Here is a 144179-nt window from a genome sequence, read left to right on the forward strand (position 1 = left end):
ACTGAAACAAGGAACAAGGATGTTTTCAAAGACTGGTAGGATCTCTAAAACATTTTTAAAGTACATGTCATTGATAAAGCTAAATGGTCAAAGGTTGTGTAATACAACAGATTCATCATTGAGAAGAGTGAAATTATGCTGTTTTGAAAACTATGGCAGGTCAGATTTTCTGCCTAAATATATAAGAAGATTTCTCTAAAAAATACACATTATTTCAAAGACTTATTGGCTGTGAAATAAGTTAAGCGTATTTCAAATGGCTTGTCTGCAAAGAAAGGTGAGATGTAGGAAATCACAGAAAGTCGAGGGGAAAATAGGTCAGTATATACTTTGCTATATTGTGAACTAAGCCTTAGGCCAGCCACAATATAGAGGACCTGACCCTTAGAAACTTACAAGTAAGCTGAAATCTTGAAAAGTTGAAATCTTTATAAGTAAGAATATTTATTAAAATGAATAACCAAGTGTTTTAAATGACATCAGAAGATGAAAACAATAAACCCTGAGAACATAGAAAAAAGATAAATAAAGATATGAGCAGAACTTAATACCACAGAAAACGTATAAAATTCAGGTGAGGTAGTAAGTCCAAAGAATATTCTTTGAAAATATTTAAAAGACACACTTTGATTAAGGAAAACCAAAACATAAGTAAAGAATATACAGAAAGAATCAGGACAATGTTATAGCAGAGAATATATGAAATGCCAGTAAATTTGAACATTTCTGTAAAGTGGACCATTTCCTAGCTCCTAAAGTTTACCAAAATTGACACAAGAGGAAATCATTTAAGGTCATCCTGTCTGCCCTTGGCATTCTCGGAACGCCCTGGCCTCAGAATGCAGCATCTGTAGTCCATGGTAACCCGCGGAGAGGGGGCGGGGCTGAAGGAGGTGGGAACACTGCCCTCACTGTGGGAGTGGGTGTGGCCATCTCTGCTGTGACTGAACAAAGGGCAGGGGAGAAGAGGGCAAACGGCAGGGCCCTCAGAGCCCGGCAGACCCAGTCGTGTGTCACAAGCATTTAGGCCCAGGCCAAAGTGCGCCTTCTTTGTCTGCACAGCTGCCCAAACTCTCACCTTTCCACTCAGGCCGCCCTCTTACTTGAAGTGCGTGTGGAACCGGTCCGCGCAGTACACCGCGCTGCAAAGTTAACCATAGGTCTGGGCATCATAGCTTCCTACCAGGTGACCGAAGTTCGCAGGCAGATCGGTCGTGGGACACACGCGGGGAGCCTCCTGCCCAGGCCACAGGCCGCCCAAAGCCACTACCCCAGATCGGGGGAAGCAAAGCAGTCCTGTCTGAGTCCCAGCCTCTAGAGGGAGTAGTGGACCAACACTTGTAGAAAACGGGGTCCGCGCGGGTAACTCATTGGAGGGACACAAAAAAATCTTTGTGGACTTTCTGCTGAAGCTTATGAGCGTTCACACCTAAGCCTGTTACAAGGTCAGCTGTTCAGCTAAACATGAGCTCATGATCTAAATTTACACATTAATGAAGAAATCAGCTACAAGGGGAGACAAGCAGCAAAAACAATCAATACCAGAATTAGATTCCCTAGGTCATCCATCAGATGTTGGAATAATCAGGTGCAAGGCAGAATGTATACACAAAACTGGAACTGAAACAAGGAACAAGGATGTTTTCAAAGACTGGTAGGATCTCTAAAACATTTTTTAAGTACATGTCATTGATAAAGCTAAATACTCAAAGGTTGTGTCATACAACAGATTCATCATTGAGAAGAGTGAAATTATGCTGTTTTGAAAACGATGGCAGGTCAGATTTTCTGCCTAATTATATAAGAAGATTTCTCTAAAAAATACACATTATTTCAAAGACTTATTGGCTGTGAAAGAAGTTAAGTGTATTTCAAATGGCTTGTCTGCAAAGAAAGGTGAGATGTAGGGAATCACAGAAAGTCGAGGGGAAAATAGGTCAATATATACATTGCTATATGGTGAACTAAGCCTTAGGCCAGCAACAATGTAGAGGACCTGACCCTTAGAAACTTACAAGTAAGCTGAAATCTTGAAAAGTTGAAATCTCTATAAGAAAAACATTTATTAAAATGAATAACCAAGTGTTTTAATTGACATCAGAAGATCAAAACAATAAACCTGAGAACATAGAAAAAAGATAAATAAAGATATGAGGAGAACTTAATACAATAGAAAATGTATAAAATTCAGGTGATGTAGTAAGTCTAAGAATATTCTTTGACAAGATTTAAAAGACACACTTTGATTAAGGAAAACCAAAACATAAGTAAAGAATATACAGAAAAATCAGGACAATGTTATAGAAGAGAATATATGAAATGCCAGTAAATTTGAACATTTCTGTAAAGTGGACCATCTCCTAGCTCCTAAAGTTTACCAAAACTGACACAAGAGGAAATCATTTAAGGTCATCATGTCTGCCCTTGGCATTCTCGGAATGCCCTGCACTCAGAATGCAGCATCTGTAGTCCATGGTAACCTGCGGAGAGGGTGCGGGGCTGAGGGAGTTTGGAACACGGCCCTCACTGAGGGAGTGGGTGTGGCCAAATCTGCTGTAACTGAACAAAGGGAAGGGGAACAGTGGGCCCAGGGCAGGGCCCTCAGAGCCCGGCAGGCCCAGTGGGGTGTCACAAGCATTTAGGCCCAGGACAAAGGACGCCTTCTTTGTCTGCACAGCTGCCCAAACTTTAACCTTTCCACTCAGGCCGCCCTCTTACTTGAAGTGCGTGTGGACCCGGTCCGCGCAGTACACCTCGCTGCAAAGCTAACCATAGGTCTGGGCATCATAGCTTCCTGCCAGGTGACCGAAGTTCGCAGGCAGATGGGTCGTGGGACACACGTGGGGAGCTTCCTGCCCAGGCCACAGGCCGCCTTAAGCCACTATCCCAGATCGGGGGCAGCAAAGCAGTCCTGTCTGAGTCCCAGCCTCTAGAGGGAGTAGTGGACCAACACTTGTAGAAAACGGGGTCCTCGCGGGCAACTCATTGGAGGGACACAAATAAATCTTTGCGGACTTTCTGAGGAAGCTTACAAGTGTTCACAACTAAGCCTCTTACAAGGTCAGCTGTTGAGCTAAACATGAGCTCATGATCTAAATTTACACAATAATGAAGAAATCAGCTACAGGGGGAAACAATCAGCAAAAACAATCAATACCAGAATTAGATTCCCTAGGCCATCGATCAGACGTTGGAATAATCAGGTGCAAGGCAGAAAATATACATAAAACTGGAACTGAAACAAGGAACAAGGATGCTTTCAAAGACTGGTAGGATCTCTAAAACATTTTTAAAGTACATGTCATTGATAAAGCTAAATACTCAAAGGTTGTGTAATACAACAGATTCATCATTGAGAAGAGTGAAATTATGCTGTTTTGAAAACTAAGGCAGGTCAGATTTTATGCCTAAATATATAAGAAGATTTCTCTAAAAAATACACATTATTTCAAAGACTTATTGGCTGTGAATTAAGTTAAGGGTATTTCAAATGGCTTGTCTGCAAAGAAAGGTGAGATGTAGGAAATCACAGAAAGTCGAGGGGAAAATAGGTCAGTATATACTTTGCTATATTGTGAACTAAGCCGTAGGCCAGCCACAATATAGAGGACCTGACCCTTAGAAACTTACAAGTAAGCTGAAATCTTGAAAAGTTGAAATCTTTATAAGTAAGAATATTTATTAAAATGAATAACCAAGTGTTTTAAATGACATCAGAAGACCAAAACAATAAACCCTGAGAACATAGAAAAAATATAAATAAAGATATGAGCAGAACTTAATACCACAGAAAACGTACAAAATTCACGTGGTGTAGTAAGTCCAAAGAATATTCTTTGAAAAGATTTAAAAGACACACTTTGATTAAGGAAAACCAAAACATAAGTAAAGAATATACAGAAAGAATCAGGACAATGTTATAGCAGAGAATATATGAAATGCCAGTAAATTTGAACATTTCTGTAAAGTGGACCATTTCCTAGCTCCTAAAGTTTACCAAAATTGACACAAGAGGAAATCATTTAAGGTCATCCTGTCTGCCCTTGGCATTCTCGGAACGCCCTGGCCTCAGAATGCAGCATCTGTAGTCCATGGTAACCTGCGGAGAGGGTGCTGGGCTGAAGGAGGTGGGAACACTGCCCTCACTGTGGGAGTGGTTGTGGCCATCTCTGCAGGGATTCAACAAAGGGCAGGGGAGAAGGGGGCAAACGGCAGGGCCCTCAGAGCCCGGCAGACCCAGTCGTGTGTCACAAGCATTTAGGCCCAGGCCAAAGTGCGCCTTCTTTGTCTGCACAGCTGCCCAAACTCTCACCTTTCCACTCAGGCCGCCCTCTTACTTGAAGTGCGTGTGGAACCGGTCCGCGCAGTACACCTCGCTGCAAAGCTAACCATAGGTCTGGGCATCATAGCTTCCTACCAGGTGACCGAAGTTCGCAGGCAGATCGGTCGTGGGACACACGCGGGGAGCCTCCTGCCCAGGCCACAGGCCGCCCAAAGCCACTACCCCAGATCGGGGGAAGCAAAGCAGTCCTGTCTGAGTCCCAGCCTCTAGAGGGAGTAGTGGACCAACACTTGTAGAAAACGGGGTCCGCGCGGGTAACTCATTGGAGGGACACAAAAAAATCTTTGTGGACTTTCTGCTGAAGCTTACGAGCGTTCACACCTAAGCCTCTTACAAGGTCAGCTGTTTAGCTAAACATGAGCTCATGATCTAAATTTACACAATAATGAAGAAATCAGCTACAAGGGGAGACAAGCAGCAAAAACAATCAATACCAGAATTAGATTCCCTAGGTCATCCATCAGATGTTGGAATAATCAGGTGCAAGGCAGAATGTATACACAAAACTGGAACTGAAACAAGGAACAAGGATGTTTTCAAAGACTGGTAGGATCTCTAAAACATTTTTTAAGTACATGTCATTGATAAAGCTAAATACTCAAAGGTTGTGTCATACAACAGATTCATCATTGAGAAGAGTGAAATTATGCTGTTTTGAAAACGATGGCAGGTCAGATTTTCTGCCTAATTATATAAGAAGATTTCTCTAAAAAATACACATTATTTCAAAGACTTATTGGCTGTGAAAGAAGTTAAGTGTATTTCAAATGGCTTGTCTGCAAAGAAAGGTGAGATGTAGGGAATCACAGAAAGTCGAGGGGAAAATAGGTCAATATATACATTGCTATATGGTGAACTAAGCCTTAGGCCAGCAACAATGTAGAGGACCTGACCCTTAGAAACTTACAAGTAAGCTGAAATCTTGAAAAGTTGAAATCTTTATAAGAAAAACATTTATTAAAATGAATAACCAAGTGTTTTAATTGACATCAGAAGATCAAAACAATAAACCTGAGAACATAGAAAAAAGATAAATAAAGATATGAGGAGAACTTAATACAATAGAAAATGTATAAAATTCAGGTGATGTAGTAAGCCTAAGAATATTCTTTGACAAGATTTAAAAGACACACTTTGATTAAGGAAAACCAAAACATAAGTAAAGAATATACAGAAAAATCAGGACAATGTTATAGAAGAGAATATATGAAATGCCAGTAAATTTGAACATTTCTGTAAAGTGGACCATCTCCTAGCTCCTAAAGTTTACCAAAACTGACACAAGAGGAAATCATTTAAGGTCATCATGTCTGCCCTTGGCATTCTCGGAATGCCCTGCACTCAGAATGCAGCATCTGTAGTCCATGGTAACCTCCGGAGAGGGTGCGGGGCTGAGGGAGTTTGGAACACGGCCCTCACTGAGGGAGTGGGTGTGGCCAAATCTGCTGTAACTGAACAAAGGGAAGGGGAACAGTGGGCCCAGGGCAGGGCCCTCAGAGCCCGGCAGGCCCAGTGGGGTGTCACAAGCATTTAGGCCCAGGACAAAGGACGCCTTCTTTGTCTGCACAGCTGCCCAAACTTTAACCTTTCCACTCAGGCCGCCCTCTTACTTGAAGTGCGTGTGGACCCGGTCCGCGCAGTACACCTCGCTGCAAAGCTAAACATAGGTCTGGGCATCATAGCTTCCTGCCAGGTGACCGTAGTTCGCAGGCAGATGGGTCGTGGGACACACGTGGGGAGCTTCCTGCCCAGGCCACAGGCCGCCTTAAGCCACTATCCCAGATCGGGGGCAGCAAAGCAGTCCTGTCTGAGTCCCAGCCTCTAGAGGGAGTAGTGGACAAACACTTGTAGAAAACGGGGTCCTCGCGGGCAACTCATTGGAGGGACACAAATAAATCTTTGCGGACTTTCTGAGGAAGCTTACAAGTGTTCATATCTAAGCCTCTTACATGGTCAGCTGTTGAGCTAAACATGAGCTCATGATCTAAATTTACACAATAATGAATAAATCAGCTACAGGGGGAAACAATCAGCAAAAACAATCAATACCAGAATTAGATTCCCTAGGCCATCGATCAGACGTTGGAATAATCAGGTGCAAGGCAGAAAATATACATAAAACTGGAACTGAAACAAGGAACAAGGATGTTTTCAAAGACTGGTAGGATCTCTAAAACATTTTTAAAGTACATGTCATTGATAAAGCTAAATGGTCAAAGGTTGTGTAATACAACAGATTCATCATTGAGAAGAGTGAAATTATGCTGTTTTGAAAACTATGGCAGGTCAGATTTTCTGCCTAAATATATAAGAAGATTTCTCTAAAAAATACACATTATTTCAAAGACTTATTGGCTGTGAAATAAGTTAAGCGTATTTCAAATGGCTTGTCTGCAAAGAAAGGTGAGATGTAGGAAATCACAGAAAGTCGAGGGGAAAATAGGTCAGTATATACTTTGCTATATTGTGAACTAAGCCTTAGGCCAGCCACAATATAGAGGACCTGACCCTTAGAAACTTACAAGTAAGCTGAAATCTTGAAAAGTTGAAATCTTTATAAGTAAGAATATTTATTAAAATGAATAACCAAGTGTTTTAAATGACATCAGAAGATGAAAACAATAAACCCTGAGAACATAGAAAAAAGATAAATAAAGATATGAGCAGAACTTAATACCACAGAAAACGTATAAAATTCAGGTGAGGTAGTAAGTCCAAAGAATATTCTTTGAAAATATTTAAAAGACACACTTTGATTAAGGAAAACCAAAACATAAGTAAAGAATATACAGAAAGAATCAGGACAATGTTATAGCAGAGAATATATGAAATGCCAGTAAATTTGAACATTTCTGTAAAGTGGACCATTTCCTAGCTCCTAAAGTTTACCAAAATTGACACAAGAGGAAATCATTTAAGGTCATCCTGTCTGCCCTTGGCATTCTCGGAACGCCCTGGCCTCAGAATGCAGCATCTGTAGTCCATGGTAACCCGCGGAGAGGGGGCGGGGCTGAAGGAGGTGGGAACACTGCCCTCACTTTGGGAGTGGGTGTGGCCATCTCTGCTGTGACTGAACAAAGGGCAGGGGAGAAGGGGGCAAACGGCAGGGCCCTCAGAGCCCGGCAGACCCAGTCGAGTGTCACAAGCATTTAGGCCCAGGCCAAAGTGCGCCTTCTTTGTCTGCACAGCTGCCCAAACTCTCACCTTTCCACTCAGGCCGCCCTCTTACTTGAAGTGCGTGTGGAACCGGTCCGCGCAGTACACCGCGCTGCAAAGTTAACCATAGGTCTGGGCATCATAGCTTCCTACCAGGTGACCGAAGTTCGCAGGCAGATCGGTCGTGGGACACACGCGGGGAGCCTCCTGCCCAGGCCACAGGCCGCCCAAAGCCACTACCCCAGATCGGGGGAAGCAAAGCAGTCCTGTCTGAGTCCCAGCCTCTAGAGGGAGTAGTGGACCAACACTTGTAGAAAACGGGGTCCGCGCGGGTAACTCATTGGAGGGACACAAAAAAATCTTTGTGGACTTTCTGCTGAAGCTTACGAGCGTTCACACCTAAGCCTGTTACAAGGTCAGCTGTTTAGCTAAACATGAGCTCATGATCTAAATTTACACATTAATGAAGAAATCAGCTACAAGGGGAGACAAGCAGCAAAAACAATCAATACCAGAATTAGATTCCCTAGGTCATCCATCAGATGTTGGAATAATCAGGTGCAAGGCAGAATGTATACACAAAACTGGAACTGAAACAAGGAACAAGGATGTTTTCAAAGACTGGTAGGATCTCTAAAACATTTTTAAAGAACATGTCATTGATAAAGCTAAATACTCAAAGGTTGTGTCATACAACAGATTCATCATTGAGAAGAGTGAAATTATGCTGTTTTGAAAACGATGGCAGGTCAGATTTTCTGCCTAATTATATAAGAAGATTTCTCTAAAAAATACACATTATTTCAAAGACTTATTGGCTGTGAAAGAAGTTAAGGGTATTTCAAATGGCTTGTCTGCAAAGAAAGGTGAGATGTAGGGAATCACAGAAAGTCGAGGGGAAAATAGGTCAATATATACATTGCTATATGGTGAACTAAGCCTTAGGCCAGCAACAATGTAGAGGACCTGACCCTTAGAAACTTACAAGTAAGCTGAAATCTTGAAAAGTTGAAATCTCTATAAGAAAAACATTTATTAAAATGAATAACCAAGTGTTTTAATTGACATCAGAACATCAAAACAATAAACCTGAGAACATAGAAAAAAGATAAATAAAGATATGAGGAGAACTTAATACAATAGAAAATGTATAAAATTCAGGTGATGTAGTAATTCTAAGAATATTCTTTGACAAGATTTAAAAGACACACTTTGATTAAGGAAAACCAAAACATAAGTAAAGAATATACAGAAAAATCAGGACAATGTTATAGAAGAGAATATATGAAATGCCAGTAAATTTGAACATTTCTGTAAAGTGGACCATCTCCTAGCTCCTAAAGTTTACCAAAACTGACACAAAAGGAAATCATTTAAGGTCATCATGTCTGCCCTTGGCATTCTCGGAATGCCCTGCACTCAGAATGCAGCATCTGTAGTCCATGGTAACCTGCGGAGAGGGTGCGGGGCTGAGGGAGTTTGGAACACGGCCCTCACTGAGGGAGTGGGTGTGGCCAAATCTGCTGTAACTGAACAAAGGGAAGGGGAAGAGTGGGCCCAGGGCAGGGCCCTCAGAGCCCGGCAGGCCCAGAGGGGTGTCACAAGCATTTAGGCCCAGGATAAAGGACGCCTTCTTTGTCTGCACAGCTGCCCAAACTTTAACCTTTCCACTCAGGCCGCCCTCTTACTTGAAGTGCGTGTGGACCCGGTCCGCGCAGTACACCTCGCTGCAAAGCTAACCATAGGTCTGGGCATCATAGCTTCCTGCCAGGTGACCGAAGTTCGCAGGCAGATGGGTCGTGGGACACACGTGGGGAGCTTCCTGCCCAGGCCACAGACCGCCCAAAGCCACTATCCCAGATCGGGGGCAGCAAAGCAGTCCTGTCTGAGTCCCAGCCTCTAGAGGGAGTAGTGGACAAACACTTGTAGAAAACGGGGTCCTCGCGGGCAACTCATTGGAGGGACACAAATAAATCTTTGCGGACTTTCTGAGGAAGCTTACAAGTGTTCATATCTAAGCCTCTTACATGGTCAGCTGTTGAGCTAAACATGAGCTCATGATCTAAATTTACACAATAATGAATAAATCAGCTACAGGGGGAAACAATCAGCAAAAACAATCAATACCAGAATTAGATTCCCTAGGCCATCGATCAGACGTTGGAATAATCAGGTGCAAGGCAGAAAATATACATAAAACTGGAACTGAAACAAGGAACAAGGATGTTTTCAAAGACTGGTAGGATCTCTAAAACATTTTTAAAGTACATGTCATTGATAAAGCTAAATGCTCAAAGGTTGTGTAATACAACAGATTCATCATTGAGAAGAGTGAAATTATGCTGTTTTGAAAACTATGGCAGGTCAGATTTTCTGCCTAATTATATAAGAAGATTTCTCTAAAAAATACACATTATTTCAAAGACTTATTGGCTGTGAAAGAAGTTAAGGGTATTTCAAATGGCTTGTCTGCAAAGAAAGGTGAGATGTAGGGAATCACAGAAAGTCGAGGGGAAAATAGGTCAATATATACATTGCTATATGGTGAACTAAGCCTTAGGCCAGCAACAATGTAGAGGACCTGACCCTTAGAAACTTACAAGTAAGCTGAAATCTTGAAAAGTTGAAATCTTTATAAGAAAAACATTTATTAAAATGAATAACCAAGTGTTTTAATTGACATCAGAAGATCAAAACAATAAACATGAGAACATAGAAAAAAGATAAATAAAGATATGAGGAGAACTTAATACAATAGAAAATGTATAAAATTCAGGTGATGTAGTAAGTCTAAGAATATTCTTTGACAAGATTTAAAAGACACACTTTGATTAAGGAAAACCAAAACATAAGTAAAGAATATACAGAAAAATCAGGACAATGTTATAGAAGAGAATATATGAAATGCCAGTAAATTTGAACATTTCTGTAAAGTGGACCATCTCCTAGCTCCTAAAGTTTACCAAAACTGACACAAAAGGAAATCATTTAAGGTCATCATGTCTGCCCTTGGCATTCTCGGAATGCCCTGCACTCAGAATGCAGCATCTGTAGTCCATGGTAACCTGCGGAGAGGGTGCGGGGCTGAGGGAGTTTGGAACACGGCCCTCACTGAGGGAGTGGGTGTGGCCAAATCTGCTGTAACTGAACAAAGGGAAGGGGAAGAGTGGGCCCAGGGCAGGGCCCTCAGAGCCCGGCAGGCCCAGAGGGGTGTCACAAGCATTTAGGCCCAGGATAAAGGACGCCTTCTTTGTCTGCACAGCTGCCCAAACTTTAACCTTTCCACTCAGGCCGCCCTCTTACTTGAAGTGCGTGTGGACCCGGTCCGCGCAGTACACCTCGCTGCAAAGCTAACCATAGGTCTGGGCATCATAGCTTCCTGCCAGGTGACCGAAGTTCGCAGGCAGATGGGTCGTGGGAGACACGTGGGGAGCTTCCTGCCCAGGCCACAGGCCGCCCAAAGCCACTATCCCAGATCGGGGGCAGCAAAGCAGTCCTGTCTGAGTCCCAGCCTCTAGAGGGAGTAGTGGACAAACACTTGTAGAAAACGGGGTCCTCGAGGGCAACTCATTGGAGGGACACAAATAAATCTTTGCGGACTTTCTGAGGAAGCTTACAAGTGTTCATATTTAAGCCTCTTACATGGTCAGCTGTTGAGCTAAACATGAGCTCATGATCTAAATTTACACAATAATGAATTAATCAGCTACAGGGGGAAACAATCAGCAAAAACAATCAATACCAGAATTAGATTCCCTAGGCCATCGATCAGACGTTGGAATAATCAGGTGCAAGGCAGAAAATATACATAAAACTGGAACTGAAACAAGGAACAAGGATGTTTTCAAAGACTGGTAGGATCTCTAAAACATTTTTAAAGTACATGTCATTGATAAAGCTAAATGCTCAAAGGTTGTGTAATACAACAGATTCATCATTGAGAAGAGTGAAATTATGCTGTTTTGAAAACTATGGCAGGTCAGATTTTCTGCCTAAATATATAAGAAGATTTCTCTAAAAAATACACATTATTTCAAAGACTTATTGGCTGTGAAATAAGTTAAGCGTATTTCAAATGGCTTGTCTGCAAAGAAAGGTGAGATGTAGGAAATCACAGAAAGTCGAGGGGAAAATAGGTCAGTATATACTTTGCTATATTGTGAACTAAGCCTTAGGCCAGCCACAATATAGAGGACCTGACCCTTAGAAACTTACAAGTAAGCTGAAATCTTGAAAAGTTGAAATCTTTATAAGTAAGAATATTTATTAAAATGAATAACCAAGTGTTTTAAATGACATCAGAAGATGAAAACAATAAACCCTGAGAACATAGAAAAAAGATAAATAAAGATATGAGCAGAACTTAATACCACAGAAAACGTATAAAATTCAGGTGAGGTAGTAAGTCCAAAGAATATTCTTTGAAAAGATTTAAAAGACACACTTTGATTAAGGAAAACCAAAACATAAGTAAAGAATATACAGAAAGAATCAGGACAATGTTATAGCAGAGAATATATGAAATGACAGTAAATTTGAACATTTCTGTAAAGTGGACCATTTCCTAGCTCCTAAAGTTTACCAAAATTGACACAAGAGGAAATCATTTAAGGTCATCCTGTCTGCCCTTGGCATTCTCGGAACGCCCTGGCCTCAGAATGCAGCATCTGTAGTCCATGGTAACCTGCGGAGACGGGGCGGGGCTGAAGGAGGTGGGAACACTGCCCTCACTGTGGGAGTGGGTGTGGCCATCTCTGCTGTGACTGAACAAAGGGCAGGGGAGAAGGGGGCAAACGGCCGGGCCCTCAGAGCCCGGCAGACCCAGTCGTGTGTCACAAGCATTTAGGCCCAGGCCAAAGTGCGCCTTCTTTATCTGCACAGCTGCCCAAACTCTCACCTTTCCACTCAGGCCGCCCTCTTACTTGAAGTGCGTGTGGAACCGGTCCGCGCAGTACACCGCGCTGCAAAGCTAACCATAGGTCTGGGCATCATAGCTTCCTACCAGGTGACCGAAGTTCGCAGGCAGATCGGTCGTGGGACACACGCGGGGAGCCTCCTGCCCAGGCCACAGGCCGCCCAAAGCCACTACCCCAGATCGGGGGAAGCAAAGCAGTCCTGTCTGAGTCCCAGCCTCTAGAGGGAGTAGTGGACCAACACTTGTAGAAAACGGGGTCCGCGCGGGTAACTCATTGGAGGGACACAAAAAAATCTTTGTGGACTTTCTGCTGAAGCTTACGAGCGTTCACACCTAAGCCTCTTACAAGGTCAGCTGTTTAGCTAAACATGAGCTCATGATCTAAATTTACACAATAATGAAGAAATCAGCTACAAGGGGAGACAAGCAGCAAAAACAATCAATACCAGAATTAGATTCCCTAGCTCATCCATCAGATGTTGGAATAATCAGGTGCAAGGCAGAATGTATACACAAAACTGGAACTGAAACAAGGAACAAGGATGTTTTCAAAGACTGGTAGGATCTCTAAAACATTTTTAAAGTACATGTCATTGATAAAGCTAAATACTCAAAGGTTGTGTCATACAACAGATTCATCATTGAGAAGAGTGAAATTATGCTGTTTTGAAAACGATGGCAGGTCAGATTTTCTGCCTAATTATATAAGAAGATTTCTCTAAAAAATACACATTATTTCAAAGACTTATTGGCTGTGAAAGAAGTTAAGGGTATTTCAAATGGCTTGTCTGCAAAGAAAGGTGAGATGTAGGGAATCACAGAAAGTCGAGGGGAAAATAGGTCAATATATACATTGCTATATGGTGAACTAAGCCTTAGGCCAGCAACAATGTAGAGGACCTGACCCTTAGAAACTTACAAGTAAGCTGAAATCTTGAAAAGTTGAAATCTTATAAGTAAAACATTTATTAAAATGAATAACCAAGTGTTTTAATTGACATCAGAAGATCAAAACAATAAACCTGAGAACATAGAAAAAAGATAAATAAAGATATGAGGAGAACTTAATACAATAGAAAATGTATAAAATTCAGGTGATGTAGTAAGTCTAAGAATATTCTTTGACAAGATTTAAAAGACACACTTTGATTAAGGAAAACCAAAACATAAGTAAAGAATATACAGAAAGAATCAGGACAATGTTATAGCAGAGAATATATGAAATGCCAGTAAAATTGAACATTTCTGTAAAGTGGACCATTTCCTAGCTCCTAAAGTTTACCAAACCTGACACAAGAGGAAATCATTTAAGGTCATCATGTCTGTCCTTGGCATTCTCGGTATGCCCTGCACTCAGAATGCAGCATCTGTAGTCCATGGAAACCTGCGGAGAGGGTGCGGGGCTGAGGGAGTTTAGAACACGGCCCTCACTGAGGGAGTGGGTGTGGCCAATTCTGCTGTAACTGAACAAAGGGAAGGGGAACAGTGGGCCCAGGGCAGGGCCCTCAGAGCCCGGCAGGCCCAGTGGGGTGTCACAAGCATTTAGGCCCAGGACAAAGGACGCCTTCTTTGTCTGCACAGCTGCCCAAACTTTAACCTTTCCACTCAGGCCGCCCTCTTACTTGAAGTGCGTGTCGACCCGGTCCGCGCAGTACACCTCGCTGCAAAGCTAACCATAGGTCTGTGCATCATAGCTTCCTACCAGGTGACCGAAGTTCGCAGGCAGATCGGTCGTGGGACACACGTGGGGAGCTTCCTGCCCAGGCCACAGGCCGCCCAAAGCCACTATCCCAGATCGGGGGCAGCAAAGCAGTCCTGTCTGAGTCCCAGTCTCTAGAGGGAGCAGTGGACCAACACTTGTAGAAAACGGGGTCCTCGCGGGCAACTCATTGGAGGGACACAAATAAATCTTTGCGGACTTTCTGAGGAAGCTTACAAGTGTTCACAACTAAGCCTCTTACAAGGTCAGCTGTTGAGCTAAACATGAGCTCATGATCTAAATTTACACAATAATGAAGAAATCAGCTACAGGGGGAAACAATCAGCAAAAACAATCAATACCAGGATTAGATTCCCTAGCCCATCGATCAGACGTTGGAATAATCAGGTGCAAGGCAGAAAATATACATAAAACTGGAACTGAAACAAGGAACAAGGATGCTTTCAAAGACTGGTAGGATCTCTAAAACATTTTTAAAGTACATGTCATTGATAAAGCTAAATACTCAAAGGTTGTGTAATACAACAGATTCATCATTGAGAAGAGTGAAATTATGCTGTTTTGAAAACTAAGGCAGGTCAGATTTTATGCCTAAATATATAAGAAGAATTCTCTAAAAAATACACATTATTTCAAAGACTTATTGGCTGTGAAATAAGTTAAGGGTATTTCAAATGGCTTGTCTGCAAAGAAAGGTGAGATGTAGGAAATCACAGAAAGTCGAGGGGAAAATAGGTCAGTATATACTTTGCTATATTGTGAACTAAGCCGTAGGCCAGCCACAATATAGAGGACCTGACCCTTAGAAACTTACAAGTAAGCTGAAATCTTGAAAAGTTGAAATCTTTATAAGTAAGAATATTTATTAAAATGAATAACCAAGTGTTTTAAATGACATCAGAAGACCAAAACAATAAACCCTGAGAACATAGAAAAAAGATAAATAAAGATATGAGCAGAACTTAATACCACAGAAAACGTATAAAGTTCACGTGGGGTAGTAAGTCCAAAGAATATTCTTTGAAAAGATTTAAAAGACACACTTTGATTAAGGAAAACCAAAACATAAGTAAAGAATATACAGAAAGAATCAGGACAATGTTATAGCAGAGAATATATGAAATGCCAGTAAATTTGAACATTTCTGTAAAGTGGACCATTTCCTAGCTCCTAAAGTTTACCAAAATTGACACAAGAGGAAATCATTTAAGGTCATCCTGTCTGCCCTTGGCATTCTCGGAACGCCCTGGCCTCAGAATGCAGCATCTGTAGTCCATGGTAAACTGCGGAGAGGGTGCGGGGCTGAAGGAGGTGGGAACACTGCCCTCACTGTGGGAGTGGGTGTGGCCATCTCTGCTGTGATTGAACAAAGGGCAGGGGAGAAGGGGGCAAACGGCAGGGCCCTCAGAGCCCGGCAGACCCAGTCGTGTGTCACAAGCATTTAGGCCCAGGCCAAAGTGCGCCTTCTTTGTCTGCACAGCTGCCCAAACTCTCACCTTTCCACTCAGGCCGCCCTCTTACTTGAAGTGCGTGTGGAACCGGTCCGCGCAGTACACCTCGCTGCAAAGCTAACCATAGGTCTGGGCATCATAGCTTCCTACCAGGTGACCGAAGTTCGCAGGCAGATCGGTCGTGGGACACACGCGGGGAGCCTCCTGCCCAGGCCACAGGCCGCCCAAAGCCACTACCCCAGATCGGGGGAAGCAAAGCAGTCCTGTCTGAGTCCCAGCCTCTAGAGGGAGTAGTGGACCAACACTTGTAGAAAACGGGGTCCGCGCGGGTAACTCATTGGAGGGACACAAAAAAATCTTTGTGGACTTTCTGCTGAAGCTTACGAGCGTTCACACCTAAGCCTCTTACAAGGTCAGCTGTTTAGCTAAACATGAGCTCATGATCTAAATTTACACATTAATGAAGAAATCAGCTACAAGGGGAGACAAGCAGCAAAAACAATCAATACCAGAATTAGATTCCCTAGGTCATCCATCAGATGTTGGAATAATCAGGTGCAAGGCAGAATGTATACACAAAACTGGAACTGAAACAAGGAACAAGGATGTTTTCAAAGACTGGTAGGATCTCTAAAACATTTTTTAAGTACATGTCATTGATAAAGCTAAATACTCAAAGGTTGTGTCATACAACAGATTCATCATTGAGAAGAGTGAAATTATGCTGTTTTGAAAACGATGGCAGGTCAGATTTTCTGCCTAATTATATAAGAAGATTTCTCTAAAAAATACACATTATTTCAAAGACTTATTGGCTGTGAAAGAACTTAAGGGTATTTCAAATGGCTTGTCTGCAAAGAAAGGTGAGATGTAGGGAATCACAGAAAGTCGAGGGGAAAATAGGTCAATATATACATTGCTATATGGTGAACTAAGCCTTAGGCCAGCAACAATGTAGAGGACCTGACCCTTAGAAACTTACAAGTAAGCTGAAATCTTGAAAAGTTGAAATCTTTATAAGTAAAACATTTATTAAAATGAATAACCAAGTGTTTTAATTGACATCAGAAGATCAAAACAATAAACCTGAGAACATTGAAAAAAGATAAATAAAGATATGAGGAGAACTTAATACAATAGAAAATGTATAAAATTCAGGTGATGTAGTAAGTCTAAGAATATTCTTTGACAAGATTTAAAAGACACACTTTGATTAAGGAAAACCAAAACATAAGTAAAGAATATACAGAAAAATCAGGACAATGTTATAGAAGAGAATATATGAAATGCCAGTAAATTTGAACATTTCTGTAAAGTGGACCATCTCCTAGCTCCTAAAGTTTACCAAAACTGACACAAGAGGAAATCATTTAAGGTCATCATGTCTGCCCTTGGCATTCTCGGAATGCCCTGCACTCAGAATGCAGCATCTGTAGTCCATGGTAACCTGCGGAGAGGGTGCGGGGCTGAGGGAGTTTGGAACACGGCCCTCACTGAGGCAGTGGGTGTGGCCAAATCTGCTGTAACTGAACAAAGGGAAGGGGAACAGTGGGCCCAGGGCAGGGCCCTCAGAGCCCGGCAGGCCCAGTGGGGTGTCACAAGCATTTAGGCCCAGGACAAAGGACGCCTTCTTTGTCTGCACAGCTGCCCAAACTTTAACCTTTCCACTCAGGCCGCCCTCTTACTTGAAGTGCGTGTGGACCCGGTCCGCGCAGTACACCTCGCTGCAAAGCTAACCATAGGTCTGGGCATCATAGCTTCCTGCCAGGTGACCGAAGTTCGCAGGCAGATGGGTCGTGGGACACACGTGGGGAGCTTCCTGCCCAGGCCACAGGCCGCCTTAAGCCACTATCCCAGATCGGGGGCAGCAAAGCAGTCCTGTCTGAGTCCCAGCCTCTAGAGGGAGTAGTGGACCAACACTTGTAGAAAACGGGGTCCTCGCGGGCAACTCATTGGAGGGACACAAATAAATCTTTGCGGACTTTCTGAGGAAGCTTACAAGTGTTCACATCTAAGCCTCTTACATGGTCAGCTGTTGAGCTAAACATGAGCTCATCATCTAAATTTACACAATAATGAATAAATCAGCTACAGGGGGAAACAATCAGCAAAAACAATCAATACCAGAATTAGATTCCCTAGGCCATCGATCAGACGTTGGAATAATCAGGTGCAAGGCAGAAAATATACATAAAACTGGAACTGAAACAAGGAACAAGGATGTTTTCAAAGACTGGTAGGATCTCTAAAACATTTTTAAAGTACATGTCATTGATAAAGCTAAATGCTCAAAGGTTGTGTAATACAACAGATTCATCATTGAGAAGAGTGAAATTATGCTGTTTTGAAAACGATGGCAGGTCAGATTTTCTGCCTAAATATATAAGAAGATTTCTCTAAAAAATACACATTATTTCAAAGACTTATTGGCTGTGAAAGAACTTAAGGGTATTTCAAATGGCTTGTCTGCAAAGAAAGGTGAGATGTAGGGAATCACAGAAAGTCGAGGGGAAAATAGGTCAATATATACATTGCTATATGGTGAACTAAGCCTTAGGCCAGCAACAATGTAGAGGACCTGACCCTTAGAAACTTACAAGTAAGCTGAAATCTTGAAAAGTTGAAATCTTATAAGTAAAACATTTATTAAAATGAATAACCAAGTGTTTTAATTGACATCAGAAGATCAAAACAATAAACCTGAGAACATAGAAAAAAGATAAATAAAGATATGAGGAGAACTTAATACAATAGAAAATGTATAAAATTCAGGTGATGTAGTAAGTCTAAGAATATTCTTTGACAAGATTTAAAAGACACACTTTGATTAAGGAAAACCAAAACATAAGTAAAGAATATACAGAAAGAATCAGGACAATGTTATAGCAGAGAATATATGAAATGCCAGTAAATTTGAACATTTCTGTAAAGTGGACCATTTCCTAGCTCCTAAAGTTTACCAAACCTGACACAAGAGGAAATCATTTAAGGTCATCATGTCTGCCCTTGGCATTCTCGGTATGCCCTGCACTCAGAATGCAGCATCTGTAGTCCATGGAAACCTGCGGAGAGGGTGCGGGGCTGAGGGAGTTTAGAACACGGCCCTCACTGAGGGAGTGGGTGTGGCCAATTCTGCTGTAACTGAACAAAGGGAAGGGGAACAGTGGGCCCAGGTCAGGGCCCTCAGAGCCCGGCAGGCCCAGTGGGGTGTCACAAGCATTTAGGCCCAGGACAAAGGACGCCTTCTTTGTCTGCACAGCTGCCCAAACTTTAACCTTTCCACTCAGGCCGCCCTCTTACTTGAAGTGCGTGTGGACCCGGTCCGCGCAGTACACCTCGCTGCAAAGCTAACCATAGGTCTGTGCATCATAGCTTCCTACCAGGTGACCGAAGTTCGCAGGCAGATCGGTCGTGCGACACACGTGGGGAGCTTCCTGCCCAGGCCACAGGCCGCCCAAAGCCACTATCCCAGATCGGGGGCAGCAAAGCAGTCCTGTCTGAGTCCCAGCCTCTAGAGGGAGTAGTGGACCAACACTTGTAGAAAACGGGGTCCTCGCGGGCAACTCATTGGAGGGACACAAATAAATCTTTGCGGACTTTCTGAGGAAGCTTACAAGTGTTCACAACTAAGCCTCTTACAAGGTCAGCTGTTGAGCTAAACATGAGCTCATGATCTAAATTTACACAATAATGAAGAAATCAGCTACAGGGGGAAACAATCAGCAAAAATAATCAATACCAGGATTAGATTCCCTAGCCCATCGATCAGACGTTGGAATAATCAGGTGCAAGGCAGAAAATATACATAAAACTGGAACTGAAACAAGGAACAAGGATGCTTTCAAAGACTGGTAGGATCTCTAAAACATTTTTAAAGTACATGTCATTGATAAAGCTAAATACTCAAAGGTTGTGTAATACAACAGATTCATCATTGAGAAGAGTGAAATTATGCTGTTTTGAAAACTAAGGCAGGTCAGATTTTATGCCTAAATATATAAGAAGATTTCCCTAAAAAATACACATTATTTCAAAGACTTATTGGCTGTGAAATAAGTTAAGGGTATTTCAAATGGCTTGTCTGCAAAGAAAGGTGAGATGTAGGAAATCACAGAAAGTCGAGGGGAAAATAGGTCAGTATATACTTTGCTATATTGTGAACTAAGCCGTAGGCCAGCCACAATATAGAGGACCTGACCCTTAGAAACTTACAAGTAAGCTGAAATCTTGAAAAGTTGAAATCTTTATAAGTAAGAATATTTATTAAAATGAATAACCAAGTGTTTTAAATGACATCAGAAGACCAAAACAATAAACCCTGAGAACATAGAAAAAAGATAAATAAAGATATGAGCAGAACTTAATACCACAGAAAACGTATAAAGTTCACGTGGGGTAGTAAGTCCAAAGAATATTCTTTGAAAAGATTTAAAAGACACACTTTGATTAAGGAAAACCAAAACATAAGTAAAGAATATACAGAAAGAATCAGGACAATGTTATAGCAGAGAATATATGAAATGCCAGTAAATTTGAACATTTCTGTAAAGTGGACCATTTCCTAGCTCCTAAAGTTTACCAAAATTGACACAAGAGGAAATCATTTAAGGTCATCCTGTCTGCCCTTGGCATTCTCGGAACGCCCTGGCCTCAGAATGCAGCATCTGTAGTCCATGGTAAACTGCGGAGAGGGTGCGGGGCTGAAGGAGGTGGGAACACTGCCCTCACTGTGGGAGTGGGTGTGGCCATCTCTGCTGTGATTGAACAAAGGGCAGGGGAGAAGGGGGCAAACGGCAGGGCCCTCAGAGCCCGGCAGACCCAGTCGTGTGTCACAAGCATTTAGGCCCAGGCCAAAGTGCGCCTTCTTTGTCTGCACAGCTGCCCAAACTCTCACCTTTCCACTCAGGCCGCCCTCTTACTTGAAGTGCGTGTGGAACCGGTCCGCGCAGTACACCTCGCTGCAAAGCTAACCATAGGTCTGGGCATCATAGCTTCCTACCAGGTGACCGAAGTTCGCAGGCAGATCGGTCGTGGGACACACGCGGGGAGCCTCCTGCCCAGGCCACAGGCCGCACAAAGCCACTACCCCAGATCGGGGGAAGCAAAGCAGTCCTGTCTGAGTCCCAGCCTCTAGAGGGAGTAGTGGACCAACACTTGTAGAAAACGGGGTCCGCGCGGGTAACTCATTGGAGGGACACAAAAAAATCTTTGTGGACTTTCTGCTGAAGCTTACGAGCGTTCACACCTAAGCCTCTTACAAGGTCAGCTGTTTAGCTAAACATGAGCTCATGATCTAAATTTACACATTAATGAAGAAATCAGCTACAAGGGGAGACAAGCAGCAAAAACAATCAATACCAGAATTAGATTCCCTAGGTCATCCATCAGATGTTGGAATAATCAGGTGCAAGGCAGAATGTATACACAAAACTGGAACTGAAACAAGGAACAAGGATGTTTTCAAAGACTGGTAGGATCTCTAAAACATTTTTTAAGTACATGTCATTGATAAAGCTAAATACTCAAAGGTTGTGTCATACAACAGATTCATCATTGAGAAGAGTGAAATTATGCTGTTTTGAAAACGATGGCAGGTCAGATTTTCTGCCTAATTATATAAGAAGATTTCTCTAAAAAATACACATTATTTCAAAGACTTATTGGCTGTGAAAGAACTTAAGGGTATTTCAAATGGCTTGTCTGCAAAGAAAGGTGAGATGTAGGGAATCACAGAAAGTCGAGGGGAAAATAGGTCAATATATACATTGCTATATGGTGAACTAAGCCTTAGGCCAGCAACAATGTAGAGGACCTGACCCTTAGAAACTTACAAGTAAGCTGAAATCTTGAAAAGTTGAAATCTTTATAAGTAAAACATTTATTAAAATGAATAACCAAGTGTTTTAATTGACATCAGAAGATCAAAACAATAAACCTGAGAACATTGAAAAAAGATAAATAAAGATATGAGGAGAACTTAATACAATAGAAAATGTATAAAATTCAGGTGATGTAGTAAGTCTAAGAATATTCTTTGACAAGATTTAAAAGACACACTTTGATTAAGGAAAACCAAAACATAAGTAAAGAATATACAGAAAAATCAGGACAATGTTATAGAAGAGAATATATGAAATGCCAGTAAATTTGAACATTTCTGTAAAGTGGACCATCTCCTAGCTCCTAAAGTTTACCAAAACTGACACAAGAGGAAATCATTTAAGGTCATCATGTCTGCCCTTGGCATTCTCGGAATGCCCTGCACTCAGAATGCAGCATCTGTAGTCCATGGTAACCTGCGGAGAGGGTGCGGGGCTGAGGGAGTTTGGAACACGGCCCTCACTGAGGGAGTGGGTGTGGCCAAATCTGCTGTAACTGAACAAAGGGAAGGGGAACAGTGGGCCCAGGGCAGGGCCCTCAGAGCCCGGCAGGCCCAGTGGGGTGTCACAAGCATTTAGGCCCAGGACAAAGGACGCCTTCTTTGTCTGCACAGCTGCCCAAACTTTAACCTTTCCACTCAGGCCGCCCTCTTACTTGAAGTGCGTGTGGACCCGGTCCGCGCAGTACACCTCGCTGCAAAGCTAACCATAGGTCTGGGCATCATAGCTTCCTGCCAGGTGACCGAAGTTCGCAGGCAGATGGGTCGTGGGACACACGTGGGGAGCTTCCTGCACAGGCCACAGGCCGCCTTAAGCCACTATCCCAGATCGGGGGCAGCAAAGCAGTCCTGTCTGAGTCCCAGCCTCTAGAGGGAGTAGTGGACCAACACTTGTAGAAAACGGGGTCCTCGCGGGCAACTCATTGGAGGGACACAAATAAATCTTTGCGGACTTTCTGAGGAAGCTTACAAGTGTTCACATCTAAGCCTCTTACATGGTCAGCTGTTGAGCTAAACATGAGCTCATGATCTAAATTTACACAATAATGAATAAATCAGCTACAGGGGGAAACAATCAGCAAAAACAATCAATACCAGAATTAGATTCCCTAGGCCATCGATCAGACGTTGGAATAATCAGGTGCAAGGCAGAAAATATACATAAAACTGGAACTGAAACAAGGAACAAGGATGTTTTCAAAGACTGGTAGGATCTCTAAAACATTTTTAAAGTACATGTCATTGATAAAGCTAAATGCTCAAAGGTTGTGTCATACAACAGATTCATCATTGAGAAGAGTGAAATTATGCTGTTTTGAAAACTATGGCAGGTCAGATTTTCTGCCTAAATATATAAGAAGATTTCTCTAAAAAATACACATTATTTCAAAGACTTATTGGCTGTGAAATAAGTTAAGCGTATTTCAAATGGCTTGTCTGCAAAGAAAGGTGAGATGTAGGAAATCACAGAAAGTCGAGGGGAAAATAGGTCAGTATATACTTTGCTATATTGTGAACTAAGCCTTAGGCCAGCCACAATATAGAGGACCTGACCCTTAGAAACTTACAAGTAAGCTGAAATCTTGAAAAGTTGAAATCTTTATAAGTAAGAATATTTATTAAAATGAATAACCAAGTGTTTTAAATGACATCAGAAGATGAATACAATAAACCCTGAGAACATAGAAAAAAGATAAATAAAGATATGAGCAGAACTTAATACCACAGAAAACGTATAAAATTCAGGTGAGGTAGTAAGTCCAAAGAATATTCTTTGAAAAGATTTAAAAGACACACTTTGATTAAGGAAAACCAAAACATAAGTAAAGAATATACAGAAAGAATCAGGACAATGTCATAGCAGAGAATATATGAAGTGCCAGTAAATTTGAACCTTTGTGTAAAGTGGACCATTTCCTAGCTCCTAAAGTTTACCAAAACTGACACAAGAGGAAATCATTTAAGGTCATCATGTCTGCCCTTGGCATTCTCGGAACGCCCTGGCCTCAGAATGCAGCATCTGTAGTCCATGGTAACCTGCGGAGAGGGGTGGGGCTGAGGGAGGTGGGAACACGGCCCTCACTGAGGGAGTGGGTGTGGCCATCTCTGCTGTGACTGAACAAAGGGCAGGGGAGAAGGGGGCAGACGGCAGGGCCCTCAGAGCCCGGCAGACCCAGTCGTGTTTCACAAGCATTTAGGCCCAGGCCAAAGTGCGCCTTCTTTGTCTGCACAGCTGCCCAAACTCTCACCTTTCCACTCAGGCCGCCCTCTTACTTGAAGTGCGTGTGGAACCGGTCCGCGCAGTACACCTCGCTGCAAAGCTAACCATAGGTCTGGGCATCATAGCTTCCTACCAGGTGACCGAAGTTCGCAGGCAGATCGGTCGTGGGACACACGCGGGGAGCCTCCTGCCCAGGCCACAGGCCGCCCAAAGCCACTACCCCAGATCGGGGGAAGCAAAGCAGTCCTGTCTGAGTCCCAGCCTCTAGAGGGAGTAGTGGACCAACACTTGTAGAAAACGGGGTCCGCGCGGGTAACTCATTGGAGGGACACAAAAAAATCTTTGTGGACTTTCTGCTGAAGCTTACGAGCGTTCACACCTAAGCCTCTTACAAGGTCAGCTGTTTACCTAAACATGAGCTCATGATCTAAATTTACACATTAATGAAGAAATCAGCTACAAGGGGAGACAAGCAGCAAAAACAATCAATACCAGAATTAGATTCCCTAGGTCATCCATCAGATGTTGGAATAATCAGGTGCAAGGCAGAATGTATACACAAAACTGGAACTGAAACAAGGAACAAGGATGTTTTCAAAGACTGGTAGGATCTCTAAAACATTTTTTAAGTACATGTCATTGATAAAGCTAAATACTCAAAGGTTGTGTCATACAACAGATTCATCATTGAGAAGAGTGAAATTATGCTGTTTTGAAAACGATGGCAGGTCAGATTTTCTGCCTAATTATATAAGAAGATTTCTCTAAAAAATACACATTATTTCAAAGACTTATTGGCTGTGAAAGAACTTAAGGGTATTTCAAATGGCTTGTCTGCAAAGAAAGGTGAGATGTAGGGAATCACAGAAAGTCGAGGGGAAAATAGGTCAATATATACATTGCTATATGGTGAACTAAGCCTTAGGCCAGCAACAATGTAGAGGACCTGACCCTTAGAAACTTACAAGTAAGCTGAAATCTTGAAAAGTTGAAATCTTTATAAGTAAAACATTTATTAAAATGAATAACCAAGTGTTTTAATTGACATCAGAAGATCAAAACAATAAACCTGAGAACATTGAAAAAAGATAAATAAAGATATGAGGAGAACTTAATACAATAGAAAATGTATAAAATTCAGGTGATGTAGTAAGTCTAAGAATATTCTTTGACAAGATTTAAAAGACACACTTTGATTAAGGAAAACCAAAACATAAGTAAAGAATATACAGAAAAATCAGGACAATGTTATAGAAGAGAATATATGAAATGCCAGTAAATTTGAACATTTCTGTAAAGTGGACCATCTCCTAGCTCCTAAAGTTTACCAAAACTGACACAAGAGGAAATCATTTAAGGTCATCATGTCTGCCCTTGGCATTCTCGGAATGCCCTGCACTCAGAATGCAGCATCTGTAGTCCATGGTAACCTGCGGAGAGGGTGCGGGGCTGAGGGAGTTTGGAACACGGCCCTCACTGAGGGAGTGGGTGTGGCCAAATCTGCTGTAACTGAACAAAGGGAAGGGGAACAGTGGGCCCAGGGCAGGGCCCTCAGAGCCCGGCAGGCCCAGTGGGGTGTCACAAGCATTTAGGCCCAGGACAAAGGACGCCTTCTTTGTCTGCACAGCTGCCCAAACTTTAACCTTTCCACTCAGGCCGCCCTCTTACTTGAAGTGCGTGTGGACCCGGTCCGCGCAGTACACCTCGCTGCAAAGCTAACCATAGGTCTGGGCATCATAGCTTCCTGCCAGGTGACCGAAGTTCGCAGGCAGATGGGTCGTGGGACACACGTGGGGAGCTTCCTGCCCAGGGCACAGGCCGCCTTAAGCCACTATCCCAGATCGGGGGCAGCAAAGCAGTCCTGTCTGAGTCCCAGCCTCTAGAGGGAGTAGTGGACCAACACTTGTAGAAAACGGGGTCCTCGCGGGCAACTCATTGGAGGGACACAAATAAATCTTTGTGGACTTTCTGAGGAAGCTTACAAGTGTTCACATCTAAGCCTCTTACATGGTCAGCTGTTGAGCTAAACATGAGCTCATGATCTAAATTTACACAATAATGAATAAATCAGCTACAGGGGGAAACAATCAGCAAAAACAATCAATACCAGAATTAGATTCCCTAGGCCATCGATCAGATGTTGGAATAATCAGGTGCAAGGCAGAAAATATACATAAAACTGGAACTGACACAAGGAAGAAGGATGTTTTCAAAGACTGGTAGGATCTCTAAAACATTTTTAAAGTACATGTCATTGATAAAGCTAAATGCTCAAAGGTTGTGTCATACAACAGATTCATCATTGAGAAGAGTGAAATTATGCTGTTTTGAAAACTATGGCAGGTCAGATTTTCTGCCTAAATATATAAGAAGATTTCTCTAAAAAATACACATTATTTCAAAGACTTATTGGCTGTGAAATAAGTTAAGCGTATTTCAAATGGCTTGTCTGCAAAGAAAGGTGAGATGTAGGAAATCACAGAAAGTCGAGGGGAAAATAGGTCAGTATATACTTTGCTATATTGTGAACTAAGCCTTAGGCCAGCCACAATATAGAGGACCTGACCCTTAGAAACTTACAAGTAAGCTGAAATCTTGAAAAGTTGAAATCTTTATAAGTAAGAATATTTATTAAAATGAATAACCAAGTGTTTTAAATGACATCAGAAGATGAAAACAATAAACCCTGAGAACATAGAAAAAAGATAAATAAAGATATGAGCAGAACTTAATACCACAGAAAACGTATAAAATTCAGGTGAGGTAGTAAGTCCAAAGAATATTCTTTGAAAAGATTTAAAAGACACACTTTGATAAAGGAAAACCAAAACATAAGTAAAGAATATACAGAAAGAATCAGGACAATGTCATAGCAGAGAATATATGAAGTGCCAGTAAATTTGAACCTTTGTGTAAAGTGGACCATTTCCTAGCTCCTAAAGTTTACCAAAACTGACACAAGAGGAAATCATTTAAGGTCATCATGTCTGCCCTTGGCATTCTCGGAACGCCCTGGCCTCAGAATGCAGCATCTGTAGTCCATGGTAACCTGCGGAGAGGGGTGGGGCTGAGGGAGGTGGGAACACGGCCCTCACGAGGGAGTGGGTGTGGCCATCTCTGCTGTGACTGAACAAAGGGCAGGGGAGAAGGGGGCAGACGGCAGGGCCCTCAGAGCCCGGCAGACCCAGTCGTGTTTCACAAGCATTTAGGCCCAGGCCAAAGTGCGCCTTCTTTGTCTGCACAGCTGCCCAAACTCTCACCTTTCCACTCAGGCCGCCCTCTTACTTGAAGTGCGGGTGGAACCGGTCCGCGAAGTACACCTCGCTGCAAAGCTAACCATAGGTCTGGGCATCATAGCTTCCTACCAGGTGACCGAAGTTCGCAGGCTGATCGGTCGTGGGACACACGCGGGGAGCCTCCTGCCCAGGCCACAGGCCGCCCAAAGCCACTACCCCAGATCGGGGGAAGCAAAGCAGTCCTGTCTGAGTCCCAGCCTCTAGAGGGAGTAGTGGACCAACACTTGTAGAAAACGGGGTCCGCGCGGGTAACTCATTGGAGGGACACAAAAAAATCTTTGTGGACTTTCTGCTGAAGTTTACGAGCGTTCACACCTAAGCCTCTTACAAGGTCAGCTGTTTAGCTAAACATGAGCTCATGATCTAAAGTTACACATTAATGAAGAAATCAGCTACAAGGGGAGACAAGCAGCAAAAACAATCAATACCAGAATTAGATTCCCTAGGTCATCCATCAGATGTTGGAATAATCAGGTGCAAGGCAGAATGTATACACAAAACTGGAACTGAAACAAGGAACAAGGATGTTTTCAAAGACTGGTAGGATCTCTAAAACATTTTTTAAGTACATGTCATTGATAAAGCTAAATACTCAAAGGTTGTGTCATACAACAGATTCATCATTGAGAAGAGTGAAATTATGCTGTTTTGAAAACGATGGCAGGTCAGATTTTCTGCCTAATTATATAAGAAGATTTCTCTAAAAAATACACATTATTTCAAAGACTTATTGGCTGTGAAAGAAGTTAAGGGTATTTCAAATGGCTTGTCTGCAAAGAAAGGTGAGATGTAGGGAATCACAGAAAGTCGAGGGGAAAATAGGTCAATATATACATTGCTATATGGTGAACTAAGCCTTAGGCCAGCAACAATGTAGAGGACCTGACCTTTAGAAACTTACAAGTAAGCTGAAATCTTGAAAAGTTGAAATCTTTATAAGTAAAACATTTATTAAAATGAATAACCAAGTGTTTTAATTGACATCAGAAGATCAAAACAATAAACCTGAGAACATTGAAAAAAGATAAATAAAGATATGAGGAGAACTTAATACAATAGAAAATGTATAAAATTCAGGTGATGTAGTAAGTCTAAGAATATTCTTTGACAAGATTTAAAAGACACACTTTGATTAAGGAAAACCAAAACATAAGTAAAGAATATACAGAAAAATCAGGACAATGTTATAGAAGAGAATATATGAAATGCCAGTAAATTTGAACATTTCTGTAAAGTGGACCATCTCCTAGCTCCTAAAGTTTACCAAAACTGACACAAGAGGAAATCATTTAAGGTCATCATGTCTGCCCTTGGCATTCTCGGAATGCCCTGCACTCAGAATGCAGCATCTGTAGTCCATGGTAACCTGCGGAGAGGGTGCGGGGCTGAGGGAGTTTGGAACACGGCCCTCACTGAGGGAGTGGGTGTGGCCAAATCTGCTGTAACTGAACAAAGGGAAGGGGAACAGTGGGCCCAGGGCAGGGCCCTCAGAGCCCGGCAGGCCCAGTGGGGTGTCACAAGCATTTAGGCCCAGGACAAAGGACGCCTTCTTTGTCTGCACAGCTGCCCAAACTTTAACCTTTCCACTCAGGCCGCCCTCTTACTTGAAGTGCGTGTGGACCCGGTCCGCGCAGTACACCTCGCTGCAAAGCTAACCATAGGTCTGGGCATCATAGCTTCCTGCCAGGTGACCGAAGTTCGCAGGCAGATGGGTCGTGGGACACACGTGGGGAGCTTCCTGCCCAGGCCACAGGCCGCCTTAAGCCACTATCCCAGATCGGGGGCAGCAAAGCAGTCCTGTCTGAGTCCCAGCCTCTAGAGGGAGTAGTGGACCAACACTTGTAGAAAACGGGGTCCTCGCGGGCAACTCATTGGAGGGACACAAATAAATCTTTGCGGACTTTCTGAGGAAGCTTACAAGTGTTCACATCTAAGCCTCTTACATGGTCAGCTGTTGAGCTAAACATGAGCTCATGATCTAAATTTACACAATAATGAATAAATCAGCTACAGGGGGAAACAATCAGCAAAAACAATCAATACCAGAATTAGATTCCCTAGGCCATCGATCAGACGTTGGAATAATCAGGTGCAAGGCAGAAAATATACATAAAACTGGAACTGAAACAAGGAACAAGGATGTTTTCAAAGACTGGTAGGATCTCTAAAACATTTTTAAAGTACATGTCATTGATAAAGCTAAATGCTCAAAGGTTGTGTCATACAACAGATTCATCATTGAGAAGAGTGAAATTATGCTGTTTTGAAAACTATGGCAGGTCAGATTTTCTGCCTAAATATATAAGAAGATTTCTCTAAAAAATACACATTATTTCAAAGACTTATTGGCTGTGAAATAAGTTAAGCGTATTTCAAATGGCTTGTCTGCAAAGAAAGGTGAGATGTAGGAAATCACAGAAAGTCGAGGGGAAAATAGGTCAGTATATACTTTGCTATATTGTGAACTAAGCCTTAGGCCAGCCACAATATAGAGGACCTGACCCTTAGAAACTTACAAGTAAGCTGAAATCTTGAAAAGTTGAAATCTTTATAAGTAAGAATATTTATTAAAATGAATAACCAAGTGTTTTAAATGACATCAGAAGATGAAAACAATAAACCCTGAGAACATAGAAAAAAGATAAATAAAGATATGAGCAGAACTTAATACCACAGAAAACGTATAAAATTCAGGTGAGGTAGTAAGTCCAAAGAATATTCTTTGAAAAGATTTAAAAGACACACTTTGATTAAGGAAAACCAAAACATAAGTAAAGAATATACAGAAAGAATCAGGACAATGTTATAGCAGAGAATATATGAAATGCCAGTAAATTTGAACATTTCTGTAAAGTGGACCATTTCCTAGCTCCTAAAGTTTACCAAAATTGACACAAGAGGATATCATTTAAGGTCATCCTGTCTGCCCTTGGCATTCTCGGAACGCCCTGGCCTCAGAATGCAGCATCTGTAGTCCATGGTAACCTGCGGAGAGGGGGCGGGGCTGAAGGAGGTGGGAACACTGCCCTCACTGTGGGAGTGGGTGTGGCCATCTCTGCTGTGACTGAACAAAGGGCAGGGGAGAAGAGGGCAAACGGCAGGGCCCTCAGAGCCCGGCAGACCCAGTCGTGTGTCACAAGCATTTAGGCCCAGGCCAAAGTGCGCCTTCTTTGTCTGCACAGCTGCCCAAACTCTCACCTTTCCACTCAGGCCGCCCTCTTACTTGAAGTGCGTGTGGAACCGGTCCGCGCAGTACACCGCGCTGCAAAGTTAACCATCGGTCTGGGCATCATAGCTTCCTACCAGGTGACCGAAGTTCGCAGGCAGATGGGTCGTGGGACACACGCGGGGAGCCTCCTGCCCAGGCCACAGGCCGCCCAAAGCCACTACCCCAGATCGGGGGAAGCAAAGCAGTCCTGTCTGAGTCCCAGCCTCTAGAGGGAGTAGTGGACCAACACTTGTAGAAAACGGGGTCCGCGCGGGTAACTCATTGGAGGGACACAAAAAAATCTTTGTGGACTTTCTGCTGAAGCTTACGAGCGTTCACACCTAAGCCTCTTACAAGGTCAGCTGTTTAGCTAAACATGAGCTCATGATCTAAATTTACACATTAATGAAGAAATCTGCTACAAGGGGAGACAAGCAGCAAAAACAATCAATACCAGAATTAGATTCCCTAGGTCATCCATCAGATGTTGGAATAATCAGGTGCAAGGCAGAATGTATACACAAAACTGGAACTGAAACAAGGAACAAGGATGTTTTCAAAGACTGGTAGGATCTCTAAAACATTTTTTAAGTACATGTCATTGATAAAGCTAAATACTCAAAGGTTGTGTCATACAACAGATTCATCATTGAGAAGAGTGAAATTATGCTGTTTTGAAAACGATGGCAGGTCAGATTTTCTGCCTAATTATATAAGAAGATTTCTCTAAAAAATACACATTATTTCAAAGACTTATTGGCTGTGAAAGAACTTAAGGGTATTTCAAATGGCTTGTCTGCAAAGAAAGGTGAGATGTAGGGAATCACAGAAAGTCGAGGGGAAAATAGGTCAATATATACATTGCTATATGGTGAACTAAGCCTTAGGCCAGCAACAATGTAGAGGACCTGACCCTTAGAAACTTACAAGTAAGCTGAAATCTTGAAAAGTTGAAATCTTTATAAGAAAAACATTTATTAAAATAAATAACCAAGTGTTTTAATTGACATCAGAAGATCAAAACAATAAACCTGAGAACATAGAAAAAAGATAAATAAAGATATGAGGAGAACTTAATACAATAGAAAATGTATAAAATTCAGGTGATGTAGTAAGTCTAAGAATATTCTTTGACAAGATTTAAAAGACACACTTTGATTAAGGAAAACCAAAACATAAGTAAAGAATATACAGAAAAATCAAGACAATGTTATAGAAGAGAATATCTGAAATGCCAGTAAATTTGAACATTTCTGTAAAGTGGACCATCTCCTAGCTCCTAAAGTTTACCAAAACTGACACAAGAGGAAATCATTTAAGGTCATCATGTCTGCCCTTGGCATTCTCGGAACGCCCTGCACTCAGAATGCAGCATCTGTAGTCCTTGGTAACCTGCGGAGAGGTTGCGGGGCTGAGGGAGTTTGGAACACGGCCCTCACTGAGGGAGTGGGTGTGGCCAAATCTGCTGTAACTGAACAAAGGGAAGGGGAACAGTGGGCCCAGGGCAGGGACCTCAGAGCCCGGCAGGCCCAGTGGGGTGTCACAAGCATTTAGGCCCAGGACAAAGGACGCCTTCTTTGTCTGCACAGCTGCCCAAACTTTAACCTTTCCACTCAGGCCGCCCTCTTACTTGAAGTGCGTGTGGACCCGGTCCGCGCAGTACACCTCGCTGCAAAGCTAACCATAGGTCTGGGCATCATAGCTTCCTGCCAGGTGACCGAAGTTCGCAGGCAGATGGGTCGTGGGACACACGTGGGGAGCTTCCTGCCCAGGCCACAGGCCGCCTTAAGCCACTATCCCAGATCGGGGGCAGCAAAGCAGTCCTGTCTGAATCCCAGCCTCTAGAGGGAGTAGTGGACAAACACTTGTAGAAAACGGGGTCCTCGCGGGCAACTCATTGGAGGGACAAAAATAAATCTTTGCGGACTTTCTGAGGAAGCTTACAAGTGTTCACATCTAAGCCTCTTACATGGTCAGCTGTTGAGCTAAACATGAGCTCATGATCTAAATTTACACAATAATGAATAAATCAGCTACAGGGGGAAACAATCAGCAAAAACAATCAATACCAGAATTAGATTCCCTAGGCCATCGATCAGACGTTGGAATAATCAGGTGCAAGGCAGAAAATATACATAAAACTGGAACTGAAACAAGGAACAAGGATGTTTTCAAAGACTGGTAGGATCTCTAAAACATTTTTAAAGTACATGTCATTGATAAAGCTAAATGGTCAAAGGTTGTGTAATACAACAGATTCATCATTGAGAAGAGTGAAATTATGCTGTTTTGAAAACTATGGCAGGTCAGATTTTCTGCCTAAATATATAAGAAGATTTCTCTAAAAAATACACATTATTTCAAAGACTTATTGGCTGTGAAATAAGTTAAGCGTATTTCAAATGGCTTGTCTGCAAAGAAAGGTGAGATGTAGGAAATCACAGAAAGTCGAGGGGAAAATAGGTCAGTATATACTTTGCTATATTGTGAACTAAGCCTTAGGCCAGCCACAATATAGAGGACCTGACCCTTAGAAACTTACAAGTAAGCTGAAATCTTGAAAAGTTGAAATCTTTATAAGTAAGAATATTTATTAAAATGAATAACCAAGTGTTTTAAATGACATCAGAAGATGAAAACAATAAACCCTGAGAACATAGAAAAAAGATAAATAAAGATATGAGCAGAACTTAATACCACAGAAAACGTATAAAATTCAGGTGAGGTAGTAAGTCCAAAGAATATTCTTTGAAAAGATTTAAAAGACACACTTTGATTAAGGAAAACCAAAACATAAGTAAAGAATATACAGAAAGAATCAGGACAATGTTATAGCAGAGAATATATGAAATGCCAGTAAATTTGAACATTTCTGTAAAGTGGACCATTTCCTAGCTCCTAAAGTTTACCAAAATTGACACAAGAGGAAATCATTTAAGGTCATCATGTCTGCCCTTGGCATTCTCGGAACGCCCTGGCCTCAGAATGCAGCATCTGTAGTCCATGGTAACCTGCGGAGAGGGGGCGGGGCTGAAGGAGGTGGGAACACTGCCCTCACTGTGGGAGTGGGTGTGGCCATCTCTGCTGTGACTGAACAAAGGGCAGGGGAGAAGTGGGCAAACGGCAGGGCCCTCAGAGCCCGGCAGACCCATTCGTGTGTCACAAGCATTTAGGCCCAGGCCAAAGTGCGCCTTCTTTGTCTGCACAGCTGCCCAAACTCTCACCTTTCCACTCAGGCCGCCCTCTTACTTGAAGTGCGTGTGGAACCGGTCCGCGCAGTACACCGCGCTGCAAAGTTAACCATAGGTCTGGGCATCATAGCTTCCTACCAGGTGACCGAAGTTCGCAGGCAGATCGGTCGTGGGACACACGCGGGGAGCCTCCTGCCCAGGCCACAGGCCGCCCAAAGCCACTACCCCAGATCGGGTGAAGCAAAGCAGTCCTGTCTGAGTCCCAGCCTCTAGAGGGAGTAGTGGACCAACACTTGTAGAAAACGGGGTCCGCGCGGGTAACTCATTGGAGGGACACAAAAAAATCTTTGTGGACTTTCTGCTGAAGCTTACGAGCGTTCACACCTAAGCCTGTTACAAGGTCAGCTGTTTAGCTAAACATGAGCTCATGATCTAAATTTACACATTAATGAAGAAATCAGCTACAAGGGGAGACAAGCAGCAAAAACAATCAATACCAGAATTAGATTCCCTAGGTCATCCATCAGATGTTGGAATAATCAGGTGCAAGGCAGAATGTATACACAAAACTGGAACTGAAACAAGGAACAAGGATGTTTTCAAAGACTGGTAGGATCTCTAAAACATTTTTTAAGTACATGTCATTGATAAAGCTAAATACTCAAAGGTTGTGTCATACAACAGATTCATCATTGAGAAGAGTGAAATTATGCTGTTTTGAAAACGATGGCAGGTCAGATTTTCTGCCTAATTATATAAGAAGATTTCTCTAAAAAATACACATTATTTCAAAGACTTATTGGCTGTGAAAGAAGTTAAGGGTATTTTAAATGGCTTGTCTGCAAAGAAAGGTGAGATGTAGGGAATCACAGAAAGTCGAGGGGAAAATAGGTCAATATATACATTGCTATATGGTGAACTAAGCCTTAGGCCAGCAACAATGTAGAGGACCTGACCCTTAGAAACTTACAAGTAAGCTGAAATCTTGAAAAGTTGAAATCTCTATAAGAAAAACATTTATTAAAATGAATAACCAAGTGTTTTAATTGACATCAGAAGATCAAAACAATAAACCTGAGAACATAGAAAAAAGATAAATAAAGATATGAGGAGAACTTAATACAATAGAAAATGTATAAAATTCAGGTGATGTAGTAAGTCTAAGAATATTCTTTGACAAGATTTAAAAGACACACTTTGATTAAGGAAAACCAAAACATAAGTAAAGAATATACAGAAAAATCAGGACAATGTCATAGAAGAGAATATATGAAATGCCAGTAAATTTGAACATTTCTGTAAAGTGGACCATCTCCTAGCTCCTAAAGTTTACCAAAACTGACACAAAAGGAAATCATTTAAGGTCATCATGTCTGCCCTTGGCATTCTCGGAATGCCCTGCACTCAGAATGCAGCATCTGTAGTCCATGGTAACCTGCGGAGAGGGTGCGGGGCTGAGGGAGTTTGGAACACGGCCCTCACTGAGGGAGTGGGTGTGGCCAAATCTGCTGTAACTGAACAAAGGGAAGGGGAACAGTGGGCCCAGGGCAGGGCCCTCAGAGCCCGGCAGGCCCAGAGGGGTGTCACAAGCATTTAGGCCCAGGACAAAGGACGCCTTCTTTCTCTGCACAGCTGCCCAAACTTTAACCTTTCCACTCAGGCCGCCCTCTTACTTGAAGTGCGTGTGGACCCGGTCCGCGCAGTACACCTCGCTGCAAAGCTAACCATAGGTCTGGGCATCATAGCTTCCTGCCAGGTGACCGAAGTTCGCAGGCAGATGGGTCGTGGGACACACGTGGGGAGCTTCCTGCCCAGGCCACAGGCCGCCCAAAGCCACTATCCCAGATCGGGGGCAGCAAAGCAGTCCTGTCTGAGTCCCAGCCTCTACAGGGAGTAGTGGACAAACACTTGTAGAAAACCGGGTCCTCGCGGGCAACTCATTGGAGGGACACAAATAAATCTTTGCGGACTTTCTGAGGAAGCTTACAAGTGTTCATATCTAAGCCTCTTACATGGTCAGCTGTTGAGCTAAACATGAGCTCATGATCTAAATTTACACAATAATGAATAAATCAGCTACAGGGGGAAACAATCAGCAAAAACAATCAATACCAGAATTAGATTCCCTAGGCCATCGATCAGACGTTGGAATAATCAGGTGCAAGGCAGAAAATATACATAAAACTGGAACTGAAACAAGGAACAAGGATGTTTTCAAAGACTGGTAGGATCTCTAAAACATTTTTAAAGTACATGTCATTGATAAAGCTAAATGCTCAAAGGTTGTGTCATACAACAGATTCATCATTGAGAAGAGTGAAATTATGCTGTTTTGAAAACTATGGCAGGTCAGATTTTCTGCCTAATTATATAAGAAGATTTCTCTAAAAAATACACATTATTTCAAAGACTTATTGGCTGTGAAAGAAGTTAAGGGTATTTCAAATGGCTTGTCTGCAAAGAAAGGTGAGATGTAGGGAATCACAGAAAGTCGAGGGGAAAATAGGTCAATATAAACATTGCTATATGGTGAACTAAGCCTTAGGCCAGCAACAATGTAGAGGACCTGACCCTTAGAAACTTACAAGTAAGCTGAAATCTTGAAAAGTTGAAATCTTTATAAGTAAGAATATTTATTAAAATAAATATCCAAGTGTTTTAAATGACATCAGAAGACCAAAACCATAAACCCTGAGAACATAGAAAAAAGATAAATAAAGATATGAGCAGAACTTAATACCACAGAAAACGTATAAAGTTCACGTGGGGTAGTAAGTCCAAAGAATATTCTTTGAAAAGATTTAAAAGACACACTTTGATTAAGGAAAACCAAAACATAAGTAAAGAATATACAGAAAGAATCAGGACAATGTTATAGAAGAGAATATATGAAATGCAAGTAAATTTGAACATTTCTGTAAAGTGGACCATCTCCTAGCTCCTAAAGTTTACCAAAATTGACACAAGAGGAAATCATTTAAGGTCATCCTGTCTGCCCTTGGCATTCTCGGAACGCCCTGGCCTCAGAATGCAGCATCTGTAGTCCATGGTAAACTGCGGAGAGGGTGCAGGGCTGAAGGAGGTGGGAACACTGCCCTCACTGTGGGAGTGGGTGTGGCCATCTCTGCTGTGATTGAACAAAGGGCAGGGGAGAAGGGGGCAAACGGCAGGGCCCTCAGAGCCCGGCAGACCCAGTCGTGTGTCACAAGCATTTAGGCCCAGGCCAAAGTGCGCCTTCTTTGTCTGCACAGCTGCCCAAACTCTCACCTTTCCACTCAGGCCGCCCTCTTACTTGAAGTGCGTGTGGAACCGGTCCGCGCAGTACACCTCGCTGCAAAGCTAACCATAGGTCTGGGCATCATAGCTTCCTACCAGGTGACCGAAGTTCGCAGGCAGATCGGTCGTGGGACACACGCGGGGAGCCTCCTGCCCAGGCCACAGGCCGCCCAAAGCCACTACCCCAGATCGGGGGAAGCAAAGCAGTCCTGTCTGAGTCCCAGCCTCTAGAGGGAGTAGTGGACCAACACTTGTAGAAAACGGGGTCCGCGCGGGTAACTCATTGGAGGGACACAAAAAAATCTTTGTGGACTTTCTGCTGAAGCTTACAAGCGTTCACACCTAAGCCTCTTACAAGGTCAGCTGTTTAGCTAAACATAAGCTCATGATCTAAATTTACACATTAATGAAGAAATCAGCTACAAGGGGAGACAAGCAGCAAAAACAATCAATACCAGAATTAGATTCCCTAGGTCATCCATCAGATGTTGGAATAATCAGGTGCCAGGCAGAATGTATACACAAAACTGGAACTGAAACAAGGAACAAGGATGTTTTCAAAGACTGGTAGGATCTCTAAAACATTTTTTAAGTACATGTCATTGATAAAGCTAAATACTCAAAGGTTGTGTCATACAACAGATTCATCATTGAGAAGAGTGAAATTATGCTGTTTTGAAAACGATGGCAGGTCAGATTTTCTGCCTAATTATATAAGAAGATTTCTCTAAAAAATACACATTATTTCAAAGACTTATTGGCTGTGAAAGAACTTAAAGGTATTTCAAATGGCTTGTCTGCAAAGAAAGGTGAGATGTAGGGAATCACAGAAAGTCGAGGGGAAAATAGGTCAATATATACATTGCTATATGGTGAACTAAGCCTTAGGCCAGCAACAATGTAGAGGACCTGACCCTTAGAAACTTACAAGTAAGCTGAAATCTTGAAAAGTTGAAATCTTTATAAGTAAAACATTGATTAAAATGAATAACCAAGTGTTTTAATTGACATCAGAAGATCAAAACAATAAACCTGAGAACATTGAAAAAAGATAAATAAAGATATGAGGAGAACTTAATACAATAGAAAATGTATAAAATTCAGGTGATGTAGTAAGTCTAAGAATATTCTTTGACAAGATTTAAAAGACACACTTTGATTAAGGAAAACCAAAACATAAGTAAAGAATATACAGAAAAATCAGGACAATATTATAGAAGAGAATATATGAAATGCCAGTAAATTTGAACATTTCTGTAAAGTGGACCATCTCCTAGCTCCTAAAGTTTACCAAAACTGACACAAGAGGAAATCATTTAAGGTCATCATGTCTGCCCTTGGCATTCTCGGAATGCCCTGCACTCAGAATGCAGCATCTGTAGTCCATGGTAACCTGCGGAGAGGGTGCGGGGCTGAGGGAGTTTGGAACACGGCCCTCACTGAGGGAGTGGGTGTGGCCAAATCTGCTGTGACTGAACAAAGGGAAGGGGAACAGTGGGCCCAGGGCAGGGCCCTCAGAGCCTGGCAGGCCCAGTGGGGTGTCACAAGCATTTAGGCCCAGGACAAAGGACGCCTTCTTTGTCTGCACAGCTGCCCAAACTTTAACCTTTCCACTCAGGCCGCCCTCTTACTTGAAGTGCGTGTGGACCCGGTCCGCGCAGTACACCTCGCTGCAAAGCTAACCATAGGTCAGGGCATCATAGCTTCCTGCCAGGTGACCGAAGTTCGCAGGCAGATGGGTCGTGGGACACACGTGGGGAGCTTCCTGCCCAGGCCACAGGCCGCCCAAAGCCACTATCCCAGATCGGGGGCAGCAAAGCTGTCCTGTCTGAGTCCCAGCCTCTAGAGGGAGTAGTGGACCAACACTTGTAGAAAACGGGGTCCTCGCGGGCAACTCATTGGAGGGACACAAATAAATCTTTGCGGACATTCTGAGGAAGCTTACAAGTGTTCACAACTAAGCCTCTTACAAGGTCAGCTGTTGAGCTAAACATGAGCTCATGATCTAAATTAACACAATAATGAAGAAATCAGCTACAGGGGGAAACAATCAGCAAAAACAATCAATAGCAGAATTAGATTCCCTACGCCATCGATCAGACGTTGGAATAATCAGGTGCAAGGCAGAAAATATACATAAAACTGGAACTGAAACAAGGAACAAGGATGTTTTCAAAGACTGGAAGGATCTCTCAAACATTTTTAATGTACATGTCATTGATAAAGCTAAATACTCAAAGGTTGTGTAATACAACAGATTCATCATTGAGAAGAGTGAAATTATGCTGTTTTGAAAACTATGGCAGGTCAGATTTTCTGCCTAAATATATAAGAAGATTTGTCTAAAAATACACATTATTTCAAAGACTTATTGGCTGTGAAATAAGTTAAGGGTATTTCAAATGGCTTGTCTGCATAGAAAGGTGAGATGTAGGAAATCACAGAAATTCGAGGGGAAAATAGGTCTGTATATACTTTGCTATATTGTGAACTCTGCCTTAGGCCAGCCACAAGATAGAAGACCTGACCCTTAGAACCTTACAAGTTAGCTGAAATCTTGAAAAGTTGAAATATTTATAAGTAAGAATATTTATTAAAATGAATAACCAAGTGTTTTAATTGACATCAGAAGATCAAAACAATAAACCATGAGAACATAGAAAAAAAATAAATAAAGATATGAGCAGAACTTAATACCACAGAAAACGTATAAAATTCAGGTGAGGTAGTAAGTCCACAGAATATTCTTTGAAAAGATTTAAAAGACACACTTTGATTAAGGAAAACCAAAACATAAGTAAAGAATATACAGAAAGAATCAGGACAATGTCATAGCAGAGAATATATGAAGTGCCAGTAAATTTGAACCTTTGTGTAAAGTGGACCATTTCCTAGCTCCTAAAGTTTACCAAAACTGACACAAGAGGAAATCATTTAAGGTCATCGTGTCTGCCCTTGGCATTCTCGGAACGCCCTGGCCTCAGAATGCAGCATCTGTAGTCCATGGTAACCTGCGGAGAGGGGTGGGGCTGAGGGAGGTGGGAACACGGCCCTCACTGAGGGAGTGGGTGTGGCCATCTCTGCTGTGACTGAACAAAGGGCAGGGGAGAAGGGGGCAGACGGCAGGGCCCTCAGAGCCCGGCAGACCCAGTCGTGTTTCACAAGCATTTTGGCCCAGGCCAAAGTGCGCCTTCTTTGTCTGCACAGCTGCCCAAACTCTCACCTTTCCACTCAGGCCGCCCTCTTACTTGAAGTGCGTGTGGAACCGGTCCGCGCAGTACACCTTGCTGCAAAGCTAACCATAGGTCTGGGCATCATAGCTTCCTACCAGGTGACCGAAGTTCGCAGGCAGATCGGTCGTGGGACACACGCGGGGAGCCTCCTGCCCAGGCCACAGGCCGCCCAAATCCACTACTCCAGATCGGGGGAAGCAAAGCAGTCCTGTCTGAGTCCCAGCCTCTAGAGCGAGTAGTGGACCAACACTTGTAGAAAATGGGGTCCACGCGGGTAACTCATTGGAGGGACACAAAAAAATCTTTGTGGACTTTCTGCTGAAGCTTACCAGCGTTCACACCTAAGCCTCTTAAAAGGTCAGCTGTTTAGCTAAACATGAGCTCATGATCTAAATTTACACAATAATGAAGAAATCAGCTACAAGGGGAGACAAGCAGCAAAAACAATCAATACCAGAATTAGATTCCCTAGGCCATCCATCAGATGTTGGAATAAACAGGTGCAAGGCAGAAAGTATACACAAAACTGGAACTGAAACAAGGAACAAGGATGTTTTCAAAGACTGGTAGGATCTCTAAAACATTTTTAAAGTACATGTCATTGATAAAGCTAAATACTCAAAGGTTGTGTCATACAACAGATTCCTCATTGAGAAGAGTGAAATTATGCTGTTTTGAAAATGATGGCAGGTCAGATTTTCTGCTTAATTATATAAGAAGATTTCTCTAAAAAATACACATTATTTCAAAGACTTATTGGCTGTGAAAGAAGTTAAGTGTATTTCAAATGGCTTGTCTGCAAAGAAAGGTGAGATGTAGGGAATCAGAGAAGGTCGAGGGGAAAATAGCTCAATATATACATTGCTATATGGTGAACTAAGCCTTGGGCCAGCAACAATGTAGAGGACCTGACCCTTAGAAACTTACAAGTAAGCTGAAATCTTGAAAAGTTGAAATCTTTTTAAGTAAGAATATTTATTAAAATGAATAACCAAGTGTTTTAAATGACATCAGAAGATCAAAACAATAAACCCAGAGAACATAAAAAAAGATAAATAAAGATATGAGCAGAACTTAATACAACAGAAAACGTATAAAATTCAGGTGAGGTAGTAAGTCCAAAGAATATTATTTGAAAAGATTTAAAAGACACACTTTGATTAAGGAAAACCAAAACATAAGTAAAGAATATACAGAAAGAATCAGGACAATGTTATAGCAGAGAATATGTGAAATGCCAGTAAATTTGAACATTTGTGTAAAGTGGACAATTTCCTAGCTCCTAAAGTTTACCAAAATTGACACAAGAGGAAATCATTTAAGGTCATCATGTCTGCCCTTGGCATTCTCTGAACGGCCTGGCCTCAGAATGCAGCATCTGTAGTCCATGGTAACCTGCGGAGAGGGGGTGGGGCTGAGGGAGGTGGGAACACTGCCCTCACTGATGGAGTGGGAGTGGCCATCTCTGCTGTGACTGAACAAAGGGCAGGGGAGAAGGGGCAGACGGCAGGGCCCTCAGAGCCGGGCAGACCTAGTCGTGTGTCACAGGCATTTAGGCCCAGGCCAAAGTGCGCCTTCTTTGTCTGCACAGCTGCCCAAACTCTCACCTTTCCACTCAGGCCGCCCTCTTACTTGAAGTGCGTGTGGAACCGGTCCGCGCAGTACACCTTGCTGCAAAGCTAACCATAGGTCTGGGCATCATAGCTTCCTACCAGGTGACCGAAGTTCGCAGGCAGATCGGTCGTGGGACACACGCGTGGAGCCTCCTGCCCAGGCCACAGGCCTCCCAAAGCCACTACCCCAGATCGGGGGAAGCAAAGCAGTCCTGTCTGAGTCCCAGCCTCTAGAGGGAGTAGTGGACCAACACTTGTAGAAAACGGTGTCCGCGCGGGTAACTCATTGGAGGGACACAAAAAAATCTTTGTGGACTTTCTGTTGAAGCTTACGAGCGTTCACACAAAGCCTCTTACAAGGTCAGCTGTTTAGCTAAACATGAGCTCATGATCTAAATTTACACAATAATGAAGAAATCAGCTACAAGGGGAGACAAGCAGCAAAAACAATCAATACCAGAATTAGATTCCCTAGGCCATCCATCAGATGTTGGAATAATCAGGTGCAAGGCAGAATGTATACACAAAACTGGAACTGAAACAAGAAACGAGGATGTTTTCAAAGACTGGTAGGATCTCTAAAACATTTTTAGGTGTACATGTCATTGATAAAGCTAAATACTCAAAGGTTGTGTCATACAACAGATTCATCATTGAGAAGAGTGAAATTATGCTGTTTTGAAAACGATGGCAGGTCAGATTTTCTGCCTAATTATATAAGAAGATTTCTATAAAAAATACATATTATTTCAAAGACTTATTGGCTGTGAAATAACTTAAGGGTATTTCAAATGGCTTGTCTGCAAAGAAAGGTGAGATGTAGGGAATCACAGATATTCGAGGGGATAATAGGTCAATATATACATTGCTATATGGTGAACTAAGCCTTAGGCCAGCAACAATGTAGAGGACCTGACCCTTAGAAACTTACAGGTAAGCTGGAATCTTGAAAATTTCAAATCGTTATAAGTAAAAAGATTTATTAAAATGAATAACCAAGTGTTTTAATTGACATCAGATGATCAAAACAATAAACCCTGAGAGCATAGAACAAAGATAAATAAAGTTATGAGCAGAACTTAATACAACAGAAAACGTATAAAATTCAGGTGATGTAGTAAGTCCATAGAATATTCTTTGACAATATTTAAAATACACACTTTGATTAAAGAAAACCAAAACATAAGTAAAGAATATACAGAAAAAATCAGGAGAATGTTGTAGCACAGAATATATGAAATGCCAGTAAATTTGAATATTTCTGTAAAGTGGACCATTTCCTAGCTCCTAAAGTTTACCAAAATTGACATTAGAGGAAATCATGTAAGGTCATCATGTCTGCCCTTGGCATTCTCGGAACGCCGTGGCCTCAGAATGCAGCATCTGTTCTCCATGATAACCTGCAGAGAGCGAGCGGGGCTGAGGGAGTTTGGAACACTGCCCTCACTGAGGGAGTGGGTGTGGCCATCTCTGCGGTGACAGAACAAAGGCAGGGGAGAAGGGGGCCAAGGGCAGGGCCCTCACAGCCCGGTACGTCCAGTCGGGTGTCACAAGCATTTAGGCCTAGGCCAAAGGGCGCCTTATTTGTCTGCACAGCTGCCCCAACTCTCACCTTTCCACTGAAGCCGCCCTCTTACTTGAAGTGTGTGTGGAACCGGTTTGCACAGTACACCTCGCTGCACAGCTAACCATAGGTCTGGGCATCGTAGCTTCCTGCCAGGTGACCGAAGTTCGCAGGCACATGGGTCGTGGGACACACGCGGGGAGCCTCCTGCCCGGGCCACAGGCCGCCAAAAGCCACTACCCCAGATCGGTGGCAGCAAAGCAGTACTGTCTGAGTCCCTGCCTCTAGAGGGAGTATTGGACCAACACTTGTAGTAAACGTGGTCATCGGGGTAACTCATTGGAGGGACACAAGTAAATCTTTGCGGACTTTCTGATGAAGCTTACGAGCGTTCACACCTAAGCCTCTTACAAAGTCAGATGTTTACCTAAACATGAGCTCATGATCTAAATTTACACAATAATGAAGAAATCAAATACCTGGGGAGACAATCAGCAAAAACAATCAATACCAGAATTAGATTCCCTAGGCCATCCATCAGATGTTGGAATAATCAGGTGCAAGGCAGAAAATATACACAAAACTGGAACTGAAACAAGGAACAAGGATGTTTTCAAAGACTGGTAGGATCTCTAAAACATTTTTAAAGTACATGTCATTGATAAAGCTAAATACTGAAAGGTTGTATAATGCAACAGATTCATCCTTGAGAAGAGTGAAATTATGCTCTTTTGAAAACTATGGCAGGTGAGATTTTCTGCCTAATAATATAAGAAGATTTCTCTAAAAATACACATTATTTCAAAGACATATAAGCTGTGAAATAAGTTAAGGGTATTTCAAATGGCTTGTCTGCAAAGAAAGGGGAGATGTAGGGAATCACAGAAAGTCGAGGGGAAAATAGGTCAATATACACTTTACTATATTGTGAACAAAGCCTTAGGCCAGCAACAATGTAGAGGACCTGACCCTAGGAAATTTACAAGTAAGCTGGTATCTTCAAAATTTCAAATCTTTATAAGTAAAAAGATTTATTAAAATGAGTAACCAAGTGTTTTAATGGACATCAGAAGATCAAAACAATAAACCCTGAGAACATAGAAAAAAGAAAAATAAAGATATGAGCAGAACTTAATACAACGGAAATCGTATAAAATTCAGGTGATGTAGTAAGTCCAAAGAATATTCATTGACAAGATTTAAAAGACACACTTTGATTAAGGAAAACAAAAACATAAGGAAAGAATATACAGAAAGAATCAGGACAATGTTATAGCAGAGAATATCTGAAATGCCAGTAAATTTGAACATTTGTGTAAAGTGGACCATTTCCTAGCTCCTAAAGTTTACCAAAACTGACACAAGAGGAAATCCTTTAAGGTCATCATGTTTGCCCTTGGCATTCTCGGAATGCCATGGACTCAGAATTCAGCATCTGTAGTCCATGGTAACCTGCGGAGAGGGGGCCCGGGCTGAGGGAGGTTGGAACACTGCCCTCACTGAGGGAGTGGGTGTGGCCATCGCTGCTGTGACTGAACAAAGGGCAGGGGAGAAGGGGTCCCAGTACTGGGCCCTCAGAGCCCGGCATGCCCAGTGGGGTGTCACAAGAATTAAGGCCCTGGCCAAAGGGCGCCTTCTTTGTATGCACAGCTGCCCAAACTCTCACCTTTCCACTCGGGCCTCCCTCTTACTTGAAGTGTGTGTGGAACCTGTCCGGGCAGTACACCTCGCTACACAGCTAACCATAGGTCTGGGCATCGTAGCTTCCTGCCAGGTGACCGAAGTTCACAGGCAGATGGGACCATGGGACACACGCGGAGAGGCTCCTGCCCGGGCCACAGGCCGCCCAATGCCACTGCCCCAGATCGTGGGGCACAAAGCAGCACTGTCTGAGGCCGTGCCTCTAGAGGGAGTATGGGACCAACATTTGTAGAAAACGGGGTCCTCGCGGGTATCTCATTGGAGGGACACAAATAAATCTTTGCCGACTTTCTGATGAAGCTTAAGAGTGTTCACACCTAAGCCTCTTACAAGGTCAGATGTTTAGCTAAACATGAGCTCATGATCTAAATTTACACAATAATGAAGAAATCAGCTACAGGGGGAGACAATCAGCAAAAACAATCAATACCAGAATTAGATACCCTATGCCATACATAAGGCGTTGGAATAATCAGGTGCAAGGCAGAAAATATACATGAAACTGGAACTGAAACAAGGAACAATGATGTTATCAAAGACTGTTAGGATCTCTAAAACATTTTTAAAGTACATGTCATTGATGAAGCTAAATACTCAAAGGTTGTGTAATACAACAGATTCATCATTGAGAAGAGTGAAATTATGCTGTTTTGAAAATTATGGCAGGTCCGATTTTCTGCCTAAATATATAAGAAGATTTCTCTAAAAATACACATTATTTCAAAGGCTTATTGGCTGTGAAATAAGTTAAGGGTATTTCAAATGGCTTCTCTGCAAAGAAAGGTGAGATGTAGGAAATCACAGAAAGTCGAGGGGAAAATAGGTCAATGTATACTGTGCTATATTGTGAACTAAGCCTTAGGCCAGCAACAATGTAGAGGACCTGACCCTTAGAAACTTACAGGTAAGCTGGAATCTTGAAAATTTCAAATCGTTATAAGTAAAAAGATTTATTAAAATGAATAACCAAGTGTTTTAATTGACATCAGATGATCAAAACAATAAACCCTGAGAGCATAGAACAAAGATAAATAAAGTTATGAGCAGAACTTAATACAACAGAAAACGTATAAAATTCAGGTGATGTAGTAAGTCCATAGAATATTCTTTGACAATATTTAAAATACACACTTTGATTAAAGAAAACCAAAACATAAGTAAAGAATATACAGAAAAAATCAGGAGAATGTTGTAGCAGAGAATATATGAAATCCCAGTAAATTTGAATATTTCTGTAAAGTGGACCATTTCCTAGCTCCTAAAGTTTACAAAAATTGACATTAGAGGAAATCATTTAAGGTCATCATGTCTGCCCTTGGCATTCTCGGAACGCCCTGACCTCAGAATGCAGCATCTGTTTTCCATGGTAACCTGTGGAGAGGGAGCGGGGCTGAGGGAGGTTGGAACACTGCCCACACTGAGGGAGTGGGTGTGGACATCTCTGCGGTGACAGAACAAAGGCAGTGGAGAAGGGGGCCAAGGGCTAGGCCCTCACAGCCCGGCACGCCCTGTCGGGTGTCACAAGCATTTAGGCCTAGGCCAAAGGGCGCCTTCTTTGTCTGCACAGCTGCCCAAACTCTCACCTTTCCACTCAAGCAGCCCTCTAACTTGAAGTGTGTGTGGAACCGGTCCGCAAAGTACACCTCGCTGCACAGCTAACCATAGGTCTGGGCATCGTAGCTTCCTGCCAGGTGACCGAAGTTCGCACGCACATGGGTCGTGGGACACACGCGGGGAGCCTCCTGCCCGGGCCACAGGCCGCCAAAAGCCACTACACCAGATCGGTGGCAGCAAAGCAGTCCTGTCTGAGTCCCTGCCTCTAGAGAGAGTATTGGACCAACACTTGTAGTAAACGGGGTCATCGGGGTAACTCATTGGAGGGACACAAATAAATCTTTGCGGACTTTCTGATGAAGCTTAGGAGCGTTCACACCTAAGCCTCTTACAAAGTAAGATGTTTACCTAAACATGGGCTCATGATCTAAATTTACACAATAATGAAGAAATCAAATACCGGGGAAGACAATCAGCAAAAACAATCAATACCATAATTAGATTCCCTAGGTCATCCATCAGATGTTGGAATAATCAGGTGCAAGGCAGAAAATATACACAAAACTGGAACTGAAACAAGGAACAAGGATGTTTTCAAAGACTGGTAGGATCTCTAAACATTTTTAAAGTACATGGCATTGGTAAAGCTAAATACTCAAAGGCTGTGTAATACAACAGATTCATCATTGAGAAGAGTGAAATTATGCTGTTTTGAAAACTATGGCAGGTGAGATTTTCTGCCTAATAATATGAGAAGATTTCTCTAAAAATACACTTTATTTCAAAGACTTAATGGCTGTTTAATATGTTAAGGGTATTTTAAATGGCTTGTCTGCAAAGAAAGGTGAGATGTAGGAAATCACAGAAATTCGAGGGGTAAATCGGTCAATATATACTTTGCTATATTGTGAACTAAGCTTTAGGCGAGCAACAATGTAGAGGACATGACCCTTAGAACCTTACAAGTAAGCTGGAATATTAAAAAGTTCAAACCTTTATAAGTAAAAAGATTTATTAAAATGAATAACCAAGTGTTTTAATTGACATCAGAAGATCAAAACAATAAACCCTGAGAATATAGGAAAAAGATAAATAAAGATATGAGCAGAACTTAATACAACAGAAAACGTATAAAATTTAGGTGAGGTAGTAAGTCCAAAGAATTTTCTTTGACAAGATTTAAAAGACACACTTTGATTAAGGAAAACAAAACATAAGTAAAGAATATACAGAAAGAATCAGGACAATGTTACAGCAGAGAATATATGAAATGCCAGTAAATTTGAACATTTCTGTAAAGTGGACCATTTGCTAGCTCCTAAAGTTTACCAAAACTGACACAAGAGGAAATCATTTAAGGTCATCATGTCTGCCCTTGGCATTCTCGGAACGCCCTGGCCTCAGAATGGAGCATCTGTAGTCCATGGTAACCTGCGGAGTGGGGGCGGGGCTGAGGGAGGTTGGAACCCTGCCCTCACAGAAGGAGTGGATATGGCCATCTCTGCTGTGACTGAACAAAGGGCAGGGGCGAAGGGGGCCAATGGCAGGGCCCTCAGAGCCAGGCAGGCCCAGTCATGTGTCACAAGCATTTATGCCCAGGCCAAAGTGTGCCATCTTTATCTGCACAGCTGCCCATACTCTCACCTTTCCACTCAGGCCTCCCTCTTACTTGAAGTGTGTGTGGAACCTGTCCGCGAAGTACACCTCGCTGCACAGCCAACCATAGGTCTGGGCATCGTAGCTTCCTGCCAGGTGACTGAAGTTCGCAGTCAGATGGGTCCCTGGGACACACGCGGAGAGGCTCCTGCCTGGGCCACAGGCAGCCCAATGCCACTGCCACTGCTCGTGGGGCGCAAAGCAGCCCTGTCTGAGGCCGTGCCTCTAGAGGGAGTATTGGACCAACACTTGTAGAAAACGGGGTCCTCGCGGGCATCTCATTGCAGGGACACAAATAAATCATTGCGGACTTTCTGATGAAGCTTACGAGTGTTCACACCTAAGCGTCTTACAAGGTCAGACGTTTAGCTAAACATGAGCTCATGATCTAAATTTACACAATAATGAAGAAATCAGCTACAGGGGGAGACAATCAGCAAAAACAATCAATACCAGAATTAGATTCCCTTGGCCATCCATAAGACGTTTGAATAATGAGGTGCAAGGCAGAAAATATACATGAAACTGGAACTGAAACAAGGAACAAGGATGTTTTCAAAGACTGCTAGGATCTCTAAAACATTTTTAAAGTACATGTCATTGATAAAGCTAAATACTCAAAGGTTGTGTAATACAACAGATTCATCATTGAGAAGAGTGAAATTATGCTGTTTTGAAAACTATGGCAGGTGAGATTTTCTGCCTAAATATATAAGAAGATTTCTGTAAAAAATACACATTATTTCAAAGACTTATTGGCGGTGAAATAAGTTAAGGGTATTTCGAATGGCTTGTCTGCAAAGAAAGGGGAGATATAGGGAATCACAGAAAGTCGAGGGGAAAATAGGTCAATATACACTTTACTATATTGTGAACAAAGCCATAGGCCAGCAACAATGTAGAGGGCCTGACCGTTAGAAACTTACAAGTAAGCTGGAATCTTCAAAAGTTCAAATCTTTATAAGGAAAAATATTTATTAAAATGAGTAACCAAGTGTTTTAAATGACATCAAAATATCAAAGCAGTAAACCCTGAGAACATAGAAAAAAGAAAAATAAAGATATGAGCAGAACTTAATACAACGGAAAACTTATAAAATACAGGTGATGTAGTAAGTCCAAAGAATATTCTTTGACAAGATTTAAAAGACACACTTTGATTAAGGAAAACAAAAACATAAGTAAAGAATATACAGAAAGAATCAGGACAATGTTATAGGAGAGAATATATGAAATGACAGTAAATTTGAACATTAGTGTAAAGTGGACCATTTCCTAGCTCCTAAAGTTTACCAAAATTGAAACAAGAGGAAATCATTTAAGGTCATCATGTCGGCCGTTGGCATTCTCTGAACGCCCTGGCATCAGAATGCAGCATCTGTAGTCCATGGTAACCTGCGGAGAGGGGGCGGGGCTGAGGGAGGTTGGAACATTGCCCTCACTGAGGGAGTGGGTGTGGCCATCTCTGCCCTGACTGAACAAAGGGCAGGGGAGAAGGGGGCCAAGGGCAGGGCTCTCAGAGCCCGGCAGACCAGGTCGTGTGTCACAAGCATTTAGGCCCAGGCCAAAGGGCGCCTTCTTTGTCTGCACAGCTGCCCAATCTCTCACCTTTCCACTCAGGCCGCCCTCTTACTTGAAGTGTGTGTGGAATCGGTCCGCACATTACACCTCGATGCACAGCTGACCATAGGTCTGGGCATCGTAGATTCCTGCCAGTTGACCGAAGTTCGCAGACAGATGGGTCGTGGGAAACACGCGGGGAGCCTCCTGCCCGGGACACAGGCCGCCAAAAATCAATACCCCAGATCGGTGGCAGCAAAGCAGTCCAGTCTGAGTCCCTGCCTCTAGAGGGAATAGTGGACCAACACTTGTAGAAAATGGGGTCCTCGGGGTAACTCATTGGAGGGACACAAAAAATCTTTACCGACTTTCTGCTGATGCTTAGGAGCGTTCACACCTAAGCCTCTTACAAAGACAGCTGTTTAGCTAAACATGAGCTCATGATCTAAATTTACACAGTAATGAAGAAATCAGATACAAGGGGAGACAATCAGCAAAAACAATCAATACCAGAATTAGATTCCCTAGGCCATCCATCAGATGTAGGAATAATCAGGTGGAAGGCAGAAAATATACACAAAACTGGAACTGAAACAAGGAACAAGGATGTTTTCAAAGACTGGTAGGATCTCTAAAACATTTTTAAAGTACATGTCATTGATAAAGCTAAATACTCAAAGGTTGTGTAATACAACAGATTCGTCATAGAGAAGAGTGAATTTATGCTGTTTTGAAAACTATGGCAGGTCAGATTTTCTGGCTAAATATATAAGAAGATATCTGTAAAAAATACACATTATTTCAAAGACTTATAAGCTGTGAAATAATTTAAGGGTATTTCAAATGGCTTGTCTGCAAAGAAAGGGGAGATGTAGGGAACACAGAAAGTCGAGGGGTAAATAGGTCATTATACACTTTACTATATTGTGAACAAATCCTTAGGCCAGCAACAATGAAGAGGACCTGACCCTTAGAAACTTACAAGTAAGCTGGAATATTCAAAAGTTCAAATTTTTATAAGTAAATGATTTATTAAAATGAGTAACCAAGTGTTTTAATTGATATCAGAAGATCAAAACATAAACCCTGAGAACATAGAAAAAAGAAAAATAAAGATATGAGCAGAACTTAAAACAACAGAAAACGTATAAAATTCAGGTGATCTAGTAAGTCGAAAGAATATTCTTTGACAAGATTTGAAAGACACTGTTTGATTAAGGAAAACCAAAACATAAGTAAAGAATATACAGAAAGAATCAGGACAATGTTATAGCAGAGAATATCTGAAATGCCAGGAAATTTGAACATTTGTGTAAACTAAACCATTTCCTAGCTCCTACAGTTTACCAAAACTGACACAAGAGGAAATCATTTAAGGTCATCTTGTCTGCCCTTGGCATTCTCAGAATGACATGGCCTCAGAATGCAGCATCTGTAGTCCATGGTAACCTGCGGAGAGGGGGCGTGGCTGAGGGAGGTGGGAACACTGCCCTCACTGAGGGAGTGGGTGTGGCCAACTCTGCTCTGACTGAACAAAGTCGAGGGGAAAATAGGTCAATATATACATTGCTATAGGGTGAACTAAGCCTTAGGCCAGCAACAATGTAGAGGACCTGACCCTTAGAAACTTACAAGAAAGCTGGAATCATGAAAAGTTCAAATCTTTATAAGTAAAAAGATTTATTAAAATGAATAACCAAGTGTTTTAATTGACACCAGAATATCAGAACAATAAAACTTGAGAATATAGAAAAAAGATAAATAAAGATATGAGGAGAACTTAATACAATAGAAAACGTATAAAATTCAGGTGATGTAGTAAGTCCAAAGAATATTCTTTGACAAGATTTAAAAGACACACTTTGATTAAGGAAAACCAAAACATAAGTAAAGAATATACAGAAAGAAATTGGACAATGTTATAGCAGAGAATATATGAAATGCCAGTAAATTTGAACATTTGTGTAAAGTGGACCATTTCCTAGCTCCTAAAGTTTACCAAAACTGACACAAGAGGAAATCATTTTAGGTCATCATGTCTGCCCTTGGCATTCTCGGAATGCCCTGGACTCAGAATGCAGCATCTGTAGTCCATGGTAACCTGCGGAGAGGGGGCGGGGCTGAGAGAGTTTGGAACACTGCCCTCACAGAAGGAGTGGGTGTGGCCATCTCTGCTGTGACTGAACAAAGGGCAGGGGAGCAGGGGCCCAGGCAGGGCCCTCAGAGCCCGGAAGCCCCAGTGGGGTGTCACAAGCATTTAGGCCCAGGCCAAAGTGTGCCTTATTTGTCTGCACAGCTGCCCAAACTCTCACCTTTCCACTCAAGCCGCCCTCTTACTTGAAGTGTGTGTGGAACCTGTGCGCGCAGTACACCTCGCTGCACAGCAAACCATAGGTCTGGGCATCGTAGCTTCCTGCCAGGTGACCGAAGTTCGCAGGTAGATGGGTCCCTGGGACACACGCAGAGAGGCTCCTGCCCGGGCAACAGCCCGCCCACTGCCACTGCCCCAGATCGTGGGGTGCAAAGCAGCCCTGTCTGAGGCCGTGCCTCTAGAGGGAGTAGTGGACCAACACTTGTAGAAAACGGGGTCTTCGCGGGCATCTCATTGGAGGGACACAAATAAATCTTTGCGGACTTTCTGATGAAGCTTACGAGAGTTCACACCTAAGCCTCTTACAATGTCAGATGTTTAGCTAAACATGAGCTCATGATCTAAATTTACACAATAATGAAGAAATCAGCTACAAGGGGAGACAATCAGCAAAAACAATCAATACCAGAATTAGATTCCCTAGGCCATCGATCAGACGTTGGAATAATCAGGTGCAATTCAGAAAATATACATAAAACTGGAACTGAAACATGGAACAAGGATGTTTTCAAAGACTGGTAGGATCTCTAAAACATTTTTAAAGTACATGTCATTGATAAAGCTAAATACTCAAAGGTTGTGTCATACAACAGATTCATCATTGAGAAGAGGAAATTATGCTGTTTTGAAAACAATGGCAGGTCAGATTTTCTGCCTAAATATATAAGAAGATTTCTCTGAAAAATACACATTATTTCAAAGACTTATTGGCTGTGAAATAAGTTAAGGGTATTTCAAATGGCTTGTCTGCAAAGGAAGGTGAGATGTAGGAAATCACAGAAAGTCGAGGGGAAAATAGGTCTATATATACTTTGCTAAATTGTGAACTAAGACTTAGGCCAGCCACAATGTAGAGGACCTGACCCTTAGAAACTTACAAGTAAGCTGGAATCTTTAAAAATTCAAATCTGTGTAAGTAAAAAGATTTATTAAAATGAATAAACAAGTGTTTTAATTGACATCAGAAGATCAAAACAATAAACACTGAGAACATAGAAAAAAGATAAATAAAGATATGAGCAGAACTTAAGACCACAGAAAACGTATAAAATTCAGGTGAGGTAGTAAGTCCAAAGAATATTCTTTGACAAGATTTAAAAGACACACGTTGATTAAGGAAAACCAAAACATAAGTAAAGAATATACAGAAAGAATCAGGACAATGTTATAGCAGAGAATATATGAAAGGCCAGTAAATTTGAACATTTGTGTAAAGTGGACCATTTCCTAGCTCCTAAAGTTTACCAAAATTGACACAAGAGGAAATCATTTAAGGTCATCATGTCTGCCCTTGGCATTCTCGGAACGCCCTGGACTCATAATGCAGCATCTGTATTCCATGGTAACCTGCGGAGAGGGGGCGGGGCTGAGGGAGGTTGGAACACGGCCCTCACAGAACGAGTGGGTGGGGCTATCTCTGCTGTGACTGAACAAAGGGCAGGGGAGAAGGGGGCCAACGGCATGGCCCTCAGAGCCCGGCAGGCCCATTCATGTGTCACAAGCATTTAGGCCCAGGCCAAAGTGCGCCTTCTTTGTCTGCACAGCGGCGCAAACTCTCACCTTTCCACTGAGACCGCCCTCTTACTTGAAGTGTGTGTGGAACCGGTCCGTGCAGTACACCTCGCTGCAAAGCTAACCATCGGTCTGGGCATCATAGCTTCCTGCCAGGTGACTGAAGTTCGCAGGCAGATGGGTCGTTGGACCCACACGGGGAGCCTCCTGCCCGGGCCACAGGCCGCCCAAAGCCACTACACCAGATCGGGGACAGCAAAGCAGTCCTGACTGTGTCCCTGCCTCTAGAGGGAGTAGTGGACAAAACTTGTAGAAAACGGGGTCCACGCGCGCAACTCATTGGAGGGACACAAATAAATCTTTGCCGACTTTCTGCTGAAGCTTACGAGCGTTCACACCTAAGCCTCTTACAAACTCAGCTGTTTAGCGAAACATGAGCTCATGATCTAAATTTACACAATAATGAAGAAATCAGCTACAAGGGGAGACAAGCAGCAAAAACAATCAATACCAGAATTAGATTCCCTAGGCCATCCATCAGGTGTTGGAATAATCAGGTGCAAGGCAGAAAATATACAAAAAACTGGAATTGAAACAAGGAACAAGGATGATTTCAAAGACTGGTACGATCTCTAAAACCTTTTTAAAGTACATGTCATTGATAAAGCTAAATTCTCAAAGGTTGTGTAATACAACAGATTCATCATTGAGAAGAGTGATATTATGCTGTTTTGAAATATATGGCAGGTCAGATATTCTTCCTAAATATATAGGAAGGTTTCTCTAAACAATACAGATTATTACAAATACTTATAAGCTGTGAAATAAGTTAAGGGTATTTCAAATGGCTTGTCTGCAAAGAAAGGGGAGATGTAGGGAATCACAGAACGTCGAGGGGAAAATAGGTCAATACATACATTGCTATATGGTGAACTAAGCCTTAGGCCAGCAAAAATGTAGAGGACCTGACCCTTAGAAACTTACAAGTAAGCTGAAATCTTCAAAAGTTCAAATCTTTATAAGTAAAAAGATTTATGAAAATGAATATCCAAGTGTTTTAATTGACATCAGAAGATCAAAACAATAAACCCTGAGAACATAGACAAAAGATAAATAAAGATATGAGCAGAACTTAATACAACAGAAAAGTTATAAAATTCAGGTGAGGTAGTACGTCCAAAGAATATTATTTGACAGTATTTAAAAGACACATATTGATTAAGGAAAACCAAAACATAAGTAAAGAATATACAGAAAGAATCAGGACAATGTTATAGCAGAGAATATCTGAAATGCCAGTAAATTTGAACATTTGTGTAAACTTAACCATTTCCTAGCTCCTAAAGATTACCAAAACTGACACAAGAGGAAATCATTTAAGGTCATCATGTCTGCCCTTGGCATTCTCAGAACGTCCTGGCCTCAGAATGCATCATCTGTAGTCCATGGTAAGCTGCGCAGAGGGGGCGGGGCTGAGGGTGGTTGGAACACTGCCCTCACTGAGGGAGTGGGTGTGGCCATCTCTGCGGTGACTGAAGAAAGGGCAGGGGAGCAGGGTGCCCAGGGCAGGGCCCTCAGAGCCCGGCAGGCCCAGTGGGGTGTCACAAGCATTTAGGCCCAGGCGAAAGTGCGCCTTCTTTGTCTGCACAGCTGCCCAAACTCTCACCTTTCCACTCAGGCCACCCTCTTACTTGAAGTGTGTGTGGAACCTGTCCACGCAGTACACCTCGCTGCAAAGCTAACCTAAGGTCTGGGCATCGTAGCTTCCTGCCAGGTGACCGAAGTTCGCAGGCAGATGGGTCGTGGGACAGACGCGGGGAGCCTCCTGCTCGGGCCACACACGCCGCCAAAAGCTACTACCCCAGATCGGTGGCAGCAAAGCAGTCCTGTCTGAGTCCCTGCCTCTAGAGGGAGTATTGGACCAACACTTGTAGACAACGGGGTCCTCGGGGGGAACTCATTGGAGGGACACAAATAAATCTTTGCCGACTTTCTGCTTAAGTTTACGAGCGTTCACAGCTAAGCCTCTTACAAGGTCAGCTGTTTAGCTAAACATGAGCTCATGATCTAAATTTACACAATAATGAAGGAATCAGCTACAAGCGGAGAAAAGCAGCAAAAACAATCAATACCAGAATTAGATTCCCTAGGCCATCCATATGATGTTGGAATAATCAAGTGCAAGGCAGAAAATATACATGAAAGTGGAACTGAGACAAGGAACAAGGATGTTTTCAAAGACTGGTAGGATCTCTAAAACATTTTTAAAGTACATGTCATTGATAAAGCTAAATACTCAAAGGTTGTGTAATACAACCGATTCATCATTGAGAAGAGTGAAATTATGCTGTTTTGAAAACTATGGCAGGTCAGATTTTCTGCCTAAATATATAAGAAGATTTCTCTAAAAATACACATTATTTCAAAGACTTATTGGCTGTGAAATAAGTTAAGGGTATTTCAAATGGCTTGTCGGCAAAGAAAGGTGAGATGTAGGAAATCACAGAAAGTCGAGGGGAAAATAGGTCAATATATACTTTTTATATTGTGAAATAAGCCTTAGGCCAGCAACAATGTAGAGGACCTGACCCTTAGAAACTTACAAGTAAGCTGGAATATTAAAAAGTTCAAATCTTTATAAGTAAAAAGACTTATTAAAATGAATAACCAAGTGTTTTAATTGACATCAGAAGATCAAAACAATAAACCCTGAGAACATAGAAAAAAGATAAATAAAGATATGAGCAGAATTTAATACCACAGAAAACGTATAAAATTCAGGTGAGGTACTAAGTCCAAAGAATATTCTTTGACAAGATTTAAAAGACACACTTTGATTAAGGAAAACAAAAAGATAAGTAAAGAATATAAAGAAAGAATCAGGACAATGTTATAGCAGAGAATATATGAAATGCCAGTAAATTTCAACATTTCTGTAAAATGGACCATTTCCTAGCTCCTAAAGTTTACCAAAACTGACACAAGAGGAAATCATTTAAGGTCATCATGTCTGCCCTTGGCATTCTCGGAATGCCCTGGCCTCAGAATGCAGCATCTGTTGTCCAAGGTAACCTGCGGAGAAGGGCGGGGCTGAGGGAGGTTGTAACACTGCCCTCACTCAGGGAGTGGGTGTGGCCATCTCTGCTGTGACTGAGAAAATTGGTGGGGAGCAGTGGGCCCAGTGCAGGACCCTCAGACCCAGGCAGGCACAGTGGGGTGTCACAAGCATTTAGGCCCAGGCCAAAGTGTGCCTTCTTTGTCTGCACAGCTGCTCTAACACTTACCTTTCCACTCAGGCCACCATCTTACTTGAAGTGCGTGTGGAACCTCTCCGTGCATAAACCTCGCTGCTCAGCTAACTATTGGTCTGGGCTTCGTAGCTTCCTGCCAGGTGACCGTAGTTCACTGGCAGATGGGTCCCTGGGACACACGCGGAGAGGTTCCTGCCCGGGCCACAGGAAGCCCACTGCCACGGCCCCAGATCCGGGTCCACAAAGAAGCCCTGACTGAATCCCCTCATTCTAGAGGGAGTATTGGACCAACACTTGTAGAAAACTGGTCCGCGCGGGCAACTCATTGGAGGGACACAAATAAATTTTTGCCGACTTTCCGCTGAAGCTTACGAGCGTTCACACCTATGCCACTTATAAGGTCAGCTGGTTAGCTAAACATGAGCTCATGATCTAAATTTACAGAATAATGAAGAAATCAGCTAAAAGGGGAGAAAAGCAGCAAAAACAATCAATACCAGTATTAGATTCCCTAGGCCATCCATCAGATGTTGGAATAATCAAGTGCAAGGCAGAAAATATACACAAAACTGGAATTGAAACAAGGAACAAGGATGATTTCAAACACTGGTACGATCTCTAAAACATTTTTAAAGTACATATCATTGATAAAGCTAAATACTCAAAGTTGTGTAATACAACAGATTCATCATTGAGAGAGTGAAATTATGCTGTTTTGAAAACTATGGCAGGTCAGATTTTCTGCCTAAATATATAAGAAGATTTCTCTAAAAAATACACATTATTTCAAAGACTTATTGGCTGTGAAATAAGTTAAGGATATTTTAAATGGCTTGTCTGCAAAGAAAGGTGTGATGTAGGGAATCACAGAAAGTTGAGGGGAAAATAGGTCAATATATTCATAGCTATATGGTGAACTAAGCCTTAGGCCAGCAACAATGGAGAGGACCTGACCCTTAGAAACTTACAAGTAAGCTGAAATATTCAAAAGCTCAAATCTTTATAAGTAAAAAGATTTTTAAAAATGAATAACCAAGTGTTTTAATTTAATCAGAAGATAAAAACAATAAACCCTGAGAACATAGACAAAAGATAAATAAAGATATGATCAAAACATAATACAACAGAAAACGCATAAAATTCAGGTAATGTAGTAAGTCCAAAGAATATTCTTTGAAAAGATTTAAAAGACACACTTTGATTAAGAAAAACAAGAACATAAGTAAAGAATATACAGAAAGAATCAGGACAATGTTATAGCAGAGAATATATGAAATGCCAGTAAATTTGAACATTTGTCTAAAGTGGACCATTTCCTAGCTCCTAAAGTTTACCAAAACTGACACAAGAGGAAATCATTTAAGGTCATGATGTCTGCCCTTGGCATTCTCAGAACGCTCTGGCCTCAGAATGCAGCATCTGTAGTCCATGTTAACCTACGGAGAGGTGGCGGGTCTGAGGGAGGTTGGAGCACTGCCCTCACTGAGGGAGTGGGAGTGGCCATCTCTGCTTTGACTGAGAAAAGGGTAGGGGAGCAGTGGGCCCAGTGCAGGACCCTCAGAGCCCGGCAGGCCCAGTCGCATGTCACAAGCATTTAGGCCCAGGACAAAGGGAGGCTTCTTTGTCTGCACAGCTGCCCAAACTCTCACCTTTCCACTCAGGCCGCCCTCTTACTTGAAGTGTTTGTGGAACCTGTCCACGCAGTACACCTCGCTGCACAGCTAACCATAGGTCTGGGCATCGTGGCTTCCTGCCAGGTGACTGAAGTTCACAGGCAGATTGTTCCCTGGGACACACGCGGAGAGGCTCCTGCCCGAGCCACAGGCCACCCACTGCCTCTGCCCCAGATCGGGGGTCTCAAAGCAGCCCTGTCTGAGTCCCCTGCCTCTAGAGGGAGTATTGGACCAACACTTGTAGAAAACGGGGTCCTCGTGGGCAACTCATTGGAGGGACACAAATAAATCTTTGCTGACGTTCTGATGAAGCTTACGAGCGTTCACACCTAAACCTCTTACAAGGTCAGCTGTTTAGCTAAACATGAGCTCATGATCTAAATTTACACAATAATGAAGAAATCAGCTACAAGGGGAGTCAATCTGCAAAAACTATCAATAACAGAGTTAGATTCCCTAGGCCATCCATCAGACGTTGGAATAATCAGGTGCAAGGCAGAAAGAATACATAAAATTGGAACTGAAACAAGGAACAAGGATGTTTTCAGAGACTGTTAGGATCTCTAAAACATTTTTAAAGTACATGTCATTGGTAAAGCTAAATACTCAAAGGTTGTGTAATAGAACAGATTCATCATTGAGAAGAGTTAAATTATGCTGTTTTGAAAACTATGTCAGGTGAGATTTTCTGCCTAATAATATGAGAAGATTTCTCTAAAAATACACATTATTTCAAAGACTTATTGGCTGTGAAATAAGTTAAGGTTATTTCAAATGGCTTGTCTGCAAAGAAAGGTGAGATGTAGGAAATCACAGAAAGTCGAGGGGAAAATAGGTCAATATATACTTTGCTATATTGTGAACTAAACCTTAGGCCAGCAACAATGTAGAGGACCTGACCCTTAGAAACTTACAAGTAAGTTGGAATATTCAAAAGTTCAAATATTTTAAGTAAAAAGCTTTATTAAAATGAATAACCAAATGTTTTAATTGACATCAGAAGATCAAAACAATAAACCCTGAGAACATAGAATAAAGATAAATAAAGATATGAGCAGAACTTAATACAACAGAAAACGTATAAAATTCAGGTGAGGTAGTAAGTCCAAAGAATATTCTTTGAAAAGATTTAAAAGACACACTTTGATTAAGGAAAACCAAAACATAAGTAAAGAATATACAGAAAGAATCAGGACAATGTTATAGTAGAGAATATATGAAATGCTAGTAAATTTGAACATTTCTGTAAAGTGGACCAATTCCTAGCTCCTACAGTTTACCAAAACTGACACAAGAGGAAATCATTTAAGGTCATTATGACTGCCCTTGGCATTCTCAGAACGCCCTGGCCTCAGAATGCAGCATCTGTAGTCCATGATAACCTTCGGATAGGGGGCGGGGCTTAGGGAGGTTGGAACACTGCCCTCACTGAAGAAGTGGGTGTGGCCATCTCTGCTGTGACTGAACAAAGGGCAGGGGAGCAGGGGGCCCAGGGGAGGGCCCTCAGAGCCCGGCAGGCCCAGTGGGGTTTCACAAGCATTTAGGCCCAGGATAAAGGGCGCCTTCTTTGTCTGCACAGCTGCCCAAACACTCACCTTTCCACTCAGGCCGCCCTATTACTTGAAGTGTGTGTGGAACCTGTCCGCGCAGTACACCTCGCTGCACAGCTAACCATAGGTCTGGACATCGTAGCTTCCTGCCAGGTGACCGAAGATCGCAGGCAGATGGGTCCCTGGGACACACGCAGAGAGGCTCCTGCCCGGGCCACTGGCCGCCCACTGCCACAGCCCCAGGTCGTGGGGCGCAAAGCAGCCCTGTCTGAGGTCGTGCCTCTAGAGGGAGTAGTGGACCATCACTTGTAGAAAACGGAGTCCTCGCGCGCAACTCATTGGAGGGACACAAATAAATCTTTGCAGACTTTCTGATGAAGTTTACGAGTGTTCACACCTAAGCCTCTTACAAAGTCAGATGTTTAGCTAAACATGAGCTCATGATCTAAATTTACACAATAATGAAGAAATCAGCTACAGGGGGAGACAATCAGCGAAAACAATCAATACCAGAATTAGATTCCCCAGGCCATCGATCAGACGTTGGAATAATCAAGTGCAAGGCAGAAAATATACATAAAACTGGAACAGAAACAAGGAACAAGGATGTTTTCAAAGACTGGTAGGATCTCTAAAACATTTTTAAATTACATGTCATTGATAAAGCTAAATACTCAAAGGTTGTGTAATACAACAGATTCATCATTGAGAAGAGTGAAATTATGCTGTTTTGAAAACTATGGCAGGTCAGATTTTCTGCCTAAATATATAAGAAGATTTCTCTAAAAATACACATTATTTCAAAGACTTATTGGCTGTGAAATAAGTTAAGGGTATTTCAAAAGGCTTGTCTGCAAAGAAAGGTGAGATGTAGGGAATCACAGAAAGTCGTGGGGAAAATAGGTCAATATATACTTTGCCATATTCTGAACTAAGCCTTAGGCCAGCAACAATGTAGAGGACCTGACCCTTAGAAACTTACAAGTAAGCTGGAATCTTTAAAAGTTCAAATCTTTATAAGTAAAAAGATTTTTAAAAATGAATAACCAAGTGTTTTAATTGACATCAGAAGATCAAAACAATAAACCCTGAGAACATAGAAAAAAGATAAATAAAGATATGAGCAGAACTTAATACCACAGAAAACGTATAAAATTCAGGTGATGTAGTAAGTCCATAGAATATTCTTTGAAAAGAGTTAAAAGACACACTTTGATTAAGAAAAACAAGAACATAAGTAAAGAATATACAGAAAGAATCAGGACAATGTTATAGCAGAGAATATATGAAATGCCAGTAAATTTGAACATTTGTCTAAAGTGGACCATTTCCTAGCTCCTAAAGTTTACCAAAACTGACACAAGAGGAAATCATTTAAGGTCATCATGTCTGCCCTTGGCATTCTCAGAACGCTCTGGCCTCAGAATGCAGCATCTGTAGTCCATGTTAACCTACGGAGAGGTGGCGGGTCTGAGGGAGGTTGGAGCACTGCCCTCACTGAGGGAGTGGGAGTGGCCATCTCTGCTTTGACTGAGAAAAGGTTAGGGGAGCAGTGGGCCCAGTGCAGGACCCTCAGAGCCCGGCAGGCCCAGTCGCATGTCACAAGCATTTAGGCCCAGGACAAAGGGAGGCTTCTTTGTCTGCACAGCTGCCCAAACTCTCACCTTTCCACTCAGGCCGCCCTCTTACTTGAAGTGTTTGTGGAACCTGTCCACGCAGTACACCTCGCTGCACAGCTAACCATAGGTCTGGGCATCGTGGCTTCCTGCCAGGTGACTGAAGTTCACAGGCAGATTGTTCCCTGGGACACACGCGGAGAGGCTCCTGCCCGAGCCACAGGCCACCCACTGCCTCTGCCCCAGATCGGGGGTCTCAAAGCAGCCCTGTCTGAGTCCCCTGCCTCTAGAGGGAGTATTGGACCAACACTTGTAGAAAACGGGGTCCTCGTGGGCAACTCATTGGAGGGACACAAATAAATCTTTGCTGACGTTCTGATGAAGCTTACGAGCGTTCACACCTAAACCTCTTACAAGGTCAGCTGTTTAGCTAAACATGAGCTCATGATCTAAATTTACACAATAATGAAGAAATCAGCTACAAGGGGAGTCAATCTGCAAAAACTATCAATAACAGAGTTAGATTCCCTAGGCCATCCATCAGACGTTGGAATAATCAGGTGCAAGGCAGAAAGAATACATAAAATTGGAACTGAAACAAGGAACAAGGATGTTTTCAGAGACTGTTAGGATCTCTAAAACATTTTTAAAGTACATGTCATTGGTAAAGCTAAATACTCAAAGGTTGTGTAATAGAACAGATTCATCATTGAGAAGAGTTAAATTATGCTGTTTTGAAAACTATGTCAGGTGAGATTTTCTGCCTAATAATATGAGAAGATTTCTCTAAAAATACACATTATTTCAAAGACTTATTGGCTGTGAAATAAGTTAAGGTTATTTCAAATGGCTTGTCTGCAAAGAAAGGTGAGATGTAGGAAATCACAGAAAGTCGAGGGGAAAATAGGTCAATATATACTTTGCTATATTGTGAACTAAACCTTAGGCCAGCAACAATGTAGAGGACCTGACCCTTAGAAACTTACAAGTAAGTTGGAATATTCAAAAGTTCAAATATTTTAAGTAAAAAGCTTTATTAAAATGAATAACCAAATGTTTTAATTGACATCAGAAGATCAAAACAATAAACCCTGAGAACATAGAATAAAGATAAATAAAGATATGAGCAGAACTTAATACAACAGAAAACGTATAAAATTCAGGTGAGGTAGTAAGTCCAAAGAATATTATTTGACAAGATTTAAAAGACACACTTTGATTAAGGAAAACAAAAATATAAGTAAAGAATATACAGAAAGAATCAAGACAATGTTATAGTAGAGAATATATGAAATGCTAGTAAATTTGAACATTTCTGTAAAGTGGACCATTTCCTAGCTCCTACAGTTTACCAAAACTGACACAAGAGGAAATCATTTAAGGTCATTATGACTGCCCTTGGCATTCTCAGAACGCCCTGGCCTCAGAATGCAGCATCTGTAGTCCATGATAACCTTCGGATAGGGGGCGGGGCTTAGGGAGGTTGGAACACTGCCCTCACTGAAGAAGTGGGTGTGGCCATCTCTGCTGTGACTGAACAAAGGGCAGGGGAGCAGGGGGCCCAGGGGAGGGCCCTCAGAGCCCGGCAGGCCCAGTGGGGTTTCACAAGCATTTAGGCCCAGGATAAAGGGCGCCTTCTTTGTCTGCACAGCTGCCCAAACACTCACCTTTCCACTCAGGCCGCCCTATTACTTGAAGTGTGTGTGGAACCTGTCCGCGCAGTACACCTCGCTGCACAGCTAACCATAGGTCTGGACATCGTAGCTTCCTGCCAGGTGACCGAAGATCGCAGGCAGATGGGTCCCTGGGACACACGCAGAGAGGCTCCTGCCCGGGCCACTGGCCGCCCACTGCCACAGCCCCAGGTCGTGGGGCGCAAAGCAGCCCTGTCTGAGGTCGTGCCTCTAGAGGGAGTAGTGGACCATCACTTGTAGAAAACGGAGTCCTCGCGCGCAACTCATTGGAGGGACACAAATAAATCTTTGCAGACTTTCTGATGAAGTTTACGAGTGTTCACACCTAAGCCTCTTACAAAGTCAGATGTTTAGCTAAACATGAGCTCATGATCTAAATTTACACAATAATGAAGAAATCAGCTACAGGGGGAGACAATCAGCGAAAACAATCAATACCAGAATTAGATTCCCCAGGCCATCGATCAGACGTTGGAATAATCAAGTGCAAGGCAGAAAATATACATAAAACTGGAACAGAAACAAGGAACAAGGATGTTTTCAAAGACTGGTAGGATCTCTAAAACATTTTTAAATTACATGTCATTGATAAAGCTAAATACTCAAAGGTTGTGTAATACAACAGATTCATCATTGAGAAGAGTGAAATTATGCTGTTTTGAAAACTATGGCAGGTCAGATTTTCTGCCTAAATATATAAGAAGATTTCTCTAAAAATACACATTATTTCAAAGACTTATTGGCTGTGAAATAAGTTAAGGGTATTTCAAAAGGCTTGTCTGCAAAGAAAGGTGAGATGTAGGGAATCACAGAAAGTCGTGGGGAAAATAGGTCAATATATACTTTGCCATATTCTGAACTAAGCCTTAGGCCAGCAACAATGTAGAGGACCTGACCCTTAGAAACTTACAAGTAAGCTGGAATCTTTAAAAGTTCAAATCTTTATAAGTAAAAAGATTTTTAAAAATGAATAACCAAGTGTTTTAATTGACATCAGAAGATCAAAACAATAAACCCTGAGAACATAGAAAAAAGATAAATAAAGATATGAGCAGAACTTAATACCACAGAAAACGTATAAAATTCAGGTGATGTAGTAAGTCCAAAGAATATTCTTTGAAAAGAGTTAAAAGACACACTTTGATTAAGAAAAACAAGAACATAAGTAAAGAATATACAGAAAGAATCAGGACAATGTTATAGCAGAAAATATATGAAATGCCAGTAAATTTGAACATTTGTCTAAAGTGGACCATTTCCTAGCTCCTAAAGTTTACCAAAACTGACACAAGAGGAAATCATTTAAGGTCATCATGTCTGCCCTTGGCATTCTCAGAACGCTCTGGCCTCAGAATGCAGCATCTGTAGTCCATGTTAACCTACGGAGAGGTGGCGGGTCTGAGGGAGGTTGGAGCACTGCCCTCACTGAGGGAGTGGGAGTGGCCATCTCTGCTTTGACTGAGAAAAGGGTAGGGGAGCAGTGGGCCCAGTGCAGGACCCTCAGAGCCCGGCAGGCCCAGTCGCATGTCACAAGCATTTAGGCCCAGGACAAAGGGAGGCTTCTTTGTCTGCACAGCTGCCCAAACTCTCACCTTTCCACTCAGGCCGCCCTCTTACTTGAAGTGTTTGTGGAACCTGTCCACGCAGTACACCTCGCTGCACAGCTAACCATAGGTCTGGGCATCGTGGCTTCCTGCCAGGTGACTGAAGTTCACAGGCAGATTGTTCCCTGGGACACACGCGGAGAGGCTCCTGCCCGAGCCACAGGCCACCCACTGCCTCTGCCCCAGATCGGGGGTCTCAAAGCAGCCCTGTCTGAGTCCCCTGCCTCTAGAGGGAGTATTGGACCAACACTTGTAGAAAACGGGGTCCTCGTGGGCAACTCATTGGAGGGACACAAATAAATCTTTGCTGACGTTCTGATGAAGCTTACGAGCGTTCACACCTAAACCTCTTACAAGGTCAGCTGTTTAGCTAAACATGAGCTCATGATCTAAATTTACACAATAATGAAGAAATCAGCTACAAGGGGAGTCAATCTGCAAAAACTATCAATAACAGAGTTAGATTCCCTAGGCCATCCATCAGACGTTGGAATAATCAGGTGCAAGGCAGAAAGAATACATAAAATTGGAACTGAAACAAGGAACAAGGATGTTTTCAGAGACTGTTAGGATCTCTAAAACATTTTTAAAGTACATGTCATTGGTAAAGCTAAATACTCAAAGGTTGTGTAATAGAACAGATTCATCATTGAGAAGAGTTAAATTATGCTGTTTTGAAAACTATGTCAGGTGAGATTTTCTGCCTAATAATATGAGAAGATTTCTCTAAAAATACACATTATTTCAAAGACTTATTGGCTGTGAAATAAGTTAAGGTTATTTCAAATGGCTTGTCTGCAAAGAAAGGTGAGATGTAGGAAATCACAGAAAGTCGAGGGGAAAATAGGTCAATATATACTTTGCTATATTGTGAACTAAACCTTAGGCCAGCAACAATGTAGAGGACCTGACCCTTAGAAACTTACAAGTAAGTTGGAATATTCAAAAGTTCAAATATTTTAAGTAAAAAGCTTTATTAAAATGAATAACCAAATGTTTTAATTGACATCAGAAGATCAAAACAATAAACCCTGAGAACATAGAATAAAGATAAATAAAGATATGAGCAGAACTTAATACAACAGAAAACGTATAAAATTCAGGTGAGGTAGTAAGTCCAAAGAATATTATTTGACAAGATTTAAAAGACACACTTTGATTAAGGAAAACAAAAATATAAGTAAAGAATATACAGAAAGAATCAAGACAATGTTATAGTAGAGAATATATGAAATGCTAGTAAATTTGAACATTTCTGTAAAGTGGACCATTTCCTAGCTCCTACAGTTTACCAAAACTGACACAAGAGGAAATCATTTAAGGTCATTATGACTGCCCTTGGCATTCTCAGAACGCCCTGGCCTCAGAATGCAGCATCTGTAGTCCATGATAACCTTCGGATAGGGGGCGGGGCTTAGGGAGGTTGGAACACTGCCCTCACTGAAGAAGTGGGTGTGGCCATCTCTGCTGTGACTGAACAAAGGGCAGGGGAGCAGGGGGCCCAGGGGAGGGCCCTCAGAGCCCGGCAGGCCCAGTGGGGTTTCACAAGCATTTAGGCCCAGGATAAAGGGCGCCTTCTTTGTCTGCACAGCTGCCCAAACACTCACCTTTCCACTCAGGCCGCCCTATTACTTGAAGTGTGTGTGGAACCTGTCCGCGCAGTACACCTCGCTGCACAGCTAACCATAGGTCTGGACATCGTAGCTTCCTGCCAGGTGACCGAAGATCGCAGGCAGATGGGTCCCTGGGACACACGCAGAGAGGCTCCTGCCCGGGCCACTGGCCGCCCACTGCCACAGCCCCAGGTCGTGGGGCGCAAAGCAGCCCTGTCTGAGGTCGTGCCTCTAGAGGGAGTAGTGGACCATCACTTGTAGAAAACGGAGTCCTCGCGCGCAACTCATTGGAGGGACACAAATAAATCTTTGCAGACTTTCTGATGAAGTTTACGAGTGTTCACACCTAAGCCTCTTACAAAGTCAGATGTTTAGCTAAACATGAGCTCATGATCTAAATTTACACAATAATGAAGAAATCAGCTACAGGGGGAGACAATCAGCGAAAACAATCAATACCAGAATTAGATTCCCCAGGCCATCGATCAGACGTTGGAATAATCAAGTGCAAGGCAGAAAATATACATAAAACTGGAACAGAAACAAGGAACAAGGATGTTTTCAAAGACTGGTAGGATCTCTAAAACATTTTTAAATTACATGTCATTGATAAAGCTAAATACTCAAAGGTTGTGTAATACAACAGATTCATCATTGAGAAGAGTGAAATTATGCTGTTTTGAAAACTATGGCAGGTCAGATTTTCTGCCTAAATATATAAGAAGATTTCTCTAAAAATACACATTATTTCAAAGACTTATTGGCTGTGAAATAAGTTAAGGGTATTTCAAAAGGCTTGTCTGCAAAGAAAGGTGAGATGTAGGGAATCACAGAAAGTCGTGGGGAAAATAGGTCAATATATACTTTGCCATATTCTGAACTAAGCCTTAGGCCAGCAACAATGTAGAGGACCTGACCCTTAGAAACTTACAAGTAAGCTGGAATCTTTAAAAGTTCAAATCTTTATAAGTAAAAAGATTTTTAAAAATGAATAACCAAGTGTTTTAATTGACATCAGAAGATCAAAACAATAAACCCTGAGAACATAGAAAAAAGATAAATAAAGATATGAGCAGAACTTAATACCACAGAAAACGTATAAAATTCAGGTGATGTAGTAAGTCCATAGAATATTCTTTGAAAAGAGTTAAAAGACACACTTTGATTAAGAAAAACAAGAACATAAGTAAAGAATATACAGAAAGAATCAGGACAATGTTATAGCAGAGAATATATGAAATGCCAGTAAATTTGAACATTTGTCTAAAGTGGACCATTTCCTAGCTCCTAAAGTTTACCAAAACTGACACAAGAGGAAATCATTTAAGGTCATCATGTCTGCCCTTGGCATTCTCAGAACGCTCTGGCCTCAGAATGCAGCATCTGTAGTCCATGTTAACCTACGGAGAGGTGGCGGGTCTGAGGGAGGTTGGAGCACTGCCCTCACTGAGGGAGTGGGAGTGGCCATCTCTGCTTTGACTGAGAAAAGGTTAGGGGAGCAGTGGGCCCAGTGCAGGACCCTCAGAGCCCGGCAGGCCCAGTCGCATGTCACAAGCATTTAGGCCCAGGACAAAGGGAGGCTTCTTTGTCTGCACAGCTGCCCAAACTCTCACCTTTCCACTCAGGCCGCCCTCTTACTTGAAGTGTTTGTGGAACCTGTCCACGCAGTACACCTCGCTGCACAGCTAACCATAGGTCTGGGCATCGTGGCTTCCTGCCAGGTGACTGAAGTTCACAGGCAGATTGTTCCCTGGGACACACGCGGAGAGGCTCCTGCCCGAGCCACAGGCCACCCACTGCCTCTGCCCCAGATCGGGGGTCTCAAAGCAGCCCTGTCTGAGTCCCCTGCCTCTAGAGGGAGTATTGGACCAACACTTGTAGAAAACGGGGTCCTCGTGGGCAACTCATTGGAGGGACACAAATAAATCTTTGCTGACGTTCTGATGAAGCTTACGAGCGTTCACACCTAAACCTCTTACAAGGTCAGCTGTTTAGCTAAACATGAGCTCATGATCTAAATTTACACAATAATGAAGAAATCAGCTACAAGGGGAGTCAATCTGCAAAAACTATCAATAACAGAGTTAGATTCCCTAGGCCATCCATCAGACGTTGGAATAATCAGGTGCAAGGCAGAAAGAATACATAAAATTGGAACTGAAACAAGGAACAAGGATGTTTTCAGAGACTGTTAGGATCTCTAAAACATTTTTAAAGTACATGTCATTGGTAAAGCTAAATACTCAAAGGTTGTGTAATAGAACAGATTCATCATTGAGAAGAGTTAAATTATGCTGTTTTGAAAACTATGTCAGGTGAGATTTTCTGCCTAATAATATGAGAAGATTTCTCTAAAAATACACATTATTTCAAAGACTTATTGGCTGTGAAATAAGTTAAGGTTATTTCAAATGGCTTGTCTGCAAAGAAAGGTGAGATGTAGGAAATCACAGAAAGTCGAGGGGAAAATAGGTCAATATATACTTTGCTATATTGTGAACTAAACCTTAGGCCAGCAACAATGTAGAGGACCTGACCCTTAGAAACTTACAAGTAAGTTGGAATATTCAAAAGTTCAAATATTTTAAGTAAAAAGCTTTATTAAAATGAATAACCAAATGTTTTAATTGACATCAGAAGATCAAAACAATAAACCCTGAGAACATAGAATAAAGATAAATAAAGATATGAGCAGAACTTAATACAACAGAAAACGTATAAAATTCAGGTGAGGTAGTAAGTCCAAAGAATATTATTTGACAAGATTTAAAAGACACACTTTGATTAAGGAAAACAAAAATATAAGTAAAGAATATACAGAAAGAATCAAGACAATGTTATAGTAGAGAATATATGAAATGCTAGTAAATTTGAACATTTCTGTAAAGTGGACCATTTCCTAGCTCCTACAGTTTACCAAAACTGACACAAGAGGAAATCATTTAAGGTCATTATGACTGCCCTTGGCATTCTCAGAACGCCCTGGCCTCAGAATGCAGCATCTGTAGTCCATGATAACCTTCGGATAGGGGGCGGGGCTTAGGGAGGTTGGAACACTGCCCTCACTGAAGAAGTGGGTGTGGCCATCTCTGCTGTGACTGAACAAAGGGCAGGGGAGCAGGGGGCCCAGGGGAGGGCCCTCAGAGCCCGGCAGGCCCAGTGGGGTTTCACAAGCATTTAGGCCCAGGATAAAGGGCGCCTTCTTTGTCTGCACAGCTGCCCAAACACTCACCTTTCCACTCAGGCCGCCCTATTACTTGAAGTGTGTGTGGAACCTGTCCGCGCAGTACACCTCGCTGCACAGCTAACCATAGGTCTGGACATCGTAGCTTCCTGCCAGGTGACCGAAGATCGCAGGCAGATGGGTCCCTGGGACACACGCAGAGAGGCTCCTGCCCGGGCCACTGGCCGCCCACTGCCACAGCCCCAGGTCGTGGGGCGCAAAGCAGCCCTGTCTGAGGTCGTGCCTCTAGAGGGAGTAGTGGACCATCACTTGTAGAAAACGGAGTCCTCGCGCGCAACTCATTGGAGGGACACAAATAAATCTTTGCAGACTTTCTGATGAAGTTTACGAGTGTTCACACCTAAGCCTCTTACAAAGTCAGATGTTTAGCTAAACATGAGCTCATGATCTAAATTTACACAATAATGAAGAAATCAGCTACAGGGGGAGACAATCAGCGAAAACAATCAATACCAGAATTAGATTCCCCAGGCCATCGATCAGACGTTGGAATAATCAAGTGCAAGGCAGAAAATATACATAAAACTGGAACAGAAACAAGGAACAAGGATGTTTTCAAAGACTGGTAGGATCTCTAAAACATTTTTAAATTACATGTCATTGATAAAGCTAAATACTCAAAGGTTGTGTAATACAACAGATTCATCATTGAGAAGAGTGAAATTATGCTGTTTTGAAAACTATGGCAGGTCAGATTTTCTGCCTAAATATATAAGAAGATTTCTCTAAAAATACACATTATTTCAAAGACTTATTGGCTGTGAAATAAGTTAAGGGTATTTCAAAAGGCTTGTCTGCAAAGAAAGGTGAGATGTAGGGAATCACAGAAAGTCGTGGGGAAAATAGGTCAATATATACTTTGCCATATTCTGAACTAAGCCTTAGGCCAGCAACAATGTAGAGGACCTGACCCTTAGAAACTTACAAGTAAGCTGGAATCTTTAAAAGTTCAAATCTTTATAAGTAAAAAGATTTTTAAAAATGAATAACCAAGTGTTTTAATTGACATCAGAAGATCAAAACAATAAACCCTGAGAACATAGAAAAAAGATAAATAAAGATATGAGCAGAACTTAATACCACAGAAAACGTATAAAATTCAGGTGATGTAGTAAGTCCAAAGAATATTCTTTGAAAAGAGTTAAAAGACACACTTTGATTAAGAAAAACAAGAACATAAGTAAAGAATATACAGAAAGAATCAGGACAATGTTATAGCAGAAAATATATGAAATGCCAGTAAATTTGAACATTTGTCTAAAGTGGACCATTTCCTAGCTCCTAAAGTTTACCAAAACTGACACAAGAGGAAATCATTTAAGGTCATCATGTCTGCCCTTGGCATTCTCAGAACGCTCTGGCCTCAGAATGCAGCATCTGTAGTCCATGTTAACCTACGGAGAGGTGGCGGGTCTGAGGGAGGTTGGAGCACTGCCCTCACTGAGGGAGTGGGAGTGGCCATCTCTGCTTTGACTGAGAAAAGGGTAGGGGAGCAGTGGGCCCAGTGCAGGACCCTCAGAGCCCGGCAGGCCCAGTCGCATGTCACAAGCATTTAGGCCCAGGACAAAGGGAGGCTTCTTTGTCTGCACAGCTGCCCAAACTCTCACCTTTCCACTCAGGCCGCCCTCTTACTTGAAGTGTTTGTGGAACCTGTCCACGCAGTACACCTCGCTGCACAGCTAACCATAGGTCTGGGCATCGTGGCTTCCTGCCAGGTGACTGAAGTTCACAGGCAGATTGTTCCCTGGGACACACGCGGAGAGGCTCCTGCCCGAGCCACAGGCCACCCACTGCCTCTGCCCCAGATCGGGGGTCTCAAAGCAGCCCTGTCTGAGTCCCCTGCCTCTAGAGGGAGTATTGGACCAACACTTGTAGAAAACGGGGTCCTCGTGGGCAACTCATTGGAGGGACACAAATAAATCTTTGCTGACGTTCTGATGAAGCTTACGAGCGTTCACACCTAAACCTCTTACAAGGTCAGCTGTTTAGCTAAACATGAGCTCATGATCTAAATTTACACAATAATGAAGAAATCAGCTACAAGGGGAGTCAATCTGCAAAAACTATCAATAACAGAGTTAGATTCCCTAGGCCATCCATCAGACGTTGGAATAATCAGGTGCAAGGCAGAAAGAATACATAAAATTGGAACTGAAACAAGGAACAAGGATGTTTTCAGAGACTGTTAGGATCTCTAAAACATTTTTAAAGTACATGTCATTGGTAAAGCTAAATACTCAAAGGTTGTGTAATAGAACAGATTCATCATTGAGAAGAGTTAAATTATGCTGTTTTGAAAACTATGTCAGGTGAGATTTTCTGCCTAATAATATGAGAAGATTTCTCTAAAAATACACATTATTTCAAAGACTTATTGGCTGTGAAATAAGTTAAGGTTATTTCAAATGGCTTGTCTGCAAAGAAAGGTGAGATGTAGGAAATCACAGAAAGTCGAGGGGAAAATAGGTCAATATATACTTTGCTATATTGTGAACTAAACCTTAGGCCAGCAACAATGTAGAGGACCTGACCCTTAGAAACTTACAAGTAAGTTGGAATATTCAAAAGTTCAAATATTTTAAGTAAAAAGCTTTATTAAAATGAATAACCAAATGTTTTAATTGACATCAGAAGATCAAAACAATAAACCCTGAGAACATAGAATAAAGATAAATAAAGATATGAGCAGAACTTAATACAACAGAAAACGTATAAAATTCAGGTGAGGTAGTAAGTCCAAAGAATATTATTTGACAAGATTTAAAAGACACACTTTGATTAAGGAAAACAAAAATATAAGTAAAGAATATACAGAAAGAATCAAGACAATGTTATAGTAGAGAATATATGAAATGCTAGTAAATTTGAACATTTCTGTAAAGTGGACCATTTCCTAGCTCCTACAGTTTACCAAAACTGACACAAGAGGAAATCATTTAAGGTCATTATGACTGCCCTTGGCATTCTCAGAACGCCCTGGCCTCAGAATGCAGCATCTGTAGTCCATGATAACCTTCGGATAGGGGGCGGGGCTTAGGGAGGTTGGAACACTGCCCTCACTGAAGAAGTGGGTGTGGCCATCTCTGCTGTGACTGAACAAAGGGCAGGGGAGCAGGGGGCCCAGGGGAGGGCCCTCAGAGCCCGGCAGGCCCAGTGGGGTTTCACAAGCATTTAGGCCCAGGATAAAGGGCGCCTTCTTTGTCTGCACAGCTGCCCAAACACTCACCTTTCCACTCAGGCCGCCCTATTACTTGAAGTGTGTGTGGAACCTGTCCGCGCAGTACACCTCGCTGCACAGCTAACCATAGGTCTGGACATCGTAGCTTCCTGCCAGGTGACCGAAGATCGCAGGCAGATGGGTCCCTGGGACACACGCAGAGAGGCTCCTGCCCGGGCCACTGGCCGCCCACTGCCACAGCCCCAGGTCGTGGGGCGCAAAGCAGCCCTGTCTGAGGTCGTGCCTCTAGAGGGAGTAGTGGACCATCACTTGTAGAAAACGGAGTCCTCGCGCGCAACTCATTGGAGGGACACAAATAAATCTTTGCAGACTTTCTGATGAAGTTTACGAGTGTTCACACCTAAGCCTCTTACAAAGTCAGATGTTTAGCTAAACATGAGCTCATGATCTAAATTTACACAATAATGAAGAAATCAGCTACAGGGGGAGACAATCAGCGAAAACAATCAATACCAGAATTAGATTCCCCAGGCCATCGATCAGACGTTGGAATAATCAAGTGCAAGGCAGAAAATATACATAAAACTGGAACAGAAACAAGGAACAAGGATGTTTTCAAAGACTGGTAGGATCTCTAAAACATTTTTAAATTACATGTCATTGATAAAGCTAAATACTCAAAGGTTGTGTAATACAACAGATTCATCATTGAGAAGAGTGAAATTATGCTGTTTTGAAAACTATGGCAGGTCAGATTTTCTGCCTAAATATATAAGAAGATTTCTCTAAAAATACACATTATTTCAAAGACTTATTGGCTGTGAAATAAGTTAAGGGTATTTCAAAAGGCTTGTCTGCAAAGAAAGGTGAGATGTAGGGAATCACAGAAAGTCGTGGGGAAAATAGGTCAATATATACTTTGCCATATTCTGAACTAAGCCTTAGGCCAGCAACAATGTAGAGGACCTGACCCTTAGAAACTTACAAGTAAGCTGGAATCTTTAAAAGTTCAAATCTTTATAAGTAAAAAGATTTTTAAAAATGAATAACCAAGTGTTTTAATTGACATCAGAAGATCAAAACAATAAACCCTGAGAACATAGAAAAAAGATAAATAAAGATATGAGCAGAACTTAATACCACAGAAAACGTATAAAATTCAGGTGATGTAGTAAGTCCAAAGAATATTCTTTGAAAAGAGTTAAAAGACACACTTTGATTAAGAAAAACAAGAACATAAGTAAAGAATATACAGAAAGAATCAGGACAATGTTATAGCAGAAAATATATGAAATGCCAGTAAATTTGAACATTTGTCTAAAGTGGACCATTTCCTAGCTCCTAAAGTTTACCAAAACTGACACAAGAGGAAATCATTTAAGGTCATCATGTCTGCCCTTGGCATTCTCAGAACGCTCTGGCCTCAGAATGCAGCATCTGTAGTCCATGTTAACCTACGGAGAGGTGGCGGGTCTGAGGGAGGTTGGAGCACTGCCCTCACTGAGGGAGTGGGAGTGGCCATCTCTGCTTTGACTGAGAAAAGGGTAGGGGAGCAGTGGGCCCAGTGCAGGACCCTCAGAGCCCGGCAGGCCCAGTCGCATGTCACAAGCATTTAGGCCCAGGACAAAGGGAGGCTTCTTTGTCTGCACAGCTGCCCAAACTCTCACCTTTCCACTCAGGCCGCCCTCTTACTTGAAGTGTTTGTGGAACCTGTCCACGCAGTACACCTCGCTGCACAGCTAACCATAGGTCTGGGCATCGTGGCTTCCTGCCAGGTGACTGAAGTTCACAGGCAGATTGTTCCCTGGGACACACGCGGAGAGGCTCCTGCCCGAGCCACAGGCCACCCACTGCCTCTGCCCCAGATCGGGGGTCTCAAAGCAGCCCTGTCTGAGTCCCCTGCCTCTAGAGGGAGTATTGGACCAACACTTGTAGAAAACGGGGTCCTCGTGGGCAACTCATTGGAGGGACACAAATAAATCTTTGCTGACGTTCTGATGAAGCTTACGAGCGTTCACACCTAAACCTCTTACAAGGTCAGCTGTTTAGCTAAACATGAGCTCATGATCTAAATTTACACAATAATGAAGAAATCAGCTACAAGGGGAGTCAATCTGCAAAAACTATCAATAACAGAGTTAGATTCCCTAGGCCATCCATCAGACGTTGGAATAATCAGGTGCAAGGCAGAAAGAATACATAAAATTGGAACTGAAACAAGGAACAAGGATGTTTTCAGAGACTGTTAGGATCTCTAAAACATTTTTAAAGTACATGTCATTGGTAAAGCTAAATACTCAAAGGTTGTGTAATAGAACAGATTCATCATTGAGAAGAGTTAAATTATGCTGTTTTGAAAACTATGTCAGGTGAGATTTTCTGCCTAATAATATGAGAAGATTTCTCTAAAAATACACATTATTTCAAAGACTTATTGGCTGTGAAATAAGTTAAGGTTATTTCAAATGGCTTGTCTGCAAAGAAAGGTGAGATGTAGGAAATCACAGAAAGTCGAGGGGAAAATAGGTCAATATATACTTTGCTATATTGTGAACTAAACCTTAGGCCAGCAACAATGTAGAGGACCTGACCCTTAGAAACTTACAAGTAAGTTGGAATATTCAAAAGTTCAAATATTTTAAGTAAAAAGCTTTATTAAAATGAATAACCAAATGTTTTAATTGACATCAGAAGATCAAAACAATAAACCCTGAGAACATAGAATAAAGATAAATAAAGATATGAGCAGAACTTAATACAACAGAAAACGTATAAAATTCAGGTGAGGTAGTAAGTCCAAAGAATATTATTTGACAAGATTTAAAAGACACACTTTGATTAAGGAAAACAAAAATATAAGTAAAGAATATACAGAAAGAATCAAGACAATGTTATAGTAGAGAATATATGAAATGCTAGTAAATTTGAACATTTCTGTAAAGTGGACCATTTCCTAGCTCCTACAGTTTACCAAAACTGACACAAGAGGAAATCATTTAAGGTCATTATGACTGCCCTTGGCATTCTCAGAACGCCCTGGCCTCAGAATGCAGCATCTGTAGTCCATGATAACCTTCGGATAGGGGGCGGGGCTTAGGGAGGTTGGAACACTGCCCTCACTGAAGAAGTGGGTGTGGCCATCTCTGCTGTGACTGAACAAAGGGCAGGGGAGCAGGGGGCCCAGGGGAGGGCCCTCAGAGCCCGGCAGGCCCAGTGGGGTTTCACAAGCATTTAGGCCCAGGATAAAGGGCGCCTTCTTTGTCTGCACAGCTGCCCAAACACTCACCTTTCCACTCAGGCCGCCCTATTACTTGAAGTGTGTGTGGAACCTGTCCGCGCAGTACACCTCGCTGCACAGCTAACCATAGGTCTGGACATCGTAGCTTCCTGCCAGGTGACCGAAGATCGCAGGCAGATGGGTCCCTGGGACACACGCAGAGAGGCTCCTGCCCGGGCCACTGGCCGCCCACTGCCACAGCCCCAGGTCGTGGGGCGCAAAGCAGCCCTGTCTGAGGTCGTGCCTCTAGAGGGAGTAGTGGACCATCACTTGTAGAAAACGGAGTCCTCGCGCGCAACTCATTGGAGGGACACAAATAAATCTTTGCAGACTTTCTGATGAAGTTTACGAGTGTTCACACCTAAGCCTCTTACAAAGTCAGATGTTTAGCTAAACATGAGCTCATGATCTAAATTTACACAATAATGAAGAAATCAGCTACAGGGGGAGACAATCAGCGAAAACAATCAATACCAGAATTAGATTCCCCAGGCCATCGATCAGACGTTGGAATAATCAAGTGCAAGGCAGAAAATATACATAAAACTGGAACAGAAACAAGGAACAAGGATGTTTTCAAAGACTGGTAGGATCTCTAAAACATTTTTAAATTACATGTCATTGATAAAGCTAAATACTCAAAGGTTGTGTAATACAACAGATTCATCATTGAGAAGAGTGAAATTATGCTGTTTTGAAAACTATGGCAGGTCAGATTTTCTGCCTAAATATATAAGAAGATTTCTCTAAAAATACACATTATTTCAAAGACTTATTGGCTGTGAAATAAGTTAAGGGTATTTCAAAAGGCTTGTCTGCAAAGAAAGGTGAGATGTAGGGAATCACAGAAAGTCGTGGGGAAAATAGGTCAATATATACTTTGCCATATTGTGAACTAAGCCTTAGGCCAGCAACAATGTAGAGGACCTGACCCTTAGAAACTTACAAGTAAGCTGGAATCTTTAAAAGTTCAAATCTTTATAAGTAAAAAGATTTTTAAAAATGAATAACCAAGTGTTTTAATTGACATCAGAAGATCAAAACAATAAACCCTGAGAACATAGAAAAAAGATAAATAAAGATATGAGCAGAACTTAATACCACAGAAAACGTATAAAATTCAGGTGATGTAGTAAGTCCAAAGAATATTCTTTGAAAAGAGTTAAAAGACACACTTTGATTAAGGAAAACCAAAACATAAGTAAAGAATATACAGAAAGAATCAGGACAGTGTTATAGCAGAGAATATATGAAATGCCAGTAAATTTGAACATTTGTGTAAAGTGGACCATTTCCTAGCTCCTAAAGTTTACCAAAATTGACACAAGAGGAAATCATTTAAGGTCCTCATGTCTGCCCTTGGCATTATCGGAATGCCCTGGCCTCAGAATGCAGCATCTGTAGTCCATGGTAACCTGCGGTGAGGGGTCGGGGCTGAGGGATGTTGGAACACTGCCCTCACTGAGGCAGTGGATGGGGGCATCTCTGCTGTGACTGAACAAAAGGCAGGGGAGAAGGGGGCCAACGGCAAGGCCCTCAGAGCCCGGCAGGCCCAGTCGGGTGTCACAAGCATCTAGGCCCAGGCCAAAGTGTGCCTTCTTTGTCTGCACAGCTGCCCAAACTCTCACCTATCCACCCAGGCCGCCCTCCTACTTGAAGTGTGTGTGGAACTTGTCCGCAGAGTACGCCTCCCTGCACAGGTATCCATAGGTCTGGCCATCGTAGTTTCCAGCCAGGTGACCGAAGGTAGCAGGCAGTAGTGTCCCTGGGACACGCGTGGCGAGGTTCCTGCCCAGGCCCCTCACCACCCAGTGCCCCTTCCCCAGAGTTGGGGCATCAAAGCAGCCCTGTCTGAGTCCCCTGCCTCTAGAAGTAGTATTGGACAACACTTCTAGATAACGGGGTAATTGCGTGCAAATCATTGGAGGGACACAAATAAACGTTTGCCGACTTCCTGCTGAAGATTATGAGCGTTCACACCTAAGCCTCTTTCAGGGACAGCTGTTTAGCTAAACATGAGCTCATGATCTAAATTTACACAATAATGAAGTAATTAGATACAAGTGGAGACAATCAACAAAAACAATCAATACCAGAATTAGATTCCCAAGGCCATCCATCAGATGTTGGCATATTCAGGTTCAAGGCAGAAAATATACTTAAATTTAGAACTGAAACAAGGAACAAGGATGTTTTATAAGACTGGTAGGATACTTAAAACACGTTTAAAGTACATGACATTGATAAAGCTAAAAACTCAAAGGTTGTGTAATACAACAGATTAATCATGGAGAAGAGTGAAATTATGCTGTTTTGAAAAATATGGCAGATTAAATTTTCTGCCTATTTATATAAGAAGATTTATCTAAAAAAATACACAGTATTTCAAAGACTTATTGGCTGTGAAATAAGTTAAGGGTATTTCAAATGGCTTGTCTGCAAAGAAAGGTGAGATGTAGGAAATCACAGAAAGTCGAGGGGAAAATAGGTCAATATATACTTTGCTATATTGTGAACTAAGCCTTAGGCCAGCCACAATGTAGAGGACCTGACCCTTTGAAACTTACAAGTAAGCTGGAATCTTCAAAAATTTCAACTCTTTATAATTAAAAGGATTTATTAAAATTAATAACCTATTGTTTTATTTTACATTAGAAGATCAAAACAATAAATCGTGAGAACAAAGAAAACATAAATGAAGATATGAGCAGAACTTAATAAAACAGAAAACGTATAAAATTGAGGTGATTTAGTAAGTCAAAAGAATATTCTTTGAAAAGATTTTAAAAACACACTTTGATTAAGCAAAAGAAAACAGAGGAAAATAATATACTGAAAGAATCAGGACAATGTTATACCAGAGAATATTAAAATGCCAGTAAATTTGAACAATTCTGTAAAGTGGCCAATTTCCTATCTCCTAAAGTTTACCAAAACTGACACAAGGGGTACTCATTTAAGGCCATCATGTGTGCCCTTGGCATCCTCTGTATGCCCAGGGCTAAGGATGCAGCCTCTGGAGTTCATGGCAACCTGTGCAGAGAGGGCGGTGCTGCAGGATGTTGGAACACTGTCCTTACTGAGGGTGTGTGTGTGGCCATCTCTGGTGTGACTGAACAAATGGCAGGGGAGCAGTGGCGCCAGGGCAGGGCCCTCAGAGCATGGCAGGACCAGTGGCGTGGCACAAGCATTAAGGCTCAGGATAAAGAGAACATTCTTGCGCTGCATGGCAGCCTGACGTCTCATTTTTCCTCTCAGGCCACCCTCCTAGTTGAAGTGTGTGTGGAAGCTTTCCACGTAGTACACCAAGCTGAACAGGTAACCATAGGTTTGGGTATCGTAACTTACTGCCACGTGACCGAATGTCGCACCAGGTGGGTCCCTGGGAAATTCACGGAGAGGCTCCTGCCAGGGCCTGGGCCACTCGATGCCCCTTCCCCAAAGCAGGGGCCACAAACAGCTGTGTTTGAGTCCCATGCCTCTAGAGGGAGTATTGGACCAACACTTCTATAAAATGTTATTTTTTTGTGGGAAATTTAGTTGTGGGTCACAACTAAATCTTTGCTGACTTTCTGCTGAAGCTCTCGTGCGTTCACACCTACGACTCTTACAAAGTCAGCTGTTTAGCTATACATGAGCTCATGATCTAAATTTACACAATAATGCAGAAATCAGCTACAAGTGGAGACAATCAGCAAAAGCAATCAATACCAGAATTAGATTCCCAAGTCCATCCATCAGATGGTGGAATAATCAGCTGCAAGTTAGACAATATACATACAACTGGAACTGAAACAAGGAACAAGGATGTTTTAAAAGACTGGTAGGATCTTTAAAACATTTTTAAAGTACATGTCATTGATAAAGCTAAATACTCAAAGGTTGTGTAATACAACAGATTCATCATTGAGAAGAGTGAAATTATGCTGTTTTGAAAAATATGGCAGGTCAGATTTTCTGCCTAATTATATATAGAAGAATTATCTAAAAAATACACCTTATTTCAAAGACTTATTGGCTGTGATATAAGTTAAGGGTATTTCAAATGGCTTGTCTGCAAAGGTGAGATGTAGGAAACACAGAAAGTCGAGGGGAAAATAGGTCAATATATACATTGCTATATGGTGATCTAAGCCTTAGGCCAGCAATAATATGGAGGACCTGAACCTTAGATACTTAGAAGTAAGCTGGATTCTTCAGAAATTTCAAGTCTTTATAATTAAAAAGATTTTTTTAAAATTAATTACCAATTGTTTTATTTGACATCACATGATCAAAACAATGAACCCTGAGAACATAGAAAAAATAAATAAATATATGAGCAGAACTTAATAAAACAGAAAACGTATAAAAGTGAGGTGATTTAGTAAGTCAAAAGAATATTCTTTGAAAATATGCCTTTTTCATCACAATGCTCCATGCCCTTTTCATCACAATGCTCCATGACCCTGGTCATCACAATACTCCACAAGCTTGTCATAAGAATGCTCCATGACACTTGTCATCACAATGCTACATGTCCACTGTCATCACAATGCTCCATGACACCTGTTTTCACAATGTTCAATGCCACTTGTCATTACAGTGCTCCATGACGCTCGTCATCACAATTATCCATGGTTTTCTCATCAAAAGGCTACACGGTCTTGCCATCACAATGCTCCTTGCACTAGTCATCACAATGCTCCATGTCCTTTGTCATCACAATTCTCGCCGTCCTAGTCATCACAATGCTCCATGACACTTCTCATCAAAATGTTACATGCTCTTTTCATCACAATTCTCCATGCACTTGTCATCGCAATGCTCCATGACCGCTTTCATAGCAAGCTCCATGCGCTTGTCATCACAATGCTTCATGACCTTGTCATCAAAATTCTCATTGGCCCTTGTCATCACAATGTTCCATGCCCCTGTCATCACAATACTGCATGACCCTTTTCATCACAATGCTCCAAGCCCTTGTCATCACAATGCTCCATTACCTTTGTCATCAGTCCGCCATGACACTTGGCATCACAATGCTCCATGCAATTGTCATCACAATGGACCATGACATATATCATCACAATGTTCACTGACACATGTCTTCACAATAATCCATGACCTTGTCATCACAATGCTCCATGCCCTTGTCATCACAATGTGCCATGCCCACTGTCATTACAATAATCCATGAAACTTGTCAAACAAATGCTCCAAGCCCCTGTCATCACAATGCTCCATACCTGTGTCATCACAATGCTTCATGACCGCTGTCATCACAGTGCTCCATGACGCCAGTCATCACAATGCTTTATACCCTTTGTCACCACAATGCTCCATGAACATTTCATCACAATGCTCTATGACCCTTCTCATCAAAATGCTCCATGAACTTGTCAATACAATCCTCCATGACCCATGTATCACAGTGTTCCGTGCCCTTGTCATCACAATGCTCATTACCCAATCTCAATACAATAATCAATGAAATTTTTCAGACCAATGCACCAGGCGCTTGTCATCAAAATGCTCCATTACCCCTGTCATAACAATGCTCCCTGACCCCTGCCATCACAATGTTCCACGGCCTTCTCATCACAAGGCTCCATGACCCTTGTCATCACAATGCTCCAAGACCCCTGTAATCACAATGCACCAAGCCCTTGTCATCACAAATCTCCATGACGCATGTCATCAGAATGCTCCATGGCCTTCTCATCACAATGCTCCTTTCCCTTGTCATCACAATGCTCCACGACCCCTGTAATCACAATGCTCCATGTCCATTTTCATCAGAATGCTCCATGAGACTTGTCATCACAAGGCTCCATGACCGTCTCATCACAATGCTCCAGGACTTTTTCATCAGAATTCTCCAATCCCTTGTCATCACAAAGCTCCAAGACGCTTGTCATCACAATACTCGATGCACTTCTCATCAAAATGCTCCATGCCATTGTCATTACAATCCTCCATGACCCATGTATCACAGTGTTCCGTGCCCTTGTCATCACAATGCTCCATGTCCACTCTCATCACAATAATCTGTGAAAGTTTTCAGACTTATGCTCCATGCCCTTTTCATCACAATGTTCCATTACACCTGTCATAACAATGCTCCATGACCCCTGCCATCACAATATTCCACGGCCTTGTCATCACAAGGCTCCATGACCCTTGTCATCACGGTGCTCCAAGATCCCTGTATTCACAATGCTCCATTCCCTTGTCATCACAAAGCTCCATGACTCATGTCATCAGAATGCTCCATGGCCTTCTCATCACAATTCACCATGCCTTTGTCAGCACAATGCTCCAAGAGCCCTGTAATCTCAATGCTCCATGCCCTTTTTCATCTCAATGCCGTTTGAACCCTGTCATCACAATGAACCAGGCCCATCATCATAATGCTTACATGCTATTGTCATCACAATGAAATCAAAATGCTCCATGATCTCTGTCATCACAATGCTCCAAACCCTTGTGATCACAATGTTCCATAAAACTTGTCATCACAATACTCCATGACCATTGTCATCACAACGCTCCATGAACACTGACAACATAATGATTTTGGACTCTTGACATAAAAATGCTCCATATAATTTTCATCAAAATGCTCCATGGCCTTGCCATTACAATCCTCCATGACCCATGTATCACAGTGTTCATTGCCCTTGTCTTCACAATGCCCAATGTCCGCTCTCATCACAATAATCAATGAAACATTTAAGACCTATGCTCCATGCACTTGTCGTGACAATGCTCCATTACACCTGTCATAACAATGCTCCATGACCCCTGCCATCACAGTGTTCCACGGCCTTGTCATCACAAAGCTCCATGACCCTTGTCATCACAGTTCTCCAAGACTCCTGTAATCACAAAGCTCCATGCCCTTTGTCATCAAAAATCTCCATGATGCATGTCATCAGAATGCTCCATGGACTTCTCATCACAATGCTCCATGGCCTTGTCATCACAAAGCTCCAAGACCCATGTAATCACAGTGCTCCATGCCCCTTTATATCTCAATGATCTATGAACCCTGTCATCACAATGTACCATGACCCTTTTCATCACAATGCTCCATAACCAACGACATCAAAATGTTCCATAACCACTGTCATCAAAATGTTCCATGACATTTTTCATCAAATTGCTCCAGGACCCTGTAATCACAATGCTCCCTGCCATTCTCATCACAATGCACCACGCCCTTCTCATCAAAATGCTCCATGACATTTGTCATCACAAAGCTCCATGACCCTCGGCATCACAATGCTCCGTGACTCCAGTCATCACAATGCTTCATGACCTTTGTCATCACAACGGTCCATGCACTCATCATCACAAGGCTCTGTGACATTTGTCACCACAATGCTCCTTGAACTTTCAATCACAATGCTCTCTGACCCTTGTCATCACAGTGCTCCATGCCTTTGTCAGCACAATGCTCCATGACGCTTGTCATCACAATGCACCATGCTCTTGTCGTGTCAATGTTCCACAACCTTGTCATCACAGTGTTCCATAAACCTTGTAATCACAATGCTCCATTAACTTCTCATCAAAAACCTCTCTCACCACTGATATAACAATGTTCCTTCTGTAGTCATCACGATAAGCCCTCATCCCTGTCATCACATTGTTCCACGACCCCGTCATCACAATGCTACATGCCTTTATCATCACAGTGCTCTATGACCCCTAACATCACAATGTTCCCTAAACCCTGCCATCAAAATGCTTCATGACCCTTTTCATCACAATGCTCCATGACCCCTGTCCTCACAATGCTCTGTGACTCCAGTCATCACAATGCTTCATGACCATTGTCATCACAATGGTCCATGCCCTCATCATCACAAGGCTCTGTGACCTTTGTCACCACAATGCTCCATGAACTTTTCATCACAATGCTCTGTGACGCTTGTCATCACAATGCTCCATGCTTTTGTCAGCACAATGCTCCATGACCATTGTCATCACAATGCTCCATGCGCTTGTCAGCACAATGCTCCATGACCCATGTCATCACAATGTGCCATGAGTTCGTCATCACATTGCTCCACAACCTTGTCATCACAATGCTCCATAAACCTTGTCATCGCAGTGCTCCATGCACTTCTCATCAGAATGCTCTCTCACCACTGATATCACAATGTTCCTTCACTAGTCATCACCATACACCCTCACCCCTGTCATCACATTGTTCCATGACACCGTCATCACAATGCTACATGCCCTTATCATCACAATGCTCCATGACCACGAACATCACAATGTTCCCTAACCCCTTTCATCAAAATGCTTCATGACCCTTTTCATCACAATGCTCCATGACCCCTTTCATCACAATGCTCTGTGACTCCAGTCATCAATATGCTTCATGAACTTTTCATCACAATGCTCTGTGACGCTTGTCATCAGAGTGCTCCATGCATATGTCAGCACAATGCTCCATGACCCATGTCATCACAATGTGCCATGCACATGTCATCAGAATGCTCCATGACCTTTGGCATCACAATGCTCCATTACCCTTGTCATCACAATGTTCCATGACCCTTGTCATCACAATACTCCATGCGCTTGTTAGCACAATGCTCCAGGACCCATGTCATCACAATGTGCCATGCTTTTGTCATCAGAATGCTCCATGACCTTTGGCATCACAATGCTCCATTACCCTTGTCATAACAATGCGACATGACCGCTGCCATCACAATTTTCCACGGCCTTGTCATCACAAGGCTCCATGACCCTTGTCATCACAATGCACCAAGACGACTGTAATCACAATGTGAAATGCCCTTGTCATCACAAAGCTCCATGAAGCATGTCATAAGAATGCTCCTTGGCCTTCTCATCACATTACTGCATGCCCTTGTCATCACAATGCTCCATGACCCATGTCATCACAATGCACCATGCTCTTGTCATCTCAATGCTCCACAACCTAGTCATCACAATGCTAAACCTTGTCATCACAATGCTCCATGTACTTCTCATCAAAATGCTCACTCACCACTGATATCACAATGTTCCATCTCTAGTCATCACAATACTCCCTCACCCCTGTCATCACAATGATCCATGACCCCATCATCACACAGCTACGTGCCCTTATCATCACAATGCTCCATGAACCCTGACATCACAATGTTCCATAACACCTGTCATCAAAATGCTCCATGACCTTTGTCATCACAATGCTCCATGACCCCTGTTATCACAATGCTCCATGACTCCAGTCATCACAATGCTTCATGACCTTTGTCATCAAAATGGTCCATGCCCTCATCATCACAAGTCTCTGTGACATTTGTCACCACAATGTTCCGTAAACTTTTCATCACAATGCTCTCTGACCCTTGTCATCACAATGCTCCATGCTTTTATCAGCACAATGCTCAATGACAATTGCCATTAAAATGCACCATGCTCTTGTCATCTCAATGCTCCACAACCTTGTCATCACAATGCTCCATAAACCTTGTCATCACAATGCTCCATGCACTTCTCATCAAAATGCTCTCTCACCACTGACATCACAATGTTCCTTCACTAGTCATCACCATACTCCCTCATCCCTGTCATCACATTGTTCCATGACACCGTCATCACAATGCTACATGCCCTTATCATCCCAATGCTCCATGACCCCTACCATCACAATGTTCCCTAAACCCTGTCATCAACATGATCCATGACCATTTTCATCACAATGCTCCATGACCCCTGACATCACAATGTTCCATAACCCCTGTCATCAAAATGTTCCATGACACTTTTCATCAAATTGCTCCAGGACCCTGTCATCACAATGCTCCCTGCCATTTTCATCACAATGCACCACGTCCATGTCACCACAATGCTCCATCCTCTTGTCATCACAATTCTCCATGACCACTGTCATCACAATGCTCCATGACTCCAGTCATCACAATGCTTCATGACCTTTGTCATCACAATGGTCCATACCCTCATCATCACAAGGCTCTGTGACAGTGTCAACACAATGCTCAATGAACTTTTCATCACAAAGCTCTCTGACCCTTGTCACCTCAGTGTTCCATGCCTTTGTCAGCACAATGCTCAATGACCCTTGTCATCACAATGCTCCATGCGCTTGTCAGCACAATGCTCCAGGACACATATCATCACAATGCACCATGCGTTTGTCATCACAATGCTCCACAACCTTGTCATCACAATGCTCCATAAACCTTTTCATCACAATGCTCCATGCACTTCTCATCAAAATGCTCCCTCTCCACTCATATCACAAAGTTCCATCACTAGTCATCACAATACTCAGTCAACCCTGTCATCACAATATTCCATGACCCCAGTAATCATAATGCTACATGCTCTAATCGTCACAATGCTCCATGACCCTTGACATCACAATGTTCCATAACCCCTGTAATCAAAATGCTCCATGACCCTTTTCATCACAATGCTCCATGACCCCTGACATCACAATGTTCAATATCCCCTCTCATCAAAATGTTCCTTGACCCTCTTCATCAAATTGCCCCATAACCCTGTCATCACAATACTCCCTGCCCTTCTCATCACAATGCACCACGCACTTGTCTTCAAAATGCTCCATGACCCTTGTCATCACAATGCTCCATGCGCTTCTCAGCACAATGCTACGTGACCCTTGTCATCACAATGCTCCATGCCTTTGTCAGCACAATGCTCCATGAAACATGTCATCACAATACTCCATGTGATTGTCAGCACAATGCTACATGACAAATGTCATCACAATGTGCCAAGCACTAGTCCATTACCTTTGTCATCACAATGGACAATGACATATGTCATCACAATGTTCCATCACTAGTCATCACAATACTCCCTCAGCCCTGTCATCACTATGTTCCATGACCCAAGTCATCACAACGTTACATGCCCTTTTCATCAGAATTCTTCATGACCCGAAATATCACAGTGTTCCATAACCCATGTCATCAAAATGTTCCATGACACTTTTCGTCAAATTGGTCCATGACCCGGTCATCAAAATGTACGCTGCCCTTCTCACCACAATGCACCACGCCCTTGTCATCAAAATGCTCCATGACGTTTGTCATCACGAAGATCCATGACACTTGGCATCACAATGATTCATGCCATTGTCATCACCATGATCCATGAAGCTTTTCATCACAATGCTCCATACCACTGTCAAAACAATGCTCCATGAAACCTCTCATCACATTGCTCCATGCCCTGGTGATCACAAAGCTCCATGACGCTTGTCATCATAATGCTCCATGCCCTTCTCATCACAATGCTCCATGCACTTGTCATTACAATCCTCCATGACCCATGTATCACAGTGTTTTGTGCCCTTGTCATCACAAAGCTCCATGCCCATTCTCATCACAATAATCCATGCAAATTTTCAGAACAATGGTCCATGCCCTTGTCATCACAATGCTCCATTACACCTGTCATAACAATGCTCCATGACCCCTGCCATCACAGAGTTCCACAGCCTTGTCATCACAAGGCTTCATGACCCATGACATCACAATGCTCCAAGAACCCTGTAATCACAATGCTCCATGCCCTTGTCATCACAAAGCTCCTTGACGCATGTCATCAGAATGCTCCATGGCCTTTTCATCACAATGCTCCATGCCCTTGTCATCAGAATGCTCCAAGAACCTTGTAATCACTATGCTCCATGCCCCTTTGCATCTCAATGCTCCATGAATCCTGTCATCAAAATGCACCATGACCATCATCATAATGTTTCATGCTATTGTCATCACAATGAAATCAAAATGCTCCATGACCTCTGTCATCACAATGCTCCATGTGCTTGTCATCACAATCTTCCATGAAACTTGGGATCTCATTGCTTCATACCCTTGTCATCACAATGCTCCATGCTCCTTGAAATCAAAACGCACGATGACCTCTATCATCACAATGCTCCAAACTCTTGCGATCACAATGTTCCATAACACTTTTCATCACAATGCCCCATCACACCCGTTATCACAATTATCCATGATCTTCTCATCACTATTCTGTATGACCTTTGTCATCACAATGCTCAATAAACATTTCATCACAATGCTCCCTGACACTTGTCGTCAGAATGCTCTTTGAAAACTGTCATGAAAAGGCTCCATGCCTTTTTCATCACGATGATACATGCTCTTTTCATCAAAATGCTCCATTCCACTGTCATCACAATACTCCACAAGCTTGTCATCAGAATGCTCCATGACCCTTGTCATCACAATGCTCCATGACCCCTGTCATCAGAATGCTCCATGAAACCTGTCATCACAATGCTCCATGCCCTGGTCATCACAATGCTCCATGTCCCTTGTCATCACAATTCTCCACGTCCTTGTCATCACAATGTTCCATGACACTTCTCATCACAATGTTACATGCTTTTGTCATCACAATTCTCCATGCACTTGTCATTGCAATGCTCCATGACCCCTGTCACAGCAAGATCCATACACTTGCCATCACAATCCTTCACGACCTTGTCATCAAAATTCTCAATGGCCCTTGTTATCACAATGCTCCATAACCCTTGTCATCACAATGCTCCAAGCCCTTGTCATCACAATGCTCCATTACCATTGTCATCACAATCCTCCATGACCCTTGGCTTCACAATGCTCCATGCCATTGTAATCACAATGCTCCATGAACACTCTCATAACATTGCTCCATGCCTTTGTCATCACAATTCTCCATGATCATTGTCATCACAATGCTCGATGCCCATCTCATCACAATGCTCCACGCCATTGTCATTACAATCCTCCATGACCCATGTATCACAGTTTCCATGCCCTTGTCATCACAATGTTCCATGCCTACACTCATCACAATAATCCAAGAAATATTTCAGACGAATGCTCCATGCCCTTGTCATCACAATGCTCCATTATCCCTGTCATTACAGTGCTCCATGAACCCAGCCATCACAATGTTCCAAGGCCTTGTCATCACAAGGCTCCAAGACGCATGTCATCAGAATGATCCATGGCCTTCTCATCACAATGCTCCATGCTCTGGTCATCACAATTCTCCAACACCCCTGAAATCACAATGTTCCATGGCCCTTTTCATCTCAATGCTCCATGAACCCTGTCATCAAAATGCACCATGCCCATAATCATAATGCTTCATGCTATTGTCATCACAATGAAACCAAAATGCTTCATGACCTCTGTCATCACAATGCTCCTAACACTTGTGATCACAATGTTCCATAACTCTTGTCATCACAACGCCCCATGATGCTCGTCATCACAGTTATCCATGGTCTTCTCATCACAATGCTCCATGACCTTTGTCCTCAAAATGCTCAATACACTTGTCATCACAATGCTGCCTAAAACTTGCCGTCTGTATGCTCCTTGAATCCTGTCATGACAAGGCTCCATGCCTTTTTCCTCAAAATGATCCACGCCCTTTTCATCACAATATTCCAAGCCCCTGTAATCACAATGCTCCATGCCCTTGTCATCAAAAAGCTCCGTGACGCATGTCATCAGAATGCTCCATGGCTTTCTCATCACAATGCTCCATGCCCTTGTCATCACAATGCTCCAAGACCCCTGTAATCACAACGCTCCATGCCCTTTTCATCAGAATGCTCCATGAGACTTGTCATCAAAAGGCTCCATGGTCTTCTCATCACAATGCTCCAGGACCTTATCATCACAATGCTCCATGCCCTTGTCATCAAAAAGCTCCATGACGCATGTCATCAGAATGCTCCATGGCTTTCTCATCACAATGCTCCATGCCCTTGTCATCACAATGCTCCAAGACTCCTGTAATCACAACGCTCCATGCCCTTTTCATCAGAATGCTCCATGAGACTTGTCATCAAAAGGCTCCATGGTCTTCTCATCACAATGCTCCAGGACCTTATCATCACAATGCTCTATTCCCTTCTCATCACAATGCTCCATGACGCCTGTCATCACAATAACCCATGAATATTTTCAGCCCAATGCTGCATGACCTTCTCTTCACAATGCTCCATGACCCCTGTCATCACAATGCTCTATGATCACTGTCATCACAACGCTCCATGACCCCTGACAACACAATGATCTGGGACCCTTGTAATCAAAATCTAAATGATATTTCTCATCACAATGATCTATGCCGTTGTTATCCCAATGCTCCATGACCCCTGTAATTACAATGCTTCTTGACACTTGTCATCACAGTGCTCCATGACCCTTGTCATCACAATGCTCCATGCCTTTGTTGGCAAAATGCTACATGACCTTGTCATCACAATGCTCCATGCACTTGTCATCAAAATATTCCATTACCATTGTCATCACAATCCTCCATGAAACTTGGGATAACATTGCTTCATGACCTGGTCATCACAGTGCTCCTGACCCTTGTCTTCACAATGCTCCATGACACTTGGCATCACAATGCTCCATGCCACTGTCATCACAATTGACCATGACATATGTCATCACAATGCTCCCTGACACCAGTCTTCAAAATACTCCATGACCTTGTCATCACAATGCTCCATGACCTTGTCATCACAATGCTCCAAGACGCCTGTAATCACAATGCTCCATGACCTTTTCATCACAAAGCTCCATGACGTATGTCATCAGAATGCTCCATGGCCTTCTCATCACAATGCTCCATGGTCTTGTCATTACAATGCTCCAAGAACCTTGTAATCCCAATGCTCCATGGCCCTTTTCATCAGAATTATCCATGAGACTTGACATCACAAGGCTCCATGGTTTTCTCATCACAATGCTCCATGACCCTTGTCATCAAAATGCTCCATGCGCTTGTCATCAAAATACTCCAATACCATTGTCATAACAATCCTCCACCAACATCGGGATCACATTGATTCATGCCCTTGTCATCACAATGCTCCATGCTCCTAGAAATCTAAATGATCCATGAACTCTGTCATCACAATGCTCCAAACCCTTGTGATCACAATGTTCCATAACACTTGTCATCACAATGCTCCATGATGCCTGTAATCACAATACTCCATACCCGTGTCATCACAATGCTCCATGACCCCCGACATCACAATGTTCCCTAAACCCTGTCATCAAAATGCTCCATGACACTTTTCATCTCAATTATCAATTAACCCGGTCATCACAATGCACCATGCCCATCATCATAATGCTTCATGCTATTGTCATCATAATGAAATCAAAATGCTCCATGACCTCTGTCATCACAATGCTCCAAACCCTTGTGATCACCATATTCCATAACACTTGTCATCACACGTATCCATGGTCTTCTCATCACAATACTCCATGACCTTTGTCATCACAATGCTCAATACACTTGTCATCACAATGCTCCCTGACACTTGTCGTCAGTATGCTCCTTGAACACGGTCATGACAAAGCTACATGCCTTTTTCATCACAATGCTCCAAGGCGCCTGTAATCACAATGCTCCATGCCCTTGTCATCACAAAGATCCATGACGCATGTCATCACAATGCTCCATGGCCTTCTCATCACAATGCTCCATGGCCTTGTCATTACAGTGTTCCTAGAACCCTGGAATCACAATGTTCCATGCCCCTTTTAATCAGAGTGCTCCATTAGACTTGTTATCAAAGGGCTCCATGGTCTTCTCAACACAATACTCCAGGACCATGTCATCACAATGCTCCATTCCCTTGTCATTACAATCCTCCATGACCCGTGTATCATAGTGTTCCGTGCCCTTGTCATCACAATGCTCCATGCCAATTCTCATCACAATAATCCATGAAATTTTTTAGAACAATGCTCCATGCCCTTTTCATCACAATGCTCCATTACAACTGTCATAACAATGCTCCATGACCGCTGCCATCACAATGTCCTATGGCCGTGTCATCAAAAGGTTCCATGACCCTTGTCATAACAGTGCTCCAGGACCACTGTAATCACAATGCTCCATGCCTTTGTCATCACAAGGCTCCATGACGCATGTCATCAGAATGCTTCATGGTATTCTCATCACAATGCTCCATGCCCTTGTCATCACAATGCTCCAAGACCCCTGAGATCACAATGCTCCATGCCCGTTTTCATCTCAGTGATCTATGAACCCTGTCATCACAATGCACCATGAGCCCTGAATGCAAAATGATCAGGGACTCTTGTCATTAAAATGCGCCATGACCGTTGTCATCACAATGATCCATTCCCTTGTCATCCCAGTGCTCCATGAACCATGTAATCACAATGCTCCATGACGATTGTCATCACAGTGCTCCATGACCCTTGTCATCACAATGCTTCATGCCTTTGTCAGCAAAATGCTACATGACCTTGTCATCAACATGCTCCAAGCACTTGTCATCACAATCCTCCATGAACTTTGGGATCACATTGCTTCATGCCCTTGTCATCACAATGCTCCATGCTCCTTGAAATCAAAATGATCCATGAACTCTGTCATTACAATGATCCAAACCCTTGTGATCACAATGTTCCATAACACTTGTCATCACAATGCTCCATGATGCCTGTCATCACAATAATCCATGCCCTTGTCATTACAATGCTCCATGACCTTTGTCATCACAATGCTCCCTGGCACTTGCCATCAGTATGCACTTGAACCATGTCATGACAATGTTGCATGCCTTGTTAATCACAATGATCCATGCCCTTTTCATCACAATGCTCCAAGACTCCTATAATCACAATGCTCCATGCCTTTTTCAGCAAAATGCTACAAGACCTTGTCACCACAAATCTGCATGCGCTTGTCATCACAATCCTCCATGAATCTTTGGATCACATTGCTTCATGATCTTGGCAACACAATGCTCTATGTTCCTTGAAATCACAATGATCCATGACCATTTTCATCACAATGCTCTAAATGCTTGTGATCACAATGTTCCATAACACTTGTCATCACAACGCTCCATGATGCCTGTCATCACAAGACTCCATGCCATTGTCATCACAATGCGCCATGGCCATTGTCATCACAATGCTCAATACACTTGTCATCACAATGCTCCATGACATTTGTCGTCAGAATGCTCCTTGAACACTCTCATAAAAAGACTCCATACATTTTTCATCACAATGCTCCATCCAAATGTCACCAAAATACTCCACAAGCTTGTCATCACAATGCTCCATGACACTTGTCATCACAATGCTCCATGACCCCTGTCATCACAATGCTCCATGACACCTGTAATCACAATGCTTCGTGGCTCTTGTAATTAGAGTGCTCCATGACACTCGTCATGAACATAATCCATGGACTTCTCCTCACTATGCTCCACCGTCTTGCCATCACAATGATCCATTCTCTGATCATCACTATGCTCCAAGTCCCTTGTCATCATATTTCTCCACGTCCTCCTCATAACAATGCTACATGACATTTCTCATCACAATGTTACATGCTCTTGTCATCACAATTCTCCATGCACTTGTCTTCACAATGCTCCAAGACCCCTGTAAGCACAATGCTCCATGCCCTTGTCATCACAAAGCTCCATGACGCATGTCATCAGTATGCTCCATGGCTTTCCCATCACAATGCTCCAAGACCCCTATAATCATAATGTTCCTTGCCGCTTTTCATGTCAATGCTCCACGAACCCTGTCATCACAATGCACCATGCCCATCATCGTAATGCTTCATGCTATTGTCATCACAATGAAATCAAAATTCTCCATGACCTCTGTCATTACCATACTCAAAACCCTAGTGCTCACATTGTTCCATAACACTTGTCATCACAATGCCCAATGACGCTCGTCATCACAATTATCAGTGGACTTCTCATCACAATGCTCCATAAACTTTGTCATCACAATGCTCAATTCACTTGTCATCACAATGTTGCCTGACACTTGTTGTAAGTATGCTCCTTGAAACCTGTCATGACAAGGCTCCACACATTTTTCATCAAAATGATCCATGCCCTTTTCATCACAGTACTCCAAGACCCCTGTAATCACAATGTCCCATGCCCTTGTCATCACAAAGCTCCATGATACATGTTATCAGAATGCTCCATGGCCTTCTCATCACAATGCTATTAGCACTTGTCATCACAATGCTCCAAGACCCCAGTAATCTCAATGCCCCATGCCTCTTTCAGTGAGAATGCTCCAGGATACTTGTCATCACAAGGCTCCATGATCCGCTCATCACAATGCTCCAGGACGTTGTCATCAAAATGCTCCATTCCCTTGTCATCTCAATATTCCATGAATATTTTCAGCTCAATGCTCCATGACCTTCACATCACAATGCTCCATGACCCCTGTCATCACAATGCTCCATGACCTTTGTCATCACAATGCACAATACACTTGTCATCACAATGCTCCCTGACACTTGCCATCAGTATGCACTTGAACTATGTCATGACAATGTTGCATGCCTTTTTCATCACAATGATCCATGCGCTTTTCATCACAATGTTCCAAGTCTACTGTAATCAAAATGCTCCATGACTTTTTCAGCAAAATGCTACAAGACCTTGTCACCACAATGCTCCATGCGCTTGTCATCATAATCCTCCATGAACCTTAGGATAACATTGCTTCATGATCTTGGCATCACAATGCTCCATGCTACTTGAAATCAACATGATCCATGACCACTTTCATCACAATGCTCTAAATGCTTGTGAACACAATGTTCCATAACACTTGTCATCACAACGCTCCATGATGCCTGTCATCACAATACTCCATGCCCTTGTCGTCACAATGCGCCCTGAAAATTGTCATCAGAATGCTCAATACACTTGTCATCACAATGCTCCCTGACATTTGTCGTCAGAATGCTCCTTGAACACTCTCTTAAAAAGACTCCATGCATTTTTCATCACAATGCTCCATCCAAATGTCATCACAGTACTCCACAAGCTTGTCATCACAATGCTCCATGACACTTGTCATCACAATGCTCGATTCATTTCTCATCACAATTCTCCACGCCCTTGTCATTACAATCCTCCCTGACTCATGTATCACAGTGATCCGTGCCCTTGTCATCACAATGCTCCATGCCCACTCTCATCAAAATAATCCATGAAACATTTCAGACCAATGATCCATGCCCTTGTCATCACAATGCTCCATTACCCCTGTTATAACAATGCTCCATGATCCCTGCCAGCACAATGTTCCACGGTCTTGTCATCACAAGGCTTCATGACACTTGTCATCACAATGCTCCAAGACCCCTGTAATCACAATGCTCCATGCCCTTTTCATCACAATGCTCCATGATGCATGTTATCAGAAGTCTCCATGGCCTTCTCATCACATTGCTCGAAGCCCTTGTCATCACAATGCTCCATAACCATTGTCATCACAATCCTCTATGACACTTGGCATCACAATGCTCCATTCCATTGTCATCACAATGGAGCACGACATATGTCATCACAATGTTCCCTGACACCTGTCTTCACAATACTCCATGACCTTGTCATCACAATACTCCATGCCCTTGTCATCACCATGCTCCATGACCGCTGTCATCACAATGTTCCGTGACTCCAGTCATCCCAATGCTTCAGGAGTTTTGTCATCACAGTGGTCCATGCCCTCATCATCACAATGCTCTGTGACATTTGTCACCACAATGCTCCATGAACTTTTCATCACTAAGCTCCTTGACCCATGTCATCACAATGCTCCATTCCTTTGTCAGTACAATGCTCCATGACCCTTGTAAGCAAAATGCTCCATGACCCATGTCATCACAATAAGCCATGCGCTTGTCAACACAATGCTCAACAACATTCTCATCACAATGCTCCATAAAACTTGTCATCACAATGCTCCATTCACTTCTCATCAAAATGCTCTCTGACAACTGATATCACAAGGTTCCATCACTAGTCATCACAATAATCCCTCACCCGTGTCATATCAATGTTACACGACCCCTGTCATCACAATGCTACATGCCCTTATCCTCACAATGCTCCATGACCCCTGACATCACAGTGTTCCATAACCTCTGTCATCAAAATATTCCTTGACACTTTTCATCAAATTGCTCCTTGATCCTGTCATCACAATGCTTCCCACCCTTCTCATCACAATGCACAACGCCCTTGTCATCAAAATGCTCCATAACCTTTGTCATCACAAAGCTCCATGACCCTTGGCATCACAAAGCTCCATGCCACTTTTCATCTCAATGCTCCATGAACCCTGTCATCACAATGCACCATAAACTTCATCATAATGCTTCATGATATTGTCATCACAATGAAATCAAAATGCACCAAGACCTCTGTCATCATAATGCTCCAAACCCTTGGGATAACATTGTTCCATAACAGTTGTCATCACAACGCCCCTTGATGCTCCTCATCACAATTATCCATGGTCTTCTCAACACAATGCCCCATGCCTTTGTCATCACAATGTTCAATACACTTGTCATCACAATGCTCCCTGACACTTGTCGTCAGTATGCTCCTTGAACCCTGTCATGACAAGGCTCCATGTTATTTCATCACAATAATCCATGCCCTTTTCATCACAATGCTCCAAGACCCCTGTAATGACAATGCTCCATGCCCTTGTGATCACAAAGCTCCATGACCCCTGTCATCACAATGCTACCTGCCCTTATCATCACAATGCTCCATCACTCCTGACATCACAATGTTCCATAACACTTGTCATCAAAATATTCCATGACCGTTTTCATCAAATTGTTACATGAACCTGTCATCACAATGCTCCCTGCCCTTCTCATCACTGTGCACCACACATTGTCATCAAAATGCTCCATGACATTGGTCATCACAAACCGCCATGACACTTGGTATCACAATGCCCCATGCCATTGTCATCAGAATGCTCAATGAACCCTCTTATCACTTTGCTCCATGCCCTTTTCATCACAAAGCTCCATGACGCTTGTCATCACAATGCTTGATGCACTTCTCATCACAATGCTTCATGCCCTTCTCATTACAATGCTCTATGACCTATGTATCACAGTTTTCTGTGCCCTTGTCATCACAGTGCTCCATGCCGACTCTCATCACACTAATCCATGAAACTTTTCAGACCAATGTCCCATGCCCTTGTCATCACAATTCTGCATTACCCCTGTCATAACAATGCTCCATGACCCCTGGCATCACAATATTCCATGGCCTTGTCATAACACTTCCCCATGACCCTTGTCAGCACAGTGCTCCAAGACCCCTGTATTCACAATGCTCCATGCCCTTGTCATGACAAAGCTCCATGACACATGTCATCAGAATGCTCCATGGCTTTCTCATCACAATGCTCCATGCCCTTGCCATCTCAATGCTCCATGAACCCTGTCATCACAATGCACCATGCCCATCTTCATAATGCTTCATGCTATTGTCATCACAATGAAATCAACATGCTCCATGACCTCTGTCATCACAATGCTCCAAAACCTTGCGATCAAAATGTTCCATATCACTTGTCATCACAACGCCCCATGACGCTCATCATCACAATTATCCATGGTCTGCTCATCACAATGCTCCATGACATTTGGCATCACAATGTTCCATAACCCCTCTAATCACAATGCTCTCTGACAATTGTCATCACCGTGCACCATGACCCTTGTCATCAAAATGCTCCATGCCTATGTCAGCAAAATGCTACATGACTTGTCATCACAATGCTCCCTGACACTTGTCGTCAAAATGCTCCTTGAAGCCTATCATGAAAAGTCTCCATGCCTTTTTCATCACAATGCTCCATGCCCTTTTCATCACAATGCTCCATGTCATTGTCATCACATTACTCCACAAGCTTGTCATCAGAATGCTCCATAAGCCTTGTCATTACAATGCTCCATGACCCCTGTCATCACAATGCTTCATGCCCCTTGTCATTACAGTGCTCCAAGAAGCTCGACATTACAATTATCCATGGTTTTTTCATCACAATGCTCCACGATTTTGCCATCACAATGCACCATGCCCTGGTCATCACAGTGCTACATGTCCTTTGTCATCAAAATTCACCACGTCCATTTCATCACAATGTTCCATGACACTACTCAACACAATGTTTCATGCTCTTGACATCACAATTCTCCATGCACTTGTCATCGCAATTATCCATGACCCCTCACATAGCAAGCTCCATGCGTTTTTAATCTCAATGCTTCACGACCTTGTCATCAAAATTCTCAATGGCCCTTGTCATCACAATGCGCCAAGCCCTTGTCATCACAATGCTCCATTACCTTTGTCATCACAATCCTCCATGACACATGGCATCACAATGATTCATGCCATTGTCATCAAAATGGACCATGACCTATGTCATCACAATGCTCCTTGACCCCTGACTTCACAATAATCTGTGACCTTGTCATCAGAATGTTTCATGCCCTTGTCATCACAATGCGCCATGCCCACTGTCATCACAATAATCCATGAAACTTGTCAGACCAATGCTCCATGCCCCTTTTCATCTCAAAACACCATGAACCCTGTCATCACAATGCACCATGCCCATCATCATAATGCTTCATGCTATTGTCATCACAATGAAATTAAAATGTTCCATGACATCTGTCTTCACAATGCTCCAAACCCTTGTGATCACAATGTTCCATAACACTTGTTATCACATCGCCCCATGACGCTCGTCATTAAAATTATCCATGGTCTTCTCATCACAATGCTCAATACACTTGTCATCACAATGCTCCCTGACACTTGTCGTCAGTATGCTCCTTGAACCCTGTCATGACAAGTCTCCATGCCTTTTTCATCACAATGATTCATGCCCTTTTCATCACAATGCTCCAAGACACCTGTAATCAAATGGCTCCATGACGTTGTCATCACATAGCTCCGTGATGCATGTCATCAGTATGATCCATGGCGTTCTCATCACAATGATCCATGCCATTCTCATCACAATGCACCACGACCTTGTCATCAAAATGCTCCATGACATTGGCCATCACAAAGCTCCATGACCCTTGGTATCACAATGCTCCATGCCATTGTCATCACAATGCTCCATGAACACTCTCATCACATTTCTCCATGCCCTTGTCATCAGAACGCTCCATGACGCTTGTCATCACAACGCACGATGCCCTTCTCATCACAATGCTCCACGCCGTTGTCATTACAATCCTCCATGACCCATGTAACACAGCGTTCCGTGCCCTTGTCATCACAATGCTCCATGCCCAATCTCATCACAATAATCCGTGAAACTTTTCAGACCAATGCTCCATAACCTTATCATGACAATGCTCCATTATCACTGTCATAACAATGCTCCATGAACCCTGCCATCACAGTGTTCCACGGCCTTGTCATCACATGGCTCCATGACCCTTGTCATCACTATTATCCAAGACCCCTGTAATCACAATGCTCCATGCCCTTGTCATCACAAAGCTCCATGACGCATGTCATCAGTATGCTCCATGGTCATCTCATCACAATGCTCCATGGCCTTCTCATCACAATGCTCCAAGACCCCTATAATCACAATGCTCCTTGCTGCTTTTCATCTCAATTCTCCATGAACCCTGTCATCACAATGCACCATGCCCATCATCATAATGCTTCATGTTATTGTCATCACAATGAAATCAAAATGCTCCATGACCTCTGTCATTACCATGCTCCAAACCCTAGTGATCCCATTGTTCCATAACACTTGTCATCACAATGCCCAATGACGCTCGTCATCACAATTATCAATGGTCTTCTCATCACAATGCTCCATAAACTTTGTCATCACAATGCTCAATACACTTGTCATCACAATGTTGCCTGACACTTGTCGTCAGTATGCTCCTTGAACCCTGTCATGACGAGGCTCCTTGCCTTTTTCCTCACAATGATCCATGCCCTGTTCATCACAGTACTCCAAGACACCTGTAATCACAATGTCCCATGCCCTTGTCATCACAAAGCTCCATGATGCATGTTATCAGAATGCTCCATGGCCTTCTCATCACAATGTTCTTAGCACTTGTCATCACAATGCTCCAAGACCCCTGTAATCACAATGCCCCATGCCTCTTTTAGTGAGAATGCTCCATGATAAGTATCATCACAAGGCTCCATGGTCCGCTCATCACAATGCTCCAGGACGTTGTCATCAAAATGCTCCATTCCCTTGTCATCTCAATACTCCATGAATATTTTCAGCACAATGCTCCATGACCTTCTCATCACAATGCTCCATGACCCCTGTCATCAAAATGTTCCGTGACCACAGTAATCACAATGCTCCATGACCCCTTGACAACACAATGATCCTGGACTCTTGTCATCAAAATACTCCATGACACTTGTCATCACAAGATCCATGCTCAATTCATCCCAATGTTCCATGTCCCCTGTAATCACAATGATCCGTGACGCTTGTCATTACAGTGCTCCATCACCTTTGTCATCACAATGCTCCATGCCTTTGTCAGAAAAATGCTACATGACCTTGTCATCACAATGCTCCATGCGCTTGTCATCACAATCCTCCATGAACCTTGGGATCACATTGCTTCATGCCCTTGTCATCACAATGCTCCATGCTCCTTGGAATAAAAATGATCCATGAAATCTGTCATCATAATGATACAAACCCTTGTGATCACACTGTTCCATAAGACTTGTCATCACAATGCTCCATGATGCCTGTCATCGCAATACTCCATGCCCTTGTCATCACAATGCTCCATGACCTTTGTCATCACAATGCACTATACACATGTCATCACAGTGCTCCCTGGCACTTGCCATCAGTACACACTTGAACCGTGTCATGACAATGCTCCGTGCCTTTTTCATCACAATGATCCATGCCCTTTTCATCACAATGCTCCAAGACTCCTGTAATCACAATGCTCCATGCCTTTTTCAGCAAAATGCTACAAGACCTTGTCACCACAGTGTTCCATGCGCTTGTCATCACAAACCTCCATGAACCTTGGGATCACATTGCTTCATGATCTTGGCATCACAATGCTCCATGCTCTTTGAAATCAAAATGATCCATGAACACTTTCATCACAATGCTCTAAATGCTTGTGATCACAATGTTCCATAACACTTGTCATCACAACGCTCCATGATGCCTGTCATCACAAGACTCCATGCCCTTGTCATCACAATGTGCCATGGCCATTGTCATCACAATGCTCAATACACTTTTCATCACAATGCTCCATGACATTTGTCGTCAGAATGCTCCTTGAACACTCTCATAAAAAGACTCCATGCCTTTTTCATCACAATGCTCCATCCAAATGTCATCACAATACTCCACAAGCTTGTCATCACAATGCTCCATGACACTTGTCATGACAATGCTCCATGACTCCTGTCATCACAGTGCTCCATGACACCTGTAATCACAATGCTCCATGGTTCTTGTAATTAGAGTGCTCCATGACACTCGTCATCAACATAATCCATGGACTTCTCATCACTATGCTCCACTGTCTTGCCATCACAGTGATCCATTCCCTGATCATCACAATGCTCCAAGTCCCTTGTCATCACATGTCTCCACGTCCTCCTCATAACAATGCTACATGACATTTCTCATCGCAATGTTACATGCTCTTGTCATCACAATTCTCCATGCACTTGTCATCGCAATGCTCCATGACCCCTGTCATAGCAAGCTCCATGCCCTTCTCATCACAATGCACCACGCCCTTGTCATCAAAATGCTCCATGACATTTGTCATCACAAAGCTCCTTGATCCTTGGCATCACAATGCTCCATGCTATTGTCATCACAAAGCTCCATGAACCCTCTCATCACATTGCTCAATGTCATTGTCATCACAATGCTCCATGACGATTGTCATCAAAATGCTCGATTCACTTCTCATCACAATTCTCCACGCTCTTCTCACTACAATCCTCCCTGACTCATGTATCACAGTGATCCGTGCCCTTGTCATCACAATGCTCCATGCCCACTCTCATCAAAATAATCCATGAAACATTTCAGACCAATGATCCATGCCCTTGTCATCACAATGCTCCATTACCACTGTCATAACAATGCTCCATGATCCCTGCCATTACAATGTTCCACAGTCTTGTCATCACAAGGCTCCATGACACTTGTCATCACAATGCTACAAGACCCCTGTAATCACAATGCTCCATGTCCTTTTCATCACTAAGCTCCATGACGCATGTCATCAGTATGCTCCATGGCTTTCTCATCACAATGCTCCATGCCCTTGTCATCACAATGCTTCAAGAAGGCTGTAATCACAAAGCTCCATGCCACTTTTCATCTCAATGCTCCATGACCCCTGTCATCACAATGCTACATGCCCTTAACCTCACAATGCTCCATGACCCCTGACATCACAGTGTTCCATAACCTCTGTCATCAAAATATTCCTTGACACTTTTCATCAAATTGCTCCTTGATCCTGTCATCACAATGCTTCGTGCCCTTCTCATCACAATGCACAACGCCCTTGTCATCAAAATGCTCCATAACCTTTGTCATCACAAAGCTCCATGACCCTTGGCATCACAATGCTCCATGACGCTTGTCATCACAATGCTCGATGCCCTTCTCATCAAAATACTCCATGGACGATCCTCCATGACCCATGTATCACAGTGTTCCGTGGCCTTTTCATCACAATGCTCCATGTCCACGCTCATCATAATAATCCATGAAACATTTCAGACTTATGCTCCATGACCCCTGACATCACAATGTTCCACGGCCTTGTCATCACAATGCTCCACGAACCCTCTCATCACATTGCTCAATGCCGTTGTCATCACAATGCTCCATGACGCTTGTCATCAAAATGCTCGATTCACTTCTCATCACAATTCTCCACGCCATTGTCATTACAATCCTCCCTGACTCATGTATCACAGTGATCCGTGCCCTTGTCATCACAATGCTCCATGCCCACTCTCATCAAAATAATCCAAGAAACATTTCAGACCAATGATCCATGCCCTTGTCATCACAATGCTCCATTACCCCTCTTATAACAATGCTCCATGATCCCTGCCATCACAATGTTCCATGGTCTTGTCATCACAATGCTCCAAGACACCTGTAATCACAATTGTCCATGCCCTTTTCATCACAAAGCTCCATGACGGATGTCATCAGAAGGCTCCGTAGCATACGCATCACATTGCTCGAAGCCCTTGTCATCACAATGCTCCATAACATTTGTCATCACAATCCTCCATGACACTTGGCATCACAATGCTCCATTCCATTGTCATCACAATGGAGCATGACATATGTCATCACAATGCTCCCTGACAACTGTCTTCACAATATTCCATGACCTTGTCATCACAATACTCCATGCCCTTGTCTTCACAATGCTCCATGACCGCTGTCATCACAATGTTCCGTGACTCCAGTCATCACAATGCTTCATGACTTTTGTCATCACAATGGTCCATGCCCTCGTCATCACAAGGCTCTGTGACATTTGTCACCACAATGCTCCATGAAATTTTCATCACAAAGCTCCTTGACCCATGTCATCACAATGCTCCATTCCTGTGTCAGCACAATGCTCCGTGACACTTGTCATCACAATGCTCCATGCCCATGTCAGCAAAATGCTCCATGACACATGTCATCACAATAAGCCATGCGCTTGTCAACACAATGCTCTACAACATTGTCATCACAATGCTCCATAAAATTTGTCATCACAATGCTCCATTCACTTCTCATCAAAATGCTCTCTGACAACTGATATCACAAGGTTCCATCACTAGTCATCACAATAATCCCTCACCCCTGTCATCACAATGTTCCATGACCCCTGTCATCACAATGCTACATGCCCTTATCCTCACAATGCTCCATGACCCCTGACATCACAATGTTCCATAACCTCTGTCATCAAAATATGCCTTGACACTTTTCATCAAATTGCTCCTTGATCCTGTCATCACAATGCTTCGTGCCCTTCTCATCACAATGCACAACGCCCTTGTCATCAAAATGCTCCATAACCTTTGTCATCACAAAGCTCCATGACCCTTGGCATCACAATGCTCCATGACGCTTGTCATCACAATGCTCGATGATCTTCTCATCAAAATACTCCATGGCTTTGTCATTACAATCCTCCATGACCCATGTATCACAGTGTTCCGTGGCCTTTTCATCACAATGTTCCATGTCCACGCTCATCATAATAATCCATGAAACATTTCAGACTTATGCTCCATGACCCCTGACATCACAATGTTCCACAAACTTGTCATCACAAGGTTCCATGACCCTTGTCATCACAATGCTCCAAGACCCCTGTTATCACAATGCTCCATGCCCTTATCATCACAAAGCTCCATGACGCATGTCATCAGTATGCTCCATGGATTTCTCATCACAATGCTCCATGTCCTTGTCATCACAATGCTTCAAGACCCCTGTAATCACAAAGCTCCATGCCGCTTTTGATCTCAATGCTCCATGAACCCTGTAATCACAATGCACCATGCCCTTCATCATAATGCTTCATGCTATTGCCATCACAATGAAATCAAAATGCACCAAGACCTCTGTCATCATAATGCTCCAAACCCTTGTGATCACAATGTTCCATAACACTTGTCATCACAACGCCCCATGATTCTCCTCATCACAGTTATCCATGGTCTTCTCATCACAATGCTCCATGTCTTTGTCATCACAATGCTCAATACACTTGTCATCACAATGCTCCCTGACACTTGTCATCAGTATGCTCCTTGAACCCTGTCATGACAAGGCTCTGTGTTATTTCATCACATTGATCCATGCCCTTTTCATCACAATGCTCCAAGACCCCTGTAATGACAATGCTCCATGCCCTTGTGATCACAAAGCTCCATGACCCCTGTCATCACAATGCTACATGCCCTTATCATCACAATGCTCCATCACACCTGACCACTTAATGTTCCATAACACTTGTCATCAAAATATTCCATGACATTTTTCACCAAATTGCTCCATGACCCTGTCATCACAATGCTCCCTGCCCTTCTCATAACAGTGCACCACACACTTGTCATCAAATGCTCCATGACCTTTGTCATCAGAAACCTCCATGACCCTTGGCATCACAATGCTCCATGCCATTGTCATCACAATGCTCCATGAACCCTCTTATCACATTGCTCCATGCCCTTTTCATCACAAAGCTCCATGACGCGTGTCATCACAATGCTTGATGCACTTCTCATCACAATGCTTCATGGCTTTCTCATTACAATGCTCCATGACCCATGTATCACAGTGTTCCGTGCCCTTGTCATCACAGTGCTCCATGCCCACTCTCATCACACTAATCCATGAAACTTTTCAGACCAATGTTCCATGCTCTTGTCATCACAATGCTCCATTGCACCTGTCATAAAAATGCTCCATGACCCCTGGCATCACAATATTCCATGGCCTTGTCATAACACTTCCCCATGACGCTTGTCATCACAATGCTCCATGCCTTTGTCAGAAAAATGCTCCATGATCTTGTCATCACAATGCTCCATGCACTTGTCATCACAATCCTCCATGAACCTTGGGATCACATTGATTCATGCCCTTGTCATCACAATGCTCCATGCTCCTTGAAATCAAAATGATCCATGAAATCTGTCATCACAATTATCCAAACACTTGTGATCACAATGTTCCATAACACTTGTCATCACAATGCTCCATGATGCCTGTCATCACAATACTCCATGCCCTTGTCATCACAATGCTCCATGACCTTTGTCATCACAATGCACTATACACTTGTCATCACAATGCTCCCTGACACTTGCCATCAGTATGCACTTGAACCATGTCATGACAATGCTCCATGCCTTTTTCATCACAATGATCCATGCCCTTTTCATCACAATGCTCCAAGACTCCTGTAATCACAATGCTCCATGCCTTTTTCAGCAAAATGCTACAAGACCTTGTCACCACAAAGCTCCATACGCTTGTCATCACAATCTTCCATGAACCCTGGGATCACATTGCTTCATGATCTTGGCATCACAATGTTCCATGCTCTTTGAAATCAAAATGATCCATGACCACTTTCATCACAACGCTCTAAATGCTTGTGATCACAATGTTCCATAACACTTTTCATCACAACGCTTCATGATGCCTGTCATCACAATACTCCATGCCCTTGTCATCACAATGCGCCATGACCAGTGTCATCACAATGCTTAATACACTGGTCATCACAATGCTCCCTGACATTTGTCGAAAGAATGCTTCTTGAACTCTCTCATAAAAAGACTCCATGCCTTTTTCATCACAATGCTCCATCCAAATGTCATCACAATACTCCACAAGCTTGTCATCACAATGCTCCATGACACTTGTCATCACAATGCTCCATGACTCCTGTCATCACAATGCTCCATGACACCTGTAATCACAATGCTTCATGGCTCTTGGAATTAGAGTGCTCCATGACACTCGTCATCAACATAATCCATGGACTTCTCATCACTATGCTCCACGGTCTTGCCATCACAATGATCCATTCCCTGATCATCACAATGCTCCAAGTCCCTTGTCATCACATTTCTCCACGTCCTCCTCATAACAATGCTACATGACATTTCTCATCACAATGTTACATGCTCTTGTCATCACAATTCTCCATGCACTTGTCATCGCAATGCTCCATGAACCCTGTCATAGCAAGCTCCATGCACTTCTCATCACAATGCTTCACGGCCTTGTCATCAAAATTCTCAATGACCCTTGTCATCACAATGCTCCATGCCTTTATCAGAACTATTCTCCATAACCCTTGTCATCACAATGCTCCATTACCTTTGTCATGACAATCCTCCATGACACTTGGCATCACAATGCTCCATGCCATTGTCATCACAATGGACCATGACATATGTCATCAAAATGCTCCCTGACACCTGTCTTCACAATATTCCATGACCTTGTCATCACAATGCTCCATGCCCTTGTCATCACAATGCTCAATGCCCTTGTCATCACAATGTGCAGTGCCCACTGTCATCGCAATAGTCATGAAACTTGTCAGACCTATGCTCCATGCCCCTATCATCACAATGCTCCATGCCCTTGTCATCAAAATGCTCCATGACCCCTGTAATCACAATGCTCCGTGACTGCAGTCATTACAATGCCTCATGACTTTGGCATCAAAATTGTCCATGCCCTCGTCATAACAAGGCTCTGTGACTGTTGTCACCACAATGCTCCATGAACTTTTCATCACAATGCTCTATGACCCTTCTCATCACAATGCCCCATGCCTTTATCAGCACAATGCTCCATGACATGTCATCACAATGCTCCATGCGTTGTCAGCACAATGCTCCATGACCCATGTCATCACAATGCGCCATCTGCTTGTCATCACAATGCTCCATTACTTTAGTCATCACAATGGACCATGACATATGTCATCACAATGTTCCAACATTAGTCACTACAATATTCCATCACACCTGTCATCACAATGTTCCATGACCCAGTCATCACAGTGCTATATGCTCTTATCATCACAATGCTCCTTGACCCCTGCCATCACCGTGTTCCACAGCCATGACATCACAAGGCTCGTTGACCCTTATCATCTCCATGCTCCAAGACCCCTGTAATCACAATGCACCGTGCCCATCATCATAATGTTTCATGCTATTGTCATCAAAATGAAATAAATATGCTCCATGACCTCTGTCATTACCATGCTCCAAACCATAGTGATCACAGTGTTCCATAACACTTGTCATCACAATGCCCAATGACGCTCATCATCACAATTATCAATGGTCTTCTCATCACAATGCTCCATAAACTTGTCATCACAATGCTCCATTAACCCTGTTGTAACAATGCTCCATGACCGCTACCATCACAATGTTCCACGGCCTTGTCATCACAATGCTCCAAGACCCCTGTAATCAAAATGTTCCATGCCCTTGTCATCACAAAGCTACATAACGGATGTCATCAGAATGCTCCATGGCCTTCTGATCACAATGATCCATGCCCTTGTCATCAGAATAAACCAAGACCCTTGTAATCACAATGCTCCATGCCCCTTTTCATCTCAATGCTTCATGAAACCTGTCATCACAATGCACCATGCCCATCATCATAATGATTCTTGCTATTGTCATCAAAATAAAATCAAAATGCTCCAGGACCTCTGTCATCCCAATGCTCCAAACACTAGTGATCACAATGTTCCAAAGCACTTGTCATCACAACGCCCCATGACGCTCGTCATCACAATTATCCATGGTCTTCTCATCACAATGCTCCATGACCTTTGTCATCACAATGCTCAATACACTTGTCATCACAATGCTCCCTGCCACTTTTCGTCAGTATGCTCCTTGAACGCTGTCATGACAAGGCTCCATGCCATTTTCATCACAATTATCCATGCCCTTTTGATCACAATGCTCCAAGACCCCTGTAATCACAATGCTCCATGCCCCTTTTCATTAGAATGCTCTATGAGACTTGTAATCACAAGGTTCCATGGTCTTATCATCACAATGCTCCTGGACATTGTTATCAGAATGCTCCATTCCGTTGTCATCACAATTCTCCATTTCTTTGTCAGCAAAATGCAACATGACCTTGTCATCTCTATGCTCCATGCACTTGTCATCACAATCCTCCATGAACCTTGGGATCACATTGCTTCATGGCCTTGTCATCACAATGCTCCATGCTCCTTGAAATCAAAATGATCAATAACATCTGTCATCACAATGCCTCAAACACTTGTGATCACAGTTTTCCATAATACTTGTCATCACAACACTCCATGAATCCTGTCATCACAATACTCCTTGCCCTTGTCATCACAATACTCCATGACCTTTGTCATCACAATGCTCAATACACTTGTCATCACAATGCTCCCTGACACTTGGCATCAGAATGCTCCTTGAAACCTGTCATGAAAAGTCTCCATACCTTTTTCATCACAGTGTTTCATGCCATATTCATCACAATGCTCCATGCCATTGTCATCACAATACTCCACAAGCTGTTCATCAGAATGTTCCATGACCCTTTGTATCACTATTCTCCATGGCCCCTGGCATCACAATGCTCCATGACACCCATCATTACAATGCTCCATGCCTCGTGTCATTACAGTGCTCCTTGACGCTCTTCATCACAATAATCCATGGTCTTCTAATCACAAAACTCCACGGTCTTGCCATCACAATGCTCCATGCCCTGGTAATCACAATGCTCCATGTCCTTTGTCATCACAATTCTCCACATCCTTGTCATCACAATGCTCCATGACACTTCTCATCACAATGATCCATGCCCTTGTCATCACAATGTTCCATGACCACTGTCAACACAGTGTTCCATGACCCCTGACCACACAATGATCCGGGATTCTTTTCATCAAAATGCTCCATGACCCTTGTCATCACAGTGATCCATGCCCTTGTCATCCCAGTGCTCCATGACCCCTGTAATCACAATGCTCCCTGACACTTATCATCACAGGGCTTCGTGACATTTGTCATCACAATGCTCCATGCCTTTCTCAGCAAAATGCTACATGACCTTGTCATCACAATGCTCCATGCGCTTGTCATAACAATCCTCCATGAACCTTAGGATCACATTGTTTCCTGCCCTTGTCATCACAATGCTCCATCTTGCTTGAAATCAAAATGATCCATGACCTTTGTCATCACAATTCTCCAAACTCTTGTGATCACAATGTTCCATAACACTTTTCATCACAACGCTCCATGATGTCTGTCATCATAATACTCCTTGACCTTGTCATCACAATGTTCCATGACCTTTGTCATCACAGTGCTCAATACACTTGTCATCACAATGCTACCTGACAATTTTCGTCAGAATGCTCCTTGAACCCTGTCATGAAAAGGCTCCATGACTTTTTCATCACCATGCTCCATGCCCTTTTCATCACAATTCTCCGTTCCCACTGTCATCACTGTAATCCATGAAACTTTTCAGACCAATGCTCCATGCCCGTGTCATCACATTGCTCCATACCCTTGTCATCACAATGCTCTGTGACTCCAGTCATCACAATGCTTCATGACCTTTGTCATCACAATGCTCCAAGACACTTGTCATCACAATGCTCCAAACCCTTGTCATCACAATGCTCCATTACCCCTGTCGTAACAATGCTCCATGACCCCTGCCATCACAACGTTCCAAGGCCTTGTCATCACAAGCCTCCATGACCCTTGTCATCACAATGCTCCAAGACCCCTGTAAGCACAATGAGCCATGCACTTGTCATCACAATGCTCCACAACTTTGTCATCGCAATGCTCCATAAATCTCGTCATCACAATGCTCAATGCACTTCTCATCAAAATGCTCTCTCACCACTGATATCAAAGTGTTCCATCACTAGTCATCACAATACTCCCTCACCCCTTTCATCACAATGTTCCATGACCCCTGTCAACACAATGCTCCATGACCTTGTCATCACAATGCTCCATGCCCACTCTCATCACAATAATCCATGCAACTTCTCAGACAAATGGTTCATGGCCTTGTCCTCACAATGCTCCATTACAACTGTCATAACAATGCTCCATGAACCCTGCCATCAGAATGTTCCACGGCCTTGTCATCACAAGGCTCCATGACCCTTGTCATCACATTTCTCCAAGACTACTGTAATTACAATGTTCCATGCCCTTGTCTTCACAAAGCTCCATGACCCCTGTCATCACAATACTCCATGAACACTTTCAGCCAAATTATCCATGACATTCTCATCACAATGCTCCATAACACCTGTCATCACAACACTCCATGACCCCTGACAACACAATGATCCGGGACTCTCGTCATCAAAATGCTCCATAACACTTGTCATCACAATGATCCATGCCCTTCTCATCCCAATGCTCGATGAACCCTGTAATCACAATGCTCCATGTCGCTTACCATCACAGTTCTCCATGACCGTTGCCATCACAATGCTCTATGCCTTTGTCAGCAAAATGCTAAATGACCTTGTCATCACAAGGTTCCATGCTCTTCTCATCACAATCCTCCATGAACCTTGGGATCACATTGCTTCAGGCTCTTGTCATCACAATGCTCCATTCTTTTGTCAGTACAATGCTCCATGACCCTTGTCATCACAATGTTCCATGCGCTTGTCAGCACAATGTTCCTTGACCCATGTCATCACAATGTGCCATGCGCTAGTCATCACAATGCTCCACAACCTTGTCACCACAATGCTCCATAAATCTTTTCATCACAATGCTCCATGCACTTCTCATCAAAATGCTCTCTCACAACTGATACCACAATGTTCCATCACTAGTCATCACAATACTCCCTCACCTCTGTCATCACAATGTTCCATGACCCCTCTCATCAGAATGATACATGCCCTTATCATCACAATGCTCCATGACCCCTGACATCAAAATGTTCCATAACCCCTGTCATCAAAGGCTCCATGACCCTTTTCATCACAATGTTACATAACCACTGTCATCAACATGTTCCATGACACTTTTCATCAAATTGCTCCATGACCCTGTCATCACAATGCTCCCTGCCATTCTCATCACATTGCACCACGACCTTCTCATCAAAATGCTCCATGATCTTTGTCATCACAAACTCCATGACCCTTGGCATCACAATGCTCCATGCCATTGTCATCACAATGCTCCATGAACCCTCTCATCATATTGCTCCATGCCCTTGTCATCACAAAGCTCCATGACGCTTGTCATCACAGTGTTCGATGACCTGCTCATCACAATGCCCCACGCCCTTGTCATTACAATCCTCCGTGACACATGTATCACAATGTTCCGTGCCCTAGTCATCACAAAGCACCATGCCGACTCTCAGCACAATAATCCATGAAAATTTTCAGAACTATGCTCCATGCCCTTGTCATCACGATGCTCCATTACCCCTGTCATAACAATGCTCCATGACCACTGCCATCACAATTTTCCACGGCCTTGTCATCACAAGGCTCCATGACACTTTTCATCACAATGCTCCAAACCCCTGTAATCACAATGCTCCATGCCCTTGTCATCACAAAGTTCCATGACTAATGTCATCAGAATGCTCCATGGCCTTCTCATCACAATGCTCCATGCCCTTTTCATCACCATGCTCCATGACCCCTGTAATCAAAATTCTCCATGCCCATTTTCTTCAGAATGCTCTATGAGCCTTGTCATCACAAGGCTCCATGGTCTTCTCATCACAATGCTCCAGGACCTTGTCATCACAATGCTCCATTCCCTTGTCATCACTATGCTCCATTACCCCTGTCATCACAATGCTCCATGACCACTGTCATCACAACACTCCATGACCCCTGACAACAGAGTGATCCGGGACTCTTGTCACCAAAATGCTCCATGACCCTTGTCATCACAATGATCCATCCCCTTGTCATCCCAAAGCTCCATGACGCCTGTAAACAAAATGCTCTGTGACGCTGGTCATCACATTGCTCCATGGCCCTTGTCAGCACAATGCTCCATGCCTTTGTCAGCAAAATGCTACATGACCTTGTCATCACTATGCTTCATGCGCTTGTCATCACAATCCTCCCTGAACCTGGGGACCACATTGCTTCATGCCCTTGTCATCACAATGTTCCATGCTCCCTGAAATCAAAATGATCCATGACTTCTGTCATCACAATGCTCCAAACGCTTGTGATCGCAATGTTCCATAACACTTGTCGTCACAATGCTCCATGATGACTTTCATCACAATGCTCCATGACGTTTGTCATCACAATGCTCAATACACTTTTCATCACAATGCTCCCTGACACTTGTCGCAGAATGCTCCATGACACCTGCCATGAAAAGGCTCCATGCCTTTTTCATCACAATGCTCCATGCCCCTTTCATCACAATGCTCCATGCCATTGTCATCACAATACTCCACAAGATTGGCATCACAATGCTACATGACCCTTGTCATCACAATGCTCCATGTCCCCTGTCATAACAATGCTCCATGACCCCTGTCATCACAATGCTCCATGCCCATTGTCATTACAGTTCTCCATGATGCTCATCATCACAATTATCCATGGCCTTCTCATCACAATGCTCCACGGTCTTGCCATCACAATGCTCCATGCCCTGATCAGCACAATGTTCCATGTCCATTGTCATCACAATTCTCCACGTCCTTGTCATCACAATGCTCCATGACATTTCTCATCACAATGTTACATGCTCTTGTCATCACAATTCTCCATGCAATTGTCATCGCAATGCTCCATGATGGCTGTCATAGCAAGCTCCATGCGCTTGTCATCACAATGCTTCACAAAAGTGTGATCAAAATTCTCAATGGCCCTTGTCATCACAATGCTCCATGCCCTTGTCATCACAATGTTCCATGACCCTTGTCATCACAATGCTCCAAGCCCTTGAAATCACAATGCTTCATTAAGTTTGTCATCACAATCCTACATGACACTTGGCATCACATTGCTACATGCCATTGTCCTCACAATGGACCATGACATATGTCATCACAATGCTCCCTGACACCTGTCTTCACAATACTTCATGATCTTGTCATCACAATGCTCCATGCCCTTTACATCACAATGCACCATGCCCACTGTCATCACAATACTCCATGAAACTTGTCAGACCTATGCTCCATGCCCTTATCATCACAATGCTCCATGACCCCTGTCATCACAATGTTCCATGGCCTTGTCATCACAAGGCTCCATGACCCTTGTATTCACCATGCTCCAAGAACCCTGTAGTCACAATGCTCCATGCCCTTCTCATCACTCAACTCCAAGACGGATGTCATCAGAATGCTCCATGGCCTTCTCATCACAATGCTCCATGCCCTTGTCATCACAATGCACCATGACCCCTCTAATCACAATGCTCCATGCCCCTTTTCATCTCAATGATCCATGAACCCTGTCATCACAGTGCACCATATCCATCATCATAATGCTTCATGCTATTGTCATCACAATGAAATCAAAATGCTCCATGACCTCTGTCATCACAATGCTCCAAACCCTTGTGGTCACAATGTTCCATAACACTTTTCATCACAACGCCCCATGACGCTCGTCATCACAATTATCCATGGTCTTCTCATCACAATGGCCCATGTCCTTTGTCATCACAATGCTCAGTACTCTTGTCATCACAATGCTCCCTGACACTTGTCGTCAGTAAGCTTCTTGAACACTGTCATGACAAGGCTTCATGTGTTTTTCATCAGAATGATCCATGCCCTTTTCACCTCAATGCTACAAGAGACCTGTAATCACAATGCTATATGCATTTGTCATCACGAATCTCCATGACACATGTCATCAGAATGCTCCGTGGCCTTCTCATCACAATGCTCCATGCCCTTGTCATCACAATGCTCCTAGACCCCGGTAATCAAAATGTTCCATGCCCATTTTCATCAGAATGCTCCATGAGACTTTTCTTCACAAGGCTCCATGGTTTTCTCATCACTATGCTCCAGGACCTTGTCATCACAATGCTCCTTTCCCTTGTCATCACAATGCTCCATGACCACTGTCATAACAATACTCCATGAATATTTTCAACCCAATGCTCCATGATATTCTCATCACAATGCTCCATGAACCCGTCATCACAACACTCCATGACCCCTGACAACACAATGATCCGGGTCTCTTTTCATCAAAATGCTACATGAAACTTGTCATCACAATGATCCATGCCCTTTTCATCCCAATGCTCCAGGAACATGAGGTTTAAGGCTAGGGCTAGGGCTCAGTGCTTGGTTCAGGATTAGAGGTCAGAGCAATATGGTTGGGGGGCTTCCTCTTTCCCTTACTCCCACCTCTTCTCTGTGGTCCTAAGTCTACTCGAGTGGGAAAGATAGGACAAAGCTGGTCCCCCAGATTCCCTGAGGACAATGGCAAGTAGCATGGTAAGACTGGGGAAGATCTCACCAAGGTCTCCATAGGCCTATCACAGTGACTGCATAACCCTCATCTGAGACCTACTCCTCTCTTTGACAAGCAGGGCTAAAGGGAAAGTTCTTTGGAAGCAGGTCCATCTCCATATCACCCATTTCAGGACTCTAGGGCTTCACTCTGCTGGCCCAGCCAGTACTGTCCCACTCCCCCATTATTTTCCTGTGCCACAAACTGAGTCAGAGAATTATCGATAGCATGAGGGGAACCTGGCTTAGAACAACCCCTTCTGCCATGCCTTCCCTATCCTGGGAATTGAGAGGGGATTTCTGAGGAGAGGGTCTCGTGAGCTCCCAGGGACACAAGGAAACTAGAGATGAGGGAGGGGAGCAAGTGTTTCCCACACCTGATTAGAGGGATCCAAGAGACAGAGATCAGAGGAGGAGACCTCTCAGGAGACACCAATCGTAGAGTGATGCCCCTTTAACTTAATTCTGTGGCGCCCTCCCTGGTGCTGGGGCCAGTCCCTAACTGAAAGCAGACCCACTAGGAGTACCTGACCCTTCATCACTTCAGTAGCTAGTCGATTTCAGCCCAACTCGGTGACAAGACAGAAAGGAATGGTAGGGAGCAGTGGCCCTTGGGTTCTCCTAGGGAGGTTACACTTCGGGGGGTTGATGCCAAGTATCTAAGTAACATTTTAATTTTATTTTGGCTGCGCCATGTGGCATGCGGTATCTTAATTCCCCAGCCAGGGATAGAACACATACCCCCTGCAGTGGGAGCATGGAGTCTTATCCACTGGACCATCAGGGAAGTCCCTGATGCCAAGTATCTTTCAACTCGGGATCCAACTGAAAGAGCCAGAACCTGGGGTGTTAACTGTAGGAAAGACCTCCAACAGTTCTCAGTCATTCCCCTATGGCAGGCCAAGGGTGGCAGCTTCTAGGAGTCTTTCCCTCCTCTCACAGCCTACTTCCTACAACTATGGGCTTGAAATATTTTTGATCCACTCCCAGGAGGAGGAGATGCTTCAGGCACCAGGCAAAGTCCTGTCTAGGAGGAAGGTGGCAGCAGAGTGCTGGGATTGTGAGGATTTATGGACGTGGGGACAAGGCTGGGAGGAAGATAAAGCCAGGATTATTTAGCTCCCTCCATACAGGCCACTCACAGAGACGAGTGTGTGTGTGGTGGGGCGGGGGGCTTAGGTGGTGGAAGGCAATCACTGGTAGTAAGGGGAGGCCTGACTCTGATGAGGGGCCCTTAGGAATAATTGGAGCCTGGACACGGATGGACACCTTATCAGGGAGAGAGGCCCTGTCGATATGGAAACAGCCGGCATGGAGAATGGCTCCCAGCCCGAATGGCAGCGGCAGCGGCAGAATCAGGAGGGCAGGACGGTGGCTTCGGTTTAAATCTTTAACTCACCAGCTGGCTAGGCAGCGGCAGCAGGGGTGCGGTGGGGGATGTTGCGACCGGAGCCCTGGAGAGCAGTGCCCAGTCCGCTTGACAAACAGCTCATCAGGCCCCGCAGAAGCTCCAGCTTCTGCTCCCGAGGGTGCGCTGAGCTGTGTGGGGACCCGACACAGGCATGAGGCGGGGCGGGGGCTCCCGGCTTCCCCGCGACCGGTTCTCCTGGACTGAGCCTCGTCCATGCCCTGGGCGGGTGCGCGGTATCCCAAGCCCTTCGCCTCCGCTCCCTCCACCACATGTGCAGCCAGGGGAAAAAGTAGAAACAACCCCTGCACATCCTGGAAAGAGAAGGCAGAGCAGGGCGGGGCGGGGCGGGGCTGACCCCACTGACTCCGCCCCTTGGACGCTCCTACCCTCTCGTGGAAGGCTCCGCCCTTTAAGAGGCGGTTAGAGGCGGTTTACAGGCGGTTTACAGGCGGTCTTTAGAGGCTCAGCCCTTTTAAAGGCGGTTAGAGGCGGTTAGAGGCGGTTTACAGGCGCTTTACAGGCGGTTTTTAGAGGCGGTTCCTCCAATCCACGCCCCCTAAGAGGCCCCTCCCCTCCCGCTTCTCCCGCCCCAGAGAACTCGCGCCCTCCCCGCCCCTTCCCCACCAACCGGGAGCGGCTATGTTCCTCTTCCGCAGAACCCCGCCTCCACTCACGCCTCCTCCTCCTCCTCCTCCTCAGCTTCCTGCATCACCTTGTATCTCCTCAATCCCGACATGTCCTGGGTTCCCAACGTCTCCTGGTGAGCGGCATGATTGGATCAAGGATTCCCCAAATCCTTGGGAGGATCCCCTTCTCTGTCATTCTCTGGACCAGTCTGAATTGTTCTCAGATAATATGAGACAGGTGCCCCCGGGAAGACTCAGTTGCCACATTGGGACAGGGTTGGATTGAAGATTTGGGAGGCACTAGTCGTTAAGGGATTGGGTGGTAGGGCCCCTCGGGGGCATGGGGCATTTAGGAGGTTAGAGCCAAAGGCCTTCGAGGTCATGGGGCTGGGATATTTGGGGTCCCGCGTGAGGATTTTCGGGGATTGTGGTCACCCGGATGGGGGTTGAGGGTTAGGCACAGCCTAAATGCCCACCCTCTCTGGCTCCACCCTGGAAACACGCCGGTGCATTAGGTCACAAAGACAGCATCATGCACTAGGGGTGGGGCTTACCTATTACCAGGAAGGGGCGGAGCCAGGGCATTTCTTCAGAGGAGGGGTAGTCCAGAAGGTGGAGCCAGAGCCTATCAATAAAGAGGTGGAGTTAGGGTTTGTTACAAAGAGGCAGGGCACCGACCCTCTTTTATAAGGGTGGAGTCAGATTTCAGAGCTGCACCCTGGGAAGACGGAGACCTCAGCACCAGGCAGCAAGAAAAGAGCTTTGGGACGCTGTCCAGTACTGTTTTGCCAATCCCCTCTCCTCTCTGTCTTCCTGGCTTCTGCTCCGACAATTACCTTTCTTGTCTGCCCCATTCTGTTTGTACGATTCTGGGCAGAGGAGGAATAGGGCTCCAGAGAGGGCCCAGTCTAGACAGGCCAGGCTATGGGAACACTTGTTGGCTGAGTGGCCTTGGCCCAGTCACTTCATGGTTAGAGGGTCACAGCCCTTCCTCTCTGAGCTGAGACCTCCTTTCATGTGATTTCTGTTCCTGCAGTCACTAATCAACAAATATTTATCGAGGGACTACTAGGTGCCGGGTGATGTGCTTGGGCATGAGGATACAGCAGAGAAGACAGGCACAGACTCTTCCCTCAGAGAGCTTGTCATCTGGGTTGGACAGGGCAGGGGAATCAAAAGAGACAATAAGATCACTACAATAGATGAAGCTGACTGGCTGGGGGCCGTGGAGCGTGCTTTGGCAAAGCCAAGAAAGAGCAATTAACCCAGTGTGGGAGGTTGGAAATAGCTGCCCTATTTGGTCTGGGGAGGGGGGAAGGGAGCCTTGTGGCTGGACGGTATGGGAGAGAATGACCAGAAATGAGTGAAATAAAAGTCCCCTCAGGCTGAAGTGTGGAGAATGGATTCACCTATCCTCTTCCCACCATTCCACACTCTTTTCCCCTCTCATACCTATCTTCCCCTGCCTGGGCTACATACAGACAGGTGACAGACAGATCCACGGATGCCAGTGGGAAGCATTGCAGTCTGGGCATGGAGAAGCTGTGCTTCCACCGCACTCACCCTCACTTACACTCACACTCACAGTGACACTCCTGCCCTGCTGCAGCTGGGTCAAGTCTGGTGCACGGGAAGAGGAGGCCTGGTCCCCAGGGCTTCAGTAATTCACATCCCTTCACTCAGATGCAGGGCTCTGTCTGTTGTATACTACACAATTTGGCTTTTGTCCCTGGTTCCTGAGAGGGAGGCTCTAAATCTTTGGAATACCTCAAGTAATACGAGTGTCTTTGTTATTTACGAGTCCCTCGGCTCACACCTGAGTTGATGCTAAGAGATGAGGTGACTTGGGCTGAGGCCTGGTCAGCAGAAAGACCAACCATATCATTGCAGAATTGGGGTTTTGAGCCAATCCGTCAGAGGAGATCGAGTCATGTTGCCAACAATTCATTTCTGCCTATGTATGAAATCTCAGTAAAAGCTCTGTACACCAAAGCTCATGGAACTTCCTGGTTGGTGAACATATTGATGTACTGGGAGGGTGACATGCCCTTTGTGTCTCCATGGGGAGAGAGCATGGGAGCTCTGCACTGAGACCCTCCTTGTGTGTCTTTTCATTTGGATGTTCCTGATATATGTACTTTATAAAAAACTAGTTGTCAGGAGAGCACTTCCGAGTTGTGTGAGTCATTCTAGTGAACCATTGGACCTGAGGGGGGTTTGAAGACCTCTGGACTTGTAGCTAGTTAGGCAGAAATGCAGGTGTCCTGGGGACCCCACTTGTGACTGGCAGTTCTAGTGGAGGCAGTCTTGTTGGGACTGTGCCCTTAAACCTGTGGAGTCTAACACTAGTTCTGGGTAGTCAGTGTCTGAATTGAATTGCAGTACACGGGTTGGTAGCAGAATACCTTTCCACTGAGTGCACTCCCCACTGTCTCCATCTATCTGGAACCTTTTCTCCCTTTCATAACTCCTTAGTAGCCTCCCTGTCCCCATTTCCCACTCTTTGTCTTTAGCTCTGAGAACCTCAGCACTCAACATTTTGGACAAGGGAAGTGGGTTGCATTGTCCCTGTTAGGGGAAGGTTTGCAGTGTCGTCCCCTTGAAGGCATTTGAACATGAGTTTTAAGGCTAGGGGTCAGAGCTTGGTTCAGGATTAGAGGTCAGAGACATATGGTTGCGGGGGCTCCCTCTTTCCCAGGTTTCTCCTTACTCCCACCTCTTCTCTGTGGTCCTAAGACTACTGGAGTGGGAAAGATGGGACCCAGCTGGTCCCCCAGATTACCTGAGGACAATGGCAAGTAGCAGGGTAAGACTGGGGAAGATCTCCTCCCAGGTCTCCATAGGCCTATCACAGTGACTACACATCCCTCATCTGAGGCCTACTCCTCTCTTTGACAAGCAGGGCTAAAGGGAAAGTTCTTTGGAAGCAGGTCCAGTTCCCATATCTCACATCTCAGGACTCTAGGGCTTCCCCCTCCTGGCCCAGCCAGTACTGTCCCTCTCCCCCATTATTTTCCTGTGCCCCAAGCTGAGTCAGAGAATTATCGACAGCATGAGGGGAACCCAGCTTAGAACAGCCCCTTCTGCCATGCCTTCCCTATCCTGGGAATTGAAAGGGGATTTCTGAGGACAGGGGCTGTTGAGCTCCCAGGGACACAAGGAAACTAGAGATGAGGGAGGGGAGCAAGTGTTTCCCCCACCTGATGAGAGGGACCCAAGAGACAGAGACCAGAGGAGGAGACCTCTCAGGAGCCACCAATTGTAGAGTGCTGTCCCTTTCCCGTTCCCAGCCCTAGAGCATATGATGTGACAAACTTAACTGTGACCCCTTTTTTTCTGCCTTATCTTTCCATCATCCATCCATCCATTTATCAATTGATCGATCCGTCCATCTATGTGTCCATATGTCTCCCCATCTTGGTCTCTTCATTGGTCCATTCTCCCATCTTTACTTTCATCTGTGTTTTCACATCTTTCTCTTCATTTATTCATCTGTATGTTTAACCATTAGCTGTGTATTTAATGCATCCATTCATCTATTTATCAGTTACGGTAATAATGGACATTTGTCGATACTTAAGTGCCATGCACAATGCTAAGAGCTCTAAAATCATTTTCTCATGACAAATATATGAAGTAGAATGTTGTGAGTGATGTTTTTGTTCATGCAGACACTTTTTTTATACTCCTTTTCCTGCTTCCTTTAGGGAAGTTCTCTCTCACTTCACGTGGTCTTTGTGGTTATGTTCACTATAGTGATCTGATCAGAGTACTCCATTCCCTGGGCACTGTAATATATTGAAGAACTGAGTATGTGTCACAAGTACAGTTCAAAGCTTTTCATGAGCTTTTATGTTAGGAGAAAGAGGCCCTGCGTTTTGGATCACTCACTATACAAATGTGGATTTGAGGCTTCCAGTGGTCATATTTTCTTCTGCTAGAAGATCACCTGTCTATAACCGGAATGAAGTCTCCACATAAAAACAATAGAGATAATTCGGGGCTTCCCTGGTGGTGCAGTGGTTGAGAGTCCACCTGACGATGCAGGGGACGCGGGTTCGTGCCCCGGTCCGGGAAGATCCCACATGCCGCAGAGCAGCTGTGACCATGAGCCCTGGCCACTGAGCCTGGGCGTCCAGAGCCTGTGCGCCAAAACGGGAGAGGCCACAGCTGTGAGAGGCCTGCTTGCCACAAAAAAAAAAAAAAAAAATTAGAGAGAAGTCAAGTTAAAAGATGGAGATAACATAATTTGATTCCCTGAGTCCAACCAGTGCTGAAGTAGACCAAATCTTAATCTAGTTATGTGATATGACAAATTTAACTTTTTGCTTAAGCTACTTTAACTTGGGTTTTTTTCACTCACAATAGAAAGAGCCCTAGATAATGATCATTGTATTATTATCCCCATTTTACAGATGAGGAAACTAATATCCAGAAAGATTAATTTACCCCATGTTTCACCGCTTATAAATGGCAGAACATTGGTACATATTTGGGGCAAAACTCTGACATATTACCCATATATGTCTGTCCATCTGTTGGTTCAGTCCATCCATCTATCCATCCATCCCAGTTATTTATTTATCTGACTATCCTTCAATGCCAAGGCACCAAAGGCAATAAGACTTGCCAACTCCAATTTGAGGCTGGGTTTGGATCAGAGATTAGCAAACTTTTTTGTTAAAGGTTCAGCTAGGAAATAAGGTTTTGCAGGCCATACTGTCTCTGTAGTCACTTGTAAGCTTTGCTGTTGTAGCCCCAAAGCAGCCATAGACAATATGTAAATGAACAGGCATGGCTACATTCGAATAAAGTTTTATTTACAAAAACAGGCAACAGGCTGGCTGGGCCATAGTTTGCCAATCACTGATCTGGATCAGTGGGGAAAACACATACGTTCTGTCATTGTTGGGAACATGAGTAGGGAATGGAAACGTATATTCCTTGCATTTGCCATTACTAATGTAGTGGAAACAACAGGGTTTTTATACTCAAACTCTTGTATTTGAATCCGGTTTTAGAACCCTGGACAGTCGAGGGAACAGGATCTGTAAAATGGGAATAATATGTATCTTGTGAGGTGGTTCATGTGCCTGACACACAGTGGGTGCATTCAGTGGTGGTTAGGTCCATCCCCTTTTCTCATTCATCACCTCCCATATATTACCAGTATCAGGAGGCCTCTCTCTTTTTAGGGTGTCCTGGGATACAGTGAGGAGAGTTCAATCTGGCTTTCTGAGTTCAGGAGCCCAACTTCTAAGAATGTGCTTTCATACAAGTTATATAGATTAAGCTCTTGCAAACTCCAAAATTCTCTTCTTAGTAGCTCTACCCCAACTCTTGTCCATACTGTTCCACAACTGTAACCACTCCAGTGCCCAGCAAAACAAAAGGCTCTCTAGTCAACAGGCCCCATTAGACTGAGAGGCAGTTTAGGTACCTTCTTTTATCAAGTCCACCATTGATGATATTACCCTGTTCCCCAGGTGGCTTTTTAACCTATTTATTCCAAACAAATACTCTTCTCTGGGAGGAAGGATTGTGTCCATATGTGTCTTTGTGTCTGTGTGCCCATGACGGTTTGTGTGTAATTGTGTATGTGTGTCTATATGTCCCCTTGTGTCCGTACTGTGATTATATGCTTAACTATCTGTGGTGTGTCCTTGGTAGATGCGCGTGATTGGCTGTGTGATTGATTATATGCCTGTGTATGTGTGTGTGGGTATGGACGTATGTAAGTGGGTAAGGGTGTCCCCACTTTTGTGCTTGTGTGTATATGTGTGTTCTGTTTAATCCATCCCATTGTGGCTCTCAACCTCACAAGGCCTGCAGGGGGCATCCAGTGCACAGGGAAAGGGGATGCGAGTCCCCTGTCCTGTGCTCCAACCTCATGGGGCCTGCAGAGGGCATATAGTGTCTAGAGAAAAATAGATTGTGTTGCCTGTGGAAGTGGGGCTCTGGTCTGAGAAGCCTGGGCTCTCTTATTCCAGAAAGGAGCCTGGAAATGAGCAAGAAGCCTGATGACTCAGCTTCTGAAAGTCCCTGATCCTAGGAGGGGGTCGGCTTCACCCCGCAAATCCTTCTCCAAACCCTCTGTCCACATCCAGAGGTTCCTGACACAGCCTGCAGGGCAGAGCTTGTCCCTTTAGTCCAAGTGTGGGTAGGATATTGCACAGCACTTCTGGAGGTGACTGGACATCAGGATGGGGGGGAAGTCTTGAGCAATAGTGCACCCTCCTTCTCTGCCTCCTGCCCTCAGCATCTTGAAGGACTGCCTCAGTCACTGCCAGGATTTCCTGAACACCCCCTCTCTTTCATTTTCTGCAGTTTGGGCCACTCTGGGCCCCAGGATTTCTGGGCCTGGACTGAGCCTTCTCAGGAGACGTGCAGGAAACAAGGGCCTCTGAAACCAAGCAGAAGGTGACCTGTGTCGCTGGTGATGAGCCTGGTGGGTAGGGTGGCCAGAGGGAAGGCAAGGGAGTCTCCATGTAACAGGGAGCTCTGCAGAGCCTTGAGGATGGGTGAGGCAGGAGGTAGGACATTCCAGGTGGAATGAACAGCAAGCACAGAGGCTCAGGAGGGACAGGGCTTTGTGATTAATCCTGATGTGGGTGAGGCAGCGGAAAGCAAGTGGTGTGAGAAGCTATGTATGTGGGGGTAATCCCTGGGTACTTGGGGCACCTCCTAGTGATGCCATGCCCAGTGGTCAAAGTTCATGGAAGACCCCTGTAACCTTAATCAGGCAGGACCATCAGGGACCAGTATTCCCTAGGCATGAAGGTTTGGGTCCCTTAGCAGGCATAGAATGTCAACCAGCTGAAGTGCCAGTTGGAGGTAAAGGGAATGAATCATAGAGGAAGTGTGGCAAACAGAATTTAAGATTCCTCCCTCCTGGTGTGCATATCCTGTATAATCTCGCTTTGAGGGGATCCCCTTGGCCTCCTGGCTTGTGAATATGATGGGATATCAGTGATGTGGTTAGGTTATGCTATATGGCCAAAATGAAGGAGCTTTGCAGATGTAATTAAGGACGCAAAATCAGTTGACTTTGAGTTAGTTGAAAGGGAGATTACCCTGGGTGGGCCTGACCTAATCAGGCGAGCCCTTTAAAAAAGTGTCTAGGGCTAAGAAACAAAAAGCAGCAACAGGGAGGAAGATGGTGGAAGAGTAAGACACGGAGATCACCTTCCTCCCCACAGATACATCAGAAATTCATCTACACGTGGAACAACTCCTACAGAACACCTACTGAACGATGACAGAAGACCTCAGAACCCCCAAAAGGCAAGAAACTCCCCACATACCTGGGTAGGGCAAAAGAAAAAAAGAATAAACAGAAACAAAAGGATAGGGAAGGGACCTGCACCAGTGGGAGGGAGCCGTGAAGGAGGAAAGGTTCCACACACTAGAAGGCCCTTCACGGGCGGAGACTGCGGGTGGCGGAGGGGGAAAGCTTCAGAGTAGCGGAGGAGATCACAGCAACAGGGGTGTGGAGGGCAAAGCGGAGAGATTCTGGCACAGGGGATCGGTGCCCTCAGGCACACACCAGCCCGAGAGGCTTGTCTGCTCGGCCGCCGGGGAGGGTGGGGCTGGGAGCTGAGGCTCGGGTATCGGGTTTCAGTCGGAGCACAGGGAGAGGACTGGGGCTGGTGGCAGGAAGAGAGCCTGAAGGGGTTAGTGCACCATGGCTAACACGGAGGGAGTCTGCGGAAAAAGTCTCGAGCTGCGTTTCCTGATGCGCAAGGAGAGGGCATTAAGAGCGCTGCTTAAAGAAGCTCCAGAGACAGACGCGAGCCATGGCTAAAGGCACAGACACCGGAGATGGGCGTGGGATGCTGGAGTTCCTGCTGCTGCTGCCACAAGGCCTGTGTGTGAGCGCACGTCACTGTCCACCCCGCCTTCTGGGGAGGCTGTGCAGCCCGCCACTGCTGGGGTCCCGGGACCCTGGGTAGGCTTCCCCAGGAAAGTGCACGGAGCCACCTTGGGCTGCTGCAACATCACACCAGCCTCTGCTGCCGCAGGCCCGACCCGCACTGCGTGCCCCTCCCTCCCTTCTGCCTGAGTGAGCCAGAGCCCCCGAATCAGCGGCTCCTTTAAACCCATCCTGTCTGAGTGAAGCACGGACGCCCTTCGGTGACCTACGTGCAGAGGCGGGGCCAGGTCCAAGGCTGAGACTGGGGAGCTGTGAGAGCAGAGAAGAGACAGGGAAATCTCTCTGTGCAGCCTCGGAGGCAGTGGATTAAAGCTCCACGGTCCACTTGATGTGCCCTGTGTCTGTGGAGTGCATGAATGGACAGAGAATCATCCCAAATTGAAGAGGTGGACTTTGAGGGCAAGATTTAAGACTTTTTCCCCTTTCCCTCTTTTTACAACAAACTATCCCAAATTAAGGATGTGGACTTTGAGAGCTAGATTTCAGACTTTTTCCCCTTTTCCTCTTTTTACAACGAATTATCCCAAATTGAGGAGGTGGACTTTGAGAGCAAGATTTTCGATTTTTTTTCCCTGTTCTCTTTTTGTGAATTTGTATGTGTATGCTTCTGTGTGAGATTTTCTCTGTATAGCTTGGCTTCCACCATATGTCCCAGGGTTCTATCTGTCCGTTTTTTTTTCAATAATTACATTTTAATTTTAATAATGCTACTATATTTTATACATTATTCTATTTTACTTTACCTGATTTTTTTTCATACCTTCCCTTCCTCCCTCCCTCCTTCCCTCCTGTCTTTCTTTCCTTCTCTCTTTCCTTCTTTCTTTCTTTCCTTCCTCCCTCCCTCCCTCCCTCCCTTCTTCCTTGCACTCTTTCTATTTCTTTCCGTCCTTCCTCCATTGTTCCTTTCACTCTTTCTTTTTCTTTCCTTCTTTCCTCCATTGTTCCTTTCACTATTTCTTTCTTTCCTCCCTCCCTCCCTCCCTCCCTCCTTTCTTTCTTTCTTTCCATCCTTCCTCCCTCCCTCTCTCTTTCTTTTTTTCTTTCTTTCTTCCTTCCTTCCTTTCTATCCTTCTTCCTTTCTTTCTCTCTCGCTTTCTTTCTTCTACTAATTCTTTCTTTCTACTTTTTCTCCCTTTAATTCTGAGCCGGGTAGATGAAAGGCTCTTGGTGCTGCAGCCAGGAGTCAGTGCTGTGCCTCTGAAGTGGGAGAGCCAACTTCAGGACACGGGTCCACAAGAGACCTCCCAGCTCCACATAATATCATGTGGCAAAAATCTCCCAGAGATCTCCATCTGAACACCAGCACCCAGCATCAGTCAACGACCAGCAAGCTACAGTGCTGGTCACCCTATGCCAAGCAACTAGCAAGACAGGAACACAACACCACCCATTAGCAGAGAGGATGCCTAAAAACAAAATAAGCCAAAGGCACCATAAAACACACCATCAGAAGTGGACCTATCCACCAGAAAGACAAGATTGAGACTCAACCACCAGAACACAGGCACTAGTCCACCCACACCAGGAAGCCTACACAACCTACTGAAACAACCTTAGTCACTGGGGACAGACACCAAAAACAATGGGAACTACGAACCTGCAGCCTGCAAAAAGGAGACCCCACACACAGTAACATAAGCAAAATGAGAAGACAGAAAAACACACAGCAGGTGAAGGAGCAAGATAAAAACCTACCAGACCTAACAAATGAAGAGGTAATAGGCAGTCTACCTGAAAAAGAATTCAGAATAATGATAGTAAAGCTGATCCAAGATTCTAATTTCAAGATCCAAAATCTTGGAAATAGAATAGACAAAATGCAAGAAACAGTTAACAAGGACCTAGAAGAACTAAAGATGAATCAAGCATCGATTAAAAACACAATAAATGAAATGAAAAGTACTCTAGATGGGATCAATAGCAGAATAACTGAGGGAGAAGAACGGATACGTGAGGTGGAAGATAAAATAGTGGAAATAACTGCTGCAGAGCAAAATAAAGAAAAAATAATGAAAAGAATAGAGGACAGTCTCAGAGACCTCTGGGACAACACTAAACGCACCAACATTCGAATTATAGGGGTTCCAGAAGAAGAAGAGAAAAAGAAAGGGACAGAGAAAATATTTGAAGAGATTATAGTTGAAAACTTCCCTAATATGGGAAAGGAAATAGTTAATCAAGTCCAGGAGGCACAGAGAGTGCGATACAGAATAAATCCAAGGAAAAATATGCCAAAACACATATTAATCAAACTGTCAAAAATTAAACACAAAGAAATCATAATAAAAGCCACAAGGGAAAAACAACAAATAACACACAAGGGAATCACCATCAGGTTAACAGCTGATCTCTCAGCAGAAACTCTACAAGCAAGAAGGGAGTGGCAGGACATAATTAAAGTGATGAAGGAGAGAAACCTGCAACCAAGATTACTCTACCCAGCAAGGATCTCATTCAGATTTGATGGAGAAATTAAAACCTTTACAGACAAGCAAAAGCTGAGAGAGTTCAGCGCCACCAAAGCAGCTTTACAACAAATGCTAAAGGAACTTCTCTAAGCAAGAAACACAACAAAAGGAAAATACCTACAATAACGAACCCAAAGCAATTAAGGAAATGGGAATAGGAACATACATACCAATAATTACCTTAAATGTAAATGGACTAAATGCTCCCACCAAAAGAGACAGGTTGGCTGAATGGATACAAAAACAAGACACATTTATATGCTGTCTACAAGAGACCCATTTCAGACTTAGAGACACATACACATTGAAAGAAAGGGGATGGAAAAGATATTCCATGCAAATGGAAATCAAAAGAAAGCTGGAGTAGCAATTCTCATATCAGACAAAATAGACTTTAAAAGAAAGACTACTAGAAGAGACAAAGAAGGACACTACATAATAATCAAGGGATCGATCCAGGAAGAAGATATAACAATTGTAAATAATTATGCACCCAACATAGGAGCACCTCAATACATAAGGCAAATACTAACAGCCATAAAAGGGGAAATCGACAGTAACACACTCATAGTAGGGGAGTTTAACACCCCACTTTCACCAATGGACAGATCATCCAAAATGAAAATAAATAAGGAAACACAAGCTTTAAATGCTACATTAAACAAGATGGACTTAATGGATATTTATAGGACATTCCATCCAAAAACAACAGAATACACACTTTTCCCAAGTACTCATGGAACATTCTCCAGGATAGATCATATCTTGGGTCACAAATCAAGCCTTGGTAAATTTAAGAAAATTGAAATTGTATCAAGTATCTTTTCCGACCACAATGCTGTGAGAGTAGACATCAATTATAAGAAAAGATCTGTAAAAAATACAAACACATGGAGGCTAAACAATACACTACTCAATAACGAAGTGATCACTGAGGAAATCAAAGAGGAAATAAAAAATAATACATAGAAACAAATGACAATGGAGACACTACGACCCAAAACCTATGGGACGCAGCAAAAGCAGTTCTAAGGGGGAAGTATATAGCAATACGATCCCACCTTAAGAAACAGGAAACATCTCGAGTAAACAAACTGACCCTGTACCTACAGCAATTAGAGAAAGAAGAACAAAAATCCCCCAAAGTTAGCAGAAGAAAAGAAATCATAAAGATCAGATCAGAAATAAATGAAAAAGAATTGAAGGAAACAATAGCAAAGATCAATAAAACTAAAAGCTGGTTCTTTGAGAAGATAAACAAAATTGACAAACCATTAGCCAGACTCATCGAGAAAAAAGGGAGAAGACTCAAATCAATAGAATTAGAAATGAAAAAGGAGAAGTAACAACTGACACTACAGAAATACAAAAGATCATGAGAGATTACTACAAGCAACTCTATGCCAATAAAATGGACAACCTGGAAGAAATGGACAAACTCTTAGAAATGCACAACCTGCCAAGACTGACTCAGGATGAAATAGAAAATATGAATACACCAATCCCAAGCACTGAAATTGAAACTGTGATTAAAAATCTTCCAACAAACAAAAGCCCATGACCAGATGGCTTCACAGGCGAATTCTATCAAGCATTTAGAGAAGAGCTAACACCTATCCTTCTCAAACTCTTCCAAAATATAGCAGAGGGAGGAGCACTCCCAAACTCATTCTACGTGGCCACCATCACCTTGATACCAAAACCAGGCAAGGATGTCTCAAAGAAAGAAATCTACAGGCCAATATCATTGATGAACATAGATGCAAAAATCCTCAACAAAATACTAGCAAACAGAGTCCAGCAGCACATTAAAAGGATCATACACCATGATCAAGTGGGGTTTATTTCAGGAATGCAAGGATTCTTCAATATACACAAATCAATTAATGTGATACACCATATTAACAAATTGAAGAAGAAAAACCATATGATCATCTCAATAGATGCAGAGAAAGCTTTCGACAAAATTCAACACCCATTTATGATAAAAACCCTGCAGAAAGTAGGCATAGAGGGAACTTTCCTCAACATAATAAAGGCCATATATGACAAACCCACAGCCAACATTGTCCTCAATGGTGGAAAACTGAAACAATTTCCACTAAGATCAGGAACAAGTCAAGGCTGCCCACTCTCACCACTCTTATTCAACTTAGTTTTGGAAGTTTTAGCCACAGCAATCAGAGAAGAAAAGGAAATAAAAGGAATCCAAATTGGAAAAGAAGAAGTAAAGCTGTCACTGTTTGCAGATGACATGATACTATATATAGAGAATCCTAAAGATGCTACCAGAAAACTACTAGAACTAATCAATGAATTTGGTAGAGTAGCAGGATACAAAATTAATGCACAGCAATCTCTGGCATGCCTGTACACTAATGATGAACAATCTGAAAGTGAAATCAAGAAAACACTCCCATTTACCATTGCAACAAAAAGAATAAAATATCTAGGAATAAACCTACCTAAGGAGACAAAAGACCTGTATGCAGAAAATTATAAGACACTCATGAAAGAAATTAAAGATGATACAAATAGATGGAGAGATATACCATGTTCCTGGACTGGAAGAGTCAATATTGTGAAAATGACTCTACTACCAAAAGCAATCTACAGATTCAATGCAATCCCTATCAAACTACCACTGGCATTTTTCACAGAACTAGAACAAAAAAATTCACAATTTGTTTGGAAAAACAAAAGACCCCGAATAGTGAAAGCAATCTTGAGAATGAAAAATGGAGCTGGAGGTATCAAGCTCCCTGACTTCAGACTATACTACAAAGCCACAGTAATCAAGACAGTGTGGTACTGGCACAAAAACAGAAATATAGATCAATGGAACAGGATAGAAAGCCCAGATATGAACCCACGCACATATGGTCAACTTATCTTTGATAAAGGAGGCAGGAATGTACAGTGGAGAAAGGACTGTCTCTTCAATAAATGGTGCTGGGAAAATTGGACAGGGACATGTAAAAGTATGAGATTAGATCATTTCCTAACACCATACACAAAAATAAGCTCAAAATGGATTAAAGACCTAAATGTAAGGCCAGAAACTATCGAACTCTTAGAGGAAAACATAGGCAGAACACTCTATGACATAAATCACAGCAAGATCCTTTTGGACCCACCTCCTAGAGAAATGGAAATAAAAACAAACATAAACAAATGGGCTCTAATGAAACTTCAAAGGTTTTGCACAGCAAAGGAAACCATAAACAAGACCAAAAGACAACTCTCAGAATGGGAGAAAATATTTGCAAATGAAGCCACTGAAAAAGGATTAATTTCCAAAATTTGTAAACAGCTCATGCAGCTCAATAGCAAAAAAACAAACAACCCAATCCAAAAATGGGCAGAAGACTTAAATAGGCATTTCTCCAAAGAAGATACACAGACTGCCAACAAACACATGAAAGAATGCTCAACCTCTTTAATCATTAGAGAAATGAAAGTCAAAACTACAATGAAATATCTTCTTGCACCAGTCAGAATGGCCATCATCAAGAAATCTAGAAACAATAAAAGCTCGAGAGGGTGTGGAGAAAGGGGAACACTCTTGCACTGCTGGTGGGAGTGTGAATTGGTACAGCCACTATGGAAAACGGTATGGAGGTTCCTTAAAAAACTAAAAATAGAACTACCATATGACCCAGCAATCCCACTACTGGGCATATACCCTGAGAAAACCATAATTCAAAAAGAGACATGTACCAAAATGTTCATAGCAGCCCTATTTACAATAGCCCGGAGATGGAAACAACCTAAGTGTCCATCATCGGATGAATGGGTAAAGAAGATGTGGCACATATATACAATGGAATATTACTCAGCCATAAAAAGAAATGAAATTGAGCTATTTGTAATGAGGTGGATAGACCTAGAGTCTGCCATACAGAGTGAAGTAAGTCAGAAAGAGAAAGACAAATACTGTATGCTGACACATATATATGGAATTTAAGAAAAAAAATGTCATGAAGAACATAGGGGTAAGACAGGAATAAAGACACAGACCTACTAGAGAATGGACTTGAGGATATGGGGAGGGGGAAGGGTGAGCTGTAACAAAGTGAAAGAGAGGCATGGGCATATATACACTACCAAACGTAAGGTAGATAGCTAGTGGGAAGAAGCCGCATAGCACAGGGAGATCAGCTTGCTGCTTTTTGACCGCCTGGAGGGGTGGGATAGGGAGGGTGGGAGGGAGACACTAAAGGGAGGAGATATGGGAACATATGTATAGGTATAACTGATTAAATATGTTATAAAGCAAAAAAAAAACAGATTTGAACTTTAAAGATTCCAGCTTAATTGTAAGTTTCTAAGGGTCAGGACCTCTACATTATTCCTGGCGTAAGGCTTAGTTCAACGTGTAGCAATGTATATATTGACATATTTTCCCCTCGACTTTCTGTGATACCCTACATCTCACCTTTCCTTGCAGACAAGCCATTTGAAATATCCTTAATTATTTCACAGCCAATAAGTCGTTGAAATAATGTGTATTTTTAGAGAAATCTTCCTATATAATTAGGCAGAAAATCTGACCTGCCATAGATTTCAAAACAGCATAATTATACTCTTCTCAATGATTAATCTGTTGTATTACACAACCTTTGAGTATATAGCTTTATCAATGACATGTACTTTAAAAATGTTTTAGAGATCCTATCAGTCTTTGAAAACATCCTTGTTCTTGTTTCAGTTAGAGTTTTATGTATATTTACTGCCATGCACCTGATTATTCCAATTTCTGACGGATGTCCTAGGGAATCTAATTCTGGTATTGATTGTTTTTGCTGATTGTCTCCCCTTGTAGCTGATTTCTTCATTATTGTGTAAATTTAGATCATGAGCTCATGTTTAGCTAAACAGCTGACTATGTAAGAGGCTTAGGTGTGAATGCTCGTAAGTTTCAGCAGAAAGTCGGCAAAGATGTATTTGTGTCCCTCCAATGAGTGGCCCACAAGGACCCCGTTTTCTAGAAGTGTTGGTCCAATAATCACTCTACAGGCAGGGGACACAGACAGGGCAGCTTTGCGGCCCCTGTTCTGGAGCAGGGGCACTGGGCGGCCTGTGGCCCGGGCAGGAGACTCTCCGCGTGTGTCCCAGGTACCCATCTGCCTGCAAACTTCAGTCACCTGGCAGAAAGCTACGATGCCCAGACCTATGGTTAGCTGTGCAGCGAGGTGTACTGCACAGACAGGTTCCACACACACTTCAAGTAAGAGGGCGGTCGTAGTGGAAAGCTGAGAGATTGGGCAGCTGTGCAGACAAAGAAGAGGCCCTTTGGTCTGGTCCTAAATGCTTGTGACACACCACTGGGCCTTCCGGGCTCTGAGGGCGCTGCCCTGGGCCCCTTGCTCCCCTGACATTTGTTCAGTCACAGAAGAGATGGCCACACCCACTCCCTCAGTGAGCGGAGTGTTCCAACCTCCCTCAGCCCCGACCACTCTCCGCAGGTTACCATGGACTACAGATGCTGCATTCTGAGGCCAGGGCGTTCTGAGAATGCCAAGGGCAGACATGATGACCTTAAATGATTTCATCTTGTGTCAGTTTTGTTAAACTTTGGGAGCTAGGAAATGGTCCCCTTTACAGAAATATTCAAATTTACTGCATTTCATATATTCTCTGCTATAACATTGTCCTGATTCTTTCTGTATATTCTTTACTTATGTTTTTGTTTTCCTTAATCAAAGTGTGTCTTTTAACTCTTTTCAAAAATATTCTTTGGACTTACTAAATCAACTCAATTTTATACGTTTTCTGTTGTATTAAGTTCTGCTCATATCTTTATTTATCTTTTTTCCATGTTCTCAGGGTTTATTGGTTTGATCTTCTGATGTCAATTAAAACACTTGGTTATTCATATTAATAAATGTTTTTACTTATAAAGATTTGAACTTTTGAAGATTCCAGCTTACTTGTAAGTTGCTAAGTGTCAGGTCCTCTACATTGTTGCTGGCCTAAGGCTTAGTTCACCCTATAGCAATGTATATATGGACATATTTTCCCCTCGACGTTCGGTGATTCCCTACATCTCACCTTTCTTTGCAGACAAGCCATTTGAATTACCCTTAACTTATTTCACAGCCAATAAGTCTTTGAAATAATGTGTATTTTTAGAGAAATCTTCTTTTATAATTACGCAGAAAATCTCACATGCCATAGTTTTCAAAACAGCATAATTTCACTCTTCTCAATGATTAATCTGTTGTATTACACAAGCTTTGAGTATTTAGCTTTATCAGTGACATGTACATTAAAAATGCTTTAGAGATCATACCAGTCTGTGAAAACATCCTTGTTCCTTGTTTCAGTTCCAGTTTTATGTATACTTTCTGCCTTGTATCTGATTATTCCAACATCTGATGAATGGTCTTGGTAATCTAATTCTGGTATTGATTGTTTTGGCTGATTGTCTCCCCGCGCAGCTGATTTCTTCATTATTCTGTGAATTTAGATCATAAGCTCATATGTAGCTAAACAGCTGACCTTGTAAGAGGCTTAGGTGTGAACGCTCGTAAGTTTCTCCAGAAAGTCGGCAAAGATTTATTTATGTCCCTCAAATGAGTTGCCCACTAGGACCAAGTTTTCTAGAAGTGTTGGTCCAATACCCCCTCTAGAGGCAGGGGACTGAGACAGGGCTGCTTTGTGGCCCCTGATCTGGGGCAGGGGCTGTGGTCGTCTTGTGTCCCCGTCAGGAGCCTTTTCGCGTGTGTCCCAGGGACACACCTGCCTGCGAACTTCGGTCACCTGGTAGCAAGCTACGATGCCCAGACCTATGGTTAGATGGGCAGCGAGGTGTACTGTGCAGACTGGTTCCAAACACACTTCAAGTAACAGTGAAGAATGAGTGGAAAGGTGAGAGTATGGGCAGCTGTGCAGACAAAGAAGGCGCCCTTTGTCCTGGGCCTAAATGCTTGTGACACCCCACTGGTCCTGCCGGGCTCTGAGGGCCCTGCCCCGGGCCCCCTGCTCCCCTGCCCTTTGTTCAGTCACAGCAGAGATGGCCACACCCACTCCCTCAGTGAGGGCAGTGTTCCAAACTCCCTCAGCAACGGCCCGTCTCCGCAGGTTACCGTGGACTACAGACGCTGCATTCTGAATCCAGGGCGATCCGAGAATGCCAAGGGCAGACATGATGACTTTAAATGGTTTCCTCTTGTGTCAGTTTTGGTAAACTGTAGGAGCTAGGTAATGGTCCACTTTACAGAAATGTTCAAATTTACTGGCATTTCATATATTCTCTGCTATAACATTGTCCGGATTATTTCTATATATTCTTTAATTATGTTTTTGTTTTCCTTAATCAAAGTGTGTCTTTTAAATCTTTTCAAATAATATTCTTTGGACTTACTACCTCACCTGAATTTTATACGTTTTCTGTTGTATTAAGTTCTGCTCATAACTTTGTTTATCTTTTTTCTATGTTCTCAGGGTTTATTGTTTTGATCTTCTGATATCAATTTAATCTCTTGTTAATTCATTATAATAAATATTTTCTACTTATAAAGATAAGAACTTTTAAAGATTCCAGGTTACTCGTAATTTTCTAAGGATCAGGTCCACTACATTGTTGCTGGCCTAAGCCTTAGTTCACCATATAGCAATGTATATAATGACATATTTTCCCCTCGACTTTCTGTGATTCCGTACATCTCACCTTTCTTTGCGGACAAGCTATTTGAAATACCCTTAACTTATTTCACAGCAAATAAGTCTTTGGAATAATGTGTATTTTTTAGATAAATCTTCTTATATAATTAAGAAGAAAATCTGACCTGCCATAGTTTTCAAAACAGCATAATTTCACTCTTCTCAATGATGAATCTGTTGTATTACACAACCTTTGATTATTTAGCTTTATCAATGACGTGTACTTTAAAAATGTTTTAGAGATCCTACCAGTCTTTGAAAACATCCTTGTTCCTTGTTTCAGTTCGAGTTTTATGTATATTTTCTGCCTTGCACCTGATTATTCCAATATGTGATGGATAGCCTTGGGGATCTTATTCTGGTATTGATTGTTTTTGCTGATTGTCTCCCTTGTAGCGGATTTCTTCATTATTGTGTAAATTTAGATCATGAGCTCATATTTAGCTAAACAGCTGACCTTGTAACAGGCTTAGTTCTGAATGCTCGTAAGTTTCAGCAGAAAGTCAGCGAAGATTTGTTTTTGTCCCTCCAATGAGTTGCCCATAAGGACCCCGTTTTCTAGAAGTGTTGTTCCAATACCTCCTCTAGAGGCAGGAGACTCAGACAGGGTTGCTATTTGGCCTCCGATCTGGGTCAGGGGCTGTGGCCAGCCTGTGGCCCAAGCAGGAGCCTCTCCGTGGGTGTCCCAGGTACACATCTGCCTGTGAACTTTGGTCACGTGGCAGGAAGCTACGATGCCCAGACCTATGGTTAGCTGTGCAGCGCGGTGTACTGTGCGGACAGGTTCCACACACACTTCAAGTAAGAGGGCGGCCTGAGTGGAAAGGTGAGTGTTTGGGCAGCTGTGCACACAAGAAGGCGCCCTTTGGCCTGGGTCAAAATGCTTTAGACAACACACTGGGCCTGCCGGGCACTGAGGGCCCTGCCCTAGGCCCCCTGTTCCCCTGCCCTATGTTCAGGCACAGCACAGACGGCCACACCCACTCCCTCAGCAAGGGCAGTGTTCTAAACTCCCTCAGCCCCGCCCCCTCTCCGCAGTTTACCATGGACTACAGATGCTGCATTCTGAGGCCAGGGCCTTCTGAGAATGCCAATGGGTGACATGATGACATTAAATGATTTACTTTTGTGTCAATTTTGGTAAACTTTAAGAGCTACTTAATGGTCCCCTTTACAGAAATGTTGAAATTTATTGCTATTTCATATTTTATCTGCTATAACATTGTCCTGATTCTTTCTGTATATTCTTTACTTATCTTTGTGTTTTCCTTAATCAAATTGTGTCTTTTAAATCTTTTCAAAGAATATTCTTTGGACTTACTACATCACCTGAATTTTATACGTTTTCTCTTGTATTAAGTTGTGCTCATATCTTTATTTATCTTTTTTCTATGTTCTCAGGGTTTATTGTTTTGATCTTCTGATGTCAATTAAAACACTCGGTTATTCATTTTAATAAATCGTTTTACCTATAAAGATTTAAACTTTTGAATATTCCAGCTTACTTGTAAGTTTCTAAGGGTCAGGTCCTCTACATTGTTGCTGACCTAAGGCTTAGTTCACCCTATAGCAATGTATATATTGACCTATTTTCCCCTCGACTTTTTTGATTCCCTACATCTCACCTTTCTTTGCCGACAAACCATTTGAAATACCCTTAACTTACTTCACAGCCAATAAGTCTTTGAAATAATATGTATTTTTTAGAGAAACCTTCTTATATAATTAGGCAGAAAATCGGACCTGCCATAGTTTTCAAAACAGCATAATTTCACTCTTCTCAATGATTAATCTGTTGTGTTACACAACCTTTGAGTATATAGCTTTATCAATGACATGTACTTTAAAAATGTTTTAGAGATCCTACCAGTCTTTGAAAACATCATTGTTCTTGTTTCAGTTAGAGTTTTATGTATATTTTCTGCCTTGCACCTCATTATTCCAACTTCTGACGGATGTCCTAGGGAATCTAATTGTGGTATTGATTGTTTTTGCTGATTGTCTCCCCTTGTAGCTGATATCTTCATTATTGTGTAAATTTAGATCATGAGCTCATGTTTAGCTAAACAGCTGAACTTGTAAGTGGCTTAGGTGTGTACCCTCGTAAGCTTCATCAGAAAGTCGGCAAATATTTATTTGTGTCCCTACAATGAGTTTCCCGCGAGAAGCCCTTTTTCTAAAATGTTGGTCCAATACTCCCTCTGGAGGCAGGGGACTCAGACAGGGCTGCTTGGCGGACCCCGATCTGGGGCAGGGGCTGTGGGCGGCCCGTGGCCTGGGCAGAAGCCTCTCTGCGTGTGTCACAGGAACCCATCTGTCTGCGAAATTCTGTCACCTGGCAGGAATATATGATGCACAGATATATGGATAGCTGTGAAGCGAGGTATACTTCGAGGACAGGTTCCACAGCACTTCAAGTTAGAGGGCGGCCTGAGTGGAAAGGTGAGAGTTTGGGCAAATATGCAGACAAAGAAGGCGCCCTTTGGCCTGGGCCTAAATGCTGGTGACACCCCACTGGGCATGCCGGGCTCTGAGGGCCCTGCCCTGGGACACCTGCTCCCCTGCCCTTTGTTCAGTCACAGCAGAGATGGCCACACCCACTCCCTCAGTGAGGGCAGTCTTCCAAGCTCCCTCAGCCACGCCCCCTCTCCGCAGGTTACCATGGACTACAGATGCTGCCTTCTGAGGCCAGGGCGTTCCGAGAATGCCAAGGGCAGACATGATGACCTTAAATGATTCCCTCTTGTGTCAGTTTTGTTAAACTGTAGGAGCTAGGAAATGGTCAACTTTACAGAAATGTTCAAATTTACTGGCATTTCATATATTCTCTGCTATAACATTGTCCTGATTCTTTCTATATATTCTTTAATTATGTTTGTGTTTTCCTTAATCAAGTGTGTCTTTTCAATCTTTTCAAAGAATATTCTTTGGACTTACTACCTCACCTGAATTTTATACGTTTTCTGTGGTATTAAGTTCTGCTCATATCTTTATTTATCTTTTTTCTATGTTCACAGGGTTTATTGTTTTGATTTTCTGATGTCAATTAAAACACTTGGTTATTCATTTTAATCAATCTTTTTACTTATAAAGATTTGAACTTTTTAAGATTCCAGCTCACTTTTAAGTTTCTAATGGTCAGGTCCTCTACATTGTGGCTGGCCTAAGGCTTAGTTCACAATATAGCAATGTATATATTGACATTTTCCCCTCGACTTTCTGTGATTCCCTACATCTCACCTTTCTTTGCAAACAAGCCATTTGAAATACACTTAACTTATTTCAAAGCCAATAAGTCTTTGAAATAATGTCTATTTTTTTAGAGAAATCTTCTCATATAATTAGGCAGAAAATCTGACCTGCCATAGTTTTCAAAACAGCATAATTTCACTCTGCTCAATGCTTAAACTGTGGTATTAAACAACCTGTGAGTATTTAGGTTTATCAAGGACATGTACTTTAAAAATGTTTTAGAGATCCTACCAGCCTTTGAAAACCTCCTTGTTCCTTGTTTCTGTGCCAGTATTATGTATATTTTCTGCCTTGCACCTGATTATTCCAACATCAGAGGGATGGCCTAGGGAATCTAATTCTGGTATTGATTGTTTTTGCTGATTGTCTCCCTTTGTAGCTGATTTCTTCATTATTGTGTAAATTTAGATCATGAGCTCATGTTTAGCTAAACAGCTGACCTTGTAAGAGGCTTAGGTGTGAACGCTGGTAAGCTTCAGCAGAAAGTCGGCAAAGATTTATTTGTGTCCCTCCAATGAGTTGCCCGCAAGGACCCCGTTTTCTACCAGGGTTGGTCCAATACTCCTTCGAGTGGCAGTGGACTCAGACATGGCTGCTTTTCAGCATTCGATCTGGGGCAGGGGCAGTGGGCGGCCTGTGGCACGGGAAGGAGCCTCTCCGCATGTGTCTCAGGGACCCATTTGCCTGCGAACTTCGTTCACCTGGCAGGAAGCTACGATGCCCTGACCTATGGTTAGCTGTGCAGCGAGGTGTACTGCGCGGACAGGTTCCAAACACACTTCAAATAAGAGGGCGGCCTTCGTGGAAAGGTGAGAGTTTGGGCAGCTGTGCAGACAAAGAAGGCGCCTATTGGCCTCGGCCTAAATGCTTGTGAGAGCCCACTGGGTCTGCCGGGCTCTGAGGGCCCTGCCCGTGGCCCCCTGCTCCCCTGCCCTTTGTTCAGTCACATCAGAGATGGCCACACCCACTCCCTCAGTGAGGGCAGTCTTCCAACCTCCCACAGCCCTGCCCACTCTCCGCAGGTTACCATGGACTACAGATGCTGCCTTCTGAGGCCAGGGCGTTCCGAGAATTCCAAGGGCAGACATGATGACCTTAAATGATTTCCTCTTGTGTCAGTTTTGGTAAACTTTAGGAGCTAGGAAATGGTCAACTTTACAGAAATGTTCAAATTTACTGGCATTTCATATATTCTCTGCTATAACATTGTCCTGACTCTTTCTGTATATTCTTTATATATGTTTTTGTTTTCCTTTATCAAAGTGTGTCTTTTAAATCTTTTCAAAGTATATTTTTGGAGTTACTAAATCACCTCAATTTTATACGTTTTCTGTTGTATTAAGTTCTGCTCATAACTTTATTTATCTTTTTTCTATGTTCTCAGGGTTTAGAGTTTTGATCTTCTGATATCCATTTAATCACTTGTTAATTCATTATAATAAATATTTTCTACTTATAAAGATTAGAACTTTTAAAGATTCTAGGTTACTTGTACTTTTCTAAGTATAAGGTCCACTACATTGTTGCTGGCATAAGCCTTAGTTCTCCATATAGCAATGTATATATTTACATAATTTCCCCTCGACTTTCTGTGATTCCGAACATCTCACCTTTCTTTGTGAACAAGCCATTTGAAATACCCTTAACTTATTTCACAGCAAATAAGTCTTTGAAGTAATGTGTGTTTTTTGATAAATCTTCTTATATAATTAGGAAGAAAATCTGACCTGCCATATTTTTCAAAACAGCATAATTTCACTCTTCTCAATGATGAATCTGTTGTATTACACAACCTTTGATTATTTAGCTTTATCAATGACATGTACTTTAAAAATGTTTTAGAGATCCTACCAGGCTTTGAAAACATCCTTGTTCCTTGTTTCAGTTCGAGTTTTATGTATATTTTCTGCCTTGCACCTGATTATAACAACATGTGATGGATGGCCTTGGGAATCTAATTCTGGTATTGATTGTTTTTGCTGATTGTCTCCCCTTGTAGCTGATTTCTTCATTATTTTGTAAATTTAGATCATGGGCTCATATTTAGCTAAACAGCTGAACATGTAACAGGCTTAGTTGTGAACGCTCGTAAGTTTCAGCAGAAAGTCGGCAAAGATTTATGTGTGTCCCTCCAATGAGTTGTCCATAAGGACCCCGTTTTCTAGAAGTGTTGGTCCAATACCCCCTCTAGAGGCAGGGGACTCAGACAGGGTTGCTTTGTGGCCTCCGCTCAGGGTCAGGGGCTGTGGCCAGCCTGTGGCCCGGGCAGGAGCCTCTCTGTGTGTGTCCCATGTACACATCGCCCTGTGCACTTTGGTCACCTGGCAGGAAGCTACGATGCCCAGACCTATGGTTAGCTGTGCAGCGAGGTGTACTGTGCAGACAGGTTCCACACACACTTCAAGTAAGAGGGCGGCCTGAGTGGAAAGGTGAGAGTTTGGGCAGCTCTGCAGACAAAGAAGGCGCCCTTTGACGTGGGCCTAAATGCTTGTGACACCCCACTGGGTCTGCCGGGCTCTGAGGGCCCTGCCCTGGACCCCCTGCTCCCCTGCCCTTTGTTCAGTCACAGCACAGACGGCCACAACCAGTCCCTCAGCGAGGGCAGTGTTGTAACCTCCCTCAGCCCCGCCCCCTCTGTGTAGGTTACCATGGACTACAGATGCTGCATTCTGAGGCCAGGGCGTTCTGAGAATGCCAATGGGAGACATGATGACCTTAAATGATTTCCTTTTGTGTCAGTTTTGGTAAACTTTAAGAGCTAGGTAATGGTCCCCTTTACAGAAATGTTCAAATTTCCTGCTATTTCATATTTTCTCTGCTATAACATTGTACTGATTCTTTCTGTATATTCTTTACTTATGTTTTTGTTTTCCTTAATCAAAGTGTGTCTGTTAAATCTTTTCAAAGTGTATTCTTTGGATTTACTAAATCACCTCAATTTTATACGTTTTCTGTTGTATTAATTTCTGCTCATATCTTTATTTATGTTTATTCTATGTTCTCAGGGTTTATTGGTTTGATCTTCTGATGTCAATTAAAATACTTGGTTATTCATTTTAATAAATATTTTTACTTATAAAGATTTGAGCTTTTGAAGATTCCAACTTACTTGTAACTTTCTAATGGTCAGGTTCTGTACATTGTTGCTGGCCTGAGTCTTAGTTCAACATATAGCAATGTATATATTGACCTATTTCCCTTAGAATTTCTGTGATTCCCTACATCTCACCTTTCTTGGCAGACAAGCCATTTGAAATACCCTTAACTTACTTCACAGCCAATAAGTCTTTGAAATAATGTGTATTTTTTGAGAAATCTTCTTATACAATTAGGCAGAAAATCTGACCTGCCATAGTTTTCAAAACAGCATAATTTCACTCTTCTCTATGATTAATCTGTTGTGTTACACAACCTTTGAGTATTTAGCTTTATCAGTGACATGTACTTTAAAAATATTTTAGAGATCCTACATGTCTTTGAAAACATCCTTCTTCCTTAGTGCAGTTCGAGTTTTATGAATATTTTCTGCCTTGCACCTGATTATTCCAACATGTGATGTATGGCCTTCGGAATCTAATTCTGGTATTGATTGTTTTTACTGATTGTCTCCCCTTGTAGCTGATTTCTTCATTATTGTGTAAATTTAGATCATGAGCTCATATTTAGCTAAACAGCTGACCATGTACCAGGCTTAGTTGTGAACGCTCGTAAGTTTCAGCAGAAAGTCGGCAAAGATTTATTTGTGTCCCTCCAATGAGTTGCCCATAAGTACCCCATTTTCTAGAAGTGTTGGTCCAATACCCCCTCTAGTGGCAGGGGACTCAGACTGGGTTGCTTTGTGGCCTCCGATCTGGGTCAGGGACTGTGGCCAGCCTGTGGCCGGGCAGGAGCCTCTCCGTGTGTGTCCCAAGTACACATCTGCCTGTGAACTTTGGTCACCTGGCAGGAAGCTACGATGCCCAGACCTATGGTTAGTTGTGCAGCGAGGTGAACTGTGCGGACAGGTTCCACACACACTTCAAGTAAGAGGGTGGCCTGAGTGTAAAGGTGAGAGTTTGGGCAGCTGTGCACACAAAGGAGACGCCCTTTGGCCTGGGCCAAAATGCTTTATACACCACACTGGGCCTGCCGGGCTCTGAGGGCCCTGCTCCGGCCCCCCTGTTCCCCTGCCTTTTGTTCTGTCACAGCACAGACGGCCACACCCACTCCCTCAGCGAGGGCAGTGTTCTAACCTCCCTCAGCCCCGCCCCCTCTCTGTAGGTTACCATGGACTACAGATGCTGCATTCTGAGGCCAGGGCTTTCTGAGAATGCCAATGGGAGACATGATGAACTTAAATGATTACCTTTTGTGTCAGTTTTGGTAAACTTTAAGAGCTAGATAATGGTCCCCTTTACAGAAATATTCAAATTTACTGCTATTTCATATTTTCTCTGCTATATCATTGTCCTGATTCTTTCTGTATATTCTTGACTTATGTTTTTGTTTTCCTTAATCAAAGTTTGTCTTTTAAATCTTTTCAAAGAATATTCTTTGGACTTACTAAATCACCTCAATTTTATAAGTTTTCTGTTGTATTAATTTCTGCTCATATCCTTATTTATGTTTATTCTATGTTCCCTGGGTTTATTGGTTTGATCTTCTGATGTCTATTAAAACACTAGGTTATTCATTTTAATAAATATTTTTTACTTATAAATATTTGAGCTTTTGAAGATTCCAACTTACTTGAAACTTTCTAATTGTCAGGTTCTGTACATTGTCGCTGGCCTGAGTCTTAGTTCAACATATAGCAATGTATATATTGACCTATTTCCCTTCGAATATCTGTAATTCCCTACATCTCACCTTTCTTTGCAGACAAGCCATTTGAAATACCCTTAACTTATTTCACAGCCAATAAGTCTTTGAAATAATCTGTATTTTTTAGGTAAATCTTCTTATATAATTAGGCAGAAAATCTGACCTGCCATAGTTTTCAAAACAGCATAATTTCACTCTTCCCAATGATTAATCTGTTGTATTACACATCCTTTGACTATTTAGCTTTATCAATGACATGTACTTTAAAAATATTTTAGAGAGACTACCATTCTTTGAAAACATCCTTGTTCCTTGTTTCAGTTCCAGTTTTATGTATATTTCCTGCCTTGCACCTCAGTATTCCAACATCTGATGGATGGCCTTGGGAATCTAATTCTGGTATTGATTGTTTTTGCTGATTGTTTCCCCATGTAGCTGATTTCTTCATTATTGTGTAAATTTAAATCATGAGCTCATGTTTAGCTAAACAGCTAACCTTGTAAGAGGCTTAGGTGTGAACACACGTAAGTTTCAGCAGAAAGTTGGCAAAGATTTTTGTGTGTCCCTCCTATGAGTTGCCCGCGATATCCCGTTTTATAGAAGTGTTGGTCCAATATTCCCTCTAGAGGCTAGGGATTCAGACAGGGCTGCTTGGCGGGCCCCGATATGGGGCAGGGGCAGTGGGCGGCCTGTGGCCCAGGCAGGAGCCTCACAGCGTGTGTGCCAGGGACACACCTGCCTGCGAACTTCGGTCACCTGGCAGGAAGCTACGATGCCCAGACCTATGGTTAGCTTTGCCATGAGGTGTACTGTGCAGACAGGTTCCACACACACTTCAAGTAAGAGGGCTGCCTGAGTGGAAAGGTGAGAGTTTGGG

The sequence above is a fragment of the Mesoplodon bidens genome, assembly GCF_964165515.1.
Source record: "Mesoplodon bidens genome assembly, contig: HAP1_SCAFFOLD_128, whole genome shotgun sequence".
Classification (NCBI taxonomy): Eukaryota; Metazoa; Chordata; class Mammalia; order Artiodactyla; family Ziphiidae; genus Mesoplodon; species Mesoplodon bidens.